At 32.8% G+C, this 144179-nt stretch overlaps 6 protein-coding genes and 1 pseudogene across 9 annotated transcripts in view; 4 read left to right on the plus strand and 3 right to left on the minus strand.

The window, feature by feature from the left end:
* Positions 1-13886: 13886 nt before the first annotated feature.
* LOC128164282 (partner of bursicon-like) lies at positions 13887-18567 on the plus strand. Its single transcript, XM_052828055.1, has 2 exons — positions 13887-14404; positions 15666-18567. The coding sequence occupies exons 1-2, from the start codon at positions 14153-14155 to the stop codon at positions 15813-15815; spliced, it is 402 nt and encodes a 133-aa protein (XP_052684015.1). The 5' UTR covers positions 13887-14152; the 3' UTR covers positions 15816-18567.
* Positions 18568-29980: 11413 nt separating this feature from the next.
* Positions 29981-42541, plus strand: LOC128162250 (pyrethroid hydrolase Ces2e-like; annotated as a pseudogene).
* Positions 42542-49886: 7345 nt separating this feature from the next.
* LOC128164052 (corticotropin-releasing factor receptor 2-like) lies at positions 49887-95791 on the plus strand. 2 transcript variants are annotated; one of them, XM_052827769.1, is made up of 12 exons: positions 49887-50465; positions 86671-86787; positions 87457-87566; positions 89333-89433; positions 89979-90099; positions 90708-90861; positions 91179-91266; positions 91608-91686; positions 93386-93471; positions 93936-94071; positions 94589-94630; positions 95002-95791. In XM_052827769.1, the coding sequence occupies exons 1-12, from the start codon at positions 50411-50413 to the stop codon at positions 95236-95238; spliced, it is 1326 nt and encodes a 441-aa protein (XP_052683729.1). In that variant the 5' UTR covers positions 49887-50410; the 3' UTR covers positions 95239-95791. The 2 variants fall into 2 exon arrangements, with proteins under 2 accessions (XP_052683729.1, XP_052683728.1); XM_052827768.1 differs by lacking the exon at positions 49887-50465 and adding an exon at positions 56706-57368.
* A 2324-nt stretch (positions 95792-98115) lies between these two features.
* LOC128164217 (tripartite motif-containing protein 3-like) lies at positions 98116-99301 on the plus strand. Its single transcript, XM_052827972.1, has one exon. It carries the CDS (start codon positions 98131-98133, stop codon positions 99127-99129), a length of 999 nt encoding a protein of 332 aa, XP_052683932.1. The 5' UTR covers positions 98116-98130; the 3' UTR covers positions 99130-99301.
* Positions 99302-100903: 1602 nt separating this feature from the next.
* Positions 100904-114117, minus strand: LOC128164215 (uncharacterized). Of its 3 annotated transcripts, none has more exons than XM_052827970.1 (20): positions 114012-114117; positions 113407-113552; positions 112782-112881; positions 112125-112228; positions 111654-111751; positions 111336-111481; positions 110360-110524; positions 109761-109894; positions 109031-109173; positions 108686-108741; positions 108268-108394; positions 107797-108057; positions 106502-106690; positions 105575-105706; positions 104028-104132; positions 103734-103877; positions 103096-103149; positions 102071-102910; positions 101638-101757; positions 100904-101384 (listed from the first exon to the last, which is right to left on the minus strand). In XM_052827970.1, exons 1-20 carry the CDS (start codon positions 114072-114074, stop codon positions 101332-101334), a joined length of 3180 nt encoding a protein of 1059 aa, XP_052683930.1. In that variant the 5' UTR covers positions 114075-114117; the 3' UTR covers positions 100904-101331. The 3 variants fall into 3 exon arrangements, with proteins under 3 accessions (XP_052683930.1, XP_052683929.1, XP_052683931.1); XM_052827969.1 differs by having other exon boundaries at positions 107797-108069; XM_052827971.1 differs by lacking the exon at positions 107797-108057.
* A 4500-nt stretch (positions 114118-118617) lies between these two features.
* On the minus strand, positions 118618-123232 carry LOC128164285 (A disintegrin and metalloproteinase with thrombospondin motifs 9-like). Its single transcript, XM_052828059.1, has 6 exons — positions 123127-123232; positions 121519-121761; positions 120628-120908; positions 119246-119416; positions 118793-118940; positions 118618-118704 (listed from the first exon to the last, which is right to left on the minus strand). The coding sequence occupies exons 1-6, from the start codon at positions 123191-123193 to the stop codon at positions 118664-118666; spliced, it is 951 nt and encodes a 316-aa protein (XP_052684019.1). The 5' UTR covers positions 123194-123232; the 3' UTR covers positions 118618-118663.
* Positions 123233-128114: 4882 nt separating this feature from the next.
* LOC128163821 (uncharacterized) overlaps positions 128115-144179 on the minus strand; it is a 28663-nt gene continuing 12598 nt past the window's right edge. The window contains exons 9-22 of the mRNA XM_052827488.1: positions 143947-144161; positions 142981-143084; positions 142376-142521; positions 141688-141787; positions 141238-141344; positions 139721-139818; positions 138822-138967; positions 138281-138445; positions 137863-137996; positions 135778-135808; positions 134525-134660; positions 133003-133275; positions 130817-131023; positions 128115-128308 (exon numbers count right to left, since the gene is read on the minus strand). Of these exons, the coding sequence (XP_052683448.1) occupies positions 128115-128308; positions 130817-131023; positions 133003-133275; positions 134525-134660; positions 135778-135808; positions 137863-137996; positions 138281-138445; positions 138822-138967; positions 139721-139818; positions 141238-141344; positions 141688-141787; positions 142376-142521; positions 142981-143084; positions 143947-144161 (2056 nt within the window). The remainder of the gene's footprint in view (positions 128309-130816; positions 131024-133002; positions 133276-134524; positions 134661-135777; positions 135809-137862; positions 137997-138280; positions 138446-138821; positions 138968-139720; positions 139819-141237; positions 141345-141687; positions 141788-142375; positions 142522-142980; positions 143085-143946; positions 144162-144179) is intronic.

Consider the following 144179-nt stretch of genomic DNA (forward strand, 5'->3'; position numbering starts at 1 on the left):
ATTTTTGTGCGAGTATCACATCAATATTACGCGTGGTCAATATTAAACATTATATGATTTATCAATATTAGCTCTATGGTGAAGCGCTGATATCCGAATTCCTAAATAATTTTAAATATTGAAACCGTTACGATATATTTGTCTGCAACTGGACGACATTTTCTGTTTTGGAGTGTACATGAATGCTTAATGCACATATGTACATATGTATGCATTAATATTTGCAATGCTCTACTAATCTTACTTCAGATCACGTAGAGTATAGTCATTTTTCGAACAATATACAGGCAAACGATATAGAAAACTACGAAATAAAAACATTAAAGAGAGAAGATAAATGTCCTTTTTGTGCTTTTCAAGATTTTCTGTTTGCCCCTGCCCCCCCCCCCCCCCCCCCCACTTTCAGAAAAACGATGTTACGTGCCTGATACATGTATATCGCATGATTGCATATTTGATTTATTATTTGTGTCAAAATTTTATCAAAGCATTGTTTCCGATTAGAAAATCCATTTCACACCGTGAAAATGCTAATTATAATGTACCAAATATATAAATATAGACCAGAATAAGTGAGAGTCAAATGACAGGTACGTAGAGAGATATTTTTTTTAAGCTAGAATGTTAGAACCATTTTAACAAGAGCTTGGACTTTTGGTAGCTGTGTCAATCGGAATTGTGACGTAGGCATGTCTATTTCATTGCTGGCCACTCAGTCATTGCTCTTTGAAATCAACAAGATCTGTCTGGCTTTTGAGCAAAGGCTACGCACGGTGAATATTTCGCTTGAAAATAGCGTCATACTAACTTGTTTTGACGCAAGAAATAGATAGTTACATCCTACTGAAGGTATAAGGCCTTGTTAAAATGGTTCTACACGTGCTAAGCAAAGCATTTATCAAGTAAATAAGCTGAAGCTTTAGGCTTTAGGATATTTGGCCGATGATCATTATACTTAATTTTTGCATTGTTTTAACATAAAGTTTACGCCTATCCAAAACCTTTTACCTAAAGTGGGGGTGGTGGGAGTAATTGAGGGAAGGGACCAATTTTGTTTGCAGGGGGGGGGGGGGGTCTGAATAGCACATGCCATTATATTTACGGTGGGATGGGGAGGGATGGGGATTCCCTAACCTCCTCTCTAGATCTGCGCAAACAGAGATGCATTTCTAAAGGGGCATGTATATGGTAATGATTTGGTTGAATATTATTTTTTTCTTTTTTTCTTTTTGTTTACAATGCTTTAAAAATGCATTTCTAATGATTATGGAAAATTTGAGTATCAGTCGTAGAGTTATCATAAGCAGGATACAGAGCCCACAATTCTTTGTCACGTTCACAAGGCTCGTGTCCTGGGTTTTTTTACAATGATTCCAAAAACCGCTAAAATTTCTGTGCTCAATGTGATTGCTCTCTATTCTAAATCGTTTAAGCATGATTAAATAGTTCCTAGCGTTTTTAACATTCATTGATGGTCTTAAACTGGAATTTTATCAACTTTCAAAACGTAAATAAAAACTTTGTTGTACATAGCATATAACTGTGAGCTCTGTATCACGATGAATGACACTCAAATTTCGGTTGAATATTTGAAATTGCTAACTGAAGCATCGTAAACATAAATCAAAGTACTGAAGAACTGACGGGAGTTGATTTTGTCGATGTTTATTTAGTTTAAAATCAATGATATGTTATTTTGCATGACAAGTACAATCATGTAGTTTCTAATTTGAATTACGCACATGTTTATGATATGAATTTTTGGACTTTTTCGACAGGAATGTCGAGAAACCCCCATATGAATCATGTTAAATAATATTTAAAGATAAATATTAATTCAATCAAATTATGTATCAGTAATAGAAATATTTCTCGAAAATTGTATGGATCCAAGCAATATTCAACTCTAGTCTCGTTCAACCAAACGCTCGGCTGACACCGTAAATCTCCGACAAGGATTTACGGAGACAGCCGAGCGTCGAGTTGAACGACACTATATTGAACTCTGGCGTAGGAATACATACGACTACAAAAAATATTTAAATTGTTCGTACCATTTAAAATGTGACTATTTTCAAGGTATTTATGAATAAGCTTCCTTGAAAAACAATGCTTTAACATACATTACATCGAATTTATCAAATATTTTCAAGAACTAAGTCTTGTCAGCAGCAATGATTTGTGCTGAGGTCCAAACACTGTTTCACTTTCGGTTTGTTTGAGTAACTGCATAGGAGAGTTGATTACAATCAAGTCTCAAAAAACATAATGATATAATTCTTGACCAGAATCGTGACCATGCCCCTACAAAACAGTTTGATGTTAAAATCTGCGTTATGTCCTAGACGTGCAAAGCGGGATCGTTACGTGGTGTGAGAGTACTTTTCTAGTCGGCGAGCAATGTTCGGCCCTGTTTGTGCAGATGGGAGAGATTGTATTAATATGCAAGCTATTCGCAACGTCTCAGGCATTTCCCACCTGTAGGCGGGATTTGTCAAAACCTTGATGTAAATACAAGGTAAAGTAATCTTTGAATTCAGACACGTACCCTTAAATAGTCCCCAAGGCTCTCTAGCCGATACTAAAACTAATAAATGTTAAGCGACTCCATTTTGTATAAAATTCTACATGTAATATCCGCTGATATTTAGATATGTACAAATGACCTTTGTCGAGTTATCCCGAGAGGGTTAGCATGCCGTACTAGAGAATGGTACTGGACTTTGTCTACTTGTTTTCCAATCTAATTAAAATTAGATGTAGCGATCTATAAGGAGCGGATCAAAGATCTAATTTTAATTGGTTTTGTAGTGATCTATTAGGAGCGGATCAAAGATCTATTTTAATTAGTTTTGTACTGATCTATTAGGAGCGGATCAAAGATCTAATTTTTAAATTAATTAGATTGCTTGTTTTCCACTGGAAGTGTCCTCCACGCAATTTAAAGTTAGATAACTTGTGATACAATAACACTTTGGGATAAACAAGCTGTATCACGTGGATTACGAATAAAGATAATAAATAAACATAATTAATATAAATAAAGAGAATAGACTGTTACTATTGGTTATCTTTTATTTGTGACGTCATATGAGATTCTGCGTTCTTCCTATGACTCAAAAATTTAACGTAAACACTTTTTATTGAATAATGATGGATTTCCAAGCTTGTTGACGCGCAATTCAATAGGATTGTATCAATTTCCCACTGAATCATTTTATCACACTATTATTGCTGGTGTGAACTTACACAACTTGTATTTCATTGTAATATATCAATTTTAGTTGTTCGGCTTCCACATTGTTATACATGTAATTAGTCATTTGAATTTTGATTCAGTTCATTGTCATTGTATTCTTGCTATAAGCACTGTGCCGGATAATTATGCTTGTGCCAAGCCACCCGTATTAGCTGCATGTATCAAAACATTCAAATAAGCCATCTGATAGACAATTGCATAGAGAGTTTATAACCACATTTAATATCAATGTATCCCACCTGTCAGCTTATATAATTATTTACCTTTAAAATATACATATAAAGAAAAATATTGTTTCCCATTGGAAAAACAATTTTCTATAGGATATTTGGAATTTCCCACCGGAATACTGAACTTTCTATAAAAATAGAGAATTTGAACAAAACTCCCATAGGATTTTAAAATCCGACAAGAAATCTTCATATCCTATAGAAAAACTACCTATTTAACCTATACCTATATAGATGTATCATCTGGTGTATATAGATTTTAACGACACTACATCTTAAGCAGGTGCAAAAATGCCACTTGGCACAGGCATATTAATACATGTACATGTAGAGTGTTAATACACATCTAGCTAATTCCAAATGATTCAAAATTGTTCAATATCTGTTCATAATACAAATGAATACCTAAACGAGGCGTTGTCAAGAATTTGGTCAATTTTTATTCGTCTATTTTATTGTTTACAATGCTTAAGCATTTCCTTTCTAATGATCAACCAAAATTGTAGTATTAGTCGTATACATGTAATATAAGCAAGATAGTTTGTACAGAGCTCACAATTCTTTGTTATGTAAATCAGGCTCGAGCCATATTTTTTTGTTTACATTGGTTTAATATACAATATGCTAGTAAAATAAAAGTTCTTTTTCAAACTAATTTTTCCATTAGGTAATTCGTTTTGAAAATAAATAAACAGTTTGCTACATTGATTTAAGGTCTAAACCTGGACTTTTCTTGTCAACGTTCAAAATGTTAACAGAAATATAAATTAAGCTTTGTCTACGTAAGAAAGAATTGTGAGCGCTGTATCTCGCTATAACTTGACAACTGACATTCAAATTCTAGTTGTGTTTTAAAAATATTTTACTTAAGCAATCAAATGTATAAAGTGTATAAAGTAAAAACTGTAAATAATTTTAACCAACTGTCACCATGTCCCCTTTAAATGACGTCTCTGAAAATATAAACTTACATTACTGTTGTTCTTGGACATTTAAATTTTAAAATATTTACAAGTAAGTGACCATTATAGTCTGCAACACTTTAATTTTTCACAGGAAACACTAATAAATAGATGTATTTGAAAATAATCTGAGATACATGTATTCTTTGTTTACTGACAATGTCTCAATCACTAACAAAAAAAAAAATGAACTTTAGAGAAATTTTTATTTATCTAATATTGTAGTCATATTAAAATGAACTTCAGGTTCACTTTCTTATTTTTAGAAATTTTTATTTATTTAATATTGTAGTCATATTTTAATACTTCTGATGTTCCTCCTTCAAGATAAGACTGTCCTCAAAGCCGTCAATTATCCATCATTAATAAACAGTTCTAATGCTTGAGTCAGGAATGGCAAGCTGCGAGTCGATATCGCCATTCCGAGACAGTATTGATCTTGCTGTAATTGAGCCTAGATCTTTTCCGCTAAGACAAATTAGGACGACACTAGTTCAAACAATGGGGGAAGACAAAAAGGTCCGTAATTGAATTGACGTGGAAGGAAAGACACATGACATGTAATGCAAACTTAAGTATAAAACTTAACAGTGAGGTACTGTTCATCAAAGATCTGCTGATATTGTTGTCTTTTGTATGTTAAATCTCTCATTTAGAATTTTTTATTTGACAATTGTAAGCTTGTATACCCTCTTGGCCAAAAATGGAAAATAAAATCATTTTTCTTATCTTATCTAACCCATGGTTGTTGTTTAGTTTTACTCGTTTAAAGATCTCTCTCGCTTTCATTTGGGACTTTTACAGTTATTGGATAGGAAAGGTTGAGGTGGGGTGTCGGTATGATATCTGTTTTGAAATTATTACTCAATTTGTAAATAATACCTTTGATATGCTACAATTTTCAGTCAAGCTTTTATTCAGATTTTTTTTGACGTGAGTGTGGTATATTTTGTGTTTTTATTCCCTTCTTTTTTTTTTACATGTATTATTCAATGTAAAAATAAGTTAGAAGTACTGGGATAAATGTGACATACCCCTCATCTACAACATATCCCTAAACAAACAGAACACGCTAATAACCGTATCAAATGTTAACCCTATACATAATCATACCAGTGCCATTGGCACAATATTTTTCATTTGTCTGAGATGCATGAATATGTATGTCAGATGAGAGGTCATTGCCTTGAGAGTATATAACCACCTAAAATTGATTTTAAGTATATGAATAAACATTTCAGATGATAGGTCATTGCCCTGAAAGTATGTAACAACCTTTATTTAGGTATCCGATCCATATTAGCCCATGATTTAATGAATCTGTAAGCATAAAAGATATGTATCAGGATATCTAGACATCATTAGGGTCTTCCGTCTTCAGCGGAAGACCCTTCTATTATTCTATTGTTTCTTTTTCACTTTTCTTATTAGGGTCTTCCGTTTTCAACGGAAGACCCTCTTGTTATTCTATTGTTTTTTTTTATTATTATTATTCTTCTTGTTTTTCCTTCTGACTTCTTTTTTGCTTTATATCTCAAAAACTATTCAACCGATTTGCAAGAAATTTTCAGAGATTATGTTAAATTCTTGTCCCTTGAAGATTTTAAAGTTTCAGTCATTAAATCACTTCCGTTTTCTAGTTACGTCATTTTAAAAATTTTCAAAAAGTGATTTTGTCCATGACTTTTCTCGTAAACGGTTGTTTATAAAGACTTGAAATTTTCTGTGATTGTAAATCTGCGGATATACTTATGGCATTTGACCAAAAAAATGTATTTTGTCACTTGCGGTCGAAACCGGAAGTGAAACAAATTTTTCGAAAAAATGAATTTTCTGATCGAATAAAAAATGAAAATGTTTTTTGTAGAGCTTATTAAGCTGAATCTAACACTGAAAGCCGTTTTCAAATCGGACGATGCATTACAGAGTAATCGGGGTTTAAAAATTGATTTTTCCGGAAATTTTGATTCCGCGTCCTTGGTTTAAAAAATAGCGTAATGTTCAAAGTAAAATTAACTCGTACCAAAAATATCTGCTAAGTCGTACTTGAACACATTCGGGTTTTTTTTGTTAAGTCGTTCTTGAAATCGGAAAGGTTTTTGTTAAGTCGTACTTAAATTCATTCGGATTTTGTTAAGTCGTACCAGGAATATTCGATTTTTTCATCTTTTTATTTTAGTTACTCTTGTTATTGGTTTAAGAGCTCTGCTTCTTACAGGAACTTCTAGCTTTACTTCCGACATTAACGGAAGACCCACTCGTTGCTTTGCAACGAGCTTTGCTCTAGTTTTTCTTTTTTTTTTTTTTCTTCCTAGACGCGAACTTTGAGGCTTCATATCGTGCTCATTTCTGAATGGATTTTGCTCAAATTTTCAGGGCTAATGGACTTTACAAAACACTATCTTCATCAATTCATAAAAGTTAGAATTCCCTTTCCGTTAACGAGTTATTCCCCTTTTAAAAATTTTTAGGGCCTTTGGTTTCCAGACAAAGGCTCCGAGACTATGATAGCAGGGAATGGGAATCCAACGAATTTGAATAACAAAGACATTGAAGTTGTATACATCGGTTTTTGTTTTTGGATTACGTTCCTTATTTAGGAAAAGGTAGGGGGTCAAAAATCAGGATTCCAAAAAGTGCAAAAATTTAGACATATTTTCCTTTATATCTTTTTAACGAAAAATATTTTGTTAAAACATGCAGAATAAAAGTTGTGCAGAATATCAAGGGCTTTCATTTGACACCAATAAAAAAGGGCTGGCCCCTTAAATTAAGGGCCAATAGCCCCTAAAAGTTTTTGCTTAATAACTCAAAAACGGTTTGGATTTTGATATGGATGTCGCTTGAAAAGTTGTTTGTTGGGATCTCATAAAGGTCGTAACAATATTATTTTGTAAGTGATTTGTGTAGTATGAGTGTAAAAAGCTTTACATGTTGACATGTACCTGTTTTCATTAGACAAGTTAACGAAAGTCTTTGTGCGTACAACTGGCATAAAGTTGCCGCAGAAAATATGCTGGTTTATACAGGAGGCATTAATTTATAAGAATTTTTTTTTTTTTGGAGTACATGCTTTTTTTTTAGGAGTTTAAGTCATTGTTGTTTAGTTCTTATAGTGCACAATCATTAAAAACGGCAATTGGAAAACAAAACATTCTTTTTCTTTTCTTTTTAACCACAAAATATGGAATTAAAAAACTCTATGCATTACAGTTTATTTATTAACTCCATGCATTTAAAATCTACCTTGAATCAGAGCTGTGTGTGTGTGTGTACCATTACGTAAGCTCTCCCTCGCCCGCGGCCGAGAAAATCGGTCACCATGCTCGCGGCTGGACTACCTAGCGGTCAGCGGTTATCTAATACACGAGAGTTGCGTCTCTCATATATGGGTTTATTTAGCCGCGAACTCAAGAATTGTTTTAGTTTTGATTACACAAAATCTTTTGTGGATTAAACGATTGGATGTCAAGTAAGAAATAGTTCATTTAATTAATAAAAGCAATGTCATTCTCTAAAGCAATAATAGACATAGATCAATTGTGGGGTTTAAGTTTAAAATATATAACTTCTATTTGATAGAGTAAGGTCATTATATTGCAAACTTTTCAAATCTTCCTTGGTTGTGAGCTGTGCGTTTCTGTGCGTTGTACCTTTACGAAATATATTCTTTGCCCACGGCCGAGGAGATCAGCGACGGCTGCATTACCTAGCGGTAAGCGGTTATTTAATACACAAGATTCGCACACCGCGACTTACACTTACATGCATATGAACGTGTTTGAGTTAATATAGCCGTATATACAAGAACTGTTTTAATTTTATGTTATAAAAGTTTGTCCTACTTGTATAATTTTATATTTAATTAAATATTTGAGTGTAAATGAATATTAATGAACGATATTACTCCAAATCGGAAAAATCGTTAGACATAAACTAATGGTTGGTTTGTTTATGTAAACTACTTTAAAAACTGTACAATTAATGTTTTAATTCAACACCCCCCCCCCCTCAAATATTAAACATTTAAATGATGATCATCCCTCGCACATGGCTGAGGAGATCCGGCGCGAGTGGATATCTTCTACATGTACCTTATGACGCGTTTATGTTTCATATTTTTCACGGACACAACTATATATTATTATGTTTTCAACTATTATATTGGTTTAAGATGAAAAGATAAATTTATTTTACTTGTACAGTTGATTAAGCATTGATTTATACGATAGCGTATAAGGTAGTTTAAAAATCAAATCAAATTATAATCAAAGTTCCATGTTACATGTTTGCGGTAGGTGCTAGCACGATAAAGGAATGCCCTGAATTGAGGCATTCGATGATTATTTTAAAAAATATTCACATGAGTTTAAACAACTTTAGATTAGATTCTATCGGTCACATATTAATCACTACTGTAGTTTCATTGTGGAAGCGAACTCATTGCTGCCCCCCCCCCCCCCCCCCCTCCTCCCGCCCCGCTGACAGGTGCTCGCGCTGGATTTTCTTTTTAATTGGAGAAAAGATAGCAAGATCTGTCGAAAATCATTTTTGGTGGTTTCTTATTAGCTGCAATAATGTAGCACTCTCCGATTTTTTATATCTGATGTTTACTGGAGAGGGCTACAATTCCACAGGATCTCCGTAATGGTGCAAAATTAATTTTTTAATGCGGCTGACTTCGGTCTAAAAAGATCGATTTTATATTTGACTTCCTTTAGATGAAATGATTTTTTAATTCAGGTTGAACAAATTAATCGTATATAAACCAAAACCAGATAAAACACATCAGCATGTTTACCAGTCGTCTTTTTCAGCAGCCATGACAGTTCTCGCGTGATTTTATGGGATGTACGCTTGGGGTTTTGATGGGCTTGCTAACGTGAATGTCAGTGTAAATAATCGATCTTACCTCGGTATATCACTAAAACATCATTTAAGGAAATGGTATATAATGGAAAATTCATATTTACCGCGTTAATTATGTTTAAAATAGGGGAATTCCTATATTCAGTTCAAGATCCGCTCCTGAATTCTCATTGGCTGTCCCAAAATAAAACCGGTCAAGGTCAGTAAACATGGCGGACAAATTCAACTTTTGTTGTTGACATACACGAAAAATAACCGATATATAGACTATACTTGATATTTTTGGATTAATTTATGCCATAGCATCTACAATGTTTGAGTTCAGGTAAGAAATGCAAATGTTATTGTCATTTATGTACGATTTGAGACGAAATCGTTGCGGGAGTGAATCACTCCCGCACTTGCACCATTACGGAGATCCTATGGAGTTGTAGCCCTCTCCCAAAAAGAAAAAAAAAAATCGGGAGAGGGCTACATTATTGCAGCTAGTTTCTTATGTGTAACATTTTGTTTCACTTTCCCACCCCTTTGTTTATTCGGCCAGTCTGTGTTAATTCAATTGCCGCATGCGACCGAGAATCTTGTGTCGCTTCAGCGCACACAGCTCAGAACATTTATAGCCCCAGGTCATCAATTGTTATGTAATTGAGTAACAGTTGGAAGGGTGATTTTACTACATAAAATAACAAAATCATAATATAATCTATTTGAATTGAGTACAATGCGTATAGATTCCCATAATAATTAATTTTTTTTATTACCTTTCTATGTTTACATTTAATTTTGTTCAAATAATTAATAAATTTTCTATCATTTAAATTGTGTGCTTCATCAAATACGTATTCCGATTACCTTGAAGTCATTAATTTTCCATTGGCTTTTGACAAAAGAGAGACGCCTGACCATCCAATGAAAACAAATACACAGAGTTTGATTGACAGGTTTAGCCAGGTGCAGGTCTCACCCGATGTCCGAGGTTATGTGTGCTGCTTGTACACAGCCGAATGGTCTCAGTAAGAGTTATCGATGTAAATAAATAATAAAAATACATGCTTATCAAAACATGATCGTGCAAGTTAAAGTTGATTTAGGTTTGTTCCAATAGAAATCATGTTTCGCTAACTGTATTTAATATTTCTTATGTATAGCGACTTTTAATATTGTTTCAGTACTGAAACATCGCATGAAAACGTTAAATATACATGTAATTATCTGTTACTAGTCGTCTTTTAATATATATACCTTTCTTCTGTTTGTTAAAAATTCGCTCAATTTTGTTAAAGTAATGTAAAACACGGGCGCCATTTTGAAACAATTAACTTGTCAGAGAGTTCCGAATGAAATCTGATGAACGTTTCACACGGTTCTCGCACGCTTTGCTCGAAACGATTTACACGCTTTGCCCGAAACGCTAAACGGTTTACATGAAACTCTAAAAGGTTTACACGAAACGTTTCTCGCACGTAGGCCGCACGCTTTTTTGGTACATGAAACTCTAAAAGGTTTACACGAAACGTTTCTCGCACGTAGGCCGCACGCTTTTTTGGTGTAGTAGTACGTTTTAGGGTCTGTAAATTTTGTCGGCACGCAATTCTAAACTTGCACATAGTCTTCAAAAATTTAGAAATATTTTAATATAGAAGTTATCTTTGAGAAAGGTTTACGTGTTTTGTAGGCGGGTTCAGTTTAAAAAAGAAATACAATTCCTGACATGAATCATGGGTACATACTGTACTGTTTATAACAATGCTTGCTACCCTTGAAAATTTAACTCGCCATTAAACATCTCACTTTTTAAAGAATGTTTGAAACGATTACATAAACTCTGCTCGACAAATAGTTTTCCTAAAATATTTTCTTCCTTTCTTTGTTTCAAAACACGTTTTATATACAGGCTTTCAATCACAACACGTTTTTATAACAAAAGCAGAACTGAAAGTTTAGTCATTATAATCGTTTGACACCATATAACATATATTTTCAACTCGCAGCAACAACGGAAGACCTACTCGGGGCTTTGCCACGAGCTCTGCTCTAGTTGTTATTATTATTATTATTCTTTTTTTTTCTTACCGATTTTGTGCAGACGATTTCTCAGAGATGGCTCAACCGATTTCATTCAAATTTTCAAGATTAACGCGATGTTATCTGAAGTTTATCGTTTTTTATCCATTTTTGAAAATACACTTCCGGTCGGAAGTTATCGTCCGTTTACGATTTTAAAAAGTCAATTTTGTCGGTCGGGTTTCTCAAAAACGAGTAAAGATAAAAGGCTGAAATTTTCAGAGATGATAGATCTACCGTTTTTCTGGTGCACCTCGGTCAAGAGAATGTCTGCCGTTACTTCCGGTCGTCACCGGAAGGAAATTTGAAAATTTGAATTTTTCGACTTTTTTATTTTTTAATATTTTTCTTTGAAATTTTAACACCTTATAGTGACCCTTTTACTGATTCAGAATATGTAATTAGTTTTAAAATCGATCAAGGCATTCTCGAGAAATTAAGCGTCAAAGTTCTGAAGCGGAGTCCGAGTAGCTCAGTCGATATAGTCGTGGACATGGCCGAGTCGACCCGGGTTCAAGCCTCGAGTGCCGCAAAATTTTTTTTTATTTTTTTCGCTTAGATCAACGATTTTATCTTTAAATTGATAAGTTTAATCTAATCTATTCAAAAATCGAACGGAAGACCCACTCGTTGCTCGCAACGAGATCGAATCTAGTTTTTATTTATGTTTATGTATCAGAATATAAGAGCAGAATGTGCCCTTATATATGACGTATCCAGTTCTTGAAGAGGTGTTTTCTTTTGCTATTAAACTAAATATCATTTCTACAAAAAAAAAAAGAAATCCGGGATAAATAGAACCATTTTATTAAGACCTTGGACTTTCGGTTTGACGTAGCTTTCTATTTCTTGCGTTAACACAAGTTGAAAATGACGATGTTTCAAGTGAAATATGCACCGATTGCGTAGTCTTAGCTCAAAAGCCAGACAAATCTTGTTGATTTCAAAGAGCCATGGCTGAGTGGTCAGCAATGAAATAGACAGGCCTACGTCACATTGCTGTTTGACACAACTACCAAAAGTCCAAGCTTTTGTTAAAATAGTTCTATATTGATTTTTGGGAAACTACATCTTTAGCGGGTGAAAAAATGCCAGTTGGCACTGGCATAATTATACTGATTAGTGTTAATACAAATCTAAGTAATTCAAAATGATTTAAATTTGTTCAATATATGTTCATTGTACACATGCATATCGAATACCTAAATGATACTTGGTCAAGAATTTTGGTAATTTCTTTTTTTATTTTCCTGTTAATAATTATTAAAAACATCTCCCCACTAAAGCATTTTTTTATATTCCTAGCATTCTCATTATTGAAATAAATTTTGTCACCATTGACGTTTAGACAATCTTCATCACTGCTTAGATACGTGTAATAACATTTATTTTAGATATGTCTTGATAAACCCTTTTCTACTCTAAAATACTTCGAATTTATATCAAAGTAATTAATCCTTGATGGGTATTCAAGGTTAGAAAATAATGTCCTTATAGGGAACAGAAATCGTATGTTAATTTCTCGTCTTTGTATGTCTACAGTTCTTTAAGAAACATTTTTATTAGAATCATGTTTATTCTGACTTGTCTTTTTATTAAAGATCCAACAAATGGTTTCTTTTGATATATCCAATGCTTAGCTTCAAATGTATGTAACAAATTTTCAGTTTATAGGTACAGATATACGATATTTTATAAATAATCCTTTTTCTATTAAGCACTAAAAGTGGCAACGCCACACGAACCATTGTTATTCATTTGTCAAATTTTCGGGACAGCCAGTCCCGTCTTCAAGAGACTCAGGATCGACATTGTCAACACCTTCATAAACACTGTGAATCACAAAACTGTTTAAAATGTTGTTGTTCTTTTTATTTATAGTTTCTTTAACAGTGTTCGTTTTAGTGCTAGATTTTGTCGTCTTTGTTTTTACCCATGTAATTTATTTCTTGTGTCCTTAAAATAAGACTGGTTGTTCCGAAAATTTGACAATATCAATCGTAAGCCATTTTTAGTGCTTTATATAGTCAGATTACTGGCTTCCTATCTAGATATTAGATCTCAAAAATGCCTCGTGTTATTGATTATAGAAATCTTCTCATAATTTGTTCACTGTTTGATGTTTTTATAGTGGGAAATTACAATGAAAAAATACCTAATGTTTTAGACAAAGCAGTCGACAAATTGCATGATGATTGTACCAACAAAAAACAAAACCATAAACGCGTTTAGTTATTGACCACTGCATCCTAATTAGCCGATAAATAACCCTTCTGCACGGCTTCACGATACAGACCAAAGAATGGCGCATTGTATTCATCAAACAGTTCATGATTTGATTGTATCTTTATTGTAGACCCTACTGATCAGCGGCCCTTTGGTTTACGTTCCGTTCAACGAAAAACATTGTTGTTCTTACCTGTCAATAAAAGTATCACGCGGCATCCATTGAGACTGAACTGCTGGGCACATAATCGATTGCGATTGGACCACGCCCCCTTCGAGAACAAAAGTACAAATTGTCACGATTTCTACAGCAGATCCAGTAAACTGGACTTAGCTCTTATCATATAACAATCGTCTTCATCAGATTATAACCTAAAGAATGGCATCGTATGCTTAGTTCTCGCTAAACAAAATTTCAAGTCCCTTAGAATCGTACGAGTCAATTCAAATTGAAGAAAACTGGACTGTTTGGCTGACATATTTTTGTGCTTTTTTTCGAATCTACTTTTTTAGTGTTTCCATCAGGGGTGCATATTTAAAAAATGGCCAAATCCGGTGTTTTTCTAACATTTCTGGGAGTTGTTGTGTGCGTTCAGGGGAGACTTTTCCGGACTTCCCCGGAAACATGCAGTACAGAACGGACCGAAATGGACATAACACGAACGCTAACGGTCACCCACGAGGGGGTGCTGAAGACTGTAGATTGTGTGGCCCGTGTCAGTGTCAACGAATGTGAGGGGTCCTGTCTGTCCACGGCATCCCCCAACGTCCACACTTACCCAGACTTTAAAAAGGTAAAAATTGTCTGCAAAAATATGTCTCTTCCCCAACCTTATTATCTTTCGCTATATATGGACATTACACGATATATATATATATATATATATATATATATATATATATATATATATATATATATATATATATATATATATATATATATATATATATATATATATTACTATTTTTTAACAATTTTATTACTTTGATACCTTACTTGTATTTAAATCAAACTTTTAAACTTTTCTTTCTCATTCAATTTTTTTTTACTTTGATTCTCTCTCTCTTTCTCTCTCTCTCTCTCTCTCTCTCTCTCTCTCTCTCTCTCTCTCTCTCTCTCTCTCATGCGATCTTATCTTTGTCACCAAGACTCTATCATACCCATACATTTTCATATATCAATACTATTAAACTGCCTTTATACCCTATATATATCTCTTTGTAGTATTATTGGAATTCAATTTATTAATTGGCAGGTTGTCGGTATCAAATACAAAAACAAACACGCGATACTTAATTGATATTTTAAAAAAATTATATTAAATAAAATCAAAGACGAAGATGCTTGAAAAATATCTTTAAAGAGAACGTTATTGTAAACACTGTTAATTAAAGATTTCCCAGGCATATGTACCGCAGATGCATTACAATACTCGCAATCCAATAGTTATTTAGCTATTCGACTTCACTATGATTATGAATCAAATCACGAGAATATGGAATAAGGAGATTCGAAAAATTAATATTATCACCAGAAGCATTTCAAAATTACTTTTTTTTTGTCGCAGGATATAAAGAAACTCCTATCGTTCCTGACATAAATCTTTCACAAGTCAACATGTAAAATTCAAACATATGAAAAGAAAATAGGCAATTATGTGTTGAAAGAATGAAATAACTATAGATTTCTTTTTAGAATATCTTTTTAATAATGCATACCTGCATTGCAATTTTCCCCTTATATTCTAGTACATGTATTTGCGATTCTTTATATTATAAAGCTAAATACACGTGTATCAAAAAAAAATTAGAAATACCGAAATTATATCGAATAACATGTTCAACGTTATGGAATCAAAATTTTTAACACTTGAGAGAGAGCGAAAGAGAGAGAGAGAGAGAGAGAGAGAGAGAGAGAGAGAGAGAGAGAGAGAGAGAGAGAGAGAGAGAGAGAGAGAGAGAGAGAGAGATCCAAACACCAGTAATGGAAACATTATCACGGAGAGAAATTTCATAACACAAGTAGTAATTGTTGTTTTCCGTTTTACTTTTCAGGACTGCAAATGCTGCAAGGAAGGACGTCTGGTTTCGCGTCAAATAGCGCTACAGGAGTGCTACAGCAATGGCGTCGTGCTAGCCGGAGTACAACCGACAACCTCCATCACAGAACCCGCCGACTGCGATTGTTTTCCTTGTACAAATTAAAGTCCGGAGACAGAATAGAGAGTTCAAAAAAAGAGGATTCCAATTGGTCTTCAAAACTTGCTCGAGTGACGAGTGACATCAGAGCAAGCCCAAACAAAACTAAATTTCTTTGTTTTTCTAGTTCTTTATGGAAACATTTTCTTTTTCAAATTGGAAAACTGTTATCTATTATCTGCTTTGCCTCCGGAGCGTCATCTATATTAAAGCGGTTATATTCCTATGGTTTTGACATATTATCAGATTTTTTCGACCAGGTGGAGAAATACATCTTTATGTCTGGTGATCTGAGGCATACTTGTGACATCTTGTTTTACCATTTACACAACTTCTGATAAAACAACATTGTTTAACTTTTATATTTGACTTGAAACTACACACTACAATCTGTCTAATTTCCATTTGATTATTTGCATATCTTTTTCCAGAATGCTGCCAGAAAAAAAAGCATTTGTTTTTTTTTTAATCTTGGGGTTTCTGGGAAGTATTCCATCTTACTTAATTATGATCCGCTTTGGGTGGAAGCTAGCTATATTGCTTACTATATTATTGGACTTTATTGCGCAAATGTCTCTATAAATTGCATATTATCACTTCTACCTAATTGCTTTTTCTCAGTTTTTATTATGACTGTGTGCGTATTGTTCGATGTATTGTGTACAAAAACTACGCAGCAGTCCGCATATTATAAAGCCTTGAAATTAACGCCGACCTTGGTTTGAAATATTAGGCCTATCATATAAATGTTCAGTGTGATCAATTGTCATGACTTCTTTACAGTCTTTCAATCACCTAAAAAAGCAGAACTCTATATAAAATTAAAAAAAGAACGATAAGATTTTGAGGCATTTTTATTTTTTCTTACAGTTTTTGGCCAAAAGTATTATGTCTTATTATTTGTTGTCATACCGTTGTCATACCCGATTATGAAAAAAATGAATATTACACGTGTTATTTGTAAATTATCCTTATTAACACCTGTTATACTAGACTATGTAAATACTGACGTCAAAGAGTTAATACAAATTTAAATATTTTTTTTCCTTTTTTATTTATCCTCTTTCTTATAAAACCTTTTGCCATATGTTTGAGAAGTGATTAGCGCTTGTACAATGCACAATTTGACGGGAGGTTTGTAAAACATTCACCGTTTCTATTCGCACATAATAGTTTCAAGGATAGTACGTAAATTCGTGACCCATGACCATATCAATACAAAGTGTTATTAGCAACTGCATTTAAATGAACATATAATTTTGTGGATCAACTGTTCAACGAAATCAACGAAAATTGGTATTCAACGAATATTAATGAAACCACATTAAACTGTTTGAGGACAAAACCTACATTTATTTGCATGTCACTGATAGCATTCAAGTTCGATGTTTATAACAATGACGTCACTGATTAAAATTAATGCACCTTTCCCAAAGGCTATAAAATGCTTGTCTGGGATTGTAACATTGTAACATAGTTTTCCCTTAAAAAGGTACCAATGAAATCAACTAACGAGGACGAATGAATCTGAAGTTTATTTAAAGGGGCATGATCAGGATGTTGGTCAAAAATTATTTTCCAGATTTTAATGTTTACAATGCTTCAGTAAGGCATTTTTGATATGCAACCAAAATTAAAGTGTCGTTCGTTGAGTAATAAGCGAGTTACAGAGCTTGCAATTCTTTGCTATGTAAACAAAGCTTTTGTTTACATTTTGAACGTTGAAGTGAAAACTCCAGTCTTGGACCAAAAATAAATGTGGTAAACGTTAATATCTGTTTATATTTGCTTAAAATGAATAAGCAGATGAAAAAATCAGCTTGAAAATGAACTTTTACCGGTAATATGAACTAATGTAAACAAAAACAGGGCACGAGCCTTGTTTACATGAAAAAGAATTGTGAGTCCTGTATCTTGCTTATAAATTCACTACTGACTTTCATATTTCATTTAGTTATTGGAAATGCATTTCTAAAGCATTGTAAATAATTAAAAAAGAAAAAAAGAAACTGACCAAAATCGTGACCATGCCCTTTTAAAAGGGCTAGCCGTGGACAATGAGGTCTTCTGTTTCCAACGGAAGACCTTGTACTGATTCTGATGGTAATTCTTCATTATTGTTATTCTTCTTCTAGAAGTTTTTTAAACCTTAATCACTTTTTTGTTTGTCATCCGATTTCATACAAATTTTCAGGGTGTTTTGTAAATTAGATTAATTAGTTTTTAAGAACAAAATGAGCGATCGTAACTTCCGGGTTTGAGTTATTCCCCTTTTTAAATTTTTTTTAGGGGCATTCGTTTCCGGACAAAAGCTCTGGAATTGTCCGTAGCATACAATCCAAAGTTATACATGTAAATCTTTAAAATTGACATTTTAAATGTTGTCCTCTGATTTTTGTATTTAAAATTTTTCCAATTTTACCACTTGAATTATATGATAGAAATCTGTGTTTTAAAAATTGCTAATCTTTACTTATGTTTTTGCTTCGTATTTTTTTAGTTTGAAATATTTTCTTAACGCATATAGAACAAAAGTTGTGTAAAAATGAAAGTGATTTCATATGAGACCAGAAAAAGGGGCTGGCCCCTTTAATAAGGGATCTAGGCGCCCGGAAAGACTTTGCTGTGTATCTAAAAAACGATACATGCTACGATATTGATGTCGCTGGAAAAGTTGTTCTTCATTATCATATCAATCTAACTGAAATATAGTATGTTTGAATATTGCGTAATATGAGAAATAAAAGCTACAAATGAAGACATGCATACCGGCTTTCATTTTGCTGATAGGGAATAGCTCCCTGTGCGTAATAGTGTTTTAAAGTGGCAGTCAATACTTTTCTTGTCTAAACACACCCCCGACTTATCACAGACCTGTCTTTATCTGTTTTACGAGAGGTCTAACTCTTAAATACTCTGTAGTCTTGGGATTACATTTATTTAATACATAGAAAATAGACAAGAACTAATTTTCAAGAGTTCAAACTGATTTTCTAAGCCCTGAATGGTCAGAAGTTAAGGTAGTGTGAAAATGACCTCCTATCAATATAAGTCAGGCCCTGATAAGTGCAAGGAGAAAGAGGATGGTTTTATTAAGACTGATTGACAATCCTTTCTTGACTTGAAGCTGTAACGGAAGACCTCCTCGTTGCTTGCAACGAAATCAGCTCTGGATTTTTTTACTATTTAATTTCCTTGAAAATAAGAGCTCTGTAAAAAAAGAGTAATAGAAAAGAGTAAAAATTCAAAGGTTAACTGTACAAACTTTTTTCTATTTGATAGTTTGTAGCTTTAAAAAACATAATTATTTAGAAAAAAATTAAGGTAGATCTGATCGTTAATTAAGTAAATAATCAACACTCCTAAACTTTTTTTTCTTAAGGCTTACCATTACAAAAGAGGTTGCATATAACTTATCTTATGTCAGTCAAAGCCAAAAATGTACATTGCAACTTCTGGATTTTTTGTAATTTCAAAAATCTGATGGATAATCCTGAAGTGTTCTCAACATTTCTAGAACGATATCTTTATAGAACATTAGCTGCAGGTCTGTAGCTTCCGGTCTGAAAACAATCAGATGGACAATCAGATGGACGACCTGTGAGCTACAGTGCCTTCCATAGTAAAAGTCTGCAATTTACGGCGCACAACAAATTGCACCAGTTTTGGACTAATTAACCTTATTTCTGAACCTATCATAAAGAAATACTTGATTCCAAAAACTTTCTTGGACATTTTACTACAGATGTCATTAAGTTACTTGCCCTGATATTATTTTAAACACCATCATCAGCCCAGTAAAGTGAAATAATGCGGTTCGTTTACATGTAAAATTGGCGACTCTCGGTTTCGATGTGAATTGAACATAATTTAATTTCCGAGGGCGATTAGCATGTTTAAGAGAAACTTTGAAAGTAAAGTACCGATATCAGTAGTAAGTTGCCTGAAGAATTTACTACAGTACTGTTTTCAACAGCATATGTGTGAAAATAAGGTTAATCAGTTTAAAACCATACTAAATTGGGCACTCAAAGGGTCAACAAAGATTTACAATCACAATAAAGAGGCTGATCTAAGCGATAGAACACGTGTATATAAAATGATGTTTACATACAGACATATACACGTGTACATTGTAGATACATAAATATACTGATAATATTGCAAAGAAATTGATATATTTTTTAAAATTATTATTTAACTCACATTGCTTTATATATTTATTTCTCACAACGTCAGGTCTCTGTGATGTATGCCATTAAAAAGTGGGATTTACTTAATCTTAAACATTACTATTTTGTCACGTATCGTCAGAAACTGTTCTTTGAGGGTGTCATGAAGTCAAACAGGCATTGTTTCCAATTCATTACCGACGACTGCCATTCCAATTTCAATCCGATTCAATATATTCACCGGAAAATAATCACATTCAGCAATGCATATTCCTATCTAATTGTAAAAGTATTTGAGTTTCGCTTCATGTTAGCTATAAAACCTCCTTTTACAGTATACTTATATTTAAAGTCTAACTATCAAAATCGGATCTTACACTTACAGGTAATTGACCGAAAACCTTTTATTCCCGAACAAGTAATTCGTATTAACACTGATTAGATATTGATTTTTATCTAAATCGTACCTAGAGCGAAAGAAAACATCTCTTTTTTATAGCTCATGATCATTTTAATTACAACCATTCAGCCTCGTATCCTTTTACTTAATTCCATCTAACAAAGTACTAGTTGGACAAAAATAGATTACTTTTAACATAGACTAACAGAGTCTACGGAAAGATCGAAGAAAAAAACATGGCTTATGAGGAAAAGGTATATTTTTCAATAAAAAAAAAACCCGGTTATTGCTTTAGTTCGCATTTCGCTATGAACTGAGTGTGCGCAATGTTAAGTTCAGTCCAATACATCAATGCTACTGGCACATTGTAAAACGTTACATGAAAAATGTCTATTTTAAAAATATTTTATTATTAGAACTGAATATTGATTACATAAGAAATTTCCATTTGACCCAAAAATAAAACATAGTTGGGCAACTCTAAAAGAATCCATTTACGTTTTAATTTAATGCTTCCAATTTTTAAATAATTTTCTGAAGTTATTTTTAAAATGTTGAAATTAAATTGTTTGTCGTTTAAATAGATGCAATTCTCAGCTAGTACTACAGTTATCACTGTTCAAACCACGTGATACGCGTATTATTAGTTCCATAGAAAAATGGCGGTTAAATGTATCGCGGTAAGTACTACTTTGTTCCACATTTTGTATCATCATACGCTCTCCAAGGTACATGTATGATACTTTGGACTGAAGATAAGTTTTTATTCCAATGGTTTGGAAATTTAGAGGCTATTGCAAGAACGTTCCTGCACAACGTCTGTTCCTACCAACAATGCTCGGGATAGTTCCACGAACTTTTGTCTAATTTACAAACAGCCATCGATTTAAGATATTTCAGAAGATATTGCGATATAGAAACACAACAACATGTACATCATTCCCTTTAGTAAAAAAGATGCTCAGCACATCTCAATTTCTAATGTTCTGTAGTTACAAATATCGAATCAATTGCAATATGAAAATACACATGTTTTCTAAAATATACTTCATTGTAAATTCTATAAAAAACCAATAGAGATTAGAATCATTGGGAATTGTCCTTTTTGGGAGTCAGTTTAATAAAATTTCCTATGCAGTCACTCTGGCAAGCTAGAAGTGAAACATTGTTTGAACCTATAAGCACAAATGATCACCGCTGACAAAACTTAGTACTAGAAGATTACAAATGGAAAATTCGATGTATTGTATTCAGAAGCATTTCTTTTCAAGAAAAATTGTTTATAAATGCGATGAGAAAAGTCAGATTTTAAAAGATACGAACAATATAGATATTTTTTGTTGTCGTTTGTATTCCTACGTCAGAATTCAATATAGTCTCGTTCAATTAGACACCCGCCTGTCTTCGTATACATGTATCTGCGACTAGCAGATAGTATCTCCATCTTTGCTTATTAGAAATTTACAGAGACAGTCGAGTGTCTAGTTGCACGAGACAAAAGTTAGATATTGCTTTTCCCGAATTTTTTTCGATTTCGAATATATAGGTTGATGGAATTAAATCATCACATTTGTATTGTTATATCTGATCAATTTGTAATGAAGCAACAATGTTAGCATTTTGACTACAAAACATTAGAAACATTAGATATACTGAGCATCTTCACTACTAAAGGTAATAATGTTTGTGTTTCTAAATTGCACCATCTTCTAAACTATCTTTAATTGATGATTGTATGTTAATCATATAGAGTGTGTGGATCCATACTATCCCGAGCAGTGTTGCCCAGGTCAGAGATTGTCACACCTATTCATTTAATGATATGAAACGTCAGAGATCGAGTAAAAATTAGCCAATGAAATATATTTATGCATATATTTATTTGTTGGTTATAACTTTGATAAAACATAATAAAGAAATGTTGTCAACATATTTTTCTATTGGCTTTTAATACGGCACGTGAATCTGTTTGTTATATAGAAGCACTTGAATCTAAACGCACGTCCGTTTACAAAACCTATACGTGTGAATACCCATTTAATCTTATGAAAGGTAAACAATTTAGAATCAATCCGCCAAAGAGGTTGTTTTTTTAATTAAGACCTATGATACCTAAATGACGTTTTACGGAGAGTTAAAAAATTAACGAGTTGTACCAAAGCATTTTAACAACAGAAGATGACTTACATCTTTTGAATTTATTTTAGAATTTTAAAACCTGATACACGTAAAAGCTTTTTCAAAGCTTTTGATAGTATTTACAGAGAAAGTTTATGGAAAATCCTGAGGCACTTTGGTATACCATCCAAAATAGTCGACCTAGTAAAAATATTCTACACAGAATTGAAACGCAATATAGGTAGTTCCTCAAACATAAGTTTTCTTGTGAAATCAGGAGTGAGATAAGGATGTGTGACGTCAGCCTTATTATTAGTTCCCTACCGGTTTTCACTGGAAGGGACTATAGCTTTCTTCTGCGTCCGTCAGTCCGTCCGTCTGTCCGTTCGTCCGTCCGTCCGTCCGTCCGTCCGTCTGTCTGTCCCAGTTTTCCACTGTATTTTTCTTTATGCGTTTGACGAATGATATGAACCTTGCTGAGCAGCTTCAAAATATCAAACTACAGATCAAGTTTACACTTTTGTAGCGTCTGGTTGACATATTTTCGAGAAAAATAATTTTTTATATTCCATTTTTTTTAATGTTCGGGTTCGTTATCGGGCTCGGTGTGTGTCGAATAAACGAGGAAAGTATGTTGTCAGTAATAATGTCGTGTATTACTCGGACCATTCCTTTCATTGTTTCTAACAAACAAATAAGTTCTGAAAAATAGTGTCAAGCATTTTGTTGTAAATTTAATCGACAGGGTTTTTTGTATCATTACAATCGGGTTCGTTATCGAGTTGGACTGTTGAGACGGTCAAAAATGATATTATGCATAACAGTGCATTGTTTTCACAAATTTCTACAAACCGGTTGGGGACGTGTATTGCTTATGCAATACTCTCAGAATGCTTGTTCATCATAGCAGTAGACTGGGTAATGAGATGAACCTTCAGTGAAGACAACACAGGTATCAGGTGGACCATTTTAAGCACTGAGGACTATGCAGATGACCTAGCTTTACTATCCCATCTAAAAACACAAACGCAATGAAAAACATCTAATTTACAAAGTAATGTCAGCAAAATCGGTCTGAACATCAACATAAAGAAAACTGAAGTAATGCCTCTTGAACGCTCACCGAAAATTACAACTTAATGGAAAGGATATTAAAACACATCCCATTTAACATACATTGGAAGTGTAGTGACATCAGAGGGGTGTGCTGACAAGGATATAGTAGTAAAGCCAGACGGGCCTTTATCAAGCTTAAGAATTTATGGAAATCAAGCAGCATAAGCATACGCACTAAGATCAAGATATAATACAGTCAGATGTGTACTATCTGTCCTAATGTATGGTGCTGGATGCTGGAGGATGACATAAAGGGACATAAACAAACTAACAAGTTTCCATAATGGCTGCCTCAGAAAGATCTTGAAGATATTTGGCCAGCAAAAATTTCCAACAAAAATCTATACAAAATAACAAAAACAACAGACATGATGATATTACTTAGAAAATACAGATGGAGATGAATAGGTCATTTACTAAGAAAACCAACAAATGACATCACAAGAGTGGCACTAAGATGGACTCCAGAAGGAAAAAGGAGGAAAGGCCGTCCAAGAAAATCATGGAGACATACTGTCGAAAAAAATATAAGGACATGCACCTTACCTGGGGAGAAGCGAAAAGGATAACGAAGAACAGAGAAGACTTGAAATCCCTAGTCTTTGCCCTATGTGCCTCCGAATGCAATAAGACCTAGGTAAGTACATGTAGGTACATGTCGAAGGCTATATACAGAGCGTAAAAAACCTTAAAACCAAGGCGTCTAGATTATATTTTAACATATTAAAATTTGTCAAAATCTGTGGAGTCTTACTTGATTAAATCTGATTTTAGATCGGATTACCCTATTTTGCAGAATATTAAAATTCAATACATTGAAATCAGAACATGGACTGTCAAAATTCAAGAACAGGCAAACATGAACGTGTACAAAGGTTAAACAGTATATTCCCTCTTCTTTGGAGCGGGGGAGTACTTATCCAATTGTACTAGATGTTTACCTACTTGCAATGATACTACATGTAAACAAAACATCCAGGTTAATGCCACTATATTAGAATAATTTTTTACTGACAAAACCTGTTTTGCTTTAAAAATAGCCTTGGTTTTGGGTTTTGTTGTTGTTGTGTTTTTTTGTAACAGGAAGTTGATCAAAAATTTTCGACTGGGTTTTTCATGAGGTAAGGAAACACTATATGATCATTATATAAAACTCTATGAATTTCTGTATGCAATTAAAGGCTTTGTACGTTAACATAATGTTTTGATGCAAATATTTTCTTGCAATTTGTTTTTTAAATTCATTTCACCCTTGTAAAAAATATCTTATTTAATGAATGCCACAGAGTATTTCATGGAAATAAGTGAAATGTAAGAAAATAATCTGTACATCTGATTTATTTTAGATTAGAGGTGCACTGACCAACTGGATATCGATGTCTCGACGACATAGACATCACACTATTCTTTTTCTGTCCAAGCCACGAAGTCCCAACGACCAGCTCATCGGATCGACTTATTGATGGCTGGTCTTCATGGTTTTCATTTAAAGGACCATGTGTGGCGGTATTATGCATTTTAGGCCCCCCAAAATTAAAGTTTTATACAGAGCTTTAAAAAAAATTAGGAATATAGTTGAAATGATATTGAAAAAAGGTGTAAAGTGTTATCACCAACGTCATAATGTAAAAATATAGTGATTGGCATCCTCTTGCCATCATTTATGAATGATATATTTGATTTTGATATATTTGATTTTTATACGATGCTTTTAAAGAATTGGTTTAAATGGGGGGGGGGGGGGGGGGGGGTAGATATCAGACCAAATCAAATATGGTCCTTTAGGTGTTTTCTAATACTTTACGTGGACTTGTTTATCTCAATTTCATTTGTTACACGATAGTTGTCCCAGTGACATTTGTCTGACTTTAAGCTGTTTAATTAGTAAATGGCACACGTTTCCTTTCTGAGCAAAGGTATTAATATGAACTTTTCTTTCATTTGTGAACAAAATGCCTGAAGTAGACTAGTGCATGGAGTTAATAAAAGTCTACCGTCGTTTAAAAACACCTCTTTATTAAAATGAGAAGCAAATAAAAAAAAATACCAGTACTCACCGATCAGATCCAACCTAACACCAGAGCAGACCTCAACAAAACCTCGGGGTTTACTTTTGGGTTTTACTCGGGGTTTACGCTGGGTCTGCTTTTTGAAAACTGCGTCTATTCGGTGTTTACTTTGGGTTCACTCGGGATTTACTTTTGGGGGTCCATTTTATGCACTAATAGCGGAAAGCTTGCCCTTGTTTTATCTTACCATCTTACCGTCTGTACTTCCCGACCTTTGTATATTGCACAGATATGTAGCGTCTGCTTTCAGAGGGTTACACGTTCTTGTGATTGGGATTAACTCACTGTATCAACTTTTGGTTTACATTTGGTTTACTCGGGATTAACTCTTGGTCTGCATTAGTAAACCCGAGTAAATCCCGAGAAGACCCCTGAAACTAACCCAGGGTTTAGTAGGGGTCTACTTTTTGTTAGGTTGGGTCAGATTGGTACTGTGCATGACTCTAGTCCTCCCGTTGCTACCCCTTTTCCTTCGATATTCTGCTACATTGTTTTGGGGGTTTTTTTTAACCGAACAAAAACAAGTTACTCTAAAAATTCTTATCCACATTTATGGTGAACTGAATCAAATTAAATCAAGTTTATTGAACATGGTGAAGATTTAAGAAAGAAACTTATCGTTCTGTTGTTTATTCACATTAAGTTATTGTACCATAACTTTGCTTATATACATTGTACTTCGGCATTTTATTCCTGTTTATCACTGAATATTTACATTCCAAATATTTTTTGCATGTAAAGTGTGTGAAAAGATACTGCAGTTATAAGACTGTAACACACACAGGGTACTCAAAGGTTAGAATGACTAGTTTTATTATGACGTCACAAACGTTGAACGCTGTAAAATGCAGTCACAAGCGAGAATCAAAGTTCACGCTTGTGGCTGTTACAGTGGCTCTTCCATTTATTTGAACTTACCCTTAGGATAAAACAGAAATTTTGACGTAAAAATCACATTTGCAGACAAGGAAAGAAGTTATTCAATTTGTATGCACACACCGCTGTAGTTATGAGACTATATCTTTCAAAAAATGATGATTCAATGCTTAATTATATCATCAACCATATATCTGACCGACGTGAATTACTTTCATAAAAGATATAACTATTAACCTTAGTTTATTTTTAAAATCTTACGTTGTACCGTGATCAGCAATATAGACCACTAAACCAAGCTAAAAGTTTTAAATTTTATTAGAAATGTTCATCGACGACTAAACAAGCATTCATATTGTTAAATACTATTACAGGTAAGAGTCAGACAGTGTCTGATTCATCACGTATTGCAGATTGTAATAAAATTTGGTACGATAGAGTCTTTCATAATTTACTTGAAATAAAATATGCTCTTGAATTTTCTTTAAGTAGTTGGTTTCTATAGTAACAAGTTTAAAGTGCATTATATGATCACAATAAGTTGAGTAACATTGCATTAATAAGATTAAGAATAGAAAATCTTGTTAAATTCATAGTTGAAGCAGTTTTATGAAATATAGACTTGCTAATTCGCTCCTCCACCTTACGCTTGACAAGATCTAACAACATCCCATAGACGGTCTCCTCAGTGTGATCTTTTAGGTTATAAGATATTTTCCTCAATTTCTTAACGTGGTTGGTTTCTATAGAAACAAATTTAAAGCGCATATGTGATCACAATATCTTGTTGAACATTGCATATATAAGTCAGAGTAAGAATATGTTGTTAAATTCATTATTGTAGCAGTTTTATGAAATATGGACTGGCAAAACCGCTCCTATACCTTACGCTTGACAAGATATACCAACATCCCATAAGAGGTCTTACATTCTTATAATGAATTCGATAGATATGTAATATTTTATATTATTGGTCAAAGTTATTTACAGAAAAAAATCCACATTTCCTGCATTGGAAGAACTTCTTGCCCTGACAGAGTGTATCTCTTTTCTTCACTTTAACTCTTGCACTGTTTGTGAATGGTTCAAACAAGCAGTTGACAATTCCATTGAATTTGTCAAATTGCCCTCTTTTTCTTTTTTATAACTTAACTTTATTTATTTTACAACGATTGATAAACAAATTCTGAACTTAAAATGATCTCTCGATGGCATGGATGTTAGCGCAATGAGTTTTGGTTGCAATACTTATAAATACAAGAGTCAACTTTTAGGGGTCAACTAATTCCTTGCTTCCACGTGTTGCAGGATAATATTTTATCAAAATAGCATTGAAATTATTTATTAACTGTAATGAGCGAACAATCCATTGGTTGTTGAGTCGCCTAAATCAAAGAGGCGGGAATTAAATCACATTGTGAAAAACAAAAGCTGCTTATCAAGTGCTCTAAATAGTAATTATAATAAAGAGAGAGATTAAGATATGTTTTGCCAGAAGCCAAGCCTTACCGAACTCAAAGTGCAGCTTATACCAAAGAGACAAACAACCTTTGACTTTCAGTTTAACTCTTTGTGTAGTAATAAGTCCAAATATAACAGTTATTTTTTCCTTTTACTTGGAGTAACTGTAAGGATTGATTCATAACTAAATACATTACTAAAGACACACGTCTAAAATCTGGCAAAGGACCCAAATAAAAGCAGCTGACACAGATCTAGAGTGGCGGCGTTTGTCCCCACAATGATATAACTTTTTTTAAATTAATAGTATTTTTTTTTTTCAAATGTTTTTAATATATGTATTAGGTTTCCTTAACAAATTGCAATTATGTGTTTCTTTTAATCCATAGATTATTTTAGAAAAATTTTCTTTATAAAAATGTACATCTATTTCATAGAATAATATTCATTATCTGCTTCTATTTAGTGATTTTACAACATGTTTAAGTGAATTTATTTTTTTTTATATTAGTGAATAGTAATATTTAAAATTGATCCAAGCCATATGCATATTTAGTCTGCAAATTTTTAATTTGAGCATTCTATTGATGATCGAACAGTATATAATCGTATAATTATATGTTTTACGTGATAATGTATAAATGGTGCCTGTTTGGAACAGAAACAGTTGAAATTGACACCCCGAAAAACATGTTCTACTAACTCAAAGCAAAGGTTGACAGTGGGTTTTTTTTAATGTTATTTTAAAATATCTATTTTATCCTACTGAATGTTTTAATTTTAAAGAAAACGTTACTTCTTTTATAAAGAAATGACATAATGCCATTTGTATTTTTTGGGGGCTTAAAAATACATGTGAGTTATGCAACAAAAATTCTCATTTTGAATCAAAATACTTTCATGACATTATCAGATAGCTTAGCTATACATTGTTTCATCGTTATGAATCTTCTCAAATAGAAATCAGTGAATGCGATGGCCAAAGTGAGATAAGGCAGTGAAAAATGTCCTTACGGAAAATTTCATAATTCAATAGGAATATTTGGCATTCGATTTTTACCATTTGAGTAGTTATGATAGTGTATATGTATTTAACATATTGAATTTATCAATCATTATTATTTACTAAACATTGTTTCATAAAACAACTATGTCATGTTTGAACCTAGGTAAAGCCTTTAAAATTACTGAGTTTACTCATTTAGTAATAAATAAGTTGGTATTTAAGTATTACATGTACACATCATTAAATGTTTTTATTAGTAAAAAGTTGTTTTAATAATAGTAGAACACGTGCATTAGTAATATAATGTTGAGCATTAGCCAATCCTTACGAAACCAATTAAATAAGGCTTGAAGTAACTTTAAACATAGCCATTCACGTCGATAATGTTATAACAACAGGATACTGATAAATTGACATTAAACTTTAAATGAACCTTCGTGTACTAAGTATTTAACACAGCCAAGCAGTACACTCAGTTTATCTACTCTTTTATTCATAATAAATAAGAATAAAATGACAAAAACAATTTAAAAAAGACCACAGCTATCTTTCAAAGCTTGATTTCGAGTGAATATATTAGTAGATTTTATAGTGATGCAAATTGTGTTTTGGACAGTCCTAGTTATAAAACTTGTGTATGTCTGGGTTTTTTTTTCTCATTCCTTAGTCGTTCATATGGTAAGATAAGTATGTACTTTCATTCTTGATTATGATCCAAACAAATATCACACTGTCTAAAAAAAAAACCAATATATTTCTTTACAATTGGAGTCTGAACATGTAAATAACCTGTATGTTGAAATCAAATGTGATTATTTTAATTAAATGGGAATGTAAATGCACGTAAATCGATAGGGATAACTGTAGAAAATTATGCATATTTTCAGACCTATATCGATTTAGTAAGATAAGGCTTTGACAAAGGAGTGTACATGCTACAAATACTTTCAATAATGCTAGTGTTATCGCTCGTAGACGTCTGTCAGACGGTTGGCACGTTCGTTACCACGAATACACCTGCCGGGAGTGCACATGGATACTGGGCATCTACCTCACCAAGAGGTCAGTAGGAGATTTACCTGGGAAAACATTTTGCCGAACCACGATTTGGAAACCTGCATTTTACTCCACCTGTTGAGAGAAGGTATTAGAGGCCAAGGGTTCTTAAAGACACCGAGTTTGGCGCCGCCTGTCCCCAGCAACTTAATTTGTACGGTAGGTCAGTATGAAAGGCATATACCTGCTACATCCTCTTGCTTGACATCGAGACCATTCTTAGACCATATTTACCACCTTGAAATGAAGAGCTCTGTAAAAATATATAGGAAAATCTTCAAATTTTATAACGATATTATATCGGCTATTTTCCTTACCCTGTGACCAAAAATAGTGTATTTGATTTTAGATTAAATTAAAGGTAAATCTGATAGGTCATAATGATCATCCAGTCTTCTAGGGTCAATTTTTACATTTGATCATAGCGAATTGTTTTATTGTGGTTCTTCACTATTATAAAGAGTTAGCAAACTTAATTAAAGTATAGCTGCAAAAGAAAGAACAAGATATTGTAGACTTATACAGAGGTTTTGTGGACTCTAACGATGCGATTTTTCTAGACTATGGCTTCCAAATAGAGATGCCATCATTCCCAACCAGAACGAGAAACAACATACCATGTAAGAAACCATTCGTGTAGTCGAAGCAAGGAAAAAATATAGAAATATTTTTACAGAGTGTTTAAAATAGTCAAATTCCATAATATGAGATTTTGTAGGAATTTTGTCCAGCATAATTTATTAGTTACGAATGCCACTTAAAATCAACGGCAATGCACAAGATAATTTTTACGTACATCTTAATTAATGAATTAAGACCATCAATTAAAACAAACAACAATGATCATCTAAAGCCTCTCTGATACAGTTTATAAAAAAGCACGGTGAGAGCTAATTCAAATTCTTTGAAAATAATTTATATCAATCGATTTTCCTGCCCAAAGTGAAGATGAAGAAAGTGAGAGAACTAACATTTGTCTTTTATAAAGTTTAACAAGAAAACATTTATATCCTGGAGAACACACAACGAGCAGGACAACATAGTAGACATGTTCGAAATTGAAATTTTAAAAAGAGTGCTGGATGATTATGGGCATTTTTTGACTACCGTAACGTTACCTTTTTTAAAGCAAATATAGAGAAATAGTGGGAAAAAAGCACGTTTGCCAAAACAAGTCTATAAAACTGCTAATGTGTTATTTTCCTTTATTACAGAATACACCCAAAGATATCTTTGATTATCGGACCATCTTCAAGATACATAAAGAAGCTCACATATAAATGTTTATCCCAATTAATACGTAAGAACGAGCCATCTTTGACATGGAAACACACCACTCTTATTTTCACCAAATACATGTAATTGACTGGGTACTTGAACCGAAACTGCCACTTGCTATCAAAGGGTTGCGTTTGTGAAAATGTATCTCGTACCTTCAATTCATATATCATTAATGTTACACTAAACTGGTATACGTCCGCGGATTACCTTCCTTTGCCTCCATTTAACATCAGTTCTACTAAATGTTACTATTGTTACATGATCAGAGTGTGGGTAGGTGAGTTCGTTAAATTTTATAAACACCTACATGTTGCTATTAAGTGTTTTTCCCCTTCAATTTATGACAAAAAGAGATTACAAGAAACTGACATGAATAATTGGTACGTTTAAATAGACTGAGTGTTATTTCAGTAACGTTTAATCTAAAATGATGTAGCATTGGCCCGGTGTTTGAGAACATTTCATAGTATATAAAAATGTCTTTGAAAATACATATTGCACAAAATGGTGAATTATATAACCCGCATCTTAAGGAATGAGCAACAATAGTATCAAATGTATTGAATCATTTCTTTTATAGAAAATATTTTGGAAATGGATATAAAACATAAATAAAAACTTTTTGTACCTAAATATACATGTATATTCACAAAGCGTAAGAAAGAATAAATAAAAATTATTACTATAATTAAAATTGTTGTTTTAAAGTTTTCGAATCATCGACAGGATTTTTTTTTTATTTAAGTGAATAAAGTGATTAAAAATATGCTATCATGTACTATGGGAGATAACTAAAAACTTCGTATAATAATACATGCTTAATTCAATTTCGATGCTTAGAAAATAACTTCAAACTTACGAAGTACTTCAGCCATCCGAAGTCTTCCATCACTGTCATGGTATGGATTCATGGAGGATATTTTCAAGAGGATCGGGATCGGGATACGACGAAAGAATATTGGCTTATAAGGGAGAAATTATTGTAGTGACTGTCAATTATACATTGGAGGATCTTAATAAAATTGCATTATCTCTGTGAAATTTCTGGTAAATGTGCTCACAAAACTAACTAAAAATTGCAATTTTAACGTTCATAATTAAACATCATGCAATTATTCTTGCATGTATATAAACTGAACATTTCGAAAAGGTTCACCGTGAACAATTGTTTTCATAAATATTGATAAGTAAAGAGCTACGTGACTGTGTTGATGTTGTTGAATCAATTACATGCACAGGTATCTAAATAATAATTCTTTGATAAATGTTTTAAAAAATGTACATGATAGGGTTTCTATCAACATCTGATTCAAACGCAAGCGGAAATCAAGCACTTCTAGATCAAATGCTTGCACTATTAAAGTGGATCAGAAGAAACATGCGTAACTTTGGTGGAGATCCATATCAAGTGACTATTTTTGGCGACCATTCGTTGACCATTTTTCTCTGTTTCACTCCATATGTTTTCTCCTGTTTCCATGATTAAATATCTCTCTCTCTCTCTCTCTCTCTCTCTCTCTCTCTCTCTCTCTCTCTCTCTCTCTCTCTCTCTCTCTCTCTCTCTCTCTCTCTCTCTCTCTCTCTCTCATTTTTACAAAAGGAATATTTTATGGTCCCATCACTCAAAGCGGATGTAAATGTACACCTTACTCACAACTCAGAACACCAGAAGCCTGGCTCAGGTATATAACTTTCTCAATCACGGCAATGGTGAAGTGCTTGAGGACTAAATCAGCTGAATATGTTGTTGAAGTGGAACCAAAAATATGGTGTCTTACAATAATTATGATTAACCATGCATCCTAAATTTTGGGAGTTGATTTACTCTGGCAGACCGGAAGTGAAACAGTGTTTGGACCTCAGCACACATCACCGCCGCCGACGCAGTGTATTCAGATGCATTTTTTTTCAAAGAAACTTATTCATAAGTTCCTCGAAAATAATCAGATTTTAAATGGTGCAAACAATTTAGATATTTTTGTGGTCGTATATATTCCTACATGTACGCCAGAGTTCAATATTGCTTGGACACAATTATTTAGAAATATTTCAATTACTTACACAAATGCATATCTTAGAGTTTGATGCCGTTAATTCTGTCTTTGAATATTACACAAAATGATTCATATGGTTTTTTTTGTTTTTTTTTCTGTCTATACATGTTGCTCGGAATTCTTTTAAAAGCCTAAAAATTCATATTATAGAAGAATGTGCGCTATATTATTTATATACAGCTAATATAAGGAACTACTTGCCAAACAAACAAACATCAAAAGTAGAGTCACACAATGTATGACAACCTCATGGGAACTGTATCATAGAAAAGGATACACCCAAGTATGTTTAATAATTATTTTTCAAATTGAAAATATTGAATTTCGTTAAATAAGTAAACGGATATGAATGCTTAAAACGTTTTGCATGTGTGATATTGTCGCCTCTTAAATTGAAATCTTGTTTCATATTTATGTTGGTTTTTTTTTTCACAGTAAAAAATTGTCAATAGCTCTTAATCTTAATCTTAAATCTCAATCTTAATCTTCAAACTGAGTATTCACATTTTCAAACTTTAATTAGCTTAATAAAAGAACGTCGCAGGCGTGCCGCATTTACATGTATCCATGCCTTGCCATCTATAGAATACGTTATCTTCAAAAGTTATCTTTATTTAGCATTGAAATTATCAGATGTGAATGAATATTATGTAGATGTTCCGAATTACGAATTCCCGTCGCTTCACGTTGACTTTTTTTGATTTTATCGCATCTGTGACATTACTTTTTGATAAACCCCAGTTTTTTGTAAGCTGTTATACCGGAATCTGTCTTTTAAATTGGTTAAACATTATATATATATATATATATATATATATATATATATATATATATATATATATATATATATATATATATATATATATATATATATATATATATATATATATATATAGTATGTACTTTCTGTTGAATAGCTGGCTTCTGACTACGAGTTCCTCATCCCACAAGTAGGCATGTCCGCAGACCTCACTATTAAGGGGGTGCCAGTTTAGTTATTACTTTTGGCGCATTACCCTAAACCAAAGTGTAGAGGTAGAAATATCAACTGAATTAAAGCATACATATCCCAGTCACTGGTACATATTTGCACATATTATAAAAAGTACAAATGTTTCAATGTCTTTCTTAAGGTCAGACGCGACCTATCGTCCAAAAAAATCCGCAATTTCCGCAATGTGAAGATTTCCACAAAGTAATTTCATAATTGTATTTTTATACTGTATGTTACATTTTTAATTCAGATATAAAGTGTTCAATCGAAAAAATATAGTATAACTTTATTTATAAGCATTCAAATGCACTTTGAATTACTATATGAAGGAAAATTCTAAATAATCTAGCTCCGAATGGAGCCTTGTATTGTACCCTGAATTTTAGGAATTAACAGTTTTAAATGTTCATAAATAAAGAATAGTATATGAAGGAGAATTTTTATAAAATTGAGGAACGTCTCGTGTGTCCATAAGAGGTTAGGATGGCTGTGTTTGTATAAAGATTTTGGAAAATATTCATGTTTTATTCCTAAATATAAGGATTTGTTCTTTACTCAGTTATTTTGTACGGCGAAAAATATCATTATAAAACTTTCAAGGTAGATATCATGGGTAACATAAAGTCCTCTTAATATTATTTATTAGGATTTCGCTCTGTGAGCGCTCTATAGTGGTCAGTCTGTAGGCCCGTCTGCAAGTCCGTCTTTCCGTACGGATGTCCGTCCGAGATCTCTTGTCTGGAGCATATTTCTCTCCCATTGGCCAAAATCTGGCTTATAAGTCAAACACAGAATGCCTTTGGGTAAAAAGGTGTGCAGTGACCTTAAACAATGTGTCTTGGTTTCAGGTTAAGGTCATAGCAGAATCATATATGGCATCCTTGCTCTGGGCATAACTCCCCCCCCCCCACCTTTGTCCAATCTGGCTCAAAGTTCAAATTATGTGCAGTGACCTTGAATGAAGCTTGTAGATCAAGTGTCAAAATTATATCAGATATATAAAAACCTTTTTTCAGAGCATATGTACTTTCAGCTTAACCCTATCTGCCTTATACTTCACATAAACATAGGTTTTGAGGAAAGTGTATGTAGTGACCTGGAACCAATTTCCAAGGTCAATTGTGAGGTCATAGCAGAATTATATGAAAAATTCTTGCCGGAACATATTTTCTCTCTCTTTGCTCAAATCTGACTCATAATTCACCCACGTGGTGCCTTTGATTAAAGGCTATGCAGTGACCTTTAAAGATGTTTGTAGGTCAAGTATCAAGGTCATATCAAATTACACGAAAATCCTTTTTAAGAGCATTTATTTATTCTCTATTTAGCCCTAGTTGCCTAATACTTTACTTAATAGAATTTTTTGAAGAATAGGGTGCAGTTACCTTAAACCAAGTTTATCTGAAGGTCACAACAAATATCTTTATAATTAGTTTTTAGCGGTAGATTATTTTCACTTTGCCTAAACTTACATGTACCAAGATTGAACAAAATGCCTGAACAGTTTAAGTAAGGAGTAATGAGATTGAATTAGAAGTTCTATGCCTGGTAGAAAATTTCTAAGTTACAGGTCAAGATCAAATAAATATTCTCTAAATTCTTTTTATCCTTTTATCCATTTTAAGCTGATAATAGCCCTTTTAGATGGTCATCATCTAACTAGTTTAATTCAATTCTAAGTATGTCTTGTGTATCAGTAAATATTGAAATATTTGCCACTGTTTCTCTGTTATTTTTTCTCTCTCTTCTCTTTCTATCTCTCCCTCCCTGTCTCTCTTTCCCTCTCCTCTTTCTCTTTCCATCTCTCTGTTTCTCTGTCTCTGTCTCTCTCTCTCTCTCTCTCTCTCTCTCTCTCTCTCTCTCTCTCTCTCTCTCTCTCTCTCTCATATCGAGATAATTAAATTATAAAAGAAAGGAAATTATTTCCTCTTAAAGGTTATGAATTAATGGAATACTACTGTAGTTGAGTGATTCATGCGCGGATCCAGAAAATTTTTCCAGGGGGGGTCCGAAGGATAATTGTGTTTGCCAGGGGGGGGGGGGGGTCCGAGGCATATTTTCGCGATAATTTTACTATGTAAATTTAATAAATTTTCATTTTCCAGGGGGGGGTCGGGACCCCCCCGACGCCCCCTCTAGATCCGCGCATGTGATTAATCTTGTTGTGACAGGTGTGTGCCACTCCATTTAACTGTATCTTATATTTCGGGCTCTTCTCTACCATACGGTGTCGTTTCCTGGATCCCGGAATGCAACTTGTCCTGAGAGCGCCTTATTCAAAATGTTACTTTGGGGATGAGAGAATTAGCTAGTACATTCTTATCAATATATGGAGTATTTTTGCTATATTAAGGCACAATATTTGTAAAATGGATCCGTAAGCCCTTTTCTAGATGTCAGATTTGTTAGTCTGAAGTAGCAAATAGAGATTTGGGGCAAACCATCAGTCCAATGCACTGTCACACAGCAGCGTTGCTCTAACTCAACTTTACAAACCACGCCGTTCTGCTAACATTTTAATTACCGGATTGCCTTTAGAACTTCATATACCTCGTGTTATCATTTTTCTTTAAAGTGATATTGTAGCTTTGTTTTACGTTCACCTCAGGTCATGAGGTTTTCTTTGCTTGATGACACTCAATTTGATATGCCAATCAATTCTGAAATATACAATATATTTATTAAAACATTTATTGTTCGATTTTTTTTTTCAATACGAAGATTAAAGTTACCCTCGGAGTTCAATATGCACCTCGCTTCCGGTTCGGTGAATATCAATTGTACTTCTCGGGTGGCTATTTAAATCGTTGTACTGACTCCAACAGCAGGAATAGTTGAATTTAAGGTTCTGAAATAGTGTATGAATCTTGTTAACAATATTGCATTTGTAGCAGAGCAGTTCTTTGCAAGTTTAGACGGCGTTTTTACGGTTAAAGAGACAGTACGGCGAATCTTATCAAAAACCCGACTTGAAAAAATGTTCCGATATCGGGTTCGGTTTTTTGTACTACTCATGAATGTATAAACTTTCAGAAAATTACAAAGTTCTATATGAAATATATGTAATCATTTCGTTAAAATTAATAATTACGTATAACCTATCACATATTTACATCACAAAGTGTTACGGGGTACAGCCTTATATACTATTACGCATGCGTATTTATTGTAAACAAAACATTTGCAGGGCTCGCGAAGATTCCCCTGGACATGTTTGTTGATAAACATATGTCTTTTTTACTTCTCCCAGGTAATACTTGTTTGAAGTTTTTAAAATAACCACTGTGACAATTATTTTGTAAGCATGTATATTTCGTGTTTATCATAGGAGTTGCTACAACCTAAATTCATTTTTGTAAATGAGGCCCCTTGCGGGGTTATTTGACATATTTATGTCTGTTCATTTTAAAATGAACCATTTATAAATTATCGAGTAAGTGATGATGTGTTCCGTTTAGAGAGTCCCTTTAACCTGGCGTATAACCGTATGACCGTAGTCGGACGAAGATCTTGTAGTTTTCAGCACGTTTCAATGACTGTCCATCAAAGTCCACGGGGTACAAATAAACGATATAAGATTATTCCGGTTTGTACGACCCTTAAATTTCCGGAAGCTCATAATTACGTTAATTAAGTATGTGAAAAGGATTTCTATGTGTTTCAACTATTACAATCAACGTTATTTCTTTTTTCCTAACGATCCAATAGGTAAATCTGTTATTTACACATATGTTTTCAGCTGTACTGTCTCTTTAAAAATACATGTAGTATATTTTTACATGTACTGTTCAGATACAACATTTCTAATTTTATCACAGGACCATCTTTTCACAGCAGATACTTTAGTTTACTAATTTTTAAAAACAGACAAACCAGTTCATAAGGAAATTTCAAAAGAAAAAATTAACTAATGCATTTTAAAGAGTAAAGCTCTTAATACATGAGCTTTAAGCTTTTTAATTACTAAAAATGTCATACCAATATTTTCAAAAGGTAAAACACACTTTAACCAAAAAAACTGACTAAGCACCTTAAACAACCGTTATGGATATTTTAAGAAAATAGGCAATGGCATTGTGGATGTGCATGTTTTTAAATTAACGACTAAGACCTGAAAACAGTACTAGTAATTAACGATTTTCTACTTGAATTAACACAAATGATGTCCATTATGCTTTCATATGAATACTTTTTAAGATAGGACAATCAACCATGTATCATCAGACAAAAGAAAAATGCATTTTAAGAGTACTGAATGTTTCATTAATATAATGAACTACTCAATCGATCTAATGATTAATCGACTGCCATGATCATATTAAGACAGAGCTCAATCTAAATAAAATCACGACTTTGTAGTTCTTGTAATGGCGTATCGAATATGACCAGGTTTGAATAAGATCGAAACGGCTCTCAAGATAATATGGAAAAAAAATCAAATTGAAAAAAATATATCTATTGTGTATGCATTTATGGTGTCACATTTTAATTCTCTCTTTTCATCAATACTTCTTAACCCTGTTTCCGGCTGAGCAGCTATACTTTGACTGTTCAGGCTGTCCTATCAGCAGAGTTGTTTGCTATGAAACATGCATTTGGGTTGACGGACCTTGGAGCTAAAGGTCTATCTGTATTAAAAAACTGAATATTTATTTGTAGGTTTTGAACTTAATAATTAATAATATACTTGGAGTACATTCTGTGAAAATTTAAATAAACAAAAAAAATCCTGAGAGAATTTAATACTAGTCTAGTGCTGATACGCCACTTTACTTGCTTCAAATTTTTTCTCAGCAGGATATGACTGACAATGTCGGTACGGAGTCTTGTACCCTTTCAATTGGAATTTTTCGTCGACAAATTACTCTCTTGTTAAAAATGGTTTGACAAATATGACTTTAAAATGCACGTTAGCAAAAAACACGATGTTTTCTGTTGTTATTTTACATATTACATGTTTAATCATTGAATTAATGTTTTCAGCAAAATAACCCACGCTTAATAGAACACTCAGATATTTTGATTTATATGTGTCATGTTGTAAATTGTAAATTTTGTATTTACACCTATCCAGTAAATTCAAAATTTACAACATGAAAATTGCTACAAAAAATCAGCAACACTACCTTTCGTGTTTTATAACACAATGCGACACAGTTATTTTGGAAATTTTTTAATTAGATTTTGAGTAAAACTATATTTTTAATTTGGAATGGGTCCTTTTACAGGGCCCGCATGCAAGGGATATTATGCCCTGCCTAAGCACCCGAACCAACCTCGGAAAGTAAAGTAAAATTCATGTCGGAGTCAAGAGTCGCCATTTTTACCTGTAAACAAACTACACCGCTTTATCATACAAGACTGTTGAAAGTGTTTAAAAGATATTCAGAGGCAAGTAAAGAAGTGATATCTAAAGTAAAATGTGATGGGAAATATTATGAAATTTTCACATAGCAACTTTATGTGATTCTTTTATTAAAGATTAACATGTAGGTCCACGATCTGGTAACCAGCATTTTCTCGTGGAGCTAAAGTTGTCTAAACTTGTTTCTATTAGCGTTAAAGTCACACGTGCATGCGCGTGGGTATTGTAGAAAGTTTCATTTAGAAAAGACTATAATCATTATTGTCCTTTCCAGTTCTATTATACTTCTTGCAATTGAACAAAAAACCCTTGCAAAATACAAATAGATATGGCACACTTTGGATTACATATTGAATGGTCATTACATATTGAATGGTCATTGGGGTGGTTGTAATAACTGACGGAACAGATCATAATTAATAGGTAATTAATTAAATTCTCAAACAATTTGTATCAATATTGATTTTAAAATATCATTTGTTTCAAAACTTTGATCACAAACAAAAACGTCTTCCTCACAATGTTTAGTATTTTAAAGATTGCATATGCATGGACGTAGAATTAACTTACGTAGTATACAAAAAGAACATGTATTTGTATGTTTAAGTAAGCAGAGACCTTGATATTTAAGCGATAATTAATCGATGACATTGACGTGAATGACAGATAATAATTATTGTATTGCATGGTGTTTAGAACCATTTTAACAAGAGCTTGAACTATTGGTAGTAGTGTTTAACAACATTGTGACGTAGGCCTGTCTATTTTATTGCTGGACACACAGCCATGGCTCTTTGAAATCAACAAGATTTGTCTGAGACGACGCAATCAGAGAATATTTCGCTTGAAACCAGCATCATTTGTTTTGACGCAAGAAATAGATAGCTACGCCTTACTGAAAGTCCAAAGCCTTGTTGAAATGGTTGTATTGCTCAAGGATACATGTTGTTCAATATATTAAAGTCAATGGTATGGATTTGCTGTGTGTCTTAAGGTATACGTACATGTACAATGTAGCTTCACTCTTGTACAATTGATACCACGATCAAGGAAATGTATGAATTGGTTAGCTCCCTTTTTACATATAATACCCGGTCATCATGTATAAATGATATTAATCCTTTTGTTTTATTATGGTTACAGTAGTAGTTTGATTTTTTTTTAATAGTGTGTCACCTAATGGAGGTAATTTTTCACATGCATTTATTTTTTTTTTCTGAATGGCCGCAAAATGAATCGTGATCTGCAATTGAACAGAATGCAAGCACGTGCATATGGATTTTTTAAACAAAAAAGCACACATATTTAGTTATAAAAAATAATGTTCATTTATCTAAGAGCCACAGTAAATGAACATACTTTTAGTAAAAAAAAAATAGCAATGTGTTTTACGCAATGTACACGATGCACACATGACATCATTTATCCAAAATATATGTTATGGGGACTGGTTGGTCAACGAATTACCCACCAGGTTAAAGCTATACACGCTATAATTTGCGTCAATTTTGAATAAAGGGGAAAATGTATGTGTTTGATTACTAATAAAAGTTACCTTTATTCTGTTAATTATAATGCTCAATTCGATCACGTAACAAATATATAAAATATTAAACAATAAAAAATATTTATTTTCCTGCCAGGAAAGTAATGCCTCCTCGTGAATATCAATCTATCACGTGATATCGACAGCTAAATTTAGCCTATCATACCAAAACTGGTGAAGGGTCAACATCTTCATAATTGTGATAGTTTCACAAAGGAAAGGATATTTTCAGTAAAGCATAAATTTGTCAGATATACGAGTACAAACAAAAGAAAAAAATACAAGCCTGTGAGTAGATATGAATATTTCCTTTAAAAAAATGACGTAGACCTGTGTTTTTCCCCTATGTGCTATTTATAGATCCTATAAGTGTTAATGCAGAAGTAAGGGTATCGTAAATGGCAAGCGTATTTTACTCATTATACATGTATGTATTTCAAATTAGCAACTGTTAAGCATATTAAAAATCAAGTTGGATATTTAATTAGGCAAACAATAACGACCACCTAGTTCTCCGCGGACATGCGCAATGAGGTCGGTTTGCTCTTCCTTCATCAATATTCATGAAAAAGGTATATTTTCCTGGCAGGAAAATAAACAATTAAAAATCTATATCTTTGTAACGAGATGGAATTCACCCTTGTAATTTACAGATTAAGGATAACTTTTATAAGTAGACAAACACATGCGTTTTCACTGTCATTCAAAATTGACGCAAATTATAGCGTGTATAGCTTTAAATATAAGTTTTTAAAGATGATATTTTTGGATTTAAACTATAATAATTTAATCAAGAAAAATCCAAATGTTTTGCTTTTGAAAACTGAGTATTTACTTCAACTTTTATGAAGAAGCTCTTTTGTCTCAAGAAGATTAATATAATCGGCCATTCAGCCCCCTTAATTTGACATGGTTTTAAAATTCTTCTAATAAGGAAAGGGTTGCATATTACACGAACAGTGCACGTTATTCAATTGTTTTTATCTTCCTTCTTCTCTTTGAAGATCCACGAACGTGACATCTCTAGTTCTTCCAAGTGGCAATACGTGGAATCCTTTTGATGGAAGAAAACAGTATTTGGCCAATAATTCCTCCCTTGAAATACGAAACCATCCAAGGCAGCAGATGCCAGCTATGTTGGATAAATTTGAATACTTAAATTTGAAATTCTATGCAGATCCTGATCCGGAGAGTAGTCCATTTAAGTTGGCTGGATAGTCGTGTTAATTTTTATTAGACCATATTAATCTCCTTCAGAAGGAGAGCTTTGTATAAAAATATGCAAAGTATAGTTCGGTTTACTAAGATACTCAATTTTAAAATCTAACATTTAAGCATTTTCCTATATTTTATGATAATTTATGAGTGAAAGATTCATATTTAATAGTTATCTAAAATTTTAAGGTAGATCTATTAGTTGATGGTTGGCCGCCTAGCCTCCTTAACGATATCAATTTGGTTTATCGTTGTTATATCATGCCAACTTAGGTGAAGTATGTCACCAATAAATTGATAAAGTGTATTTATATGAATATTAAAATTATTTTCAAAACGTTGTTCATGCGTTAATGCTTACAAAGGCACCTCTTCCAGTAAAACATTCCTCTCGAAAATGTATATGCCCACTGTAAATACCCAAACAGTAATCGCAACTAAACTATTTTAAATTCTTGTGGTTAAAAAGATTTCAAGTATTATAAGGGCCCAGCTCTACGGGTGCCCTGTAGTGATCAGTCTGTCCATCCGTCTGTCCTTCCGTCCATCCATCTGTCCGTCTGTCCGTCCGTCCGAGTTCTCTTGTACGGAGCATATCTTATCTCCCCTTGGACCAATCTGACTCATACTTCACCCACAGAGTGATGTGCAGTGACCTTGAATGAAGTTTGTAGGTCAAGGTCATATCGGACCTCGAATTTTTTTTTTCAAGATATACATGTATACTCTCCACTTAGCCTGATTTGGCTCCTACTTCACATTAACTTAGTTATTGTGTGCAGTGACTTTGAACCAAGTCACTGTGAAGGTCATATCAGATCACTTTATAATCAGTTTGAGACCGTAGATTATTTCCCATTTGCTTAATCTTGCATAAGGTTGAACAAAAATGCCTGTATGTAATGGGTAATGAGATTGAATGAAAAGTTTTATGCCAGCTGGACAATTATAGAACAATGTCAAAGCAAAATTCTCTGAAATTCTTTTCATCCTATTGTCCATTATTTAATCGGGGCCCTTTACGATGGTCACCATCTCAATTTTTAGTTTTTTTTTTACCTTCAACCCATAGTTTTAACGCACATAATTGATTAAATTTTCTTAAACCTTTAACCCTGGGAATTGGTTTTCTACAAAACCATCCACACATATTAAAGATGGATATTTTTTTTTTAGTTTTAATCCTAGTAAATATAATAAATCCTTGTTGATTACTTTTACTCTTTCGGTTCTGTTTTGTGAAAAGTCCCTAATCCCCCCCCCCCCTTCCCCCATTCAACACCCCCCCCCCCCCCTTTTGAAAAAAAGGAAAGGAAAATTAACCCGAAAAATCCGGTTTAACTACTAAGTACAAACGCCAGACCTACATTTTATGCGCCTACCATTTGTGCAAATAATATAATCCGGATTTTAACATCAAAATCATTGGTATCAGCTGTGAGACTGGATAATACATACATATAATTAACCTAATTGCAGTATTTTTATGTGAGTCTGGTGAAATATAATGACTGTTTATTCATTTTCACGCATAAAAAAAAATGAAAACAAAATATAGCCGTTCTCGCGTACAATACGTACCGAATTCTTCAAAAATGTTTTTTTTTTCAAAATGTATTCAGCCATCAAATGGCCTTTAATTTGTACAGATAATATTGCAGTCTTCTCTCGATTTTAAATATTTCTTTCTTATTTTTCTAGTTTTATTTAAATTGATAACTACATGTATCTAAAATGACCCCCCCCCCCCCAAAAAAAAAGTCTTCTTAGCCAAGGTGAATAATATGATGAATTTTAAAATCGGACATCTAACAGTAGACTTATGCAGTTAAATTTTGATACCATCAGTGGGGTCGTATAATAATAACAAGAGATGAATTTATTATGAGGTTTTTTTATTTTGTTGTTACTGAAATGAGAAATTTTACTGAGTCGTTTTATTATTTATGTTAGATATCAAATAGGATCTCCAGGGGTTAAACGCTATCTAATCTTATAATCGATCTTTATTTTTCTGTCATGTGTTTTTATATGATTTTCAAGAGATATGGGTCATAAATATTGGTCGTTTTATTGTCTGTTTTATCGATGATAAAAAATATTATCAATTAGCTTGAAAATACCAGCGCATATGTTATTCAGATCAAATATTTATAAACTCGGTGAAATGTTTCTGCATGTTAGTCTAATGATTGTAATTACAATATTCAGTCACAATTCCAAAGGCTTTTTTAATATATTCAAAAATACTACGTTGCTTTTATAGTATCTCGCTGTGAAATTGTATCACCCCCCCCCCCCCCCCCGCCCAATTCCAATTCTCTTTTTATAACAACCTCCCAAGATACATGAACACATTTCATAATAGTAGAAGGGGGGGGGGAGGAGTCCTAACCCCTCCTAACTTGAGAATCAAGTTTCTGAAATTTACATTGTAAAATTACCAATTTTTTTGTCTTGGACCCCCCCCCCCACCTCCTTGAAAACCCTGTGAATACATACATGTATCCCCAGGACCCCACCCCCTGGGAAAAAATTGGATCCGCGCGTGCATTGCATACATAATACGAAGAGTTAATCATTCACTAGTAAAAATATTTTCTCCGCCACAATTAAAGATTGATTATACATTGAGGTTCCAATGATTCATCTAATATGGTAGTCGAATGTTTACGTTTAAAACGAATCAGAGATAACAAGAATTTTAAATAGTAACAAAGCCAACAAGGCGAGTAATAGATAGATGTGTTTTTGAAAGTTTTTTTTTTTAATTAGGTTAACTATTAATTAACTATTATCAGTGTACAAGTAAAAGTTGTGAGTCTCTGATGATAAGGACTTAATTTCTGACAAAATAAATATTTGTATCTTGTTTGGACATAGATAATTGTTGTTGTAGTATTCATGAAACGATCGTGCACGTGGCAACCAACCGGGGGGGGGGGGTCTATTTTTGTTGTAGCTGCAGATTAGCTGCAGATCTGTAGCTCTCTGGTTGAAAAAATTCGGATAGACAAACCAGAGAGCTACAGTTCCAAGCGTTGTAAAAACCTCCGATTTACGCCGCCGTTTTTGTGTCGCTCGCTTCGGGAATTATAACCGACTTTAAAAGCATTCAACCGCCTAAAAAATTGGATTTATTTATTAAACATATAGTTTACCCTAACTCTGCTAACTTTGTTTTCCTTTCAATGGTTCACAACGGCCATCCTTCGCCTTGGAATGTCATCGTTTTAAAAAACTCGCCTTATGACAACCATGTTTACCTAGTAGCGAGATCTCGGGTGCGTCGATTTACCCAAATGGACCCAAATTCAAGCGGAAAACAATTATAATTAAATCCTCATAATTTAGGGAAATTTGGAAAAATAAATGCCGAAGGTCCATTACAATAATTAAAATTATTTTAAAAAGTTGTTTTATTTTTATATAATATATATATTTATATTATTTGAATATACATGTAATTACATACATTATATACTTTTACAAATCGAGATAAAATGCTCATCTTTATTTTTCAAAAACAATTTTGAAAGATATACTGATATAATTTTAATTATTGTTTTGGACCTTCGGCTTTTATTTTTCCAAATTTCCCTAAATTATGAGGATTTTATTATGATTGTTTTCCGCCTGAATTTGGGTTCATTTGGGTCCATTTGTGTAAATCGACGCACCCGAGATCTCGCTACTAGGTAAACATGGTTGTCATAAGGCGAGTTTTTTAAAACGATGACATTCCAAGGCGAAGGATGGCCGTTGTGAACCATTGAAAGGAAAACAAAGTTAGCAGAGTTAGGGTAAACTATATGTTTAATAAATAAATCCAATTTTTTAGGCGGTTGAATGCTTTTAAAGTCGGTTATAGTTCCCGAAGCGAGCGACACAAAAACGGCGGCGTAAATCGGAGGTTTTTACAACGCTTGGAACTGTAGCTCTCTGGTTTGTCTATCCGAATTTTTTCAACCAGAGAGCTACAGATCTGCAGCTAGCTGCAGATCTGTAGCTCTCTGGTTGAAAAAATTCGCTGCAGATCTGTAGCTCTCTGGTTGAAAAAATTCGGATAGACAAACCAGAGAGCTACAGTTCCAAGCGTTGTAAAAACCTCCGATTTACGCCGCCGTTTTTGTGTCGCTCGCTTCGGGAATCATATCCGACTTTCAAAGCATTCAACCGCCTAAAAATTGGATTTATTAATTAAACATATAGTTTACCCTAACTCTGCTAACTTTGCTTTCCTTTCAATGCTTCACAACGGCCATCCTTCGCCTTGGAATATCATCGTTTTAAAAAACTCGCCTTATGACAGCCATGTTTACCTAGTAGCGAGATCTCGGGTGCGTCGATTTACCCAAATGGACCCAAAATGAACCCAAATTCAAGCGGAAAACAATTATAATAAAATCCTCATAATTTAGGGAAAGGACTTTATATGATAAGGGCCTAAAATGGCCCCTTAAAATGAACATCATCATTTTACTATCATTCTTTGTTTTCTTAGTACAGATATATATGTGATGTGTTTACATCATATTCATTTTGATTCAAGTGCCCACAATTTAGAAATATGACATTGTAAAGACAACCTTTTCCCGCCATTTTGCATTTTTAGCGTAAAACAGCTTGTTTTCAAGCAGTTTTTCCTTCCGAAAACATAGAGCGCATTCTTGAACAAATAAAATATTTTAATCAGAGATGTACCTAGCCAACACTACATAATATGTAATAAGTGACAAAAATATTTTCCTTGTCCAAGCATGCGCTCTATATTTCCCATTTGTAAATAGATAAGAAAAATGTCAATTTTTGGCTGATTTTGATTGAATTATAGAAATGGCGTCACTTCTGACGTCATATACTGCCAGTGTGTGCAAATAAATCAAATAAAAAGATGAAAAATATATTTTATATCAACTCTTCTAAAAAATTAGTAAACATTTTATTGTACCCGAAACACTTTAAAAATGGCGAATTATGGGGGCCAAATTTAACTCTTATCATATATAGTTCTTTGGAAAAATAAAAGCCGAAGGTCCATAACAATAATTAAAATTATTTTAAAAAGTTGTTTTATTTTTATATAATATATATATTTATATTATTTGAATATGATTACATACATTATATACCTTTACAAATCGAGATAAAATGCTCATCTTTATTTTTCAAAAACAATTTTTTAAAGATATACTGAAATAATTTTAATTATTGTTTTGGACCTTCGGCTTTTATTTTTCCAAATTTCCCTAAATTATGAGGATTTTATTATAATTGTTTTCCGCTTGAATCGCCATTTGGGTCGCCATTTGGGTCTTTATTTTCCTTAATAACGGCTAACAACCCCATGGAATGACTAAACCAAGTGATAATATTAGTAATAAGGATTTTATTATAATTGTTTTCCACTTTAATCGCCATTTGGGTCCATTTGGGTTCATTTGGGTCCATTTGGGTAAATCGACGCACCCGAAATTTCGCTACTAGGTAAACATGGCTGTCATAAGGCGAGTTTTTTAAAACGATGACATTCCAAGGCGAAGGAGGGCCGTTGTGAACCATTGAAAGGAAAGCAAAGTTAGCAGAGTTAGGGTAAACTATATGTTTAATTAATAAATCCAATTTTTTAGGCGGTTGAATGCTTTGAAAGTCGGATATAATTCCCGAAGCGAGCGACACAAAAACGGCGGCATAAATCGGAAGTTTTTACAACGCTTGGAACTGTAGCTCTCTGGTTTGTCTATCCGAATTTTTTCAACCAGAGAGCTACAGATCTGCAGCTAACATTGGGCAGTATATTGAATTCCTTTCACTTTAACTGGTACACCGAAAGAAGTAAACATATATAGGCTCATGCGCAGATAAGTTTTCATTTTCCCTAGGGAGGTGGGTGAGATCGAGAGATGATTCTGTTTGTATTTGCCGGGGGGGGGGGGGGGAGTCTCCAATACATATTTTCGCTTAAACAACGCAGGTATGTAAATTAATAAAGTATGAAACCCCTTCCACCATCACCACCACCCTCTAGATCCACGCATTATGTTTTATATTAACGTGGTTGTTTGTTCTTTTTTTTTCTTTTTTTATTAAAATGTATTTTTCGACAAGTTATTTACTTTGCACATAAACTCTATGTAAACTCAACTACCGGTATATGGTTTTATAATGTGCACACCCCCCCCCCCCCCCGAAACTTAAACTTATTAAAATCACATCGTAAAATTAACGAAAATAGGCATCGTTCCTCGATCCCACCCCACCCGCCCCACCCCCGTCTGACAGAGCTATTCTTGTTGCGAATTTTTACACACCGAATAAAACAAGTTCGCACACTTTTATTTGATACACGTGTTGCATAGTAGTTGAGGCCAGTACTGATTATTTTCTCCACCACTCCCACTGTTCCCAAATTAACATCAATAGTAGTGTAGGCAAGTCCGTCTATACTACCACTCGATAAGCGAGGAGAAATCGAAAAAATGAAGAAGAGATAAACATGAATTTTTACTTCAGCGTTTATATTTGATAAAGTAATTTATCCATCTCCTGGTGTGTGTTTTTCCCCGTTGTTTTAGGGGTTTTTTTTAACATGAGTTAAGGGTTCAGAATATAATACACGAAATACTACTATGTAGACTCCTACATTTAGTAGTTATGTAGGATATTTGCGCCACAATGTCAATGTGTTATTTGAAGCTCGCTTTGAGAGAGAGAGAGAGAGAGAGAGAGAGAGAGAGAGAGAGAGAGAGAGAATTAAAATATGCTTTTGGAAAATCTTAAAAATTGGCACCTGAGTCAAATTAAATTTGCTATTCAAATGCACCCCGATTCTTTATTTTCATACATAGATTTATAGCGCCTATCAAATTTCTAGGAAATCAGCAGCTTTAGCCTTGAAGTAATCGTATCGTTTTTTAACGAAGAAAGAATCTACCGCCCAAGATACCTTTTACTTTGACATCAGTACGATTTCATTAGCATGTTAATGCTAAATATTCGTTTACGTAAAGTTTTCTGAATACAAAAAACAAATCTTGATATTTGATAAACATTGCATGTAAATCGGTTGCTGTTTGGTCGAGTTTTTACGAAAAAAAAATTCGTCAAGGAAATTATATAGATTACGTTTGAACTTTTAAACTCTATAAAGCTGAGCAGCAGTGATTTAAAAAGCAGACAATTCGTAACGATATTGATTATGTCAGATATTGCTTTCATAAATACAAGAAATAACATTCCGTTAGGAAATTAAGAGGATTTTCTAAACGTAACATATGGGACATATTTCTTAAGACAGACTGAAGTACATGTATACACACAATACACTATGATCAATTCTAAGAATATCGAGACATGAAAACGGGTCCAATTTTATATCTTGTTCATTCATATTGATGACCTGCAGTTGATGACAATCGATATAGGTGTGTTTAATTTGAGATATGTCGCATGGGTTCCGAATTCTATAATCAGAAATTCAGCAATATACATTGTGTATTCTTTTAATGTTTTTTTTTTCTTTTATAAACGAGAACAGCACATGTGACAATTTCTGTTATAGACCTTTTAAACGCAGGAGAGATTTGAACGCGAAGCATTAGTTTTGGTGTCAGCGAAGGGAGGGGAAGGGGAACCAACAAAAAAAAAGAAGATATTACGACATCAGAAGTTTATTTATTTATGCAGCGGTGCTCTTCCTTATATGACGCTGTTTTTCGACAGTGATGGTGTATTAACAGCAGTCTTATTTTCATGTACTTTGGAGAATATCATATCTGATCATCAAAACCTAGTTTTGAGGAATTTTTTTTCTCTGCCTTTTTCCGCCGGACTGATTTCACACGTGGATATTCGACCGAGGTCTTCAGAAGAATGAACTTGCAGACGTGTGTCAGCCTGGGACTTAACTTCACAGGCATTTCAATGGGTGAGTCTTCTTAAATCGATTAATTGATTGCTCTGATAATTAATTTTCATTTTATTTCTGGCAATCTAGTTCTCACTCTTTATTTTTATTTTGTTGGCAACCTTTCCTTCTTGCATGATTTCAGCAAAGTTCAATAGTAATCCTTTCTTGTATTGCAGAGGATAATCTTAAAAATCAGTATCTCGTACAATAAGCTTGCATCAATCGCAAGATCTAAAATAAACTTTAATGTATATGACTGATGGTTTGAATAAAAGAATGCAGCTAATGTAATTATCAAAAACTCTTTAAGAAAAAAAATCATTTACAACCATTAACCCAGATTAGCACAGAAGATACATACTAGTAACTGATTATAAACCAAAAGCTAATAATTGTTTCAAGAGAATGGGGTTTTGTTGTATATTCATATTGAAGTCCCTTTATGCTCGAGCCAAAAAAAATTCTTTTGGATTTCTAATGAACACAATAAATAGCGATGGTTTATGAAGCAAATTTTAGCAGCAGTTGAGGATCGTTATGAATTTGACAATGATGAACGGCCTTTCCTTTGCATTTTATCATTTTAAATGCATAAGCGGAACTGTTACACTATAATCGATTCATAAGGCTACTGTACATGATTAATTTACCTAATGCAAACTTACATTTTTGTTTTTAAGCCAAACGTGTGTGGTATTTACAATGCATGATACATTTATCCGGTAACGTTTTGAAATGTGGTCATATATATTATTAAACAAATATATGTTTATATGTATATTCATCGTGTGTATTGTGTATTCACACATTAAGTAGTCTATATCCGGTTGGTTAAACAAGAAGTTACAAACAGACAAAATTCGTTGTGATATATCTTTGTTTGAGGAGGCTATAGATTCTCAACAAAAAATTCATCAGATCAACCCTAGAAATAAAAATAGGATTTTTGTCATTAACTTAATAATGGAGTAAAGGATATAATCTAAATATCTTAGATTTGAAAATTTAATATTTTTCGCATTTGCATATAATTTTATACATAGCTCTTTTTATTAAGGAGATATTTATGGTCTAACAACGGCCATGACCATCCAGTCTCCTTAAATATAAGAAACACAAGATCGCCATGTACATATACCTGTAGCTAATTGGATCTATGTATCGATTTCTTTTAACGATTGAGTTGAATGATTATCATTCCTGATTGATGGTTTCATCTGTCCAGGAACTCTTTGATCAAAATGTCTGTTTAAACATTGCGATTGCAGTACGATCAATCGCTTCTATCAACTTACAATGTACATTATTAACCATTAGTCTAAACATGAAGATGCAAACACATTCTGCCAATTGCAGCATGCACCGACTTAAAATTATACAGGTTTGTTTAGACAACCCACTCTTGCAAAACTGAATTATATACATGTACAATGAATGAAATTGACCAGATATGCGGAAATATGCACAATCTACAATATAGCGCCATATAATATTGCACTAAGATATTTATCTGTTAGAATTAACATATTCACAATTGCTTTCATAAATGATACCATTTGACAACTTCATTTCTTTTCAGTAAATTCATTTTTAATATGCATATGCCTTCTCAGATCTTAAGAAGCATCACGTCAATTTGACACAATTTTATCAACCTACACGTAAGCATATGGATATACAAACAAACAGATTCAGTCTTTTTTTTTAATCTCCTACATGTATACCTTTAAAGTTTGTATCGATGTCAATCCGAGAGATGACAGACCTGGAATAAACAGTACATTACGCAATCGTTTACAATGATTTTTTAATTCATAAAACATTATCCACAATTTAACTATTTAATGGTTTAGAGATAAGGCATAACGGAACAATATGACCCCTATTAAACAAGGATATAATTGATTCCTCGAATTAAAAAAAAATAACAAACAACTTATCTTTTCACAATTTGCCATTTACATTTATACGATAAAATTTATTGGTGGCTATCTACAGGGTACTTATTTGTTGAATTTGGCTTTCAAACTATAGACATACATCTTAGATTAGGCATGACATGTATGATTCCGTATTCCGAAATCGCAATTTGGATGTTTTGATATGGTCACTACTATTACTCTCTCTCTCTCTTTCTCTCTCTCTCTCACCTCTCTCTCTCTCTCTCTCTCTCTCATTGAGCCGTGAAAGAAATTATGGTCATAACATGTATACACATTATTTCTGATGCATAGACATCCATATTACTTCCGGTTTTAAGCTTACGTCAAAAACTGTTCATTGGTATATCAGCAATTCAAAACCACATTTACATCTGCCAATTATTACAGGTCGACGTCTCCACCTTGAAATAAAAATCAACTTCAATAAGAGGTTTAAACTCCCCAAAATCCAGATTTGGACTTTGATATTGTATCGACTTTTAAAATTCAAAACTAAGATCCCCGTTTGTTTTTCCGCTTAATTCTTAATACAAACATTTACCAAATTCAATCAAGGTTGAACTTCTCTTTACTTTCGTGTATTGAAGAGAATCTAAAATGTTTATTTGTCGTATTATCAAAGAAAAAAGAAAGCGAAAACGACGCACGTACATGTGTACCCAAGTCGCATGAATCTGGCCTCAATTTTTATTATAAGGTCATTGAAAAAAAAAGGTTTGGTCTAAAGAAGGTGGGTGGTGAACAAATTAACCATTAGACCCTTGAATTCTTAGACATGATGTGTTAAGCTATAATCTAGCATTTAGTATAGAGGAAATCTACATATTTTAGCTTCGAAATTTTTTGAATATTTTTCTCTATCTTTATACAGAGTTCTTAAGGAGATCAATATAGTCTAAAAATGGCCATGACGATCCAGCCAGCTTAAATATCCTAATTTGGAAATGTCATGTAATTGTACATGTGAATTGTACAGTTTACAGGTGTTGTATTTACGTGTATATTTCGGGGCCTGGCTGTCCGGTTGCACGTCAGCACTTTCTGCATTGTATTATGCGCAACATGAGATGAGTTGCCAACAAAAGTGGGTCAAGATAACCTAGATATGAATTCAAAAGGTTTTTGATTGGCGGAATCACCTCATACTCAATCACAGTTTACACTATAGCCATGTTAAACTCGATCATCACATTCGTTATCACATGACATGATGCATCATACAAGAGGGAAAGTGTTTCACAATCTGAAAGTGGGTCATGGTGGCCTCATTTTAGAGTAAAGTAGGGCAACAGATACATGTATGCAACAGATATAACAATATAGGTAAACGAAGGGCAAGCATTATGATAATACCTGTAATACTTTAATAGAATTATGATAATGGAATGAAATGTGTTACAACCATAAAAGAGGTTATGATTAATGATTGACTCAGCTTAAATGTGTAACAATCTCAAAACAGGTTATAATGTCTTCACTTTATTAAATGCGTTACAACCTTTAAGTGTGAGTAATTAATGTTCTCACATTTTTATTGTCTTAGAACCTGAAAACGGGTTATATATGTACATGAACATGTGTTACAACCTTCACATAAATTATAGTGTCCTCAATTTAAATGTGTTACAACCTTAAAATAGATTATAGTATCCTCAATTTAAATGTGTTACAACCTTAAAATAGATTGTAGTGTCCTCAATTTAAATGTGTTACAACCTTAAAATAGATTATAGTGTCCTCAGTTTAAATGTGTTACAACTTTAAAATAGATTATAGTGTCCTCATTTTAAATGTGTTACAACCTTAAAATAGATTATAGTGTCCTCATTTTAAATGTGTTACAACCTTAATGCTTCAACCAGGTATTCATATCATTTCATTAGTGATGATTTAGACAATACATGAAGTAGTAATTTATAAAATGATAAAACAGAATACATTAAATTCAATCCTTTCGTTTTTTTATCCCATTATTTGTATAAGTGCTAGCATAATACATGACATGAATAAGACTTAAATATGCTTCTCCATGTCGAAAAGAAAGTGACTGATAAAATATTCATAACATCGAGAGGAAATAAACCCAGCGTTATCACAGCGGTTAAAGGTAAAACACAACAGGTGACGCGATCAGTGGATAGGGACGGAACAGCTGATTACTGAGTGGCGACAGATGGCATCGGAGAGAGAGAGAGAGAGAGAGAGAGAGAGAGAGAGAGAGAGAGAGAGAGAGAGAGAGAGAGAGAGAGAGAGAGAGAGAACACGAAAGAAGAACGTGGGAGAGAGAAAAATGAAAAAAGAACGAGAGAGAGAGAGAGATAGAGATTAAATAGAACTATTTTAAAAAGAGCTTGGACTTTGGGTAGTCAAACAGCAATGTGAAGTAGGCCTTTTACGTACATTGTATTTGTGTTTTAACATTATGTAGTTGTAACATACTGAAGCTTTCTGTGATCATAGTCGATGAATTTGAAGTGAATTGTCTGTGTGCAAATTACTGCGACACATGATGCATTCAAACCTGTTCACAGATCCAACTAAAAAATGCATATTTACTTGAATTCAGTTTTGTAAACAAATGTACGCAGGGTACAAGTAACATAACACTTGTCACGAAATCAATTTGTTATTAAACAAAACACGTTAAAACAACACGTTGGCATTCATGTGGTGATATCTACTGAGCACTGTTAAATGAAAAATACACTATTGATATAACATTACATCCTTGATTAAGTTCAATTATTAGTCCTTGTATTTGTGTTGTCAATCACTAACATTCAATGCCGAAATAAAATGAAATCGTGATGTGTAAAAATTGAATATATATATTTTAATTACTAGCATTTTGTAATGGGAAATATATCACTAGAACTTTTAAGGAAGCGGGATGGTTAACAAATGAACAAATCCACTTTAAATTTTAAGATCTTATTTTTTAAGCTACAAACTATCATATTGTGAAGAAAATTCGATTCAATTTAGCTTTAAAATTCAAACTTTTTCTATATCTTTAGACAAAGCTCTTCTTCTCAAGGAGATAAAAACAGTCTTAAAATGACCACGACTATCGAGCCTTCTTAAGGTCAGACGACACGTTCCTCAAAAATCTTTTTTGTATCTCCTCGTAATAAAGAGTTCGAATAAAAAATATTAATTTTATAATTACTTTAAAAATGATCGAAATTTACTTGAATCGGGTTCTATGTCTAGATGGTCGAGTGGTTAGAACCGTGGACGGTCACTGCCAAAAGCGTATAGGTTCTAAAGGTCGTGAGTTCAAAGCACCGCCCCGGCGGAGATATTGTTCTAATATAGTGAATTTCGTTTAGCTGTAAATATATTTATTTTTATATCAGCTATTCAAGTGTATTTTCAGGAAGATAATATAGGATATTGCATACTCTAGTATTTTGCAGAAATGCCTGGTAAGGTACCCTAATTTTTTGCAAGAAAGCTTGTCAAAGTAGTAGTAAACCATTAACAAATACATGGAAAAAGTTATCTAAAATTGAGGAGCGTGTCGTCTGACCTTAAGGGGGAAACACACAACAAGCAAAATGTTGCATTGACGCATACCTAGCCCCCCCCCCCCCCCCACCCCTACCCACACATCATCATCAAGTCTGAATATCTTGGATAAGTAATTCAATTTCAAACGACATGTTGTTTTCCAGGCTTTTTTTTTTTATATAATTTCCGTGGTGTCATTATTGTAGTATGATTTTACGTGCATGCTAGCGATCTGATGGCGATAATTCCTCTCCTTTGACAGTTTAATGTTTCATCCCTCGGTAATCTACGAACATGTCGGTAGTGAAAAAATCTAAAACGTCCATTTTATTAAGATTTTCCGGAGATGACAGGGATTTTTTTTTTTTTTGGTGAGGAGGGGGGGGGGGGTAATATTGTCCGCATATTTTACGATTCCAGTTGATATACTACGCGTAGAACCAAAATTAAATTGACATGATGTCGAAATGAAGGGAACACTTGTTAATTTGTGTTGGACCCGGGGTCTTTTTGCCAGGATAACAATACGTTATTGGGTCTTAACGATCAATGCAACAAACGCAAATGCCCTCGTCGAGTCTTCGTTTTTGATTGTTGAACCGGAAGGATAGAAATCGTTAAGTGGAATTAATGCTCTTCAACGAATATATCATTCCGTTCTTTAAGAAGAGGCTGGAATTTATTCCATTCCATCAGAGAAGTGGAATCTTTGCGCCTTTACTCGTGTTTGCTTTGGCGATTCGGTTCTCTCTGGGTTTTTTTAACCTTTATCTTCATGTAACAAATATAAAATTAATGATTAATAATTGTTAACTTTTGGGAGATAGAAGAACCATCAAACATCATTGACAGCTTTTCTGGTAATCGCACAGCTGTTGCTGGGTATCAGTGCATTTGGTCGTCTGCCGACACCTTACGTGTTGACTTACAACATCACTTCCATTAAAGCGTTCCTACGAAGCGGATCTATCAGTCAATGATTTTTCTTTTGTTTTTACATGAGGAATTTAACCCGAGATCAGCAATCTCTGAATTCTCGTCATTTTTGGGGTCTAATATAGACTCAGAAGTCCTTCACAGCTCGTGACGAGCGAGATTATGAATATGCAAATACCCATGAAACGCCGTTTCATTTGCATATTTTTAATTACCATTATTCTGATAATAATTGGTGAAACCGACTGTAAAGAAGAAAAAGAGAGGCTTTCAGAAAACTCTCCCAGATTTTCACAGACATTAAAGAGTCGACCTACGGTTGCTGGTGGAACTATCTTTCCGGATCAAAGTGTTACGATCAAAGACGAAGAAAAAAGTGCGCCTCTGCGCACTTCAAGATTTACCCGACCCCTGGATTTCGATACACTGAACTTGACAAATGATGGCGGGATAGGATTAGGATTGCTAGCAATGTATAACCTGACGGACTATCCGTTTCTGTGTTTAAACACTTCTAGAACACCAAAAGGTAGGCTTTCTAATTTTTCCTCGGTAATTCACTTATTTAAAAATCACTCGTGTTTGCTGTGTAACTAAAATCTAGAATAAACTTTTTTTTTATTCAGAAATAAAGTTCGTCAAACTTTTATTTGAAATTACGCTAGTTAGAAATTTTTTCGGGGAAATGTGTCATCTGCAAAGTTTATTAATTTGTTATCCAAGGAATTTTATACCTTTTCCCACTATGTACATGCGCGTAAGAAGATTTACTATGTAGCAATACATATAGACCAGCTGTTATAACGTGCATCGACTGTTGTCAAAAGCAAACACAAGGCTCATATCTCTCTGCGCTTCTCTGTATGTATGCGATATCACGCGATGCTCTTCCGATATTCAAGGAATTAACTTTTTTACTTCGAAACAGATCACCCGAGATATACTTATAGATGACTATTATAATAATAATATTTCTGTATAAAAGAACGACAGACCGAGAATTCGACGCAGCCACTTGGTAAATGAAAAAGGGATTTTTGTGCATTTTGTCTTCAATCGTACAATTGTCTTCTCTAAACTACATATTTTTTTTTCAAAAAAAAGGTAAATGTGGTTTTACTTTCTAGTTATATTTTTATAAATCAATAATTATCACTTATGTTTGCGAACTCCGTACATATATAATCGGTGGTATTAAATATGATGCAATAATTTGTTGCCAAAATGAAAAACATTCCCCGGCTGACGGATTGGAATATAAGATAATGGCTCAATGACAGACGAGTGAAATCTGTCAGGATCAGGCGTTGCTCTGCAACATACAGAGAGAAATGACAGTTCCAGATTCGATTATTCAATCAATCCGGAAAACTGGATTTCACCCAAATGTTCTAGATTCTTATTTGACCTTTTAATATCGGGGATACATGTAAATACATATATAAGAGTCTACAGTATTACATAATCAAAGAACTACTTGCATACAAAATGTTAATCCTTAATGTAGACTTTTTAAAGCTTAATCCAGTAATGAATTGCAATTATCGTTTAATAATTTGATCGCATTTATGAAGTTTATCGTTTATCTTTGCGTAATATCAATAATATCAATAACCGATCTCAGATTTCTTTCATAAATTTAAGCCTGAAAGAAACCAGCGCATATCGCTTAAAAGTATTAATAATTACGTCATGAACATTTCAAAGCCGTCAATGATAGAAATGATTTTTTTGGGGTCTAAATTTCAGTGTCTTCAGATATCATATATCTGGACATAATATCTAAATCTGTGACCGATCTCGAATTTTTCATATGAAAAACCTTGGGGAAAAAACCCAAAATCAATTGAGCGTTTAAATCAAAAGAAGCATAAAATATCAAACCTGTCAATGTTAAAAGAATATTTATTTTTTTTCTCGGGGAGAAGGAAACGGTCCACAAATATTTGTATGTCAAGGTTGACAAAAGTACAAAGTTCACTCAGATATAAGATAAATTATGAAGGCCTTGGAATTAATGAGCACCTTTGTATAAAGTGGCTTTACTTAGCTTCCTCTTTCATCGGCATCATATCTATCTTCGTGAAATATTTATAACTTCAATGATTTTGCTTCTTCAACGACGCTTTTTAAAATTAATAAAACAGGACGTGTTTTTGCATGATATTGAGTGTGTTCTCTCTTTCTCGTTCCCTCCTTCTGAGAGAGAGAGAGAGAGAGAGAGAGAGAGAGAGAGAGAGAGAGAGAGAGAGAGAGAGAGAGAGAGAGAGAGAGAGAGAGAGAGAGAATATTATACGAATCATAATCAATGTCGGTCAACTTAATGCTTTTTTATGAATAAGAGAGTGATATTGTATGGAAACTAAAACACATTGTCCATCTAAAGCTTAGTTTAAAGTTTTATTATCTGTGCGAGATTTCAGGCGAGCGTTAACCTAAAACAGATTCATCTTAAATACGATTTTATCTTGTCAACAACTACATGTATTTATAACTTTTGCATTTACTTACGCACTGTGCTGGCAAAAAAAAATTTGAATAAGCATTGTTATCAGATAAAAATATCATAAACACACAATTAGGTAATTTGATTTATTTTAACCAAAATCTTAAATAGCTTGGTCCGGGTTCATTTGTAAAATTCTAACTGGCCATGGATATCTTAATGAACGCACATGTACATGTAATAAAGATATATATTTTGTTTGCATGTTAAAAATGTTATAGCTACATGTACATAGTAACAAAAGCATCAAGCTAAATCTGACAAATTTTTTTTCTGTAAATAATAGGATCTATTAATTGTGTTAATAGGTCACCTCATTTACACGGGTAAGTTTCTCATCATTACCGCCAAAGTGTACCAGCTTGTTCATAGATACATGTATACAGGATGCAGAGAATCATGTACAGAGAAGCGCCCCCACGCGATCAAACGCTGCCTTGTCTTTAATGTCGATTGAATTAGTAACATACTTTCTGTACGAGAATAGCTTATTTACACCAAGGTGTTACCTTTATCGATTATGACCATTAACTTTGAAGTTTTAACTCTGTTGTTTGGTACCCCAGATTCATTAATGTGCCAGTCTGTATCATGTCGAAGTCACCAGTTTTACATTTGAAGCGTTAGTTGAAGCGTTGCTAATGTATGTTATATGGGTAGATAAATATAGTCCATAAAAAATCATCTTTGAAATAACCACTAAATAGACAAAAGCTTATGAATATTTTAAGCACAATGAAATCAGCTTTCATTCTGTTGATTAAATTTAAGATATTAATGTAAATATATCGGTGAAAAATCCTTACTTAGATTGAACGAAGGAAAGCGACATTTTTTCCTGAACTCGACTTATTAAATGCAGTTCTTTCTGAACGAGTATATGCCTCCGGATGGTAAAAAAACACATCAGATCTAGATTTACCTTAAATTCTGAAATATAATTGTTAGTTTCTAGTATTAACTATTAATTGCTAAAAAAAGAGGAAAAACAAATACAGTAAAACACGGATATGGCGAACACACTTATAACGAAATGACGCTTATAGCGAAGTGATTTTTATTTCCCGCGAATTTATAACCTGTTGCAGACTCAACGGATATAATGAATTTAGCTTATCGCCAAGCATATTTGGCCCATCCCTGGCATTTCGTTATAAACGTGTTTCACTGTATATCTTTTTGTAACTTTTATTTTCTACAATCAAACGCTCTACTTCTTCAGCAGATTATATTCAATTTGTCTAAAAAATGGTTACTGCCGTCCACCTTTCTTAACAAATACTTACATGTATGTACGCCAAGGCTGACGGAATTAAAGCGAAAATGTTTCGCATATAATTCGCGAAATGTACTATTACGGATAAAAAAAAATATCGCAAAATAGATGATCGGTTTTTTTGTGTCCATGTGCTGTGAAAAGGATACAGAATTTTACCGCAGTAATGGAGAGATGCTCTCGGAAAATAATCGTCGCTGATTATTTCGTTATTTGGTATTATACATGTATGTGTGAAATAATACCCCAGCTTACCGCTTATAAAATAATTATTACAAACTTGCATTATTTGCTATTTTGAATCAGAGCTATTAAGTGCACGATATGAGCTTTTACAAAAATAGTGTTGACCGATAACCCCCAACGGGCACCGGATGATTATGCTCTTATGATAGAATCTGTGTGTGTATGATATTGACTAGCTCCAGAGATGTGACCCTTTGGGAAGAAAGGCAGATTAACAAGAACGCGGATATCTAGAGTTCCTTACACTTGCGTGCGAATATTAATCTCTCCAGATATTTAGCAACGAAAAAATCTGTTGAAGACATTCAATCTGAATAGAAACTGTTATCATCGCCTCATTTGACTTATTATTTTAAAACATATTCATTAAAGATTAAGGTGAAATTCCTGATGACGTGCCTTCTTACACTTACTACCTTCTAATGACGTCTAGATATGTTTCCAGTTTAATTCTTGTCATCTGACTTATTAATTTAAATGCGAACATTAAAGAATGTGAAAATCCTGATGACCGTCATACACGTCACTCTGGAGACAATTTTCTTTCCAGCGTAAATAAGGTGACGCAATAGAAACAAAAAACAAGTGACCACGCATCTATCAAAACGTTACAGGTTTTTTTAGTTCTTTTGTATGTCAACCCGTTTTATATATAAGTCCTGCAACTGCATCTCGTTTGACATGCATATCGAATACCATATATATACTCAATAAGTGAAGGTTTTGAATATTTTTTTAAAATTAAAAATAATGTTTCTTTGGAGATTCATTTGTGTAAGAATCTTGCTAGCATTTTAGGGGGAAAACACAGGAAAAAACCCTACCAAATACATGTTTTAACATATGTCATTAGATTATTTTGTAACGATCATTATCATCAGAGCCCTATGAAACCTAAACATGCATTATACTATTTATATTACCTTTTCAATCTAATTGTATTTTCACTTATCAATATAAAATAAGGCAATTGAAAGCACGTTTAATTATCGTTATATGTAGTTATATGTTGTAGTTGATGCGCTCGTCGCACATGGTCAGAACATCAAAGTATTCCATAGATGGAAAAATCAGTCTACCCGCCGCTGTCGATTGTTACCATCTCCTAGTGATTTAGGCGACAACATCAGTCGAAGTGTACAGTTCCGAATGTTAGATGCATGGTTAGCTACTTGGAGGTCTGACGTCTGTCGATGACGTCATTGATTCGTTTGCATGCGATCCTTGTCCTTTTCTTGTGCAGCGAAAATGTTCATTGTATGAGTACTAGTAAATGTGTCTGTTTTTTAGAGAGAGAGAGAGAGAGAGAGAGAGAGAGAGAGAGAGAGAGAGAGAGAGAGAGAGAGAGAGAGAGAGAGAGAGAGAGAGAGAAGAGAGAGAGAGAGAGAGAGAGAGAGAGAGAGAGAGAGATGGGGACAGTATGATAGAAAAAGCTTTCCAACAACGATCTTGGCACTTTACATCAATCATCCACGGAACAGGCTGATCGTCTAAGACCTTTTATCAATATGGGAGAGTGTCATTGACCGTTTACACTGGTATAGCTAAATGTTCCTGCATTTGGTTTTTTTGTTTCATTTTGGTTAAAATCTTATCTCCCTTATATTTTATCACCTTATTTACTCATGGTTGACGATTGAAATATCCTTCTGTTGATGATGCAAGCAAATGAAAATCAAAAAGCACAAACATAAAAAGGTACGTGGTCAATTAGTTAGTCAAAATGCCCACTGTAAAAAATAAAAGTTTGCTCAAAGCAGAATTTATGATGCCAGACATGCATTTCAGACATGCACATCAATTCAAAAACCATGTTTGCAGATTTTATTGTCGGAGACACAAATTATACGGTTGGCAGTAGATTCGAACGGATAAGGCTAGCAGTTCCTGTGCAAATTGATACAAAGGTTTAATAAAATCGCGAAACCTTATGTCATACAAATAAAATCTGTTTTGAAAAGAAAATATTTATGTCATACTGATTGTAGAATTAAAAAAAAATTCGCGCATTTTTGACAACCTAATCGATTCTAGCGGCTTTATATCGCAAAAAATAAACTCCATGAACATTAACATAAATTACAGTGAACGTTGCATAACATGTTAATCCCGTAGCCGTTTTGAATTTAATTATGCGATTTGCATTTGTTGTTGTATTTGCCGTTCTACAATGATGCTGTAATTTCATAATCCATTAAAAAATGTTATAAATTCGAAACATGCATCATAAAATTGAAATTACCATAAAAATTGAATCTAAACTTTTTAGTTAACCTTGACATACATGTATCTTTTATCTTATTTTCAAATCAATTTATAATCTTTTTTTTACTCTATAACTATTCCCTTAATCGGTATACATAATTCATATTGAAATTTTAATCAGTCATACAATTCCTTGTCTCTCGTGCTCTTCTTGTTTCGTGTTTTTTTTCGAAGTCAATTCTTAATCACTTTGTCTAATAAATCATTTATAACCAGCTGTGTATTATAGCATTGAATGATTTATTTTTGACGTCGTCGTGTCAATAACTGCCGTCAGGTGAGCAGGCAAATTGAATAATGCGCGTTAGCGCGTTATGATAATTTGTCTGCTCACCTGACGGCAGTTATTGACACGACGACGTCAAAAATAAATCATTTAATGCTTATATTTACATTCCCTTACTGAAGAAATCAATTCTTTACTTAAATAAATCGATATAAAGTGCAGATCACGGAGGGAGTGAATAAGTAACAGCAAGAACAGCTGTTTTGTAAAAGCGGTTTAAACTGGTTTTCATATAGACTGTTGAGATGAGATCGTCGAGCATGAAAATATAATCCATGATAAATAACTCTTGAAATGTTGCTTTTAACAATAAAGTCAACTTTTTTGTTGAATAATTATAAAACATGGTGTTTTGACAACATTCATGAAATGCATTTTTTAACCGATAACATAGAAATCACTGTATGAGAACTACTTATGTAAATTACTCGTAAATTCATACGCAGTGAATAGGCGTTGCATTTAGAGGCATTTAAACATCACGGAATTTAATGGAAAAACACCGTAGAATGTAAATATTAGGCTTTGTAAGCCAACTTTTTTGGCGACGACTTTATTTTGCGATTTACTGGAGATCAATTGGTTCGCGGCGACTATATTTTTCGCGACCCCGCTTTATCTGCACATGCTCTGATATAACACCAATATCACAAATAAAAGTTTGCGGGGAGAAATATTCGATACAAAGAGGCTCTCGCAAATCTCGCGAACATTCCCCGCACGCAAATAAAAGTTGATTTACAATATTTGAATACAGTTTTGCTTGCTTATAAAAAATCTAAAATATTAGGTGGTATTAGTTTCCCTAACAGATTCATTCAAAGATTCATTTGAAAAACGGAACATTTGGCGTCTATTGTTCTTCTAAGGATAACACTTTCTTGTATATAATATTCAGATAAATTGTCTTTTAAGTGTTCTTAGATAAATGATGAAATTAGACATATTTTGTTTTTATTTTAAAAAAAAAGGATGAAAATAACTATATCAGATTAAAAAGAATTGATGTCATATTTTAGGTTTTAGAGAGAGAGAGAGAGAGAGAGAGAGAGAGAGAGAGAGAGAGAGAGAGAGAGAGAGAGAGAGAGAGATTTTAAGCTTTACGACTTTGTCTGATTTTATGGAAGGCCATAACCCCGGTCTTTGTAAGAAGTAGAATCCATCAAGTTGAGGTAGGGTCCATCGATATTGATACATGATCTAGTTTGTTTTATCAGTAGATTTACATGCTTTATGAAATAAAAATACAGAGAATATCAAACACAATATCCAAACTCATTTTACCTACCAGCAAGCTGTGACCAGGCGTAACACATGTTTAGGGTGAGCGACATATGACCAAAAAAAAAAAAAAAAAAAATGTGGCCATTTTCTGTGGGCTCAACTGCATTGTCATCATCTTGAATTGTAATCTCGTTGTAAAGTATCGCGTTTTCTCAGATATCTGGATGATTGTGGTCATTTTTAAGACTATATTGATCTTGAGAAGAAAAGTTTTGTGTGAAGATATAGGAGAAAATCCAATATAATCAAATTTTATTGCTAAAAATCATTGAATTTTTCTTTTCTAAATAATGATTTATAACTTACATCTAGAATAATCATCTCTATAATTTTAATGTAGATCTGAATAATACCGGTAATTTGTTGACCAAGCAGCCTTATTAAAGGGACGAGTTGATATATTAATTTTTTTTCCGATCTGAAACGATGTGTCACAATATTCAGTATGCATGCTTCTGTGTACATGTACAAGGATGGATCTGTCACCGCAATAAATATCGATAATGCCAGGTGCTCAAAACACTCCTTTTGTATATTAACCACATCTTAAAAGGCCAGGAAAAGTCATCATTTATCGACAGTTTAATGGGGACAACAATAAAAAACTTGTTCTTGAGAGATCTTTGTAATTTCAAAGTGTTTTGTTTTTAATGTGAGAGATATCGGAATTTCATTTGCTTACATTTAATTGTAAAGTGACAGGTGTAGATAAAACGGGGAGAGGTACCTTAAGTTAATCGTAATGTATTCGATTTTAGACAAATCAAAATTCAATGATAAAATTGTTCGATAATGACAGGAACCTTTCTCCAATTGTCACACAAAAAATGCTGGCATTGATTGCTTCCAAATGTTTGTAAAATGGATTTTTAACATCGAGACGAACATTGCAGCGACTGCACTGTCTGTTTATCTAGGAAAACAGTTTTTATCCTATTAATTGAAAATATGCCAGACAGCAAAACTATACACCAAAGTTTTGCTATGGTTTAATCAAAACAAAACCACGTCACTGCATTCTCTAGAATATGCATTAAAATGGTTCAACAAAATATAGGTTTTTATGAAGAAAAAAATACAGGATACTTAATAAAATGAACGTTTAAATCAAACGAGATTAATTGCGTTAGAAAATTCAATCTGTAACAAAAAACTTGAAAAAAGAACAAGCTTAAGAAATGACATCGATGTTTCGTGTAATATAACGGTAGTTGTACCCTCTGAAACCGAAGATCTGTGCTATTTCCAAATGCCAAGATGGCTGTCCTAGATTTAATTAATCTCATCGTATGGAACTTGTTTATTTGTAACGATGACAAAACTCGTAATCTAATACGCTGCGTCTTGAATTCCGAAACAATTTGGATAATTGCAAGTCAAAGATGTTCTCATCGTAATGTTTTATTTCATTCCAGAAATTAGAATTAATCCTTTTGTACCCTGTTTGAAGCATAATGACTTTAACATTGAAATTAGATATTAAGTTTTTAACTCATCCCTTTACAAAAGACAATTACATTGCCTTCGAATCTTCTTAAAAGCACCGAAATCGCATTCAATCCCTCCATCAGTTTATTTTGGTTTTTTCTTAGATGTAATTCTATTTCAATTAAAACACATCTAGATTCGGAGTAAATTTGATAAAAAAAAAAACCTTTTAGAATAACAATAAGATTTTCTCTTTATTACGTGATTAGTTTACAGATGTCATTTATCCATTCATCGCTCCTTATTTTGACATTCATTTGAGACACTACTGTTTGGGGACGTCAGATGCTATTTATTTCAACCAAACCATCTTTTGTCAATTACAATTGGTTCTGACTGGTTGTGTGTGGTGAGAACGAAGAACTAGATGTCAAGACTAGTTCAAGCAGCTTTCCATGGGCAACTATGACGATCTATGTTTTTCTTCTTGCTCATTCGTATTTTTCATGCGTTCATACATGTACATACAACACAAATCCTTTTTTTTTATTTTATTAGTAACTAATATAATTTCGGAATTTCGTACACTATTGATCGTGGTTTAGTATTTACCCACGCTGTTATTGTTCGAGATTTCGATTAAATGCTGCACTTTCAACAATGAAAACCGCAATTTGAATTTTGTTGTTTTTCCCCCTCAGGTTTTAATTTTTTTTTTTTGGAGATATTGCATTGATGGGTAAAGCAAAATAAGCTGCTTTTTTAAATTCAGTGATATTTATCTGAGTTGTGTTCAGAGTCCGTTTACTTTTAACTTCATAAAAATATGAAAACACAAAAATAAGAAGTAGTGCGTCATTTTATTAACATAAAATAAAAGTACATTTTTGAATGTTGTTTTTTTTTATACAATGTAATACGACATGGTATTTGTAGATGTAAAACAATGGGTCCTTCTTTTTTATGATTTTTTCCCGTTGTACTTTTTTTAAAAATCTTTGATTCCCTTTAGTGTCCTTTTAATGCAAATCAATAAAACAAATGAAATAAATCGTAAATTTGACTTCATTTCAAGAGCGTTAGATGACCGTGGCCATTTTTAGACTTTATTAAACTTCTAAGAAGAAGAGCTCACTATAAAGATATAACACATTTTCAAATTTAAATCTAAAATATTAATTAATTTTATTTTATATTCAATGATAATCTATTATAATAACTAAACAAATCATATCTGAAAATTTAAGGAAGATCTAATGGTTAATTTGATGAGCACTCGGCCTCATTAAAGGCTTATATTAAGTTCAGAAAGACTCGCATAAAGACCATTAGAATGTCGGAACCCAGAAACCCAGATAGAGTCACAAGTAAACGCCTTAAATTACCTAAATTGATTCACTAAGAGCTAATAATGAAAACACGTGTTAATAATAAATGAATGGATTACAATAAAAATAAATCCAGTTCGCACTTTAAGAGAAATAGCAAATGTTTTAAAAGAAGCAAAGAGGGATACATTATGCAAAGAAAAAAACCCTTTTGCGTCAACGAGAGATGCACAGATATGACCTTGCATAATTGTGACGTCACGTAGAGATTTTTCTTTATTCCGCCGTTATCCCCTTACTCCCACGTAACGTTATATTCACGTTACTTCTCCCATTAAAGGCGCATGAATAAATAATCTTAGTTAATTTTTATATTCCAAAAGACCCCCCCCCCCCCCATAAAAAAGAGTCATAGTTGAGCAGCAATAGGACACAGGGGCCAAGCCCGTTTTAACGTTAATTTCAATGTAACCATAAATAAAGAAAGGGGTCGAACTCTGACCCAGATAAAAAACTACCAGCTCGCTTCAAAAGCCTAATAAATCAATTATTTTTTACAACACTTGCAATATGCGTGTATTTTTCAGAAAAATAATGTCTAAGATACACTCATGCCGAATTTCAAGTTGATGGGTCCTAAAATAGCGGAGATATACGTCATTATTCTCTCGAATTCGCCAGTTTATTTTTACTAGGACATTTACCGGTCCAGGGCTCACGATAGGATTTTGCCTCTGACAACAGCAGTATTGCAACAAGTCGAGAAACATTCGCACTAATCTTTTAAAATCTCACATCAAATGCACGCTACTTACATCCTTAAATTCCCATAAAATTCCGTAAATACTCTCCAAACTTATCTCCAAACTAGATAATTGAGAGTAAACATACCTACCCCCAAGTACACGTGGGTTCCACATGTTGACAAACAGGCTCAGCACCATCCAGGAAGTTGCATCATGCGCATCTAAAAAAAAATAGTTCCATTGTGACAATTCCACTAAAGTAATAATCTCCTAGCCACTGAGTCCAAAATCATTACTATAGGCCTAAAATAAGGTGCCAAAAAAGGAAGAAAGAAAAGATATTTTCTCTATATGTATGGAACTAATTTGATTGGTTATTTCCTTGCGTAAGACCTTAAATATTGCATCTAAGAAAAATAAAGAAAAACAAATTTCTACAAGTGATATTCACGTAAAATGAATTGCATTTGGCGTATTTCATTAAGTACATTGAATATAAAAGTGTGTGAAAAGTGTATCGCACGAATTTCAACATTAATGTTATAAATAAAATTATTTGTTTGGTTAAATTCAAGTGACTTTTATCACGTGATGAAATACGCTGTATTGTATAAGAGCCTGGATGGTAAAAAATTTAACAATTTTTTCTAAAATTTTAAATAAAAATTTATAGCCTTAAACTTTCTTTTACTGAGAAAATTTCCGTATATAATTTAGCTTTCAAATTCGAATTTTTCTTTTTGATCTCAAAGCTCTTCTTTTTAATGAGATTCAGTTAAAAAATGGCCACGACAAACGCATCCCTCTTAACTTATAGTTAAAAAATGGCCACGACAAACGCATCCCTCTTAATGTGAGTTGCGAAAATTCGACGTCGTTTATAGTGTATTTCACATTCATGTTTCACATTTTAACATTGATTCGGTTGAGGCGCTGTGACAGCTCTGTTGGGTGATTTAGACATCAATTTTGGATACTCAAGTAATTGCCTCACGTTGAGCTGTTGAACCATAGGTCTTCAGCCAAATTCATTCAAACCCTTTGTCTCTAAACTATTCAGAATTTAACACGGTTTTCTTCAAATGATCAAGTACTTTTATCCTACAGAGAATTTCTGAGAATTTTCACAGATAATTGGCTGTTTCCTATTCATGGGATCTCTCGTAGAATGACCAGGGAAACACAATTCTTCAGCCAGTATGCACGAATAATTGCCCCGTGTCTTCTCATAATGAAGGCACTTATTATGGCAGGACGAGGATTGGACTTGTGGGCTATAACGAAGGCTGAAATGGAAATGAAAGGACCTCTTAATAACAGAAATGATATAGATGTGCCCCGTTAGTCTGAACAGATATTTACAATTTTGATGATAAGAGGAGGAGAGAAATAAGAGAATGGATTTTTTGCAAGACTGTATAAATCTTGGTAGGTGTTTTGACGTATAACGTTTAGATTGAAAACTATACACATGGTTATTTTCGCCCCGTGTAAATTTTCGCTCGTCTACACTCGCAAACAACTAATTTCGCCCCGCGAAAGATAATTCATTTTAGACGTTGGTTTTGCCCAGTCTTAATTAAATTCTCCCACTGGCAACAAAAGCGAAAGGGGCGAAAATAAAATAGGGGCGAATATTTCGTTCTATACAGTTTCTTTTGCGTACATGAAATCAAAGTATCAGTCATTCTTTTATCTTTATTGTCTAGTTTACTGAAGGAATGTTGCTTTCGAATACTGTCAAATAAGTAAATGTAAATAACTATGGAACAAATCGAAAATAATGATTAATACTTGTATATGATTAATTTTGCCATAGAAACGATTTTACATATTGTTATGTGTATTAGCGTTTATTAAAATTTTAATTAGTGTTTAAAGGGGGGGGGGGGGGAGAGAAAGTATTCATAGTCATCAAAGCAATGACTGAAATGATTACATATAAAGAAATCACAACCTCAAAGCCGCTATTGATGCCTTCAAAAAATTTATTTATTTGTTTTTCAGATGGAGTTAAGCCGTTTCAAATTCAGATTATTACGTCGGGTTTTCTTTCCATCTGTCATTATGAAAAAAATATAGCAATTTTCTTCTTAGAGATCTTGGTAGACCAAACATCTACTATCGTTTGATGGGATCAAGGCTTTGATAGATCCTGGCGTGCTCTTTTAATCAGATAATCCGAGCTATTTCACGCATTCCCACTTCCTATAATAAGTATGGTAAATACAAGAGGTGTATTATAACGAAAACCAATAAATCAAACTGTAGGGGTCTTTTTTCATTTGATGTTTTCCGGTTAATGGTGAGAAAAAGTGTGGCTCTAATTTTCGTGAATTAGCATAGAAAAACCGTTTATCTAGATCTTATCAACCGAGAAAGAAAATATAATTCAGAGGTATGTGTGTAAGCAGGGTACTGGTACGCTTTTTTCCCTCTGTATCGTAGAAAGCAGGCAGGGAAACGTGCTTTCTTATTGGTAGTTTTCTCGGATTTAACAACCGTTATCTGGGGGATTTTTTTATTACCTAAAACTATAAAGAATGAATATATAGAGCCCTACCCCCCCCCTCCCTCGTCTTTGTTTATTGTTCATAAATTCATTCAAAGAACCCTAGGAGTTCTGCTCTTAGCCAGTAAATTTTTCATAAAGTGTCCTTTTTTTATTTCAATTTGAACACGTAGGTGTATAGTCGGAATAAAGCCTTGATAAAATCATGAAATCAATTGAAAATACAATATTTTGGTTTTCGTGCTACTCACATTAGCTGCTAATGCGTGTATTTATACCACAAGGTTAGGTTGCTTCTGAAAATCGGGCCTGTAGCATTTGTAGGTTACATCATATATGTTGTGTAGCATCATAATGCAACAACGTGTGAGAAAGCACAATCCACATTTCTAGACAAACGATAGATTGAAATGATAAGTAATCTTATATTGATTACACAATATTATGTGATTAGATATTTCATTTCCCTTCTTAACAAAGCAAATCAAACCAAAGTACTAATAGAATACAGTCGTGCAGTGAAACCTTAAATATAGATCGACCATAATCAAAATGACAAGTTATTAGTTTTCAATTCATTGTTATCTTGAGAACTTAAAATCTAGAAATGTAGATGAGGTTTTAATGGCTTCGAGATGGCGATATCTAGTCCGCTGTTGTCACATATTACGCAATTGAACGATGATGTCCCTCGTTTATGCCTAAAAAATTTAAATGTTTTGACTTAAGAAAACGCATCAAACTGCTTTATCACACCCAGAGGCAGGGCTTATAAATCTTATTTTTATTGCATCTTGTAACTGCTTCTATAATTTAAATGTGTTCATGTAGAAAAGCATTTCCGTACATCGTGTTTAGCGAGTTAAAAATTTACACGCATGCTCAGACGTAGGAGCGATTTATTTTTAGCAGACACAGTTCCTAAACGAATATCGAAGGATGTCATGGTCAGCGATTTTTAAAGATTTTTAAGATTTTTAAAGATTTAAACCAGCTTCAACACAATATATTATATAAGCCAGACTAGCTTAACCTGGATTTAAACCAGCTTCAATATAATATATTATATAAACCAGACTTTGCGCCCACTAGCTTAACCTGATAAATACATTGTTTTTCTTTTCAAGCTTTCTAGTTGTTTGAACCATAACGCTCATGGAGAGGAGCATCTAATAATACATGTACAGTAAAACACGCTTATAACGAAGTGCAATGGATGGGTAATTTTACTTCGTTATAAGCGGAATTCGTTATATCCGTCAAGTGTACAACATATTTTATATTCATGGGGAATAAAAATCACTTCGCTGTAAGAGTCAATTCATTGTAAGCGTGTTCACTATAACCGTGTTTTACTGTAGATGGAAAAGACGATCGCCTTTATTTTGGATGCACTTCTAATGCTAGTAATTAACACTGCCTAACTAATTTGACGATGAAATGTCCTAAGTTTTGAAATGAATACACTGTACAATACAGCGCTTTCAAATGTTTTAAAAGCTTAGAACTATTTTAACAAAGCCTTGGACTTTCTGTAGGACGTATATTGCTATCTATTTCTTGGTCAAAACAAGTTCCATGTAAAATGACGCTGGTCATGGCTTATAGTGGCCTAAAATGACATAGGCAGGCCTACGTCACATTGCTGTTTGACACCAATTACCCAAAGTCCAAGCTATTGTTAAAATGGTTCTATTACAATTCATATTCTACCACTCATGGTAGTAGTATAGGCAGTATAGGAATTGGTATCCCTTATAATCTGATATTAATTCTTTCAAATGAATAAATTAAATATATATGAACACATGTAGCTCAGCTTTATTGAAATCTGCAAAAAACTGGTTGCTTTTTAAACCTTTATTTTAATGAAGCAACGATTAGTTTTTACACAAAACAAAGTATGAAAGAGAACAGCCCTAATGCATGCTAATTAATTGTCTCATTCCATCAACTTCCACTTTTCCAATAAAACTTAAAGAGTAAATATAGACCAATATCCAATACCGCCCGCTTTTGTGAAGCCCTACAGGAAAGAAACATAGCCGAGGGTAAACCCTAGCCAATCATCAGCTAATAAATAAGATCATTAGAAGACCAAGAGCAAAAGATGACCGATCACGCGCACTGCTTCACATTTTCGATTGATGGACATAAATAAAGAAAGTCTTGAGAGGGGATGACGAGATCATCGATTTTTGAGCCCACTTGTTTGATCTTTCATTAATTGTCCGAAGATTGTTGATAACCTGTCGCTAAGGCTTCCCGTCATTGCATTGCGATTGGGTTGAGGTCTCGAAGTATTTAAGGGAGCGCAGCCTTCTGTACAGTGTATGAACTGTATGTCTTTTCAAGGAGGCAGGCTATGGGTGGTCAACACACCAAGCGACTAGACGGTAACCGATGGTCATGACCTCTTTTAGACTGTAATGATCTTCTTTAGAAGAAAAGCTATATACAATGTATCAAAGTACAGGGAAATGCCCAATTTAAAAAAGAAAAAATGTCTACCTTTTCTTCCTTTTTCGTTACCTTTAAATAATAGCTTAATGCTGAACATACATCTTCCTAAAGTTTTAGGAAGATCTGATGAGTAATTTTTTGACCACCCAGCCTCCTTAAATTTGTTTAGTTGTAAACTATTGTTTCATTTCGTAAAAATCCACTCATTTACCTTTAAAATTAAGGATGTTATCTTTATGTGTACATGTATAAAAACTCTTTTTTAAGGAGATTTATATTGTCAAAAAAATGGCAAAAACCATTCATTACTCTTAAAGAAGGTTCGAAGGCCGTGGCAATATTTAGTGTGTGTTGAATGTTTGAATGTTTCGAGAGCTTTTGAAATGCATATCTCATATAAATATTTAATAAATGCTATCAAGCTGTTCACCGATGTATTACAAATATAATCTATTTTTATCCAAAACAGTGAGAAAAAATAGATACAAAATAAAAAAGAATATTGAGATTGCTAATTATAATGTAGAATATAAAAACGTTATCGTCAATCTCAATTTTTCCGAAAGTATACATGTAAAAAAAAAACGAGCGATTTTCGTGAAGGCTGTTTATACATTCAAATCCATTGCTGCATGAAAGGTGCAATCGTAAAGTTATCAATTTTTCATCAGTTCATGCAATACGGATGTATTTTATTTATCAGTTCGTAAAAAGAATAACACACAGATCAAATTACGGTGTGTGATCTTCGTATTCCTACCTGATATAGAATTCATGAGCGCCCCGAGTTCTAATATGCATTTTGGAGCATTTTTAGCTCCTCAAAGTATTTTCCCGAGTTGAGTTAATTGGTTTGTTATTGGCCTGAAACTCTCGTGAAAAGGTATGTTGATTAGAAAACATGTAAAACTCTATATCATCTAACATTTCCTTATTATTTTTTTTTTGTAGACGCAGTAAATCATTGGAATTCTAACACTAAATGAGTGTTTCTATATTCTTCTAAAACTATCAGACGATTCATTTCGAATTCTTTGTCATCTTTTATCCAGAGTTTATAATCAGGGTGGGGTTTTTTTTCTTGGACTATAGAAACAGAAATCCACATTTCCGAATTGTTACGTCATAATGGATTGGTAAAACGTTCATACTTTAAACGAAAATAGATAAATGGTACATGTATGAGTTATTAATTTAAAAAAAGGTTCCATTAAATTGTTTATCAATGTGGTATAATTTTTTTTCCCTTTTGTTAATATACAGTAAAATAACAATAAAACCAAACACACCGAGAGTTGTTTTTCTCAGAACAATATCGCTTCTTCCGTTTGCAGCAATTTCATATGCAATTTCATTACTTTTTTAACTCCTTTTAAACTCATTTTTTAAAATACGATTTTTTTTTTGAAATTTGCCATTTAGTCTGTAAAAGAAAAAATGAATATTGCATCATCCATTAAATTATTTCAAATTACAATTTTTTTCGAAAATTATAGAAGAACGAGTTTGAATGTCCTTTCTTGGAACAAAGGGTATAATCAACTAAAAAAAAGTGTTTTCCAAAAATGCTCAAAGTGTAGCTGATGATTGGAAGAGTTTATGGGAGGATAATATGAGTTCAATCGTCCCCACCCTGCTCTAATTAAGGTCAATGGGACCAATTCAATAGCATCATTACTGTTGTTTTTTTAAAACGGTATTAAACGTTTTCTTTCATTTGTCATTTGTTTCACTACCGTTCAAGGTTCCTGGCGCTTCTTTGACTGATGATAGCAGTGACATAACTGTAACATTGTTTTAGGGGCCACTTAATGAAGCTTCAGTCTTCTCTTGCAATAAATGACAGTAATCTACATTGTATAACATAATACAGGCACTGGGCGGGTAAATGTTTCATGGGAAGACAATATAATAAAACCGTCGCTTAAATTGTATTGTAAACTCATGTAAACTAAATTACAGCAATTTTTATTAAATTTAGACCAAATATTGCAAGGATCTGATTTGTGCACTTTACAAATGTTCTATGATGGTAAATGTATAACTAATTAACGTGACCCATTTTAAAGGAATAGTCAGAGATATGCCGACATTGCAAAAATTCGCTGATGAACAAACCGCGTTATGCTTGTGATATTGCATTAATAATTTATTAGGCCCCATCTTTTATTTTTCGATTAGGACAAGGCCACTTTCATAGCATGTTAGATGCAGATTAGTTAAGTTCTACCAAGTTGCAAGATGCGCTTTGTATCTGAAATCAATAATTTGGTAGATGTAGACTAAATGGCCGGTTTTAAATCAAAGATTTTTTATCATCAAACCAGAATGAATGGGCCAAGTTGTCAATAAATTTAATTATTGAACAAACAAGTTTGTCCTTTACAAGCAATTTAAGTTTGGACTTGAGAGATATTTCCAAAGAAAGTGGGCGCTTAAGATGTACATTCGGCAGGAATCTGGGCGCACAAGGAGAGTGAAAATTTCATCAATTAATTTTGAATATTTACATTCTACTGTCTTTTCCCATTACATTCCGTGATGTTTAAATGCCTCAAAATGCAACAGCTAGTCACTGCGTATGAATTTACGAGTAATTTACATAAGTAGTTCTCAAACAGTGATTTCTATGTTATCGGTTAAAAATGCATTTCATGAATGTTGTCAAAACACCATGTTTTATAATTATTCAACAAAAAAATGACTTTATTGTTAAAAGAAACATTTCAAGAGTTATTTATCATGGATTATATTTTCATGTTGTCGATCTCATCTCAACAGTCTATGGTGAAAACCCGTTTAAACCGGTTTTACAAAACAGCTGTTCTTGCTGTTACTTATTCACTCCCTCCGTGGTCTGCGCTTTATATCGATTTATTTAAGTAAACAATTGATTTCTTCCGTAAGGGAATGTAAATATAAGCATTGAATGATTTATTTTTGACGTCGTCGTGTCAATAACTGCCGTCAGGTGAGCAGACAAATTATCATAACGCGCTAACGCGCGTTATTCAATTTGTCTGCTCATCTGACGGCTGTTATTGACACGACGACGTCAAAAATAAATCATTCAATGCTATAATATTTTTCGAATTATAACCGTTATTTGGTTTCTGTTGGATGTGGAATGAGTGGAAAAATATTTGAAATGCAAGGGGTTTTATCATAATATGGGTCTAAATATAGCAACACGATGCAATTCGTGCAAAATCCTACTTATTTACAACTGTTTTTAAATGATTTTGTTGTCTCTGGGTCTTCTCTCCACAAATTTGAAACGTGTAAAGATATCATATTTCAACATTAAAAATGTCGCTTTTTAAAAAAAGCTGGAGAGATGACCCAGAGATGACTAATTATGTACTTTTTCAAATTATTTTTTGAAGGATAAAAAACAAAGTCCATTGATATGACAATGTTGTTTCAAACAGTACTTTATAGAGCATATTGACAAGTCTCGCATGGCTCAGTGGTTTCGTCCTGGATTAGTGAATACAAACATTCAGTGTTTTGGGTTCAAATCCAACTGGTGGTCTTTTTAAAGAAAATTAAACTTTTTTGTTTTAAATGTTTTTTATTATAACATGGTGTTGAATTATAATATGCCGGTATATTTTAATTTGTTGTTATTGATTTCTAGATCTGCTGAATGAACACTATTTTCTTTTCTTATTACTAGCTTTTTAAGGATATACACAATATAACTTCATTAAAATATGTTTGCATTAACATTTCCAACTAGTTATCGGTTTACCTCTCATTGCCATTTTTTGAAAGCTTGTGAGTTTTTAATAACCGGAATAGCCATTTACTTTGACTCTCAACATAATATATTTTTGTTAAAACCTGTACATAGCCTTTCGAGGTTATAGACATTTAAATCCCAATTGATTCGTGTCGAGGATTCCTGCAAACTTACAATCTTGTGCGCCCACTTTCTTTAAATTGTTGCAATGTCGGCTCTTAGAAGTTTAAATCATTTTAATATTTGCTAAAAAAAAACTTGTGTCGTCCTAACACGTTCATAATATTATTACTTTATCAGCCGTTGCATCTTAAATTGTTACATATATATGCATCGCTGACTTTTGATATTAGCGACATGATAGAATATACCACAGCATTTCATGGCGAATACTGAATTGTTCTTTCGGAGTATGTAATATCCAAGATGATAAAAGAACATAACAAAAATATATCAATAAATAGAAAAGTAAATCAAAGGTCATAAATTGAGGTTAGTTAGTATTATATATAATTCATTGGGTTCCATCTGATTTTTTTTATTAGAACAAGGTCAGATTTGTTGCATGTTTGTTGCAGTTTAGTTAAGTTCTACCAACTGCAAGATGGGTTTCCTATCTATAATAACCAATTTGGTAGATGTAGCCTAAGGGTCGCTTTCAAAGAGATTTTAACATCATCAAATTAATCAGAATCAAAAGAAATGGCACAGTAAAACCAAACTTAATTAATGAACGTTCATGCAAGTTTTCTTCACATCAAATTAAGATTTAGAATCGTGATGATATTTCCAAATTCGTTGCAATGTTAGCAAGTAAAACTTTTAATCATCGTAATATCTTTCCAAGAATTGTTGCATCCAAATACGTTGATGAAATTGTTTTATCAGTCATTTCATCTGGTGACATGTATCTTCAACATCTCTACTACTATATTAAAATAACAGACTCGAATTTTTGGGCTTTAATAGAGTACTGTCTTTTGTTTTATATATTTTAAACAATGTCATCATTGGTACTTGAAGATAACAAATTTGTTTTTATTTTTTCTCAATCAAGCTTCGCTAATTAATAATCAACGAAAATTTCTTTTAAAAATCCGGAAATCATCTGGATTTTTTTTTTATTTTACAATCATGCGCATACGCATTACATTCACGCTAAATCACGGAAGGCTCTTTAATTTATGTTTGCACAATATCACATTTGCATGGATAAACTCAGAAATGACAAATACATGTTAATTTTCAATGAGAATTTGTCATACATTCTTTTCATCAAAGGAAATACGGGAGATAACTCTAACTCAGTGCATTTAATATGAAAAATCCCGAGAGTTTCGAATGTCAAAATGGTGTGTAAATTCGAAGCGAGTAAAAACGTTGGTGAAAAAGTGTTGAATTCTTCATTAATATGAATTAAATTTTTAGATGAAAGATATTTACACAGCCTCAAAATGGTTTGTTATGAATAATTCAACTGTTATTTTCAATGCAATTTCGGAGCGATTCTGCAATTTTTTCTACATTACGGGTATATTGGAGGCATTTTAACTGTGGCGATGGCCTGTCCCGAGACACAGTTAGATTATTCAAACTAAGCAGAGTGTAGTGAAATTAATAGCATTATTGTAGGCTTTAAGCTTGGTCATGTAAATGTCAACAATACGGTGTGTTATGTATCTGTCGGTGTATCGTCTATTTCGTAGATGTATGTCCGATTTCATATGCAATGTCAACCCGTGCACGCACGGGTCAAAGTCTAGTGAATACTTATATATATATAAGTGACATGGTTGAATCTACTACGGCACTTGATGCCGAATACTGATATCAAAGGAAATAAGTTTTCTTTCAGGCTATATGATATTCAAAAATAACAGAACACTTTACAGGATATTAAAATATATTAATGAAGAGGAACGATAAGCAAAGGTCATAATTCAAGGCTATTTGGTATAATACCCTATGACGACGTCTGAAAAAGAATCATTTTTGAGAGGACAGTAATTCTGTAAAAGAGAAAAACAGAAAAAAAAACCTGTAAAAGGGTCATGTACAAGCATTCATGAACAAAGTGGTATTTAATGAACAAGAATTATTTGCTAAGAATTTTATGCTGACTTTCTCTAACGGCTGATCTCATAGAAACAATACATTTGAAGACAATATTTTTTATGACTTTTATGATCGAATACAACCATGCATTAGGCTTCTGTTTAACACTACGTAGTACTATACAATAAATTTATTTTGAAAAACCAAACACTTCCTTCATCTAAGCTTGGTTTAAGTATGAATTGATTGAAATAGACTGCGGACATGCTTGATGTTTTTATATGCTTTTATTCTCATTTTGTTTTGATTTTTATCTTCGCACCAACAACATTCCACTTGCAATAAAACACGGGGTGAATGCCCCTGCAACTATTTATACTCCCCCTTTGAGGTCGGTCTTTTACCTCCCAGCATCCATCAGTTGTCAGAGCTGTTCTATGATGTAAAGAGGGGGGGGGTCACATTCTAGAGTTGGATCGAGTAAGTTTCAGTTAAGGAGTAAAAAAAAATAGGTCAAGTTATCATATGCGTGGATGATGAAGTCCCCTCCCTCCTAGATAAATTCACATTGTTAAAATGCCCCCAAAACCCCAGTCATATGACCCCCCCCCCCCCCCCCCGCACGAAAAAAAAAATCATAACTCAAACCTCCTCCAACAGTATTTTTTTTTTGCATCCGGGCATGCGTATACAATATACAGTAAAGAAATAGTTCCAGCTAAGGAGTAAAAGAATAGTTCAAGTATTTTGTGCTTGTGTGCTAATCTTGCTTTTTTTGTTCGTTGGCGTTTTCGGTTTCTTTGGTATTGTCCTTTACAAAAATTTAGATTATTGAGAATCAACATTTGTACATTACAACTTGTCATGTACAAATTTTGATTCTCAATAATCTAAATTTTTGTAAAGGACAGTATGTCGCTTTGATTAGTTTTATTGTTGTTTTTTTAATTAGTTTTCTATTTTTTCGGAGGTGGTTGCAATTTGCTGAATTTTTCTTTGTGTACAGGTTTTGATTGAATTCCTATATACACTTGCCAAATGGATCTTTTTTTTATTTCCTGCCAATAGCTCTCAAGAATGAGAAAAACGAAGAGGCAATTTTTCTCTTTTTCAATTTCAAACCAAATCTGTTTGCAAAAACATATATTTCAATAACAAAATTCCGCTATTTATTATGTGCTTTTTTTGTCAATAAACAAACGTTACCAAGGCGACGGGAGCTTGAAATAAGGAGCGTGTCAGAAACCTGTCATTATATAGAAAAAATATTATATATTATATCTCTAATTATTATGACATAACTATATCGTCTAGACTTCTCTGGGATGGTTTTTCTTTATGGTGACGAATGAGTTAAGATAGGCATGAGATATCACAGTATAGAGACGGATGTATAACTGCAAATTAAGATAGCTTGAGATATAACAGTATGGACACGGATATCTAACTGCAAATTAAGATGCAGTGGCTTGATATATATGTGTAATATTGTACCATGATCTTGCGTGGAGAAATGGAAATGCATAAATCAAAATGGGACGTTATATGAAGACAAAAATTATTAATCACTTTTTTTTAAAGAAAGAGTAATATGCTATCGGAACTAATATTGAAGCATCATGGTCAAATGCATGTATCTAATTACTTTAAGAATTCTATGATGTATGACATCAAAAACCGGAAACGTCGTTTTGGCTGCGAATAGAGTAATTCAAAGCAAAAAATCGGGTTACCGTATCAATTTTGCACAATACAATTACATGTATCTATAAATCCTTATCAAAGACGTCCAAATAAACTTTATATTTAAAAAAAAAATATTGAATTTGAAAATAAACTCAAGAATTGTAGATATTTGGTCTGTCAAGGAACCTTAAGGGAGTCGGCATTTTCGAGATTGCCATGATATTTTGGCCTCGTAAAGAATTCATTACGGTTCATAAAAAAATTAAGACAGCCAATAACGCTAACAAATAGTTTTAAATCCATCTTGTAGAAAGCATTTTCATTGTATTTTTATGTACTTTGGGGTAATTTTTGGAGATGCGTCCTGAATATAGGTAATAAAACCTTTGATAAACGTTTAACAAATACACAATGTAGATGTGCGCGATAATATCGTTCTCACACTCAGAAGAATTACAACAATGGAACAATAGTAAATAACAATAAACTCTCTGAAGATTGTCAGATAAAAAAAGCTGTGAACTGTTTTTTCTCAATGTCATATTTATGGTAGTAAAAAATACTCTTTGGTCGTGCCCAGGGAATGAATGCCGTGTTGCCATTTTGAAATAAAGTTCGCATATGTGAAGTCTTTCAGGAAGCATATAAAAGGGCAGTGATGTCTATCGTCTGTGATAAGGCGGACAATTTATTTCCATTATAAACTGTGGTCCTTGTAACCCCGCAAAGATTGTAAAACTGATAAACTGAATAATTGATAAATTATATATAAAGTAATTTCTCTCTCTCTCTCTCTCTCTCTCTCTCTCTCTCTCTCTCTCTCTCTCTCTCTCTCAGGGAAAAGAATTCTCTTCTCTCAGGATATATAACATACAAGAATTCTTTCCCCTTAGGTATATTAGAGAGAGAGAGAGAGAGAGAGAGAGAGAGAGAGAGAGAGAGAGAGAGAGAGAGAGAGAGAGATCAATGTTCGCCAAATTTGTAAATCTATCATCCCTGTCCATAATATGAGATCTGTTTAAGGTCCCCAGCGCCCCTTCCTAATAATAATAGTAAATGCAGAAAATACCTTTTTTCCTTTGCCGCGTTAATATTCAGAAACAACTACATCGGTTATTTGTCATATGTATTAATCTCTTTAGATATTTACCAGACATAAGTATAATGCATATGGCGTTGGTCCATGATACTTATATTATACTTGTATTTGATTACATTGGTTAAGCTTTGATAAAAAGGCAGCAATGCAGATTACGATGCGAATTTTGGTACTTTATCAGCGAAACTACGTTTTATCAAGACGAAATATCAATTGTTTTACACGCTGTTTGATATATTAAGAAAACGAGCCACGTGTAGTGTATATATATATATTGATAAGTATGTATTCAGACTATAAATGATAAATTCATCGTCGCAAACTGCTGCTGTCAGATAATCTGACTTTACAGAGGAGGGCCAAGCGTATGGTTACGTCATCATATAATTGTATAATGATGCACAGTATATAAAGAATCTGTGATATTTACTAGACAGTTGTAGTTTAGTATTTTGGCCTAGAATAACCACGTTTACGGATAGACTTGTTTTTCATTATATTAGTTTTGTTTTAAACTGGCAATATTGCAAATGTTGATGCGGAATTTGGCAGTGCACAGCGTACGTTATTACAAAGTGAGAAGTCTTTGTTCCAAACACCGCTTGTTTTACCAAATGCGAGCCATGTATGTCTTCATGCAAAATGATGAATTCATCCTTGCCAAATGCAACTGTCACATTATCTGATTTTAAAACTAAGAGTCAAAATTTATAATTTCTTATTATGTAATTTCCATTGCGGAATGAGCTATAAGCAGACTGCAGACTATGATATCGTAACAATTTATGATGGATTAACCGGCGATCTTCATAAAACTCGGCCACTTTATAAATCAGATAAAATGAATGCCAGATTTACATTGTTACTTAATGTCTGTTTTGCATCAACATGCACCATTTTTGGTATTGCTGAAACTAAGCACTACCGTATCCATTTATAGTTTCTCTTAAAAGGTTCTATTTTAACGTTGCTGAAAATCAGTGGCTTTAATTGATGAATAACACGATCTTTCATTAATATTTTTGAAAGCCATTATTTACCTATTATATAGTTCTTATGCTTTTTTGGATATGATAATTATCTTAAGCACTATTATATCAGAGTACGCATGCAAGTTATGTCTTTTTACCAAATGAATTTATTGGTTAGTTTTGAATATTAAATTCCTTATGACTTAAAGTGCAACGTGACGAGATTTGAGTTGATGCAATTATAGTGCAAGTGAAGTTTTCAAATGAAAATATCAAATTCCCCGATTGTATGTGCCCAGTGTAGCTATGAAACTGCACGTTTTGAAATACTGTTATATTAAAAGTTTAAAATCAAAGATTTTTAAACTTATCTATAACAATTTAAAAATCTTTGATTTTAAACTTTTAATATAACAATACTATCCAAAGTGGAACAATTTTGTTCCCAAGTTAAAATATTGTTTCAATCGCCGAGGACGTTGTTAAAATGTATACGATTTTAATCATCACATATACCACCAAGTCTTATATAACTGAAAAGGTCCAAAAAATATCTTCCTTAATATTTTCAGGAGTTTGATAATGAACAAATTATTAGACTACATATACCGTATATACAATGTATATAATATGATACCTTATATTCCGCATTTTCATTTGATAAGTACAGTTTGTTTTTACATATTTCATTGTATATATGTGCTATACACATAAGTTTCCACATTAGTACTAGAAATTTACTAGGTTCTCACTTTGATACAGTTAGAAACATTTTAACAAGGCCTTGGACTTTCAGGAGGACGTAAATAGCTATTTCTTACGTCAAAACAAGTTTAAAACAAGTGAAAAACTGTCAATGTGACAGCAAACTGGGTTTTCTTTTATGTGAACTGTATCCATAATCCATGTCAACCCGTATCCAGTGAAATGGAGTACCCTATATGCAATATTTTGCCAAAAAATGACTAAGTTCAAAAGCTGGCATTTTTTTCATAAATTATCAGAAATCAAAATCCTAGCAATATGCACACCTCTGATATATGTACAATTGATCTGCAAAAGAACAACTTCCTATCTTGAGAACTGTAGGGGGAGTTATCCGTACAATTAGCGTACCCTATATGCAATATTTTGCCAAAAAATGACTAGGTTCAAAAGCTGGTATTTTTTCTTAAATTATCAGAAATTAAAATCCTAGCAATATGTACACCTCTGATATATGTACAATTGATCTGCAAAAGAACAACTTCCCATCTTGAAAACTGTAGGAGGAGTTATCCGTACAATAAGGGTACCCTTTTGGCAGCCGCCCGCCCGCCATTTTCACCATTTTAATAACCGGATTTTTCCGTTGGAAAACCCGGTTATTGACGCTGGCTACAAGCGAATTATACACCGAGTCCGTAGTCTTAGCTCAAAAGTCAGAAAAATCTTGTTGATTTCAAAGAGCCATAGCTGAGTGGTCAGCAATGAAAGAAACATGCATACGTTACATCGCTGCAATTTATTTATGGTACAAAATGATTTTATCGGAGATCATTTGGTACTTTTGTTATATAAGATTTTTTTTTCGTTAATCAACTTTGACTATAATAAACAATTTCGTGTCTTGCAAATCCTGGAAATTGTATCGAGTAGATATATAGAAATAAGTAATAAAATCAATCAAAGTAAAAAAAAAAAACAGGAAGAAAAAATAGCGCTCTCAAGAGAAACAAAGTCAGATTAAACTTGTCTTCATTCGGACAAAAACAATCCCAGAAGCGTTTTTTTTTCTTCAAAATATTGCCTTAAAAAGTGTGTTGTCCTTAATCTTGACAAATGCGATATCACAGACCAATCTGTCTGACTGTTCACCCATGTGAATTGGTGATATAAGATTTGTGTCACTTTGCCGGCGTATATGATAAATGTCAAAAATTTGTCTCCTTTCATGAAAGGTTTCACGATCTTTATTTTGTCATGACAAACACTGATGATCTCTAATGGATTTTTTTCCTCTTCTTTTTTCCCCTTTTTTCGCTAAAAATTATTGTCGTTTTTTCGACTTTTTAGTTCTTATTATATTTCTTTTTACTTTCATTTGCCCTATTTTGGATTTTTCTTTCTGGTGTTTTGTTTATAGGAAAGTATTTTTCATCAGAATTATATCTAATTGAAGTGCAGTTTCAACAGTTACCCTCTGATAAAAAAAAATAAATAAAGCATCGACCCCCTGCTATAATTTAACACCTACATCATGCATGTAGCTATAACAACATACATGTAGCTATAGCAATAAAAGAAATTGATAGGTTCTAATTTACTATGTCAGTTTAATCAAAATATGTATTTGGTAAAATGTTAAACTTCGTACAATTATTTGTATGAATTTACCTTTCTTTTATGATTTGCTAAATCAATAAACATGACTCTCAATCGCAACCTAGCAGAAAAGTGAGGGAAAAAATTAACTTCATGGAAATTTAAAAAAAGAATTAAATTAAATTAAAAGAATTAAAACTTCATGGAAGTTTGGCTCTACCTAGCAGAGACGATACAGCTCATACAAAAAGTACTGAATTGTTTGTGCGTGTATGAACAGTATCTCTAGAAAGAGCCAGAAATATTATTCTTATTTGATTTGAATCTGATAAACGTGGCCCTATTTATCAAATCAGAAGAGTTTTATTCAGCTGTGTGAATGCATGCATTGACCGTTAGCGTGTGTGTGGGTTGCATCATAGCATATCATTTGTTTGCTCTACAGCTGTAGGTTGTTTAAAAACAGCTGAAATCATGCTTAATCGCTTTCGGTTTTCACGTCCAGACAGATAAATAAAAAGATAAATCTGATCATATCATGCACAGTGGCATAGATTTAGACCTAAGATATTGGCGATTCAAGTAATTAATGCCATGTTATAAATCAGAAAACGCGAAAATTGATATTACGTAAGATTTTATTTGATCCTATACATATAAAGAGGCAAAGCTCGATAGCACAATTATGGTGTGTGCTCTTTATTATATAAAGATATACTACATGCATGTGCATGCAAGTATACCTAAGCATAGTTGAGGTATCTCTTTAAAGTCAAAATCTGTAATTTATGGTGCCGACCCATGCGCAGATTCAGATTTTTTTTTCAAGATGGGGAGCCCATGGATAATTTGTAATTTTCATATGTAAATTTAAGAAATTTGAATTTTCCGATTCCCCCCCCCCTTCTACATCTGCGCATGCAACCTAATAGAGAACTAAGATTTCAATTCATTTAGTAAATTTGTTGAACAATTTCTTATCTTAAAGCAATGTCGACTCCATTCTTCAAATTTCAAACGTCATAGCATTTAATTACGATGGTAAAAAGGGTAATCCTTTTTGAGAAAAGCTTTAATGCTCGGGGTTTTTTTTGTCATCAAGACTATATCTTCCTACGCTATTGATTGTCTAACATCAATTTATAAAACGTTGTGGAAGACGTGCATTTGTCATTTAGGCAGTCTGCACAAGTTCTGATGATCTTCATCGATGATATCTTAATTGGAGACAGAAGGGAGTTTTGTCTTTAACCACAGAGTTTAGCGTATAATGAACAGAAAAGCAATCGACTTTTTGTTCTGTAAAACGCGACGTCTTTAACACCAAGGCTCAGCAATACTGATCACAACGACTTTGTACGGAAACAAAATGAAATATTTAAAAAAGAAAACCACCAAACAGCAAACGATATAAACTATCAAATCCGTGGATTTTTTACACCTTAATATGACTTTTGCTTCTGGCAAGAATTTGCTGAACTACTTTCAAAAGGACAAGATTTTGTGTTCCAAGGAAAACGAAACTACATCTGCGTCCGTCGTGCAAAGGATAAAGGGCTTAAAAAAGTTATAATCACTTGTTTGTGGGGATATAATGAACATGGTGCTCACGACAAATCTATCCTTTTCAGACGATGGGAGAGTCTATTGTAACGCGACATTGGACCCATTTTCGTGCTGGCCGGCGACCCTAGGTGGACATTATGCCGTCATTTCCTGTCCGGAAGTCCCAGGAGTAGATGCTACAAGTATGGTTTTCGATATTTATTTTAATGCATATATTTAATTTGTGATCATCTCCCTCCTTGAAAATATAAATATATAAAAAAATGATCTTATTTTTAAGTATGAAGTGCCATAGTTACAATGTAAGCTTAATTTTTTAAACAATTCTTTTCTTTTTTTCATGTTTTGATGTTATATATAAGAATACATCTAAAAGGGTAATAAGAATAATCAACTATAAATCTTTGAATGTCAATCGACGTGTTTTGCGCAAGATGCAGAAATCAATGCAGAAATCAAAACTCTTTGTTATTCATAGAATCAAAGATCATTCCACTTTTTTGTCTACATGTTGAATGCTGAATAGAAAATCGAATATGGCAAACTATAGCAATTGGGGAGGGTGTGTATTCATAACACGGGAAAATGGTTTGAAACATATTTAACAAAAATTAATGTAAACAAAACATGGCCGATCCTTTTTTACATAATAAAGCATTGTGAGCTATTTTTATTTCGTATAACTCGGCAACTGACAATGTTAATTCTAGTCTGAGCATAAAAAATACCATTGAGAAAGCATTTTTTACTAAACATAGAGAAAACTAAAATTTAGAAACAGTTTCCGCTCAAATCGTGACAGTAACCCCGTTAAAGAAGTTTGAAAGCTTTTTTTTTTTTTGGCATTGCAGAAAATGCAACAAAATATTGTTTTCCGAATGGAACATGGATGTCAAAGGCAAATTATAATGCCTGTATGCCCCACGGGATAGCTGACGAGAATGATATTGAATTCCAGGGGGTAAGTATAGGATGCCTCGCATGATAACGACCGTCAAATTGTGTTACTAGTATGTGTATAAAAAATAGCATGGGATTAGATAGGAACGTCGTCAGTATTATTTTTGTTTGTATAGAAAGACAGCGTTGTTAATCCCCTCTCAACTATAGACAGTTAGCCGGTATGATAGTGATTTCTTGGCGAAAGCAAGTTTTATAATCTATAGTACCATCGTGAAAGCTTTTTTTAAAAAAGTGAAATTTGGAATTTAAGAAAATTGATATTGAATAACACCGAGGAAAAATTGCAAATAAACCAAAGTGAGTAAATGAAATGAGTTTTAAGTAGGAAGCAATTACCGGAATCTGGTAAATTTGAAATAATAAAAATCAAAGTACTGATAGTACTGAAAAGCGCTAACCCAGCTTCTGTATGTATATAACAGATATATGTATATTACATTTCAGCTTCTGTATACGCACTATATGTTCTCATCATTGCGTGGCACCCCCTGCAATGATGTATGTAAGCCCCGTACATTAAATTCACAATAGCCCATAATGTGCACAAACTCCTGAAACTTGTTCCCTAACCAGTTTAAATGATGTAAACTTCTGCTCATAGGGGGCGGTTATTCGATGCTCCGGAAGTAGAAGTCTAACGACAATTAAGCTTAGCGCTTTAAAAAGGAATGCAATTAGATTTTACTATATAATATAAATACCGGTATTTGTCCATTTGTTTAAAACCTTGCATTAACTTTGGATGTTTCATCTATGGTTTTATTGATCAATGAGTTTGTATGGATGTTTCTAAAGACTCAGTGGGGAAATCTAAAATCAAAGTACATTACAAAAAATAATGTGCTGTTAGCGATTTGTGGGAAACAATGCCTTATTAAAGAAGGAACAAAATATTTAATGAAAAATTGAAGTTGGGGATTTGGGCGATTTTTGTTACGCTTAAATGGTCTGCTTTCGTAATGTGAAATAGAGAAAATTTGCTACCAGGTGATTTGGCTTGGTAGTAAGAATGGATTTAATATTGGGAAAATGATACTGAAAATTACATTACATATTTCTATTGGTTTCAGTGATAATGGTCTTTTATAAAATTGTATATAAAATAAACATACAGAAAATATTTTTGGTCAAATGAAATTCGACATTAATTTCGAAAAAAACGAGACTTTTGTGTTGAAAAAAGTATATTATATCTATTATAGCATTTTTGTTCCTTTTAAAACTAATCAAATTCAAAGGTACATATATGTAAATTTCAGTTTGATTCTATTTTCTTTCTTGAAAGGTAACCTATAGATTCCTTAGCAACTCTCGTTCATCTTCCGTGATTTTGAAAACCACAAACACCTTTTTTTTGGTCTCTCATAAACCCAATCTGATCAGTTCGATTATGTTTCCTGCTTAAGACGATTGTCCTCACTGGTTATCTCTTACGGCAATCCGAAATTGTTGCCAGCTTAAGCCGTCTAGCACAAAACTTCGGATGCCTTCCCTTGTTTCTCTCGACATGCGCATAGTTCCGTCAAAAGAACTTCTTATAATTGTACAGAAATAATTGACTTTTTTTGATGAATGGAAAAAAAATACACAACTCCCAAGAACTCATTTCCTTTTCTGTTTGGAAAAGGTTCTCGTAAATATGAATGAATTGTTACGAGCATTGTTATTAAGGTTTCAGTCAATGTTTAATGTAACAGGCGCTTCTTTAGCATTTGAGTTGTTTTTTAGTTAATCGTTCGTGGGTTTCTTTTTCTTTACTTGCAGGAACTGGCCACGGATTATGTGTCAAGAATTATCTACAATCTCGGTTTTTCCATCTCCACGGTAGCTCTCGCCATTGCATTATTCATCTTCACACATTTTCGGTGAGACATTACATGGATCTTTAGGTCTATCTTATCTATTTAGTGTAACTATATAAAAAAATTAAACAGAAAGAAAAGCAATATAAGATAAGAAACCATACACATATTGCAAACAAATTGTAATGCAGTATTTTGTCAAGTGGAAAATTATTTAAATTTTTGAAGTGTTGAGAGAGAGAGAGAGAGAGAGAGAGAGAGAGAGAGAGAGAGAGAGAGAGAGAGAGAGAGAGAGAGAGAGAGAGTGTGTGTGTGTGTGTCAGACAGACAGACAAGAGGCAGAGAGAGACACAAGAGAAAGAGAGAGAGAGAAACATTCAGACTGAGAGAGAGAGAGACAAGAGGCAGAGAGAGACAAGAGGAAGAGAGAGAGAGAGAGAGGAGAGAGAGAAACATACAGACTGAGAGAGAGAGAGAGAGAGAGAGAGAGTGGGAGAGAGAGAACTTTTATAAAAGCGGTTGGTTGTAGTTTCCGTTAAACATAACGCTTTCAGACTAACTGCCATTGATTTCTGTGAGAGTTTTATTTTTTTATTCCGTGTTTGTAGGAGTTTACGATGCCTGAGGAACGTTATCCACTGTCATCTGATCGTCACCTTCATATTGCGTAACGTTGTGTGGTTCGTTCTGCAGCACACCTTGGTCCCAATCGTTGCAAATCAAGAAACGGTATGACCTTTTTTTTTTTTTTTTAAAATATCACTACGTCGTCGAGACTTTAAAAAATGCCATTTACTGTTAACTTTATATCTCCACGCATTAAATTCAACATGATATTGAACTCAGTTTCAATCAAGCATATATAATATTTAATGTAGAAGAAAAATCGACTTTCTACGTAATTAATGTCATTTTGGATTCGAGGATGTTGTATAACTGCATTGCTTGTTTTTTGTTTTTTAGATATTCAACATTAATATTGAGGAATTATACGAAACTTCATTTTCGTCATCAATTTCAAGAATGAATGAAATATCCATTAAAACATTTTTGTATCTTGTATATATATATATATATGTCGCATTCTGTTTTATTTCTTTAAGTATTTTTTGCTGTACCAAGGCTTTATATATATATATATATATATATATATATATATATATATATATATATATATATATATATATATATATATATATATATATATATATATATGATTATATCTTCAACAAATATAAGGACACACTAATCAAGTATCTAAGATATTCTATGGCTGTATGTTTCAATAAGGTTAGATATTGTCAAACTCACACTTTCTATGATTTCCTTATTTCCAGTGGGCTTGCAAGCTACAGGTAGCTGTATTTAACTATGCTCAGATGACGAATTTCTTCTGGATGCTTGTTGAGGGCCTTTACTTACACATCATCATCGTGTGGACATACTCGGCGGACAAAATCAGGAGATGGTACTTAATCGTTCTTGGTTGGGGTAAGTGTGAAGAAGGTAGATGTTCTCTGCTTCTTATCTAGAAACAAAAATTCCAAACTATATTTTTTTTTGTCTTAACTATTTTTAAAACGTATTTATAAACTATTCTCCTTCCGAATTTGGAAATCAATGAAAGATGATTCTTCTTTGTTCCATGTTTGGAAATTGTAGCAAAAGTAGCTCGTCTTTGCTCTATTTTGAAAAGCCTGAAAAGGTCATTTTTGCATTGTTCCTATCTAAAAAGATTATTAACGAAAAGTGTTTTTTCGTGTTCCTTGCTTTAGAAAGCCAAACGTAAAAAATATATATATTTTCAGGGATACCATTATTAATAATCGCTGTTTGGAGTTCCCTTCGAATTTATTCCACGTCAATTCAGCAAATCAAGAGTTCCGATTTACAAGAGTAAGTATTTTTTCTCTCTCTCTCTCTCTCTCTCTCTCTCTCTCTCTCTCTCTCTCTCTCTCTCTCTCTCTCTCTCTCTCTCTCTCTCTCTCTCTCTCTCTTCAATTGATGTCCAGTTTACATGTATAAATGGTGAAATGATGACTGATGTAAACCAAAAAAATTCATGTACGCTACAGATAATTCGATAGTAGTTTTTCTACATACGCATTCTTGTGCTAAAATGTTTTTTTTTTTTATCAAGAAAATAATCAATTAAAGTGTCGATTGAAGTATGATTTATGAGTTGAAAGATTTTAAATAATGGCGCCGGGAAATTAATTGCGGATTTGTTTGTACAGCTGCTGGTTGCCTTATAACACCTCACAGATGGATCCCCTGGATTACATCCATATCGTACCGACGCTCCTAGTGTTAGCAGTGAGTATAGGCATTATACATTATTATACTTTCATGTTAAATACTGAAATCTGATTGGTTTAGACGCAGTTGATAATCCGTTCAATTACCCTATGCGTTAGCAACACACTTGGCAACGGGTATCACAACGAATTGTTACATGCGGGTAAATTATGCGCGTACGGTTCGCCGAGTTACCCTCCCAAACAGGCACTACTTATATAATGTAGACACTAGTCCGTCCCAAGATAATTATGCTGCACATTTTGACCGATTTTTTATCAAAATGCACATACCTGTGAAAGAAGTGCAATTGAAATCGATGAAAGGGGAAATTTCCAAGACAACTTCATTCACACATTATTATTTTTCCCTCGTAAAAATACACAGTAACGAAAACAGATTTCTTGCGTAGATCTATGATGGGGAATGTTGACAGGTTTTTTCCATTCCTGGAAGTCATTCGGAATACCTCGAACAATTTTTCAACGTTATCATCCAGGTACCTTCATCTCATTAGCAATGGAAAATCGCCGTAGATTTTATATTTTTAGCCGTGTACTGAGACCTGACAAGCTCGATGGGCGTTTCAAAGGAACATTTTTTCATACTATTAAATAAACATCGTCAACAACTAAACTGAAAGGTATTTGTAAATTTGGAATAATTTAAGAAAATATTCGGCAAAAATATCTTGGGACAGACTATAGACACTAGCTTTTTGTGTATCGACTTTGTACTTCCAATTACTTGCAATCTGAATAAAACACGATTCATTAAGAGGGCTGGATGGTTGTGGTTGTTTTGTAGACTCTTTTGATCTCCGTGGGAAAAAGAGCGAAGTGTAAAAATATTGGAAAATACTCAAATTTTGAAGCGCTGAGCATTATGGAATTTTTCGTCACAAAATTATAGTTTTTAGCTCAATAAATTTTAAGGAAGTCTGATGGTTTATTTGTCGACCACCCGGCTTCCTTAAACATTGTAGACAATATAGCTTTGTGGAATCTAGATTTAAGGGAGATTAACTTATCATCACAAAATGTCTAACCTCTGATCAAAACGACATTTCGTTTTACTAAAAAGATTTTACCGACAGCAGCCTGTACCGTACTCCATAGCGCGGTTGATAAAGTGTGGAGCTTATGATAAAAGATAAAGAAAAAGGCGTCGGGCTCATGATCCTTATATTGTATATCCCGAGTTCGAATCCCCGAGGGGCTTTTGTTGTTACATGTACTGAGTGAATTGAATTTTTGAGATATTCATTTTCTATCCCCAACTGCAAATTTTTCGTTTATTTATCATTACATCTTTCATAATCAAATAATTTACTGTTAATTTAAGTAACTTTTCCGATTCTTAATATCATTCTTATTATCAGGTATTCATATTAGTTGACCTATGATAAACTTTAACTTTGGTTTTATTTGTATATAGTTTGCTTCCAATATATACGAGGGTCTTCATCTTATCGGGATTAAAAGTTAGTAAAAGTCAACTGTTTATGTACAATGTCATGCTTATATACTTTTGATTTCAGGTTGTTCTTTAATCTTATAATATCGTATATATGTTTGATATAAAATTATTGGTTATAACGTATAAGGCTGTAAAGTTAAGTTGTGTAACTCTGTTGTACTAGATTCAGCTTTAATTTATGTTTGATCAAATCAGAATTCTGTATCTATAAGCAATGGTTTTTTTTGTCTTTGATTAGATTAATATGCTGTTTCTCGCTACAATTATATGGGTTTTAGTGACGAAATTAAGAGCCTCTAATAGCTTGGAAACGATACAATTAAGGTAAGGAAATAGGAGAAAAATCAGGTTTATGATTTTAATTTAAGAAAAACATGCATTCATTCTGATAAAAAAGATTAATGTTATATTTAATTATACGCGTTTTTTTAAGAACCGAGTTTACAAAAAACCAGTTTACAGATATAGTAATGAAAAAACAATGAGAGAGAGAGAGAGAGAGAGAGAGAGAGAGAGAGAGAGAGAGAGAGAGAGAGAGATGATAATCACATCTTTCAAAGGAGAGAGAGGGAGAAACAGACAGACAGACAGCTGGACATAATGTTGGACAGAGAGAATATGCTTAATGGCTATTATTACAGTATTTTTACTGACTATTGACATCCTATGTTTATAATCCAGCTTTGACAATCCAGACTGTTTGCGTATATAAATGTTTATTTGTGCTGCACCTCTTGTGTACCTTTTATATGTTTTTGAGAGAATATAAATTATTTTTGGGACTGTAGAAAAGTCGTGAAGGCCACATTGCTTCTGCTGCCTCTGCTGGGGATCACGTACCTGTTATTTTTATACTCACCCACAGACGATAAAGCCGTAGTGGAGGCCCATAAATTCATCAACACATTTCTTCAGTCATTTCAGGTATATATACTCATGTTGTTCCCTTTTTAAGGAGGCTTATTACTCATTCGATTTTACCTTAAAGTTTTACTTATGATATTTTTTTTGCCGTAAACTAAGTAAAGAAAAATCCAGATATTGTATAGATTTAAAATTTGAATGTTTATCAATTATCCTTATACATGGACCCTCGTCTCAAAAGGGTATGTATAGTTCAAACATTAAACAAACCTTAAATCAGATTTATAACGACTTTTACTGAATGAAGCAGGAAATAAAAAAGTAAAAAAAAATTGATTATCTAAAACTTTACACTAAATCAGTATAATGAACAGGAAACACACAGTGTTGATTGTCGGAAAAGACCTCTATCTATACTTGTTTTTAATACAAGTACAATGAATATTTTGAAATGGTTTTATTTTGCATGCAATAAATGATTAAATGATCATGAATAGGTAGAAGTATTAAGAGTATCTATGATGTTATACAACAATTAATTTCGGACCAAAAAGTAAGGTTATTTCCTCTTTTTCAGGGCTTTTTTGTCGCTTTATTTTACTGTTTCTTGAATGAAGAGGTATGTTTCGCAACTATCATTTTTAATTTGATACATTGACATTCGATTACAAACAAGATTCGAGCAGATTTGAAATGTTAGTCAAAGATTTTTTAGAACCATTTTAACAAGGCCTTGGACTTTCAGTAGGATGTAACTATCTATTGCTTGCGTCAAAACAAGTTAAAATGACGCTGGTTTCAATCGAAATATACGACATATTGCGTAGTCTTAGCTCAAAAGCCAGACAAATCTTGTTGATTTCAAAGAGCCATGACTGAGTGTCCAGCAATGAAATAGACAGGCCTACGTCACAAGTCCAAGCTCTTGTTAAAATGGTTCTATTTTAAATTTCTAAATAATTTTTTCTCGTCATTTCTTTTTAAATTTAGGTGAAATCTGTACTAAAGAAGAAGTTCAACACTCTTCGAGAAAATCGCACCTTGGCCACAAGATGTACAAAAACTTCCATTGGCTGGGCCAATGACATTACGATACAGAAAGACCACGTGGCCCTCACCAATGGCAACCGCCAAACGAATGCATACAATCACAATGATAGACCGGACCTTAAGATTTCCGATCACTACAGTAGGGAGGATGGACTAGAATCGGAGAAAATGTTGTAAACTGTTTAGAATATTTTATTTTATTTAAATAATTTCATTTCCATTCCATAACAGAATACATGAAATTAAGTCTTGCAAACTAAATGGCATTATTTTTTTTTTCAACTATTATACTCAGTTCTTATCTAGCATGCATGATAATTGCGATATTATAATTACTATATTTAATTGGAAATGTTTTATTCATATACAATATTAGTATGATGGCACATTGTCATTTTTTTTTCAACTAGAAGAAAAATTTATTGTATGTATAAACATATAAGAATGCATTGTTAAGTTTAATTATATACAGTTTACATATATATGACTTACAAGTCTGAAAACCTAGTATATGTAAGACTTGTCCCGTGTATTATTTTGTTATATCGGTATTAACCAAGTGACGTTTTATCTTTAAATGACGTCACAGAACCAGAAATGGGATGTATTACGTCTAATAATCATCAATGTATAACTTCTTAAACCGTTTTTCATTTGTTCTGTATCATCATTTATATGTATATGTATATATGTCATAACGAAATATTATTAAACTGTTTTGTTTGGTTTCGTATCTGTTATAAATTGTTCATTATGGAGAGATTCGGTTGTTAAAACACAATATAAACAAAATTATATGAGCCATTCAATTAAATAAATTTTATAAATAATCTAGAAGAGTGACCGAATGACAAGTTTGCCAATCAGCCCCGTGTATTTATTAAAATTAGTAATAACTTTCATTTGAAAGAGCTTCAAAATCGATAGCGAAAGACCCCTTTTATCAAATATGAAAGCAAGTACATGTATTTAAACAATAAAATACTTTCTTTGGTGATTCATGCGGAATGTGAAAGTGGCGACATTGTAGAAAAAATACATTACCCGCGTTAGCATTTTATTGTTTATATTTACAATTTATTTTAACAAATTAATAAATTGATTGCCAAAAGTAAGTGAAATTCACTAAATTAATGTTAATGTACATCAGTACGCGGTAGCTAAAAGAAACAACTAGACAAATCGTTTTCATTGGGAATTTGAGTCTGATATCATCTTGATTATTTCGTGCAGTCCGTGATTTTTCTTAGGTCACTGTATGTTTCGACCAATCGATAAACAGGGCATGTAGATTTCAGTCCTGTTAGTTTCTAAAGAGCTATGAATTACGAATTAACAGTTTACCATAAGTTTCAGTAAGAAATAGAGGGAATCATACTCCGTGCATATAGATGTAAATATAACGATGTATCATAATCTCAGAGAGAAAAAAAATTATCCAATTTACCTACAGTGATTGTTAACTTAAACAGAGGATGCTTTTATTCAGTAGAGAGGCGAACATTCTGTACGTATTTTTTCCTATACAGTGTATGTATTCTATAAAATAAAACAACTTGACCTTATTATTCCGTCCTGTTTCCGTACCTTAATATTGTCGTTTACTTATCCGTATATAACGAATACCTAAACAATTGTGTGTGTAAATAAAAGGGGAAAAGTTCGATATTTAAAGGGTAATTCAAAAGTTGGTCAAATATTAGGCAATTCTCTTTTTCATTTCTCTCCAAAGAAATTGCGAAAAATATCTCTTTTTAAATAAAATTGAGAACGCTCTCTCTCTCTCTCTCTCTCTCTCTCTCTCTCTCTCTCTCTCTCTCTCTCTCTCTCTCTCTCTCTCTCTCTCTCTCTCTCTATCTCTCTCTCTCTCCAATTATTCGCATGAATAAATTTTCCCTAGCATTTAATACACATGTAGTAGAAAAAGATAGAAAAAAGAGGTACTAAAATTGATCGAACAAAAGATGGCAGGCTAAAGAAAACATGTATGCGCTTGGATCCAGAAGTCTGGCGGGGGTGGGGGTGGGTCCGATGTCCGGATAATTTGTTCGCCTGAGGCTGAATTTCGGTACCTGTACTTTTTCACTTCTAAAACTTTCAGGTCCTCCAACCTCTTTCTAGATCGATCCGCGCTTGGAATTATTGTAGCTCGCATTTAAATGACACCCATATGATCCGCCCCAGTATGTCACCTTTTGATCCTTCGATCCAAGTTCCGGATCGGTGAAGATACCGTAAACAAACATAGTGCAGAGATATTTTTTTTTTATGATACGTATTCATTCAAGAGAGAAGACAAATGTAAGTACATGTATGCATTTTTAGTTTTAAACTACTGTGTAATTTGTTATTTGGCATAGGTAGCATTAAGTGCTATATTGTTATTCTAAAGTACTATACAAAGTGAAGAAATACAAAACGAAAGTAGACTCATAATATCGACTGTTGCAACATTATCTTTGGAACATAATTAAGCTTTATATTCAAATGATCGCTAAATTCTTCTAAAATATTGACAACATGCATATTGTATAGGTTCCGATAATTAATTGTCACTCAGTTGTACATGTATATACATGTATTTCGTTGTACATGTATGCCTATAATATATAGTATAGATCGACACTTTATATTGTGTTGAATTTTTATGAACGAGATTTGGCTACATTTCAATAAATATTGTAGAAAGACTGAAGAAAATGGTCATATAAACACAACAAGTCTTTAAATTTGTAATGGATGCATGTAAAAATATAATTCACCTTCACCAAGAAATAATCAATGATCATAGAGTTATCTTTCTTTGTTCCTCGATATCTTAGTGCAATATATAAAGACTGTAACTGACCGTATATTTCAATTTCGCGATCGCGAGAATATTAAATCGCGAGGACCAAACTTGTTATAATTCATATAGTTCACAACCTACTGAAAAAAAAAAAATGAAATTGAGATTTTGTAATCTGCGAAGGGTGTTTATGGCGATTTTATGCAAATATATTTCTCGCGTTAGAAATTTACAACATTGATGCTGAAAATAAAACCCATGTACCTTTTTGCTTCCAAAAAATGGACTCAGAAAGACAGGGACAGCATCACTTAGAATGTCAAGCCTGCAGGGTGATACCGAAAGGCCCCGTGCAATGGTACTGCAAGGAACACAAAATTGATCTTTGCGACAATTGCAAAAGCTCACATGCATCAAAACCTTGCGAGGTCGTGACCTACAAAGAAAAATTCCAAGAACGTCTTATGGAAAACCCAGTTATGTCAAAGGAAGTTAAATGCCCCTTGAGCTTTCTTAGAGACATAGGAATTGCCGGCAAAGACCAGTTCTGGCTTTTGAGCTCGAGGAGTGACACCATCAAGCTTATTGATTCTAATGGCAAAGAAATCAAAAGTGTCAAGGCTTCTGCTCAACCAATGCGATTGGCTGTATCACATGACCAGAAGTCAGTTTTCTTTACCGTTCCCAGTGAAAATCTTGTGATGAAAATGGACGCGAAATCGGGAAAAATCACTCGCTTGTTTTCAACTGGCGACTTTGAACCCATAGGAATAGGTTCATGTAGATCAGGCGATCTTTTAGTTTGCCTGTATAATTCAAAAGACATTTTCGGGAAAGTTGTCAAATATAGCCAATCAGGTCAACCAATTATGGAAATTGAACGAGACGGAAGCAAAAGGAGCATCTACACAAAACCGCATTACGTCATCGAAAACAAAAATGGCGGAATTTGCGTTTCCGACTACAGTAAGCGTGAGGTTATCCTGGTGGCCGCTAACGGAGAGTTTCAGTTTTCCTACGACGGAAATAAAGCCAGGAAAGTCGTCGAGAATTTCACCCCCGAGGGAATCGCTACGGATAGTCGGGGAAACTATCTAGTGGCTGATCATTGGAACAACACCGTGCACATCATCAAGGAAAATGGCGCCTTTGTCAGCTATCTGCTTTTTGGGAAAATCGAGGGTCCCACGGGGATTACTGTTGACGACGAGGATAAGCTCTGGGTGTGTGAGTTCGGTACAGATGACGGCACTGTCAAGGTCATATCCTACCTTCAATAACATAATTATGACGGTATCAATATTTTCAAGGTTCTGTCATACCTTCAATAACATATAACGATATTGTCAAGGTCATGTCCTACCTTCAATAATGGCTAACTTTTACATTTTATAATGCATATGTTTTATTTGAAATAACACATTTATTGTTTACTAATATAATTTGTTTCACTTTATACATGTATGTACATGTATCGAAATAAAAATATTCAAACGCTTGGTGGGATTTTTTCCTATTTCATAATTTACGAAATATTTTAAGCCAGACAGCAGGCGAAGACAAGTACATCATAAGGTATTTAAAAAAAATTATAATAAGCTTATTTTTTTCTCATGAAAAAAAGGCATTAGGCATTCAGTTTGAACAACGCAAATGCTTTGTGAAAATATATAAGAGAAGCGCTTAAAAAAAAGAAAAAAAATCATACACAGACTAACTTGAGATAATTATATGGTTGTCTAATAAGATAAAGTAAAAGCTTGGATTGCACTTGTACAAACTTAACATTTTACTTTGAACATCTGCCCCTTTACCATGCATGTTGCGTAGCTTTAGAACCTTTTTAACAAGACCGTGGACTTTCGGTAAGATGTAACTAATTATTTCTTGCGTCAAAACAAACAAGTTAAAATGACGCTGGTTTCACGTAAAATATACACAGAATGCGTAGTCTTAGCTCAAAATCTAGACAAATCTTGTTGATTTCAAAGAGCAATGGCAAAATAGCATACAATGAAAAAACAGGACTACGTCAAATTGCTGTTGAACATAACTTCCCAACGTCCAAGCCCTTGTTAAAATGGTTCTTAAACCCACTGTCCGATGGTTGCTGTTATACACGTCACACCTTTTGTTAGTTCAGGATAACATTGAGCAGAAATGGTAATGTGATGGTTTCTGTTAATGTTATAAGATCAATTTACAGTCGCATCTGTATGATGTTTGACATACAATTGTTGTCGTATTTCAGTTAAAGACAAAAATCGAGCTGCGGTGAGCTGCTTCTTACAGGAAAAACAGTGTCAGACATAAATGGCATTTTGTGAGCAGATCTTGTGACAACTATCTGTTTATGTACATCGGTAACGGCCTTCCTCGAGCGATGATGAGAATCAAAATTACTACCATGATGAAGTTGTTTTTATCAAATGTAGAATCAGTCAAATGAGATCTTCAATACCTTTAACCTAAATTTATTCAAATGATTTCGATGCTTAAAATTTAAACTCAAATTTTTTTTTGGAATGGTTTTGATGAAACAGATTGCTTGGGGCTGTTAAATGTCGAAATTCCATAATATCTTGTTCAGTTGAAATAATGTCATGTAAGTAAAACAGTGTAATTATTCACCTATCAATCTTATTTTTGATAAAAATAGTTCCAATGCTACTGTATATTTTGCAAAGAATTTAAAATCATTCCAATGGTGATGGATTCCTTTTTTTAAATACGGAAAACCAATTTATACAAACTACGGCTCGTGATAAATAATGCATGTCGTCAGCATTTTCAAGGACAAATTTAAAGCAACATAAACAAAAGACATTTCATTTGCATTTTTAAGGTCAGTGCATACAAAAATCTTTCATAAAAAATTCACTGTGTTTAAAAAAAAAAATATACTTATTAATATTAAATACCGTATTTTTACTGCGCACTAAATAGTAATAGATGTGTATGTACTAATACGACATACTATGCATAATATTTTTTGCATAAACAACCAATGTTTTTATCTCAACAAATTGATATATAGAATATTCATATAACTTCAGTCACTTGTAAACATCTGTTTGTAGTAAACTATAACAAACATCATTCATATTCAAAAATAGCAAATATTTCTTGCATTCATGTATAAGCATACAACATAAGATATATAAAATACTTGTTTCATTCAAATACTTGTATTGATCGAATTCATTGTAATATAGATAGTTAAGAAATTTTTATTTCGGAAAAAAATACATAATTATATTTTATATTTTTAAAATTTCATTTTCAAATGGCGTTTGATTCGTTGTTTAAGTTGTCAACCTCAAATATTCAAGCAGTACATTATTACTCAAAAATACTACTAGAAAAACACAATATGTTGTTTAGTAAACGTTCATTCAAGTTCTACTCTAATTATATTTGCAACAAACTGATACAAAATAGATTTAATGTTTCTGTAGAGTATATGAAGCTCCGTTTAGGATTTAACCTATAAAAAACTCATTCAAATTCCCCGAGTCTGTAAAACTGCTGCTGCCTGAAAAAGAAAAACGGTTGTACATGTTTTATAAGATTGAATTAAAGGAAAAACAAAAATAAAACATACAAATATGATCGACATATGTTTAATATGAATTTACTTAAAGATAGACTTTTAAAAAAATATTTTCCTAAGTTAATACAATCAAATGAATTAAAATTTATCCAGAAAAAAAAACAACATACAATACAATGGGGTAGTCAAGATCTAGAATTCTCCAAACAAATCTTTTGTTTTTCATTTCACTTACCGGATGAGTCAGGCAAACCGCCACCTGATGAAAACCCAGGGAGTGATGATGACGGTATACCTGTCCCGGATGAAATTGATACCGGTTCTATATCGGAAATTCTCATTGGTGATTGGACCACTTTTAAAAAAAAAGAGATTGAATGGTCAGTTTTTGTGGATTTTTGTGCTGTGTCTGATCTCTACTCCGTCTGTTTGATTTTGCGTTTAGACACAGGGTTTTGATAATCACGCAAAAATAATATTAGAAATCTACATTGGTAAGCAATGATGGTTCCTTAGAAGAAAACATTATTAGAGAAAAATGGTATAAACAATTCAAAGTTAAGATATTCAAAGATTTTAAACAATAAATACACAATGCGTCCATTATTTCTAAATTCAAATCATCCAAAGCAAATGAATTTAAAAAAAAAACCAGATACAAAACTTACGAACTGGGTCTGTGCTCCCAGCAGAACCATAAAAATTGGTTAGTTCTCCAAAAGGTGCATTACTTGATGTATCAGTAATGGGAATATTACTTGTCGAATCAAAGAACGGCTCATTACTTGTTATTCCAGAAAATGGAATATTGCTTGTTGTATCGCCAAAAGGATTACTACTTGCTGTATCAACAGATGGAAGATTGCTTGTTATATCACTAAATTGAAAATTGCTAGTTGTATCACCAAATGGAAGATTGCTTGGTGTGTCACCAGATGGAAGATTGCTTGGTGTGTCACCAGATGGAAGATTGCTTGGTGTGTCACCAAATGGTTGAAAAGGAAGATTGCCTGTTGTGTCACCAAAAGGTGATGTATCACCAATTGGAAAATTGCTCATTGTGTCACCAAATGGAAGGTTGCTTGCTGTGTTATCAACGTGAAGATCCCTTGTTGTGTCACCAAATGGAAGATTGATTGTTGTGTCACCAAATCGATCAGTAAATGTAACACTACTAGTATCAGTAAATATATTATTACTTGTTGTATCACCTAATGAATTACTTTTTGAAGTATCAGCAAACAGAGCATTATTTGTTGTATCAGCAAAGGGATTATTATTTGGAAATCCAACAGATGGTCCATTACTTGATGTCCCAATAGCGGACGTATCGGGTAAGCCTCCTTGCATCCATTTGGGTAGTTTGGATGTATCGGTAAAGCTTCCTGTATTCTCAACTGGATTTAAACTTGGTAGTTCTTTCCATTCAGATATTAGATTGTCGATTGATGATGTTGTAGCAGAGTTGTCAACGACACTAGGAATGTTTGCCGATGTTGTTAAAGGATCTACAAAAATGATTTTTAGTGAGAACAGAGTACCGTAGGTGCATGATTGACGAAACAGTTTAGCTCTAGTTACATTTACTTTAAAAGGAATCATTTTTTTTAAGGATTACACGTGCCATAGATTTATACCTAATACCAGAATCTTAACATTTTTGGAATAGAAGTATAGATTACAAAACTCTAACCTAATCGACGCAATTGCTTTGGTTGTTGCCACGCTGGTGAAACGGATTCCACCTCTAAAAAAGAAGAGTTAAATTTTTAAGGAAGTTGAAGCCTTGAAATACCATCACACATACGTTCTTGGATGTAAGGTATGCCACTGCTTATGCACAATCATAAGATTTATACTCGTGGGATTCAATTTTCTCTAAGGAATCATGCAACATTAATAATTACTCATATGCAAAAAAAACAAATCAACAAAACTATCTCAGTAAGCATTTAAAGTGTAGATACCTAAGAATTCACTTTACAAATCGAAATACTGTAAACCAATTTTTATTCGCGGCGACTTTATTTTGCGGGTATCATCCGATAAACTGATTCGTGACGACTAATGTTCGCGACCAAGCCTTATCCAGACCTGTATTGTTATAAATACTACATACAAAGGATTCGTTCGCGGCGAGAAATATTCGTGAATACAAGGCTCTCGCTAACCTCGCGAAAATTTCACGTGAATAAAAGTAGGTTTACAGTACTCTTTTTTGAAAAAAAAAGTACCCGGGTCATTGATGACCCATCAGTGCATTGATGATTTTAAAATCAAAAGCGTTTAATTTTTTAAAAAAATCAAAAAATGACGTAAATTAAAACAAACCAAAAGGAGACACTCGATTGCCTCCACCTGGGAACCGAAAAGTTGGTAATTCATTTCGTGTGCTGGGTACAGGTGAAGGGGCAGCCCTGATCTGATTTGAACTGAGACCAGGCAATCCGATAGATTGTGTTCGTGGCCAAGTATCTGTAAACAGATTTCAATAAGTTACCATCATTTTAAAAGTGAGATAATATGACCATTTTCTATCAATCGCCTAAGTATCTTTTTAACTTTTCATACTTACAATAATAAATATCATAAATGTATTACGTTAAATTACATTTTATTCCATACCAAAAGAAGTGTCTTGATTGTCCCTCACTCGTAAATTAAACGTTGGTGTTATACTAGAACTAGTTCGCTTAGGAGTTTCTTTAGATCGTGTTTGTGGCCAAATATCTGCAATCAAAAATTTCCAATCAATTTCCAAGATGTTTTTTGATAAAAGGTTTAAAATGACATTATTTCTTGAAAACATTTTAGAATGCATCGATCGCGCATACATGTTTGTTAAAAAAATGCATGGTGAATATTAAATCTAAAAAAAATTTGCGGTCCAAGCAAGACAATTAAATATCATAACATTGTTCAGACAATTAACATCTTTTACACCCTGTTGTGTATTGGGCAGCAACAGGCTTTCATGTGCATCAAGTTTGTTTTTGCTGGGCTATCATATATAAATGTTTCAAGGTTCATTTCATCGCATTTATCTACTGTACTACTGATGTTTAAAGGTTAATACAGTTGCCAATACTCTTTTAAAAATTCCATAAGTTTCAATCAATCTGTAACACTTTTTGATCAATGAGACCTAGGCTCAACAGTTGCATAAATTTATTTTTAATATTTGTAACAGTTGAAAAAAGGGAAATTTCAGAGTATTGGTTATCAGGAAATGCACAAAGCTGCAAATCGTTTACCTGTCAAAGGGATTATCATATGGCCAAAAAGTTCACTAGATAAATAAGTGATACAGAAAAGATTTAATTATATAAATGTTTGTTTGAATAATAGTGTCTTTTGTTTAACTTTTTTTCTATGCATTTTTCAGCAATTTATTATCAAAATGTTAAATAAAACAGTCTATTCGTTTACCTGTTTGTTTACGAAATTGCTTGCATTCCGACTACATTTTGTTTGTATTATTTAGACATATTTTCAATAGTATTACTTGATTAATATCACTTTTTTCAACTTTTTTTCAAATTTTGTTTTATTTACCTTTTATTCTTCAATAGACTGCATTGGGATAGGATACATCTTGTGTGTAAGATAGGATACATAATATGTAGTATTATACTTTCATGTTAAATACTGCAATCTGATTGGTTTAGACGCAGTTGGTAATTCGTTCTATTACCCTCTGCGTTAGCAACACACTTGGCAACGGGTAACACAACACATTGTTACATGCGCGTAAATTATGCGCGTACGGTTCGCCGTTGAATTCACTTCATTTCTATGTAAAAGCAGTAAATTTTCTTAAAAAATAAGACATTCAGTATAATAAAATAAATAGTGCCTGTTTGGGAGGGTAACTGTTGAAATTGACACCCCTCGAAAACCATTGTCAACCTCCGCTTCGCGTCGGTTGATAATGGTTTTCTCGGGGTGACAATTTCAACAGTTACCCTCCCAAACAGGCACTATTTATATAATGTCAACTTCACAGTATCAGCACTGTCGCAATGAACGATTAAAACGAAAGCTTTATCGCTGGTTTGCCCATCGTTAACATAAGATAAGTTGACTTGCTATGGTGTTTTCCAGGGAGAGTAATACAAAGTGTATATTTTTGTGATCAAGTTTTGCGAATGGTATTTAATTCGAACACTTACTTGTCGATTGGTCTTCTGCTTTGTTACTAGAACCTGGATCGTGAAAGTACTGGTCATACGACTCCTTCTGCTTATGGACTACTGTCGAAGTCCTCTTTGTCTCTGACTGATGACTTCTATTCAATCCTTTTTCTGCAAATGTCAATAGAATTTTCATCAATATTGTTCATTACAACCTGAACATTGACCATTCTTTTAAAACATTTCTTTCAAAGTTAGCAAAGACCAAATATATATATAGAAAGCGAGAAGGCCCAAGTGCCATCTTTAAGTTATCTATACTGTCCAACTTTGATCAGAGAAACAAATTGTACCTTTAATTAACCTTAAGCAATCCAGAACAACCACATACAGTTGTAGTTAATTCAAATTTATAACAGTTGGGGTTTTTATGGCCTTTTGAGGTTTTCGATGATTTGTTTTAAATATTCATCAAAACATTATAAAAATTATACATGTACGTGTATTTGTACTTAAAATTAGACCAAAAGGAGCATCTCATTGAATTTAAAAGACAATAATAATCAAATCTTTATAAACATGAATAAGAATATGTATAAACGCTGCTCAATTCATTTTCATTTTAATCTTATTGTCAAATGTGTTTTATTAACATCGACATGTATGTAAATAATATTACCTAACAGTTATAAATAAAAGTATGATTATGACTTGAGAATTCATCAAATCTCTAAAGATAAAGATTTGATATCTGCTACTAATAGAAATGCAACTGTTGCGAGGTCAAGACCTAGTAGGAAATAAATTATGAATTGAATGTCATTTTTGGATTTTAGTTTGGTAACATTATGTCAATTGAAACGCCGATCAATTATATTCATTTTGTTAAAAAAAAATGAAAAATATCTTTATTCCTTTAAAAATCATTTTTAGTTTAATTAGTTATTGCTTTATAAATTAAAGTACTTTTTCTCCCCAGAATCTCTTTTTGCTTTTGAGTCGCTGATTGAATCGCCTTTGTAGAGGTGCGGAAACTGTTGCATGTTGGGAAAGTGGTGGGCGGTTCTACCATGTCGGCAGGGTCTCCCTCTTGTAGAACCAGAGACATTCCTTCTGATTGGTGGTAACCAAGGTGACAATGAAGTAACCAGTAACCTGTGAGATCAAGATCTGATTGCTTTAATTTTTAACAACAACTCATTGGTTAACTTCAATGGCGGAAGTTGATTTGAAGTTAATATGTTCATATGAACTTCAATGGCGGATCAAATTTTCGTCTTCTTGATATAATCAACATGTTTGTCGTCAGTAAAGCCAAATTAGTCGCTCACTACACTCACTGTATTTTTATTCCCGCCTATTGCTCAAAAATGCAGCTGACTTTCCCTAACGTGTGAATCCCTAACGTACCAAAGTCCCTTAATTATGCATTACTTATTTTTTATCCTAATTATGTTGACCTACATTTAATTTACAGATTGATTTCATTACAAATGAAAGATGCCTTTTTAATACACATCCGGTATTGTATTATTTTCAAAACATTCGTTCCCAGTTGTATAAATGTTTATGGTTTGCAGTACATGGTTAACTATATTAACGTTTTTCTTATATATATAATTTATATGATTTTGCCTGAGCTAGACTGTTAAATTTATGATTTCAGTCCGTCATTGTTATGAAATATTTACAATTTTTTTTAAAAAGAACTACATTTTATTTGTGTCTAGTTGACGAGTTCTTTATGATAAATATATTAAAAAATTTAAAATTTTCAAGAAATTCATGTCTCTATTTATCCCCATCATTCGTTTTATAAATCTTGAAAAAAAAGAATAATTTAAAAAAGAATAAAATGTGACACAAGCCCAGGTACAGGTAAACAAAGACTTTAATCAAAACCTTTAAAAGTTTATAAATGTCATTTTTTTTTTTAAGTAATGAAACGTTTGTGTTTCGCTACACGTCATGTTCTCGGTAAACTGCAAACCCCATTGATATAAATAAGTATTAATTTTAACGTCATGTAAATTTAAACGTTGCACCAGTAATAAAGATGGGTGGTTTTACGTCACAATGGGCATCTGAGTTGTCGTCCTTCATGTATCCGCGAAGTTCACCTAAATTCGATCGGAATTTTACAAGAAAATTATTTTTAAAAAATTAAAATTTCTAGCAATTAGTGTGTAGCGTTATGCTTTACTTCATAATTAATATAAACTATTTTATTTAGATTATTTATCAATTCAAATCAACTATACCCGGGTTATCAGCGACGATTCTAACGACCACATAGCCTCCCCAGGGGACATTTACTGTGTCTTTTACAGGAGGATTCCATAGATTCAAACCGAGATCTTTATAACTCCATCTTGGATTCGCCCACGTTGCTTCAGTACAATCATCATTAAGACAACGGATATCCGAATTCGGTGCTGTCGCGTTTCCAGTTACGGAGTCATACTCGGGAAATCCAATTTTTAGCACGTGGAATTGGTGACCATGAAAATGGACGGGGTGTGCTGCTTTTAACCCTGGAACAATCAATAGGTATAGAGAAGTAAAAAGACAAAATGACCGTTATTTAATTATAAAGTTGGTTAATATATCTTTAATGCTTCTTAAATTTCAATTTTTCGACAGATGTTAAATTGTTATCATTATCTTAAACTAAAAACTTTATTTTGTGAAACAGGTTTCACTTTGTTGGAATGATTTTAATTTTTACCTACCTTGAGTGAAAAAGACGAACTGAATAACGTTTCCAATTTCTAACTTTATCATATTGGTACATCTACATCTTTCAGACGTGCATCTCGGTGGTTCGCATTGCGATATGGCATATTGGTTGTTCTGACCCTTTTAAACCAATAAACATCGAGAATATAAATGTGTTAAACGTTAACATGCAGGTTGGTATTATTTTTTTTCATTTAAAATCAATCAAACTTATCCAACTGTTTAATTGTTAATAAAAAGCACACCTAAATAGATCATAACATTTCTTTAGTTTTTATTTTTTATTAAATTAATCAAATATTTTTTTTTTCAATTTGAATGTGTGCTATATGTGTGTATTTTCATGATACACGAATTAATGGATATTAATTTCTTTTATAAGAGGATTGAGTTAAATACCGGTAATCATACCTGCAAAGCAGAAGTTGGATACATGAATTGTCTGCCATTGATTGCTGGTTGTCCTCCTATAACCGCAAATATAACTATCACTTGCATGCTTACAAAGAAAACGTGCTATCCATAGTCCATTTAAACATTTTGTAAATTTCAATAAATTTTATTCTTTTTATGAATTAAACGGGAAATGTTAAACAAATAAAACTATGATTTTATTTTTTCTTTGGCACAGTACATGGGTACTTAATATTTCAGTTAAAATAATTAACTGTTTATACTTCATCTTCTCTCATATATTTGACTTGAACACTTGAATGAAAAAAGCTAATTTAATATTTGATTCAAATTTATACATACGAAGGAGATGGAAATTAAGGAAAAATTCTTGTAGTTGCGATTTGTCGTTGTAAATTGGCACCGGAAATCGGGTAAGTGAATCATGGGTTGACTTTAACTTTGTCAAAGGTATTATCACGACATGACTGTCTATAGGAGCCTTGCTATAAAGAAAAGAATTAATTTATGGTAAAACAAACTGAAGAAAGAAAAGAGGTTGAATACAGAATTGCTACTTATGTTTCCAATAATAATCAATAAAACATGCAATAACCCAATACAGATTTTTCAGTTTTCATCAATTATATTGAGTTCTTTCGGGGGAAGGGGTGTTTAAAGTTGGCAATTGTATTTTCACTGATGTGAATTTTAACATCAATGTTCGCTTTTGTCAGCTCCTTGGTTTTTTAGCTTGGATAATTTTCTTTTAAAGTAACCGTATATTAGCTCTTTGATACATGCATCAATACACATGTATTGTTAATCCTTAGGTTTTTACACACATTACGTCTAAGAAAATTGGCATTATTATGATTTCAAAAGTAATGAATTCAATCCTTCCGACACATTGCATTTTCTAAAAATAACAAAATTTGGCTTCATATAAAGCTGACCCCCCTGGATCATAAACAATCAAACACAAGTCAAAATTGATTGACAATATGGCAGCAAACGGTATGTGCCTTTTACCAAATTGCGTCTTTAAAAAAAATTGTCATTCATTTAAACATCGCGAAAGTACTTGACCTACCCATAGATTTGGTTCACCACATAGCAAGGATTCTGTTGAGTACAAAGTCTAGGGACAGACACTGGTCGACGAAACCTGTTGACACCCTTGTAATTGAGAACAGCTCGGGTCAGCTGAGGCCTCGTTATTGGTCCCTTGAAGAAGAAAAGCCAAGAATCTATAAAAACTCTAAAATAGCTACAGTTTTAAAAATATTTTCTTTGCTTTTTATTCAGGCAAATCAATTTGATTTCAATTGGGTTCTTTTTTTTTGGTTTCTTTGTTTGTTTCTTTGTTAATAATTTTTTTTGTTATACCATGAAACAAGGGAACGTTAAAACCATGGAAATAAAATTCGTTATAAAGTAATTATAAATGCTAAACCCAGTTTTTACTAATTAGTAAAATTCGCATATTGGTTTTTAACTAATGCATAAAATTCGTTACAAAATGACTGCAAACCCCAGTTATTACTAATCAGTAGTAGTCGCATATTGGTTTATAACGAATGAATTTTAATAATATACGTCATTTTGAATAACGTTTTAGATAAAATTGTTTGTATCAATCTGATTAAAATACAGATCTTTACATGCATAATTTTGATATAGAAAAATTACCCAAAGTGTCCTTGTTGGTATTGTTTTGATGTTTATGTAATAATTGTTTGGTTGACGTTTCGCAGTCAGTTTGATGTCAACAGTCTCGCCGGGACTTATAACAACAGCGTCACATTTCTGGTCCTCGACGTCATTTCCGTCCATTGCAACCACGTAAATCGTGTGCTAGAATCAATCAAGATTTATTATCATTAAATAACTCTTTTGAAAAGAAATACTTCAGATACATGGTACTGTAGAATCATTTTTATTCGTTGGGGTCAATGTTTCTGGGTAGCCAAATTTCCTTGGTTCCTGGAGATGTAATTTCGTTGGTAGTGCAATCGGGATAAATTTGAAAAATTAAATAAATATTGAACAATGATGTGTATAGGTTTGTTGAGACGAAAATTCAAGGGCAATGGTTACCCACAAAAGACACGAACATATGCAATAATGAATCAACAGCATGTTGCAAGGAAAACCATATAATGAACTTTTACGTAATCTCATCATAATCAAAAGCACTTGTTTTTCGCTTTATAGAAACAATAACATCCCTAGGATAAACGTTTAATGTTTTCATTAAATGTTTACATGTATAATTTATTATTGATTAATTTTTGTTAATCATTGGGGTTTATCAAACATGTACTTGACTTCTAAACCTGTTTTGATAACAACAAATCGTCAAACCACTTTTTGTAACAATCACGCGATAAGCGTTTGCAAGTAGTTCTCATTTCTGAAATAGTTCCTGCATTTAAAACAAATATGCAAAACACAAAATGTTACCATTTCTGTAACACTGACAACATTTTTCCATTGCAAATTATTCTAACATCGGTGATTCCCAATATAAAACGTTAACTTAGTAGAAAAAATTGTCTAAATACATTAATAAAAGAGCAACTCTATACAGTAACTCAATAGAGAACAAATCCTTGACGTTCAAACGTTGTAAAATTAAAGCAATGTTAGGTTTTCAATTACGTACTGCTTCAAAAGAAACTTCAAAAGGCTGAGCGAATCCAACGTTCATTATTCTGAATCTGTATGTTCCCATTTGTTGTACTGTAAATGTTTCCAGTGGAATGAACGGTTTCTCGCCATTTTCAATATCCGTCTCTGTGTATCTTCGTCCTAATTACAAAGGTTTCGTTTCAATAATATTTTATGATTTTTTTACAAACCACAAGTAGGGGTTTCACATATATTATAAATTCACATGAATATTTGGATTTTTTTAAAACAAAAAAATGAAAAATTTAAACTAATGAGAGTATGTATCATAAAGATTTATCAATGTACCAACCTCTGCCGTTTACTAGTCCGACATTAAGGGGGAAAATAGAAGTCGTTTCATCTGGCATGTAATTAAGTGGCTTGCATGTTCCATCATAGTCTTCCAATCTTTCAAAAATTAGTACTTTCTTTGTCAATAGCATACTATGATTAAAATGCACGGTTTTCATAAGTCAAAATAGTTTAATTTACAATTACAAACAATCGCAGAAATGCGGGTCGATGCTTCCAATGAAGATTCAAACACGCTGGCTGGTCGAACAATTTTCCAAAAGTAAAAAAAATTTAGAGCATTAATTGCTATTGAGTTAATTGTTAGCCATCAACTACTATTTAGTAAATAAAACATAACGTATTCAAAGTTAACAATTTAACTTCTTTCCTAGATCTTTATGGAGAAATAGTTGTCTTCTTTAGGAGATAAATATAGTCTGAAAACAGATCCAACCATTTTGCTCTCTTGAGATTTTAAAAGTCATACCCAAACAGCCTGCTCCCGTACGCTTCTGCAGTCTCCGCGGCTGAGCGTTTGGTCCAGTCTTGTACAACAGCGAAAAACTCACCGTGGTATCGCGAAAACATTTGCTGTGAAAAAAAAATGGAATATGAAGGAAAGGATCGCAATACACCATTGATTTACTTAAATAATGTCAATATCCGGTATAATACATTTACTTTTATTGTTTCCATTGGTGTTACATGTACACACCAATCATTAAGAGATATATCGGGTACAGGGAAATATTCGCCCTCGTTTTTTTTTTCGCCCTTCGTAGTCAGCCGGTGGATTTCAGACTTTCAATGTCTCAAATTATATGTCTTTAAAACATAACTGTGTCAGAGCGAATTCAAGACGGGGCGAAATTGTTTGCATGTTTAGAAGGGCGAAAATACACGGGCGATAATTAAACCCAAGGATTTCATTTTTGCGTAAAATCGCGAGAAGCACCCTTCGAAGATTTTAAAATATCGCCATTATTGCCCGAGAGTTGGGAACAACAAGAAATAAGGAGAAAACGTCCACGTTCGCGATTTTATATTTTCGCAATATGATACAAAACAGCAGGATCGCGGAATTAAGTACTCGCGTAATGTAAGAAATTTACAGTATACAGTTGTTTCTTTCATTATTGTGTACCTGTTTTGGGAGCACTATGAAGGCCCCCGAGAGTCCGTCGTTCCTCATGGTACCTGTGTGGGCGTGGTACCAGTGTGTACCCACAGGCTCCGCTATAAACCTTAATTGAATGATACAAAAAAGTCCCAAATTTATCCATACCTTCGTTTTCAAGCATATTTAACGTCATTATTTGTATAGTATGTATTGTGGGGGGGGGGGGGGTGCCCTTAAATCTTGTTTTCCCACTTATGCCCATATTTCATATAAAGACAGATCATCATTTTCATTATTAATTACTATTTTATTTGACAATTTGTGTAAAAGATAGCTTCAGCAAAAAACCCAAACCAACCAAAAAACACAAACTTCAGAAAAAATAGGTCGATTCGAAAGTGCCTTTGTCTCTCATGCAATGTGCCCATACAATCTAACATTTGTTTATTGTACCGAGTAAGATCCATTTATCACAATTCATCATATTTTTAACACGTTTGTTGATCAAATCAAACTAATTATACACATATATGCAAAAGATAGTTAATGATATATATCTTCTTTACAGGCAGTTTTTAGAGTCAATGTCATTTATCTTTTTGGGGTTTATGGAGCAAACAAATTGGAATAGATTTGATATTATTTTTACCTGTATTCAAACACCTGGCCGGGCATGATAGGACACTGGGAGATCATGGAGGCTCCATCCATCCATGGAGTCCCTTTGTGTAACAGACCATGCCAATGAATGGTCACCCCCTCCATCTTTAACCGGTTATAAACAAGAATGGCTACCTAGAAATTAAAGACAAAACCTGTTAAGTTCATTTTCACATGCACTTTTAAAAAAAAAACTAATTACCTTTGGTGTTTGATTTCTCTTCCGAAAAATAAATATTACATAGCGACTTGATAATGATGATATCTAAGAATAAAGTTAGTTTATTTGGTCAATTGAATGGTAAATGAATGGCCGAAAGAGAAGACTAAATGAAATCTTGCAGAATAGTTCGATATCGTAGTGACTCAATATTCGAGAAATTCGTAGATAATTCTCAACCACGATAATGTCATCCATAAAATCATTAATGAGGGTTATAAAGTCATATTTGTTTTTGTAGGTATAAGAAAAAACAACATATTATGTTCCTTGAAAGCTGTAAAATTTCAGAAATCCACGAAAACTTTGCCCCAAAAAATTTAAAGGAGACATTCGACTTCCACTTGACTTAATGACATGATTTACAAGCTCACCACATCTCCTTCTGTGACGACTATCTCGGGGCCTGGAATTTTTCCGTTGATGGCGTACACCATTCTATAATCTCCGTCACCAGTGCTGACCAATTCCTTGAACTCTAAAATAGAGAATCGAGTTGAACCGTTTTCTTTGAAAAATGGAATAATTCAGCAGTGAGGAAAAAGGTCTCGTTGTGTTCCCAAAACATTACATTGAACGTATTTGATTAAAGGATATTGCTGTAAAACACTACTTCAGTACATTATCAGGATCAGTTAAAAAAAATCAAAAATTACTTTATACAAAAGCGTAATATTCAAAATAATATTTGGAATTATGATTACTTTGATATTAAACTAGAATCAAAACCTTTCTGTAGACAAAATGTGCATTTAAAAAAAAAGCCTGCTTCTAATTAAATACTTTAAATTAAACAATGTTAAGCAAGATTCAAAACTCCACAATATATGTTTAAAATAATAACATTACTTGTACATCAAGCATTAATATTCATGTTATACAAAAACTGCAATATAATATTATGGATATTTGAATTATCACTACCGTCAAGCGACACCGCCTCGTGGGTTTCTGAACAGTTTGGCGACGTGGACCTTCTCCTAATGAATCCTTTTGAATCTTGGACAATTGGTTGATATACTGTCCCTTCGGAGGTTTCATTGTACCACATCATTGTGAACTTGTAGTCTATAATCCACCGGAATTCACACACGTTACCGCGACATGACGTTGACCGTTTCACGACGTTGCAGATTCCGCAACGAAAAAACATGACCAGTAAAAAAATAAATACTCTCTCAAACATAGCGTCTGGATTTAACTAATAAAATCAAGAAATGAGACGCAAGTCGAACGTGCTTTGATTAGGTTGGGATTTTAATACTGGGTTTTTCTTTTAAATTTGCATACTCAAAATTCCGCGTTAGTTTATAAAGGAATACTAGGAAAAAATAATGATGTATTTGTTGCATAAATAAAGTAAGCATAAAATGTTCAATGTAACACTTGTATTTAATATAATATAATATTTTTTACTACGAATTCATCAAATAATGTATATGATTTTCGGTCAAAATGAAAACATTTCATTGGGGGGGGGGGGGGGGTGTGTAAGATTATTTAGCTAAAATATGTATGCAGTCTAGACTGATAAATGCACAGGAATGTGACCATCGTAAAGTTCTTTATTTTCCAAATGGAAAATACACAGAAACCACTGGCAAATATCCCCTTATCGTATTGTCTCTAAAATATTTTGGAAAATCCAGTAGGAATTTAGTCACAAAAAATATTTTTACACCCCCCCCCCAAAAAAAAACCTGTATGTAACACATTTTATTGATCCGAAAAGTTATTTAAACACCTGTTTGTGACTTCTTTTTTTAACGTCTGGAGAGGGTAAATAAAAAGTGTAAAACAATATTTACTACAAAATGAAATTCTTTATAACGAGATAAATAGTCTTTTTATAATGCCAACTGAAGATTATTATTATTATATATATATATATATATATATATATATATATATATATATATATATATATATATATATATATATATATATATATATATATATATATATATATATAAATTCCATATTTCCCATATGATAAATAAGTTTTAGAAAACTTTATACTGGTAAATAATGATTCAAATTCAAATTCAACAAATAGCAATTTAGCGAGAAATAAAGTCACATAATTTATAGGTGTGTTTAAATGAGTTCGAAGGTTCACATTAAAGGTGTTATAAGCGAGAACAGATGGAGAAGTTAATCAATTTTTTATTTTCCACTATCAAATGTAGATTGTCTGGCAAATTACTACATCAAATGGTTTAATCATACAGAATGATATTGTCAACAGTAAAAGGAAAAGTGTTCCATAATAACAAATTTATCATACAAAAATGTAATGTCATGCATATTGTGTTACAACAGCCAATGAATCATGAAAGTGCAATGAATTATTAACGTTAATGGACTTCTTAAAACAATAAAGTTGGCCAAAAAAAATAGATAAATATATCAACGAGGCAAATTCTTTGCTATATCATCCTGTATTAAATTTTTATTTGTTAATGTAATAAATATTCATATTTTTTAACATTCATGCCGTGTGGCAACGCACATAAAAAATTACGCACTATGAAAAAAATTTGATATTTCGTTTTCGATGAACCGATACGGCGATCCATTGTTTCAGCAAGGGAAATCTAGATGATAGCGTCAGATGGTATTTTTCTCATGCGCTGATCCATACTGGATGAGCTTTTTTCATAGAACATTAATCCTACCGCTGGATTCAGTTCCTCCCTGATACCTGATGAATTGTGTTTGCCATTTATTAGAGATCAGATACAAATGTATACTAGATTTATGGAACAATTCTTTGAAGGGAATTATTGCACCTGCCGCGGCCATTAAAAAGAAAAGCATAAAGATTCAATAGGGCACATAATATACATTTCATATTTCCCTTTCCCAACTTCGCGAGTTATAAAGCGATGGTTGTTCAAATCAATTTAACAACATATAAAAGTATAAACAATAAAATTGTAAATTCATGGTTTTTTTTCTTAAACAAAGAATGTATTAATAAACGTTAAAACGTTGTTCTAACCCAGTTTATGATGTCTAAGTGAATGGTCGCTAGGTTTTGATTTAATTCAGTCGTTATTCAATTTTTAGTTCTTATGTGGAATACAGAAGATCTTTTGACATTAAATTATGAAAACAAAATTATAAATTGGATTATTAACAGAATTTCTTCATATTTGAAATCATATTCAAACATTCTTTATGAATTCCTGTAAGTACTTTCAACAAGATAGATAGATAGATAGATAGATAGATAGATAGATAGATAGATAGATAGATAGATAGATGGATGGATGGATGGATGGATGGATGGATGGATGGATGGATGGATGGATGGATGGATGGATGGATGGATAGATAGATAGATAGATAGATAGATAGATAGATAGATAGATAGATAGATAGATAGATAGATAGATAGATAGATAGATAGATAGATAGATATTTGATAGTTCAAGAAATTGAGAAAACAAAAATTCAAACTGCGTTGATATCGTCAATATTCACGCACATTGAAAAAAATTATTTTTTCAAAGTGCGTTAAGATCATCTCAAATTTAACGCACTTCGAAATTTTTTTTAAAGTGCATATTTTTTCAAAGTGCGTTGAAACAATGCAGTGAGTGTTTTTTAATTATACTGAACAACATCTTGTCATACAAAATACATCGATTTAAAATAGTTTTCGACTTCTTTCCGAACATTGCAGGTAACGTTAAAAATTTGTGCGAAGTATTGCGAGTGACTTCAGAATGGAAAAAAAGATGTCGATATCTCCGTTATTTTAAGCTGTTAATTATCTCCATGTAACAACAAACCTTACCTAAAAAAGTTCATTGGAAATCAATAAAAATTAATAATGATATAATGGCATTATTTTCTAACATTTTAAGCATATATAACCCCCATAATATATAAGATGTACATATTTTGATTATCATTATTGTCTTTGAATATCACATAGGTTTATTTCTTGAAATTCTATGAATAAATAACTTCTTTACAACTCATACAACTGTACACAAATTCAAATTATGAAATAAGATGTTTTAGTATTTTCTCATAAATTCAACAATTTTTCAACCAAATGAAACTAAAAGCATTTTGCGATTTTAAAAACAAATGTATTGAATTTTTACAAATAAAATATATCTTTATTTTTTACTTTTTCACAGTCACTTTTTGCGTAGAAAGTATAAATGCACTACTAGTTTATATTAACTGGAAGCATAACGCCACCTAGTCTTGAAATTCAAAATTTGTAAATATAATATACCGTATATCAGGTTTTTTCCGCGTGTATCCAATTTCCGCTTTGTTCGCGACGATTTCCGAATCGCAGAAAATATATCAGCGTAAATTTGATACAAAGTGTTCTTCTTATAATATAGTTCTCTCTTTCCTTATGAAGTAAACAGGTATGTAAAAGTACAATGAACTGTGTTCAGTAAGTTTAGAGTAGAAATTGCGGGATCGGAAGCAAGCGCAAGATAATAGGTATGTAATCCTCATAGTTTATTTAACAATCCATTGACAAGCTAATTAAAACGGTCGCTTTTCTTGCGTAAACCGAAGTCTAATTATATCTGAGCTACTGGTATATGTAACGGTACATGATCTATTTATCTATGACTGTTTGCGTCTCTGAAAATAATTATCGGTAATTATTTAACATTAAGGAAATCGTGTAAATGGTTTGTCCGAATTTTTTATTATAAAGAGCTGCAATTTAGATACGTTTACCCTCTAATTCACAGGGTTAAACAATCTTGAATTATATTTTCACTATGACTTTGAAATAGTGAAAATTTGATTCGCGTAAATTTTATATACCGTTCTAGGTTCTGAATCGCGGAAAAAACATGACGCGGAAAAAACCTGATATACGGTATGCAATTTGTTAGTTGTTGCATTTCGTTTGGATGGTTTGATTTTATCGCATAATACATTATATATATATATATATATATATATATATATATATATATATATATATATATATATATATATATATATATACCGAATTACCTCAGGGAAAAATACCTCAGTGCTGACAAACAATAGCTTTCGCTTCGGCGACTGAAACTGAATAGAATACATATATTTTTAAAAAGCTTTTTCCTTTAAGCAATTTATTCAACGATTGTTATAAACATCAAAAATTTTCTCTTACTAAATTCTCTTGTATGTTCCAGTCGAACTGATCTAGATGGTCCACAGTAACCGCAAAATCCAGCGCAACCGTAGGAAATCTCGGCTCCGTCCACTGACCGGAGTAAACCATACGTCTTCGCACGAAACCCAGTAGCCCCAAAAGCAAGCTGAAAATGAGTAAATAAAATTTTGTATCTCTTTAATGTCAAGATCAAGATTTCTAAGATGAGTCTACAGCCCAATCGTACCCCCACTTTCAATTACGAAGTTATGTGCCTGTTCAAAAAATTGGTTTGAATATTTTGACCAAAAACACATGCAGGAAACGTAAGTTTATGTTGTAGCATTGTGTGCCTTAAACACATTACGACGAGCTAAAAGAAATTTCAAAAGTCGAGAGATTTTCATAATTTAACATTTTTGAGGTCGAACTGAATTAGATGATAATCAAATTTCCCTATTTTGATCATACTGTAGGGTCAACAATCAGCCCTGTTCCTCTCGTGTTAATGATTGCTTTGCCAAAGTGATGGCAGGTGTTAATAATGTCCTCTCCATTACAATCTGCTGTCCCTCCGTAAGCAAACTTGTATGAACCTGTCGTAGTTGTGAACGTTAAATCGGTTCTATTTATCAGCATGTCCTGAAAACAACATATATATATATATATATATATATATATATATATATATATATATATATATATATATATATATATATATATATATATATATATAAAAGCACAAACATTGCAATAACTCTCAAATTAACTTAAAATGAAAATAGTGGAGGATATAGATATGCATACTAGTGTACATACATCACAGAGAAATTCACTATATTGGAGCTCCACCTCCGCCCCGGCCGCGACTTGAAATCACAACCTATGGAGCCCACTTTCCTAGCAGTGAGAGGCTATCGCTCTAACCACTTGGCCGATGATTTTCTCGATGGCCGAGTGGATAGAGCGGTGGCCGCTCTCTGCTAAGAGAATGGGCTCCATAGGTCGGGAGTTTAAGCCCCGGCCGGGGCGGAGACGGAGCTTTGATATTACAATAATAGTGAATTTCCTTGTGCTGTATATATATATATATATATATATATATATATATATATATATATATATATATATATATATATATATATATATGTGTGTGTGTGTGTGTGTGTGAATGTGTGTGTGTATAATGACTCCGAAATCCGATGTTCATATCGAAGTCCGATGGTCTGTGCTAAAGTGCGATGGCCTACAATTCGTCCTATGCTGTCTGAATACGTTTGGGTACATTGCAACGTCGTTCCTGAAAGTGCTGCTATCTTCAAAATCAACAACCAAAAATGAACAGTGATAGTTGGGGAAGGTTTTTCATCATCCTATTTTTTTCTTTTTTTATCTCGTTTTAATTTTAAAGCCATCGGGCGTAGCCCACATATTGATTTTAAAACCATTGGAGTAACACGTCACAATCAAACTTTGGCGACTGCATGCGGACCATCGGACTTTGGCATGACCATTCTGTTTATGTTTCGTACATGCTATGGTTTCATCGGTGCTCGTTGAATACCAACTTATATGGATTTTGTTGACGTCGGTGTTAACTTGGTCTTTATCATATTTAATCTTTATTAAAGTGCAATTCCGTACCAATGGGTACGTTTGTAACAAATGTACGTCCCTTTGAAACTGTGATTTTTACAATATCCATAAAAATCTACGCCCTCGTATTTTAATGGAATTACAATGTTTTCTGATAAACAACATAATCTATCTTATGCATGGTAATGAATAACCATTTCAGAAATACAAAAGAAATTCTTTTGTTCAGTTGATTGTACGTATTAAACATATCAAACCTCTATCTGTACTTTCACTTTTGAAAATTCCACCATTTTCAAAGGAGGGTTAAATGACGATTTACATTTGTTATCTAATACGTATGCAAACAAAAAATTTGTTTCGTCGTGAATAATAAAACTGTTATTATTTTTTAAAGTGACGAAATGGGACGGCTCAGTGGACATATTATGACAATAGATCTTGGTACGTTTCCCATTAGCTGCAGGTGGGTAAATCCAGAACTCCCCATCTCTTGTAATGCCCGAGCATTTATTAATATCAGCACACGACTTTGGACCTGCAAATTTAAAACAATATAAATTGAATTGAAAATGACACCTATTTATAATACGCTAAGAACACAAGGGTGGGGAAATTCGAAAATAAATGTTTAAATGATATAAAGATTATACAAATGGTCTAAATATTTCTAATATAAATTAAAATTACTGAATTAAATTAACAATTATTATTATTGAACTCCAGAAGGAATGCCCAATAACTTTGAACATCTTATAAATATAATATGATATATAAAATATGATAAAGATATTTGGTCATATTGTATATGAAATAAGAATACTTTTGATATCACTAGCATCAATATAACATCAATAGTAAGCTGGCACTTAAAGTAAATTAGGGACACGTACATATAGCAAAAGGCAAGAAAATGGAAGGTGAGAAGTAAGGGGGGGGGGGGGCGGTGGGCAGAAGAAAGTGACTGAAAATTGTTCGGCAATATACTTTTACATGTATATATATTCAAGAAAAATAAATTTTGAATACAATTGATGCCTTTCTTTATTGAAGAATATAAAACGTTGATATTAAAAGTGAATAGAAATCACATTAGTCCCCAATCATTTAGTAATCAATTTCTTAATAATTTCACTAAACATGCTTACCCCAACGAGTGCTTCTGGTCTCCAAGACCCAGTAGTTAATGTCTCCATTGTCGTCACTTTCGTAAATGACATTAAAGAGGTGACAAGACGCATAGAATTTGTCATACACTAACGACAAACAGTTGGGTTCCTGTGAACATTTGGAGCTACACTCCATGAGGCGGGGAAGAAAACCCGACCAAATTGCCATGGAAACTTCTATAAGATCATAACGTGTTGTACTGTGCCTCAGGAAAATTTCGTCTTGTAAAAGAAGTTTGGATATTAAGTAAAATACGTTTTGAGAAATAAGCTGAGAACAAGTAAAAAGAACTTGTTTGTATTCTTGGAAATTTTATTTTAGAAAGTGTATGATTCTATGTTCAGAATTGGTTATATCTGTTTTCTGTTTTAGTAGTGTAGGCTATTTCATGTTAATGTTATAACATTCATTTGTAAAGAAAGTGATGTCATTCGACCCTTTTATTATTGATATAATTATTATTTTTATTTCGATACCATACATTGGATTTATTTGAATTTGTTAAATCAGCAGATAAATGTAAGAACGTGTATCTCGCCAGTCAGATAAAAATCGATAGATAAAAACGGTTGTTATTTACATGAACAATGGTTAAGGAAAATCATATTTTGCTTTTAATATTTGGTTTAATTTTTATTTTATAAACTCCATCTTGGTTTTAATCCCGCATATTGGTAATGGCTTTATGATTTAGATAAGATTTACAATATGGACATTAGAGTCACAAATTGTTTTTTTCATAAGCTTTTTTAAAGACAAAAAGTATTGTTAAATAAAAAGAAATTTTTAAAAATAGCTTTACAATTTTAATATTTTTCATTTGTTTATACTAAGCAATTCTTCGAAAAGGAGATTAATACAGTCTAAAATGGTCCCGACCATCCAGCTCTCTATGGTGATATTAGACACCTCCATATTGTGACGTACTTCCTATCGAAATAAACATTAAGATCAAGTATAAGTTTTATAAAATCTTACCCAAAATTGATACTAAGTGGACAAGCGCAATGGTTTAGAACGTTAATACGAATCTTTTTCATATGACTTCAATTCCCTCTAGGGATTAAACAATTTATACCTTTCTTAACAATTTTATAAAATATTGAAATACTTGAAAATTGTAAACCGCTGATTTTTTTTTTAAATTCTTATCACATTGTCATCGACAGGTATCACATCAACCTTAACACACGGTAAATAAGACGGTATTTCCTATCGAATAGTTTAAAATAGTATTTGCTTTCTTTGTAACGCTAGTTCTAACTCTGTAAAACATTATTTTATGAATAAAATACGTATCCTTTTCTAATTTCATGTTTATAAACTCTTTTGATATAAAGGAAAACAGACTGCAACATACTGATATCAAACACTATCATTCCTCGAGCACCACCCCACCCCCTTGAAAAAAATTTCTGAATCCCTGCTAATGAAATATTACTCAATACATAAAAAACAACATAAACACGTAATTCACTTAAAATGTAAGTATTTACATAATTATATAGTAGCTTCCATGATTATCTGTACGTTAAATACATGAAATAACAAACACTATATATCATTTGTATATTGCAAATTCTGACCTGTTCTTCCAAAAGAAATGCCAAAAAAATTAAGCCACAAAAGCAACACTATTTTATCTCGTGACATTTTCCTTGCTGAAAAGATTATCTGAGACGAGTTTAAAATGTCTAGAATACGCTGGTTAAATGTTGTTTTATGTAATATAATATAGTCAAAAGCAAAGCACATGAATATTTTAGTAATAAGGTGTCGAATTCATTTTATGTAAAGTTCACTAAAAATCTCATATTATAAGTTACATGGTTTGTATATGTAATATAAATATGGTTTATACGTAGTCAATAAATTTTATATGGGACGAGAGCTCCGATCTCTCATCATTTGGAATTTACTGGAGCCCGTATAAACCATATTATTTAGTTACTATAAACCATGTAACGGTTATAAAATACCTATTGACTGTGTATCAATGGCAAATAATGTTTTATAACAAGAAAAAAAAGTTAGCTTTTATTAGTTTTAATTTGAGTAAAAAATGACGTCATATTACTCTAATGATAAAGTCATAATGCTCAAAGTGAGTCATAATTTGTACTGACTATGTATGGAATATACATGGTCCTCATTTGACTGCTGTAAGCCAATAATTGTCTTAGAATTTAACAGGAGAAGAGATATAACTATTAATTGATGCATATCAGCCAGTACTTTTGCCAGAGTTTTCCATTCCTGTGGAATCATGTTATTTTTGGGGGTCAGTATTCGTGGGTAGTCAAGGTTTTCCTATTTTATGGGGGCGTGTTTTCGTTGGTAGTAAGTTCGGGATAATTTTTGTTATTATAAAATTTATACTTGTATTCACCCTCGTTGGGATGTAAAGTCGTGGGCAAGGATTATCAATTTATTGCTATATCCGGTTATACGTTTCATTATTAACCCCAAGTGCAAATTTCAAGACCTTTTCACTGAATTCAAGGGCTAATTGTAAACCAATTTCTATTCGCGATGACTTTTTTTTTTTACGAATTACTGGATATAAAATGGTTTGAAGCCTCTTATTTTCACGAAGAAGCCTTATTTACATCCATGTTGTTACATGTATTACAGGCATATGGCAAGGACGTCGCGACGACGAATTTCTCGCAAAAATAAATGTTGGTTTACAGTACCTAGTCAATCATGTCAGCTTTACCTTATAATTGAAGAAAATAACTCACACGGACTTGGCCTTTTTCAATTTATAAATATCTTAAAAATATTTGATTCATAGGCGTATTCTAGATCTATCATTATATCAATCTGCAATATGAACTACTGTAGTAATTTTTCGTTCGTTGATTTCCCTTTTTTCAATCGGATAAAAAGAAGAAAGGGTTTTTTTTCCCCATGAATTTACACAACATTTTATACAAATGTGCATTTGTCAAGGACTCTGCTAGGGCCAAAACGTTCGAAGGAATTGTTTTTGGTCATTCAGATACATATATACTAGACAAAACACCGTTTTGTTTGTAGACGAGTCCATTAAAAACTTTAGATGTAAAAAAGAAACGAAGCTAACGTCATCTTTTGTTGTTTTGTAGAGATAAACTATTTATAATAACTCCCTATTATAACTTAATAGAAGTATGAATGATAAAATGATATAATTGTATAGAAGTATCGATGCATATAAAAGAAAAAACAAGCAAGCAATCTCTCAAATGTTAAACAATTAAATATGTTCTCAATTGATCAACCAAATGCTTTTATTTTTTGTGGATATTGGAGTTTCTTCATCAATAACCGTAAATTAATTTCATTTATTTATTGTCTTTTAAATCTTTCTAATAATCAATTGCAAGAAAGTATTTTTTTTAAACACACAGTATTAAATATTACATTAATTATATGTTTTTATTTAAGTCGAAACTACTTGAGCTTAGATATTGTTAATCATTTTTGAAAGATGTAAAATTTATTTGATGTTATTATCAAGCATGCAGCAACGGGGAGTGAGAGAGATGCAATTTTTTCTTTTTTGAACATTGTCGAAAATTATATTTATATCCATAATTTGGGAACAATGTGAAAGTGGACTTTGAAAATATATATTACATATACAGCAAGTTTTCATCTTTTAAAAATGGTACCCACATCACACCTACATACATTTTCAATTACTATGCTACATGTCTATATAATTTTTAATTTTGTTTAAAGAATAGGCCTATTTAAATTAACCATGGTACTGTGGTTTCATCATACAACAATTATGTTAATAATTGTATTTTTGTGTTGAATTCTATAATTTTATATGCTTATTTATTGTATTTGTTATGTTTATATTTGATTGAATATGTTGCTTTTCTTTCGCAGGCCTTGTAGAGGTCGTTGGCCATATTATGTAATTTCCATTCAGTGGTCACTGCCCATGTCTTTTTTTTAGCCCAAACCCTTGTCTAAAAACCTCCTAGTGACATCATATGTAACTGTAAAAAATTCCATGGTGTAATTCTCCCCAATTAAATTTAATAGCCAATCAACGGTCACGTCTTTTGATGCGGTCAGTATCTGACCAGAGAGAGTAGGGTCATTCTGTCTTCATCTCTGAGAATGTTAGCACGAGTAATGTTTTGATACACCCCCACGCATTTACATGTGCATTGAAGTACAATTTCTACTAACATTTTGTAGTGACACGAATTTTCATGTCCTTGAAACTGTGATTTTCCCTTTTATCATCGAAAATTGATACCCTCGAAAATTAATGAAACCACAGTATATTGCGTCATATTGTCCGCATTATTAATAATGTGAAAAGATGCATGCGGTTAAAAAATCACACTCATTTTTACATCCATCACTTTTTTTATAGACACCAAGAAGTTTAAAAGAGGCTGACTGAATAAAACCACAGTAATTCTGCAATTAAGTAAAAAATTAATGCTTGTTTTAAACACAATTTAGAACCTCTCTTTATTGCTCTTTGTAGGAAACGTGCCAAACGTTTACATTTAATATACCCAAGCATGATTCACCATCTAAAACTGCCTTTGCTAATTAGGAAATATGTAGACCAAAGGAAATCATTAAGAAATTCTTAATTGTTCAAACCTTCATAGCAACGGCTATTCCTTTTGCTAAGATTCATCTTCAACTGATATTGCATTAAAGTTGGGGTCAGGTTTGATAATTCCAATCAATTTAAATTATCATGCTACAGATATGAGTAAAAGCTCATTAAAAGAACCTCAAAATATGCAGATTTTTTTTCTAAACAACAGTATTTAAAACTATTTATGTTTGAAATAAATGAAAAAAATACTAAAAATGATGTCTAGTTATTATGGTAACACTTTTATTTCATTTGCACATGAATAAATTTCTGTCATTTTAAAATTTTTTTATCGGATTATTTTATTCTGTGTCTTAAACTGCTGCAATCACTTCCAATTCGTCTTAAAAATAGCTTAAAATAGCCATTGTTTTCGATCTCTTGCTTCTGTTACTAGGATAACCGGTTCTAATAGCAACCGTTTAAGGTTGTCTTGCATCTGTATTTACCAAATTATGAAATATGAACAAAATCAATATGGCCAACAAATTTTGATATTTACAGAGAATTGATCTTGAATATTCAATCTTTTAAGTCAGTCAAACATTAATGGTAATCTGATTTTGGCTCACATGAAATTAAACAAAGATCGTATTTAATCATAACTGTAAATATTTGTACACGTCTTTTTACTACAGATCTCTGATATCCATCATATGCTAAGTGCGCGGATCTTGTTTGACGGGGGTCGGTGGGATCCGGATCGCCTTTGGAAATTCAAACTTGTAAAAGTACCCATAATAGGCATCGAATCCTCCTGTCAAATACAAATAGCCACTGTTTGGGACTGATTAATCTCATTTCCGAACACATTCTGTACAAAAATTTGAGTACAAAAAATTCCTCGGACATTTTACTACAGATATCGTCAATTCACTTGCCTCATATATTCTTTGAAACACCGTTACCAGCCCCGTGAAGTGAAGTAGTGCACTTTGTTTACATGTAAAAATGGCGACTCTCGATCTCGACGTGCATGGATTATTATACTTCAATTTCCAAGGTCGGTTGGCATGTTTAAGAGAAAATTTGAGGCAAGTTAGGTAACAATGCCAGTAGTAAATTTAACAGAAAATTTAATGGTACTCATTAATTGGTGTTTCAGAGTTTGTGTTAAAATAAGGTAAACCAGTCCAAAACTAGCGCATTTTTAGTACGCCGTAAATTGCAGTTTTTTACAATGGGAGACACTGTAGGTCAACCATCCGAGTTTTTCAAGACCAGGAGCTACAGACTTGCAGTTAGTTAGATGAACATTGACCACGCGAAAGTAACTACAGCTAAAGTCAATGGGTTGCTAATAACGTAATTGGGAATTATCATTGCAACAACAAAAAACCAACAACCCGCATTGCACACCTTTTCAGCAGTACTAGCCCCAGAGGTATCCAGAAACAAGCATGAAAGAGAGAGTCCTAATTTGTTACAATGTATAAAAAAATACTATATTTGATTGTTTTAATGGCATTATGTTTACATTTTATTTTTATGGCTATTGTTTTCTTTTTGCGGTATAATGTGGTCGCAGGAATTGGAAACCCAGAATATAGTTTAATACCGGTAAGGGTCTTAACCGCACAAAATTAAGTAACAGCAAATACATGTTATTCGATACATTGGATCAGTGCCAAACAATATTTTGAGTGCATCTTTTTTTCATTTTTGATTAGAATCTGTAAGCGTGATTGGAGTATGTTTTTTTATTCATTCAATATTCATTATATCTTATTCATTTTATTCATTAAAATAAATCCCCCCAATATTGACAACAGGTTCTTCACAAAATTCGTTTTAATCTTTTTATTCAATTGTAAATTATAGGATATACATGTAACTTGGTATACATGTTACAAAATACTAGTGATTTGCTCATATGTAGACAATTCCTTAAAGTATTATGGATTTACAAATATTACAGTAACAGTTAGCAGCACAGACCTCTAGAATCCTTTAACGGTCATCAAGACTGAACGGATCATTCTTCTCAAGACGAGGAGATTTAGTTGCATTTGGATGGTCGTGAGCATCTGAAGTAAGATAGTTTTCGCTGCTTTTACTTTTGTCGTCAAATATGGCAGTAATAAGGCCGGTTGAACTCTTTTTGTCTATTGTTTCGCTCACAAAGTCATCTAAATCGAGGCTTTCTACAAAAAAAAGAAAGAAATGAGATCAAAGTATATACAATTTTTTAATTTCATTCTGTTGTTCAACTAATGAACAAAATACACATAGAACTACTTGATGCTTCAAAAAAATGTATGCATTCAGTGTGTTTCATGTGTTGACAACCAAATCGAAACATCAGATCGGATATATCTGTAATGACTGCTGCAAAATCCTAACGGTGTTTTTAACATGTCATTTTTAAAGTTTTGCTTTTAAATCAGTACAAGTCGTGTACTAAAGTGACTAAAAATCTATGTACCATGTGCGATTCATGTCGATTGTAAGAAGCTATCTCTCCACTCACAGAGCATGACCACTATATTGACAACTTTGAGCATGCTTAACTGAATGTCGTTTACTCAAATTTCCATATTATAAATGTTAATTTTTCCTGTCAAATACTGTATTTCAATACAAGCATCTTCTGTATACAGGGACTTATTCGTCCCCGTTTTATTTTCGTCCGATTCGCCCTCGTTATGAGCGGGCGATACTAAAGCTGGGCAAATAACTATATATAATATTAGTCAAATTTGGCCCCCTGCCCCCATAATTCGCTATTTTTAAAATGATTCAGGTACATTAATTTGTTGTGTTATTTTATAAAAGAGTTGACATAAAATATGTTTTTCACTTATTCATTTGATGTATAAGCACTCATTGGCAATATATGTCGTCAGAAGTGACGCTATTTTTATAATTCAATCAAAATCTGTCAAAATTTAACATTTTTCTTATCTTTTTTCGAATGGAAATATAAAGCGACTCTCTTAACAAAAAAGACATTTTTGTCACTTACATGTATTAGTATTTGAGAGATACATCTTTTGTGAAAATAGTTTGTTTGTTTAAGCAGTCGCCCAATGTTTCCTTAAAAAGACTGCTTCAAAACAAGCCGTTTTCTGCTAAAAATGAGAAAATGACGGAAAAAGGTAAACTTAATGATGTCATATCTTTAGATTGTGGGCACTAAAATCAATAAGAAAATTATGAAAAATATTCAAATGTATATTTGTAAAAATAAAACAAAGAATAACAGGACAATGACAATGTTTATTTAAGGGGGCCATTTTAGGCTCAAACCATATTAGGTCCTTTCAATGTCACATATTATCTCTCTTAAAACACAACTGTTTATGGGTGAATTTAAGATGGGCAAAACTGTTTTCGAGTTTAGAAGGGCGAAAACCACGATATACATACATGATCTCTCATGATTTGCGATGGTATATGATTTTTATCCAACGAGTTGTGTGTTTTCTATCCCTGAGCCTTGGCGAGGGGATAGAAAACACACAACGAGTTGGATAAAAATCATATACCATCGCAAATCATGAGAGATTCTTTTTATCACATGTTTTAGCAAGTATTTTGTTAATCCCAACTTTTTCTGTAAAAATTGTGATTGTGAGCCGCACAACACATTATTTACAACACGTCAACAACGTTACGCATGGAAAAAAAGTTCCTTGAAGTTTAACAAACAGACATTCATTTTCTAACATTTTTTTATGAATTCATGACAAATAACTGAAACAACATTAAATGTTTCAAATTTATATCTCAACACCCCTAAAACTGAATTAATTATTTACTTTTTCATTCTACGTCAATCAACCGTCTAAACCTACGTAACTATGACGTCACGTGGCGTAAGAACACACAGTGGAATATCAAAAATTTATCCCATGAGTGATATCCACCGTATATTGGGATAAACATGTGATAAAAAAAATTTCCCGTGTGCAGTATTTTGCGCTAGAAGTGCTGACCATGCAGTCTTAATAAAATAATGGTTTCCTAACGCCAAGACAAATTGCAACTGTTATAAATCTTTGTACAAAAATTTAGTAAACACTTTTTTGTAAATAATAGTGTTCTGGTATCAGTAGCATTCAAAATATAGAATGGTTGTACACGCTATCAATAATTAATCACAACTACCTTTTAAACATCGTCGGAAACCCATGGTCGGTGTTGCTTCTCTTACCATGGGTTTCCGACGATACCTTTCAAAGAGAAATAATAGTAAATGAATACCCCATGGCCACAAATTTATATCTTCGAAACCTTGATTTCCTTCTCTGTCTTTAATTGCTACCCACAAAGGGTTTTCTGATGATTGTGACTGTAATCCTGAAAAGGGAAAGCAAATCATTCTGATATATATTTATTATCAACCAGCATTGCTTATATCTGTGTTTCTGTTTTTCCCTAGTAGCATGCTTAGGATTGTCTAGTTTGCTTCTTTATGTCGATTATTGTGCAAAAGAAGTCTTAACTATCTCTTCCCCGATTCAACTAAATCATTATGATCACTAGGTATATTCCTTTCTTTGTAAAATAGCAAATATTCTGCCCAAAGTTACCATATAAAACAACTCTTGTTTGAGTTTTCACATTTTATAACTATGTTTATGACCAAATGGTGACGAAATAATTAAGTAGCTTGTAAGAGAAATGCCTAAGAATATAACTATATTTACCAAAGACCTTTCCAGCTTCCCTTGCTTTCAATATTTTCTCATGGTCACTAATTACTTTTTCAATTTGTTCCTTTGTAATCTGAAAGCTACCGCATGTTGGGAAATTAGGAGGCGTATGAACCATGTCCTCGGTGTCGCCTTCTTGAAGAACAAGAGCCATACCCTGAGACTGGTGGTGCCCAAGATGACTGTGCAATAACCAGAAACCTTCCAAGTAATAATTATATAAGGTAATACATCAAGAAACCTTTCAAGTAATAATTATATAAGGTAATACATCAAGAAACCTTTCAAGTAATAATTATATAAGGTAATACATCAAGAAACCTTTCAAGTAATAATTATATAAGGTAATACATCAAGAAACCTTTCAAGTAATAATTATATAAGGTAATACATCAAGAAACCTTCCAAGTAATAATTATATAAGGTAATACATCAAGAAACCTTTCAAGTAATAGGTAGACATGTTAATAATAACGCTGTAGTTTTATTTATAGTCATGGGCATCAAGAAATCTTCCAAAAACATGTAATAGGTTAACATATTAATCGATATCTGTAATTTCATTTATAGCTGTGGGCATCAGTTTGCACATTTTTGAAAAAATTCAGGTTAAGTGATACAGAAATTCGTGGCCAATAATTTTATCAACCCAACATAGTTTTAGGAATAATGCTCTTAATATACTTCTCTTTTATTACATAGATTGACAACAACGAAATTCTCGAAAGTTTTAAACGAATATTTATGAAACCAGAGTAGTCATATTACGTAAAACGCCGTGCATATTTAAGCAGGAACAAAGAGATCTGTGCAACAAGGCACCTTCTTAATGGGAAAAAAAAGATACGATAGATAGATAGATAGATAGATAGATAGATAGATATATAAACCTCTCATGAACATAAACCACTAAACTATGAATCAGATATCAATTTTTTAAAAGGGCATGGACACGATTTTGGTCAAATTTTATTTCTCTGCTTTAATTATGTCAATGCTTTAGGAATGCATTTATAATGATTACTTGAAATTTGGGTGCCAGTCAATGAGTTTTAAGCATGATACAGGGCTTAGAATCTGTCGTCGCGTAAACAAGACTCGTGCCCTGTTTTTGTTTACGTAGGTTCAATATACCAGTAAAAAATCTTTTTTAAGTTGATTTGTCTATCTTCTTATCCATTTTAAGCATAAATAAACAGTTCCTAACGATTAACACATTCATATGAGTTCTAAAACTGGAATTTTCACTTCAACATTCAGAATGTAAACAAAAGCTTTGTTTACAAAGCTAAGAATAGGAAGCTCTGTAACTTGTTTTTAAAAATGCTAAAACAGACTCATTAATCTACAGCAAGTCTTAATTGCGAAACAGGTGATATTTTCCTACGCCAATATTCCGCTAAAATATAGTCCTTGTTAGATTCTGAACATTGATTACTATTTCTATGCCAAGTTGTAAGATAGTAAAAAAGAAAGAAAAATATACCATTTTAATTTCCTTTCATCTTCATTTAATGAACAATTAATCAAATTTACGTTTGACGAGTCGAAAACCAGAAAAGACTCCTTCCTTAAGGTAGTTTGATGGTTAAATAAAATATTACAAATCAGGACCGCGTTTTACTAAAGAACTTCCGACTTCCAACCAAATTTATAAAAGCTTCTTAATGATAAACTACCAGTTGTTTTAGTACTAGTAAAACATATTCTCAAAATTGTAAATATTTGATACAAATTGTTTTCATTTATTTTTTACGTTACAGATCATTCTATAAAAACTAAAAAGATTTACGACTCTAACGTAAGTTCTTTTGAACAACACAGCCCTGATCTACCTTAAATTGGTTACTAAGGATTTTTTTGGGCCATAAATTTTTATTCAATATTGAAAATATTAAATAGCTGGGCTAAAATAAATATTAATAATAAATACTTTCTAAATCGTTATACATGTATACTATTAGAGCTCTTTGTTTTTGAGGAGATAAATAAGCATTTAGTCTAAGATGATTACAACCATCCAGCTTCTTTCGAAACAGTTCACATCTAATTACAGGTTGTTTTATTTAACAGATATTTATTTTTTCTTTTAATGTTTTAATACAGATTAAGAAAATACCAATAAGTACGTATTTCGACATTGTAGTATCGCTCTAAAAAATAAACAAGTAATTATGTACCTGGATTATTAGCGAAAAATCTAACTATAACATAGCCTCCCCATGGAATAGTAACTGTGTCCTTTATCGGAGGATTCTCCAAATTTAGATCAGGTACACCGTTGTGCCATGATGGAACCGTCCACGTTGCTTTAGTACAGTGGTCGTCTAAGCATTGTATATCCTGGTTTGGCGCGGTAGCGATTCCAGTTGCTACATCATATTTGGGGTATCCAATTTTGACCACATGGAATTGGTGACCATGTAAATGAACTGGATGTGTTTCCTTCAGACCTATATGATAACAATAAAACATTTTATTTATTTATCAAAGCCAAAAAAAACCGGCGTATTTTTTAAGATTTTATTAACATCGACCGCAAACCGCTTAATTCTTCACTGAAATATCATAAAAGTGTTAGTAGTTCTTTTAGAGGGACATGGTCATGTTTTTAGTAAAAATGTTTTCTTTATGTTGCTTTAGGAAGGATTCTTATGATCAACCAAACTTTGAGTGCCAATGGCCGAGTTATTAGTGGGATACTGAGCTCATAAATCTTTGTTTTGTAAACAATGCTCAGGTCATTTTTTTTATTGTTTACATATTGAGTTTCTCAGGTTTAGATTAAAAATGAAGGAACGGCTTATATGTGTTAAAAACTAATCAGGGGATAGAACATCAGCCTTAAAAAAGACCTCCGTACGGCTTGTTAAACCAAAGTAAACAAAAACATGCCACAAGCCTTGTTTACATAACAAAGAATTGTGAGCTTTGTATCTTGCTGATAACTCTACGACTAACATTCAAATTTTGATTGATCATTTAAATGCCTCACTAAAGCATTGTAAACAATAAAAATTAAAAAAAATCAAATTTGACTTAATTTGTGACCATGTCACTTAAAAATAAGAACCAAATTTCTGAATACTGTAAATGTTATATAGACGGTAATCATAGTCAAAAATGCAAACGAATATGCAATGAAACTTTTGGCATACACCTGAAAGAGGTAACCGTTAAAGGTTAAATTAGAGCGGCACATTTATCATTTTAATACATAGAGAAGACGAAGCAATAAAGATAAAAAAAAACACATTTCTTCTCAGATGTCACAATACATTTGTTTATGTTTTACACCTCTAACATGAAATTAGATGATTATAAACAACTATTTCCTTTGTTGATGGTCATTTGGCTTGTGGAACATTTCATAGTCAATGGCTATGCAGAGAAAATACAGAGATATATTTAAGATCACAAATCGGTAAAATAGTTTTCATAGTATTAACAACAGGAACTACAGTCAGTTACTGTTGAATCAATAGATTTCGTGGTGGCTCAATTTTCGTGTAAAGTGGGTACCTCTCATTCAAGAACTAACTTCCTCCACGATTTAATAAATTAAGGTTATAAAGTCATATTTCCTTTTATATGCATAAAAGAATACACGAAATTACTTCCCAACGAACCTGTAAAATTTAAGCAATCCACAAAAATTGGCCCCCGCGAAATTTAAAGATTCCACAGCATGTCTAAACATACCCTTTGAAAATGAAAATAAGACGAGCTGAACGATGTTGTTGAGTCCGAGCTTTACTGTATGAGTACATCTACAGCTCCCTGCCCCTTGGCAAGATTGCTGCATACACGATGTAGTTCCTTGATTATTGGGGTTAGACTAAAATATATATTTAAAAAATGAATATAGGCCATATTCGATAAGGTTTATTATCTGGCCAACATGTAAAAACATTTGGGCAATAATGTAAAAAAAAAACAGTATTGTAAAATATGAATTACATGCATATATGTTTTTATCGTTCTATAATCAAATTTCTATAATAATCAAATATCCATAACACTTTATCCTGCACAAAGTCGGTCATTTTTCTATAAAATAAAATATTTTTAGAGGATGGATTTAAAAACAACAACTTTATAAAATATTCATGCGTGAAGTTTTGAATTATTGTAGTACTGTATACAGGGAAATATTCGCCCCCTTTTATTTTCGCTTCTTTCGCCCTCGTTGTCAGCGGGCGAATTTAAGGCTGGACGAATTCAAATTTTTTAAATTATCTTTTTAAACACAATTTTGTTTTGGCAATTTCAAGACAGGGCAAAACCGTTTGAAAATGAAGAAGGGCTAAAATAACAGTAGGCCAAATTCTAACCTTAATCCCTAAGCTTCTGTGGCGTTGAAAATTTATTCTAGAGTTGTTTTCACTTAAGTGCATATTTCAAGGATGATTCAATGGCGATTGAAACAATTAAGTGTATAAGATTTATTTATTGATTAAGGTGATGAAAACTTACTTGCAAAGCAGAGCTTGGGTAAACAAAACGTTTTCCATTAATTGCCGGGTGTCCATCTATAAAAGTTAATTAAATGAATGTACTTAATGTTAATTATTATTATCATCATTATTTGTATTATACAACGTACACAATTATTATATCAAATGGCTGCTTGTATAACCATGCATATACATTTGTTAACTACATGTTATATGCAAATACGGTATATAATACAGAGCAAAACCGTACCAAAAATGTAACGACTCCCAAAGGAATACTTGTGTTTAGAGCTGTACAAACAAAAACAGTGTTTACTTACTGTGACTATGAAAATGAAGAAAAATTTCTTGAAGCTTAGTTTTATTGGTTTTAACAGGAACCGGAAATCTACTAAGCACCTCCGCAGATGAACGAATATCCTTTATATGCACATTTTGTACATTTCTCTCAAAAGGTTCTCTAAAGAATACAACCGAAAAATATTACAATTCATTTACCTGTCTAATGAAATTCAGTAATAACTGTACGCTGAAAAAACAAAAACAAATGAATATAAATACATAATTCAATACTAGTATTTAACATTTTCTAATGTCTCTGTCTGTGATTGAACTGTCTACAAAAATTAATAATAATTATATAATTCTATTTTTTTTTCTTCAAATAAATAATTTTAACAACAGCTTGGACTTTGGGTAGTTGTGTCAAACAGCAATGTGACGTAGGTGTGTCTATCTTTTTGCCGGTCACTCAGCCATGGCTCTTTGAAATCAACGTGATTTGTCTGGCTTTTGAGTTAGGACTACGCAATCATTTGCATATTTCACTAAAAACTAGCGTCCTTTTCTTTTCTTTTTCTGGGTTTTTTTGTTGTTGGTATTTTCCATTCACCATTGCATATAAAGATGTTTTGGTATACATGTTATCATGTATATCATAGAATTTATATCTTTATGTTTCGTAATAAATTTTCTCATTTGCTAGTGTCTATATATACACAATTAGTGAAAGTTATGTGGGAGAGGGTAAAGAAAGAAAAATTGATAGCAATATGTACAGGAACATTGTATTTGAGAACTTAGACAAGTAGGAATGTCAAACAATAAGCGTCCTTTTTAAAAAACTTTTTTAATGCAAGAAATAGAAACGTTCTTCCGAATGTCCAAGGTCTTGTTCAAATGGTTCTAATTTTATCATTGGCACATTGCCTGAAAATTCGTGTTTTAAAATAGCAGCATTTGGGTGCTTTGCACTGCGTATAAAGGCTCCGCTATATCCCAGGTTTCTTTCTTACAGAGGTATAATTACGATATTTATACGTTATTTTCATGTCGTGTTGTGATGAAAACCCCCGTCTGCGCCCCAACAGTGCGTCCTATGTGTCATTAGTGAAATTTTTTGAACTACTGTGGAATCATTTAAATTCGTGGGAACCAATTTTCGTGGATTGCAAAAATTTTACAGGTTCGTGGGGACGTAATTTCGTGTACTATTCTTGTATACCTCCAAAAGGAAAATTAATAAGACTTTATTGTCTTGATTTATTAATTCGTGGAGAGGTACCCACGAATTGCACGAAAATTGAGCCGCCACGAAATAAAATGATTCCACAGTTTACGACGTCGTTCACTTACGCATTTCATTTGTAATGTTATAATTTCACAGACAAAGACACATACTGGAAACTGTAAATATTTTCTATCAATATATACTAGTACATATTAAACTTATGCTACACTGAGAGCACGCACTCAACAAACTTGCAATGACTGACCTTACACACTACTGCATAACATGAACCACTTACCATAGATAGTTGACATACATGTATTTTTATTCAGTTTTATGGTTTGAAAATAAATATTTTTTTTAAAAAGGTGTAAATTATATCAACAGTTTATTTTTTTAAGTTTCAAACGTCATAAGACAGTAAAAAAAACAACTACAAAAAACACAAAAAGGAACCTGTAAACCAACTTATATTTGCGATGACATTATTTGGCGATGACATATTTTCGCGAGTAAACCTTAAGGTGGAATAACACATCATCACAAAAGGGCTGACCGCTGATCGAAACGACATTTTGTTTTATTAAAAGGATTTTATGGACTGAAACATGTAACTTTCTCCATAGCCGAGTGGATAAAGTATCGGACTTGTGATCCGTACATCCCGAGTTTGAGTCCCGCAGGGGCTTTTGTTGTTACTTACTGGAATAATTGTTTTAGATATTCATTTTTTATCCCTAAAATGCATATTTTTCGCTTATTTGACATTTGTAGTTTATTTATCATTATATCTTTCATAATCAAAAAATATATTGTTAATTTGAGGGACTTTTTTCCAGGCGTGATATTCCACCTTAAACAGACCTACGTTGTTTTAAAAAGCGGACGACAAGGACCAGTTCACGATGACGTGGCTCTCACGAACTGCGCGAAATGTTCTCGTTTGCGAATAAAAGTTGGTTTACAGGACATAATCACTAGCGCAAACTTTTTGGACCCCCAAACATGCAAATATTTCAAACCAATCTTCCTCTTTTTTCCCCTGTCAATTAATTTGATTTTTATTCACTTACCCATACAATGAGTTCAGAACGTGGCACGGGTTGGTCACAGAACAAAATCTAGGTACTGAAAGGGGGATTATTAGCTGGTTGACCCCTTCGTAGTTTAAAACAGCACGTGTCAATCGAGGCTTTTGAAAAATCCCCTTCGGAGAAAAATAAAATTTGAAAGAAAAAGTTATTTAAGCTTTTTTTTAAAGTTACATTCTTAAATATAAGTTTCTTTGCATTTATGTCACTTGTTGACAGTTATGAATAGCAAGCTTATTCTAAACTAAAGATGGTGATCAATTTTACAATAAGCGTTTATATACTCAGAATTATTAAAAAACAAAATGTATTCATGCCTCTTTTAATACGCTTTTTGGACAGCTAAAACCCCAAACAAACGTACATTTAACGTTTCAATTTATCAGCTATGTAATCTTACTTGAAATGAATACATTGGCATCGTTTTAAACAGAATATTGTAGTTGTTTGGAGGACGATTCGCTGTCAGTTTGATATCAACACTCTCGCCGGGACTTATAACAACAGCGTCACATTTCTGGTCCTCGACGTCACTTCCGTCCAACGCGACAACAGATATATTGTGCTACAAGAAACAATATTTACTTCAAAGCACAAAATTGGCTAGTTTATATACAGGTACTGTACATTCAATTTTGAAACAGCAAAATAATATGATTATTTTGAAATACTGTATATCCGGATTTTTTCGCGTTTCACAAAATTTGCGAAAATGGGGAAAACATGTTGCGTTTTTAATTTGCGTCAGTCATTTTTTTTTGTTTTTGCAACTTTAAAAGTGACTTATAGAAAATAAAACAGGATATAATTTCTGTGAGTCCAATATTTTGCTATTTGAAAGAGATCGCAGAAAAAGCGAAAAATAGATTATCGCGAAAATTACCAGATATACAGTATATAGGCCTATGTTATTCTTATATAGGCCTATGCTATTCTAATACATTTTCAAAGGATATATGAAACGGGTGCGCAAATCCAGCGTTGATGAATCTGAAGCGATAGTTTCTCATTGGTTGTACTGTAAACGTCTCCAAGGGAATATACACTTTCTCACTGCTTGTAGAGTTTTCATCAGTGTATCTTCTACCTTGAAATAGGACCGCATTTCAATTTAACGTTTAATTAAAGATTTTTCACCCACAATTTGATAAAAACTATTTACGGAATAAGGAATCATTCTTTGAGTATTATATATGAGGTGATAATTTTTGGCGGGGCGTGGTCAAATCCGTTAAAGCCCGAAGGGATTTATTATAGATTAGATCACGCCCCGACCGAGATTATCACCTCATAATATTCAAAGACTTATATCAATACAACTTTCAGCAGTTGTACGATGAATTATTTGAATAAATATAAGCAAACCCGCTTGCGTCCCATTTATACGTCATTTGAATTTATTGGATTGTATAGCACAAAATCGATACGTAGTGTTATCACAAGTAGTATTATCATTAAAATTAAGAAAAGAAATAATTCTAATAATTTTGTTGATAATTATTTTTTAGATTTTATATGTGTTATTGCCCAGTATTCATAGTTTCTAATTTTTTAAATGCTGTAGAATACCTATTATCATAATTAATACTGTAGAATCATCATAGTTCGTGGGGGACTAATGTTCGTGGCTTTGGTGAGTAACCCTTGCGCACGAATTTACATTCCCATGAACCTATAGACTATCATTTGGTTAATATTTATTAAGATTATTCCGATTGCACTACCAACGAATTAAGGTTTCTACGAACAGGGGAAATTTTGGCTACCCAAGAACATTCACTCCCACAACTAAAAATGATTCCGCAGTAATCAGTATCAAAGTATTGATACTTAACCATACCTCTGCCGTTCACTAGTCCAACATTAAGGTAGAAAATATTCGCGACTCCATCTGACATGTACTGCGCGGGTTTGCAGGCTCCAGCGTAGTCTTCCAGCCTTTTAAAAAGAATTTAAACATACACACTGGCATAAATGAAAAATAGTTTAAAATTTAGAACATTAAGTGCAATATCAAATAGATTAATTAATGTGTCCAAACGATATTGTTTATCTTTTCACAAAAATTTAAATGGTCAATAAAGTCGTCATTATTCAAATCAATGTAAAAATTAAAAATTGATTAACCCTTTACCCCCCACTCCTCTAATTTTAATATCTGATCAGGTCGCGCCTCAAATATCAAAATAACAAACATCTAAAACCAGATTGGAAAACAATCAAACTATACACTGAAGCAAAGTTCGAAGTGTTCACCAAATAAAATGCATTGATGTTAATCATAGGAAACAAACACATTAGTTTGTCTTGTCCTTAGAATTGCTTGATTTGTTATGAGGGATGTATTGGTATTGACCTCTTGTTGTGACTCAATACCTGGACAATGGCTGGATATCATGAACACTGTTTTAAGGGTGTTGTTTACTCAGGGTTTGAGTTTTCAAATTCGAATTGTTATAAAGATTAACGTGATGAGTAAAATTTGTTCTTAACACTAAAAGTATTTATGAAATGATTTATTATTGACAAAACATTTAATATTTTTACTTTATTATGGAATTAAGCTAAAACAAAAATTGACTTTTAGCCAAACAGAGGAAAATTGGACTAAATTTTTGCAGATTTTGTTTTCTGCTAAAACAATTTTGGCAGCACTCTAATATTAAAAGTTAGGATTTCATATTTTAGTCTATGTAATTTTGCATATTTTACGTTGGTTTTACCTCTCTTTTTCATTAAAATGATATTATGGCAAGAATTGCAAAAATATTGAAAAATGCTTAAAAACGACAAAAGACATCATATCTCAAAATTTTGATCATTGACCTCATATAAATTTTATGCCAACATAATAAGGTCAAAATAAGAAGTTCAATACCATAAATGTTTTTGTATTATCATCATTCCATTTTTTGTCAAATTGGATCAAAAATGGGTAGGGATTTGAAAACTGATAGAGGAAATTCGGACTGGGTTATTTTTAAAAATCGTTGCTGAAATCTTAATGCTTTGTACTTATTTAGTGTCATTACCATTCATAAACTGTATCTTATTTTTCAAAATGTTTTATAATTTGTAATATTTTTATAATTAAGAAAATCTTATTCATATTGTAAAATTTTATGGGATTTTTCTTGATTTTTTTTCAATAAATATTCAATGGCCATTAACTAAAAAAGTAGGTCATTGACCTTCTTTTCTGAAAGTGAAATATAACAATACAAGCAAAGGTCTATAACACACAATAGATGGTTTGTCATTATCATCAGTGGATTTTTTTTACATTCTGAGTAAACGTCATCCTTAAAGTTAAGTTTCGTTCAGTGTATGTCTTTAATTGTGATTTAAGACTGTTACCCAAACAGCTTGCCCCTGTACGCCTCTGCGGTCTCCATAGCTGACCGCTTGGTCCAGTCTTGTATGACAGCGAAAAACTCGCCATGGTACTGCTGAGGGAATGATTGCTGTGAGGAAAAGGTATTTTTGTGAAAGTTTGGAGGCAAAACAAAAACGTTTCAAAATTAAATATTGGAACATTGAACAAATACCATCATAATGAATGTTTAGTTTTGTAAAAATGTAATCAATTTATCAATTCGCATTGGTTGTCGTCTCAAAACTTTATATTGTAACAAGGTACTTTGTGTAACTATATACAATGCAAATTTTGCTTTTTTTGGTAAAAACGATATGATTTAGCTTTCATTAAGAAATATAGTTGTATGTTAATATCGTTGTTGCTATTTATGATGTTGGATATGACTGTGTTGGAAAATAGAAATTAATCTTTCACATTTTATTGTTTACCTGTTTTGGGAGCACTATGAAGGCCCCCGAGAGTCCGTCGTTCCTCATGGTACCTGTGTGGGCGTGGTACCAGTGTGTACCCACAGGCTCCGCTATAAACCTTAAAAAATTAATACAAAAATAATTATCCTTACCTTTGTTTTCATGTATATTATTATTGTAATCCAACATTAATTTTATGATATCAGGAAAAAGTGATTATATCCTAGTATTTCGGACTTCTAGCGACTTAAATTATAAAACTCACGTCTTTGTTTTTGTCTATAAAAGCCCTAACAACGTTTTCAACTAAATTTGAGGGGAAAATATGGCCTATATAGCTATAAGGTCATTATGATTTCTTAATTACATAAAAATGTGTGGTTTAGAATTTCTAGTTCAATTTTTCACTCATGGATGTGAAAAGTGGCAATAAAGCAAAGCAGTGCCAAATTTTAACTAATAGTTTCAATACTGTATACAGTGTTATTTTCGCCCCTTTAATGTTCGCCCTTCTACTCTTGCAAACAGTTTTTGCCCAATTTTTAATTCGCCCAGACACACTTGTGTTATTTGAAACATAATCTGAGGCATTGAAATTCGCCATGCAGTCTTAAATTTGCTCATGACAACTAGAGTTAAAGGGGCGAAAATAAAACGGGTGCGAATGTTTCCCTGTATTTTTATATATACAACAAGCATTGTATACCTGTATTCGAACACCTGCCCAGGCATGATGGGACACTGAGATATCATGGAGGCCCCGTCCATCCATGGGGTCCCTCTCTGTAGGATACCGTGCCAATGAAATGTCACCCCCTCCGTTTTTAACCGATTATGCACACGAACAGAAACCTGCAATATTGAAACTTTCAAGAGGTTGCACTTAAAGTTTCAATGAATCAATTTCATTTTTAACCGGTTTTAAACAAGAACAGAAATCTGAAATTTATTAAGAAAATTAATACTTTCAGCGTTGCTCTGAAAGTTTAAAATCAATTTAGTTAAACATTTCAATAAATCGATAAATTTGTAACTTTTAATGACTTAATTTATTTATCCTAAAGAATAGTGAATCACACAACTTCAAATGGTACATATAAATGAATTCGTCATTTCTAAAATCCTATTAAGCTTTTGATAAAATTCGCCGATATTCGTCATTCTTTGCAGGATAACTAACATTGAATAATCATGGACACCCATAATTATGCGTTTATAAATACTTTTATTATTCTTGAATCAATGTCAAAAACATAATTGAAATGGGTCCTGTGATTGGTTTAATTTTATTTTGGTGATACATGTACTTACCATATCTCCTTCTGTGACGACTATCTCGGGTCCTGGAATCTGCCCGTTTATAGCGTACACCATTCTATAATCTCCATCGGCTGTACTGACCAATTCTTTGAATTCTAAGGGATATCAAATATTGAGTGATCATTTAAATTCGTGGGGGACAATTTCGTGGAGTGTGATGAGGTTTTTCTTATTCGTGGGAACGTAATTTCGTGAATGTGTCAGTTTTCAATTTGTATCTAATAATGCATAGGTATGCTCTGGTTCATTACAGTAATTGTTGAACATATTTTTCCTTCAAGCGTTTGTTCAAAATTACGAGGGAAACCGGTGTTTCAGGGGGAAAAACCCCCACGCTTTCTACTAAAATTATGACGCAATTTTTTTTGTACGTTATAAAGCGCAATGTGTTCATTTTTTTAATGAAATACATCAAGCTTGAATTTCACATTTTGAATTCCTTATCGTCTCCTTTTTACAAATGAAAATAGTATGCCATTAGTAATATTTCCAAAAATCATCAACGATGCATGCGCATATGAAAAGAAAAGAAATTGAATTTTTAAATGAGGATATCGATACGTTAAAAACATATTGGATTTACCAGAACGCATGTATGTATGTTAATAAAATTAGCATAAAAAAGTATGGGTTTATAAAAAAAAAATCTAAATACGTAATTGAAAAACACGAAATCATTTAGAGCCATTTTAACAACACCTAGGACTTTCAGTAGGATGTAAATATATTTTTTTCTTGCGTCAAAACAAGTCTAAAATGTCGCGGGTTTAAAGCGTAATATGCATCCATTGCGTAGTCTTAGCTCAAAAAGCCAGAAATATATCTTGTTGATTTCAAAGAGCCATGGCTGAGTGGCTGACAATGAAACAAATAGGAGAACGTCACATTGCCCTTTAACACAACTACCCAAAGTCCAAGCTCTTGTTAAAATGGTTCTAAAGTAGAAATGATATGAACCTGATAGTGTGACTACCGTGTGTGTTTCCTTACAATCCTTCGTTGTGGACCTTCTTTTGACAAACCCTGTAGAGTCCTGGACAATTGGCTGACACTCCGGCTCTTCGGAATTAGTCTTATTGTACCACATCATGGTGAACTTGTAGTCTATTGTCCATTCGAATTCACACACATTTCCAGAACAAGATGGCGACCGTCTCACAACGTTGCATAGAGTTCCACAAAAAATCCAG

This window comes from Crassostrea angulata, chromosome 9 (genome assembly GCF_025612915.1).
Source record: "Crassostrea angulata isolate pt1a10 chromosome 9, ASM2561291v2, whole genome shotgun sequence".
Taxonomy (NCBI): Eukaryota; Metazoa; Mollusca; class Bivalvia; order Ostreida; family Ostreidae; genus Magallana; species Magallana angulata.

Bases quoted from the DNA above. Each gene is read 5' to 3' on its own strand.
- LOC128164215 (XM_052827969.1), bottom strand. From the start codon at position 114,074: ATGGTGTACGCCATCAACGGAAAAATTCCAGGCCCCGAGATAGTCGTC. The intron at 112,229-112,781 runs GTACACAATAAT...TTTTTTTCACAG, and splicing joins TCATAGTGCTCCCAAAACAG to CAAATGTTTTCGCGATACCA. The intron at 101,385-101,637 runs GTAAGTGAAATG...TTTCTTTTTCAG, and splicing joins CGGTTTGCCTGACTCATCCG to GCAGCAGCAGTTTTACAGAC.
- LOC128164285 (XM_052828059.1), bottom strand. From the start codon at position 123,193: ATGTCACGAGATAAAATAGTGTTGCTTTTGTGGCTTAATTTTTTTGGC. The intron at 119,417-120,627 runs GTTTGATATGTT...TGTTGTTTTCAG, and splicing joins AAGTGAAAGTACAGATAGAG to GACATGCTGATAAATAGAAC. The intron at 118,941-119,245 runs GTATGATCAAAA...ACTCATTTTCAG, and splicing joins GGCTGATTGTTGACCCTACA to CTTGCTTTTGGGGCTACTGG.
- LOC128164052 (XM_052827768.1), top strand. From the start codon at position 57,002: ATGAATATGCAAATACCCATGAAACGCCGTTTCATTTGCATATTTTTA. The intron at 87,567-89,332 runs GTAAGTATAGGA...CTTTACTTGCAG, and splicing joins ATGATATTGAATTCCAGGGG to GAACTGGCCACGGATTATGT. The intron at 91,267-91,607 runs GTAAGTATTTTT...TTGTTTGTACAG, and splicing joins AAGAGTTCCGATTTACAAGA to CTGCTGGTTGCCTTATAACA.
- LOC128164217 (XM_052827972.1), top strand. From the start codon at position 98,131: ATGGACTCAGAAAGACAGGGACAGCATCACTTAGAATGTCAAGCCTGC.
- LOC128164282 (XM_052828055.1), top strand. From the start codon at position 14,153: ATGGCCAAATCCGGTGTTTTTCTAACATTTCTGGGAGTTGTTGTGTGC. The intron at 14,405-15,665 runs GTAAAAATTGTC...TTTACTTTTCAG, and splicing joins CTTACCCAGACTTTAAAAAG to GACTGCAAATGCTGCAAGGA.